The sequence below is a fragment of the Pleurodeles waltl genome, chromosome 1_2, assembly GCF_031143425.1.
Source record: "Pleurodeles waltl isolate 20211129_DDA chromosome 1_2, aPleWal1.hap1.20221129, whole genome shotgun sequence".
NCBI lineage: Eukaryota > Metazoa > Chordata > Amphibia > Caudata > Salamandridae > Pleurodeles > Pleurodeles waltl.
The window spans coordinates 1,115,479,782-1,115,623,960 of NC_090437.1; positions in this window are offsets into that span (position 1 = coordinate 1,115,479,782).

Genomic DNA, 144,179 nt, shown 5'->3' on the forward strand with positions numbered 1-144,179 from the left:
AATTAGTTGTATTGTTTAGGAATAAATGTTCTTTATACAACTTTCCAATGAGGCAGTAAAATGGTACAGTCTCGAACTCCTACGAAATAAAACATGCGTGTTCAAATTCGTTAACACGTCATTTAAAAAAAAATCCAGATGCAAAATGGTGCGCACCGCATCCATGACGTGTTTCTATCTCTTGTCTTGATACACGATCCCAATTTAAAATGGCAGCACATTACAAGTCAAAATGACGTGTTTCCACTGCTCTCCGGTCAATGGTGGCAGCACCTCCCAAATTTTCCGATCTCCACAATCATTCAAAAAGTCCCAACGACTCACCAGCCACCATGAAGAACCAGCCGGTGAGTCTGCCTGCACAAATATAGAGGTTATATGCTCGATGTTCTCTGGGGAGCTTGTTTACATGTAGCGCAGGTTAGACCACCACTCATTGCCAATTCTGTAAGGATCTGTCATACGCAGTTGAAGTTGTATAAATACTTTATTCCATTAACTGCTTCACAGAATAAGGAAGATGCGCAGTCACCTCAGTCCATCTCCAACCGACGCCTCTCGTTGCCATTCTCGTATGCCTCAAAGTCGTCCACCCTCACGAGGCATTCGAGAACGGTGCCAACTCTACATTCACTACATGGTCCTAAACTGCTGAATAAGCATTTCACATCTCCATGTCATTAAGACCAATATTTATTTGTCCCTTGCTGACATGCCATAATCTTGATCAAGTTATATTCTAGGTTCTCATCTTTGTTGTAAACCTTATGAATAAATCTTGTGCTGTTGTATTAGTGAAGTCCGTTCTAGTATGCATCGCTATGAAACAGCATAAGAAGTGACTGAAAAATCACGTTAATGTAATAGTGTGAAAATGTAAGGAGTGTCTTAAGACCAGGAATCACTCGACACACCAAGCAGCTCAACCAGCCTGCCTCCGTGCCCCGAACCCGCCCTCGCTACTGTTCGAGACCCTCCACCACCCGCAGGCACCCGCCTGCGCCTCATCCCTGGTGTCTAGTGGTTGCTGTAAGTATTGTGTGTGTGTCCTGTAATTTCTCTTAGTGTTTTTGTGCTGTTTTCAGTGCCTTTTTCTGATTTTGTCAGACTGTCTTGTGCCTTCCCTGTTTTGACTCTGTTTATTACCTTTTTCTGTTTCTGACCTCTTTGCTGGTTCTCTTCCTTCTCCCCGGTCCCACCGCTGCGTCCCCTCCGGCCCCACCCCCCTTGCGCTCCCATTTGCCACGCCTCCTGCCTCCCAGCTGCTCCTCCCTCCCACCTCCCCTTTTTAAAGGAGGCCGCTGCACAGTGCTGAGTGTGACCCCTGACCTGCCCTAGGGCCAGGAATCATTTGACACGCCGAGCAGCTCCACCAGCCTGCCTCCATGCCCCCGACCCCACCCTCGCTACTGTTGCGAGTTCGAGGCCCTCCACGACCCGCAGGCACCCGCCTGCGCCTCATCCCTGGTGTCAATTGGTTGCCGTAAGTATTGTGTGTGTGTCCTGTAATTTGTCTTAGTGGATTTTTTGTGCCGTTTTCTGTGCCTTTTTCTGTTTTTGTAAGACTCTGTCTTGTGCCTTCCCTGTTTTGACTCTGTTTATTGCCTTTTTCTGTTTCCGACCTCTTCACCGGTTCTCTTCCTTCTCCCCAGTCCAGCCGCTGCGTCCCCTGCGGCCCCACCCCCCTCACGCCCCTATTTGCCACCAGCTCCCAGCTGCTCCTACCTCCCCTTCTTAATGGCGACCGCTGTGTGGCCACGCGCAGTGGGCGCACTGCTGGAACACCAGAGGCGCGCCAGAGGGAAGCCCGTCAGCGCCCGTCTGTGCCTGTATCACACCCAGAGCCAGTCCCCCTGCCCCTCGCACCTCCCATGCCACCAGATGCTGCTACACCGCAATAGAACTCCTTGCGCTCAATGCCGGCCGTATCACCGCCTGCGTTCATACCTCCCATACGCACACCCACGGACCCTTCTCATGCGGAACGTGCCACTCCACCTGCACTCAAGCCACCAAGCACCACAACAATGCCACCCACCTCAACCACCTCAGCTGCATCCTCCTCAACACCCGCTCTGTCCACAGACATGCTGTCGAACTCTGGGACCTGCTCTCATCAACCTCCCAGACATCGCCTTCCTCACCGAAACCTAGATGAACTCCTCATGGGAACCCGACATCGCCATAGCCATCCCTGAGGGCTACAAAATCACCTAAAGATACCGCACCACCAAACCAGGAGGAGGAATTGCCATAGTCCACAGAAGCTCCATCAGGATCTCAACCGACACACACAACACCCTAGATGCCGCTGAACACCTTCCTCCCTCGTCTACAGACCCCCGGGCCCCCGCCCACAATACTGCGGTGCCATTGCCAACACAATCAGCTCCCACGCCATCGCCTCCACGGACTATATGCTCCTCGGCAACCTGAATTATCACCTGGAGAACACCGGTGACAGCAACTCCTCACCAACCTCGGCCTCAAGCAACTTGTCACCACGCCCACCCACTCAGCCGGCCACACACTCGACGCCATCTTCTCCTCTAGCAGCCACGTCACCTTCACTCACACAATAGGACCGACCACCGCTGTGTTCATTTTTCCTTCCAGAAACCCAGCACCCACCACCAACAGCATTTGATCCCTCACCACAAGTGCAACAAGATCTCCAAGGATAAATTGATCTCCAACCTCACCCACGCCCTACCACCCAACACCAGCGACCCCAACACCACCGCCCTCAACCTCAAGCAATGGCTCAACGACTGCGCCAAAACCCTCACTCCACTCAGGAAAACCACCAACACCCGAGCCAACAAAAAGCTCCCTGGTTCACCACAGACCTTCAGGCCTCCAAATGGGAATGCCGGAAAACCAAGAAGATCTGGCACCTGGAACAAACAGAAAGCAACCATGCCGCCCTCAAATCCACAATCCGCAAACATCACCAGCTCATTAGGACCACCAAAAGATCCTTCTACAAAGAACGAATTGACAATAATGCACACAACTGCAAGGAGCTCTTCAGCATCATCAAGGAACTCACCCACCCCAAGTCCTGATCTGCCGACCCCCCCACTCGCAAGACCTCTGAGACTCCCTTGCCACCTTTTTTCACCACAAGATCACTGGCATCCATGGCAGCTTCGCACCTCTGTCCCCCACCACTGCCAAGGTCGACAACAACGCACCCATCCACACCAACATCCTGAGTGCCTGGACCCCCACCGATGAGGAAACCACCAAGACCATGAGCACGATCCACTCCGGATCACCCACCGACCCCTGCACTCACCACGTCTTCAATGAAGCCAGCCAAATCAGTGCTCCCCAGCTCCGGACCATCATCAACAACTCCTTCGAGACCGCCATCTTACTGGAGAGCTGGAAACACGCAGAAGTCAACGCCCTGCTCAAAAATCCCAAAGCCGAACCCAAAGACCTCAAAAACTACCAGCCCATCTCCCTATTCCCCTTCCCTGCAAAGGTCATTGAAAAGATAGTTAACATCCAACTATCTTGCTTCTTGGAAGACAACAGCCTACTCGACATCTCCCAGTCTGGCTTCCGCAAGAACCACAGCACCGAGACCGCTCTTATATCTTGCACCGACGACATCAGGATCAGGCTCGACAAAGGTGAAACCGTTGCCCTCATCCTCCATGACCTTTCCGCAGCCTTCGCCACCGTCTGTCACCACACCCTTCGCGCACGCCTCCACGACGCCGGTATCCACCACAGAGCCCTGGATTGGCTCACATCCTTCCTCTCTGGAAGAACCCAAAGAGTCTGTGTTAGAAATGGGGTCTTTGGTTGGTAGTCAGGTTACCCCCTGTCCATGCAAGGACCCTCACTCTAGTCAGGGTAAGTCACAGACAATCCAAATTATCCTGTGCCAACCCTCTGGTAGCTTGGTACTGAGCAGTCAGGCTTAACTTAGAAGGCAATGTGTAAAGTATTTGTGCATTAAATCATACATACAATACCACCAGATAACACCACAGAAATACAGTACACCACACAGTATTTAGAAAAATAGATAATATTTATCTGAATAAATACAGGTGAAAAACAATTAAAGATGAAATAAACAAATGTAGGGATATCACTGAAAGTGATATCAAGTGTCTTTATAGTTAAAAGATTACTGTAAAAGCAATAAAAAGTGTCTTAAGTTCTCCTAGAAACAAGTGTCTATTGCAGGGCAAAGCACCTGGTTTGCTTTGAAAAGGGACCGCAGAGGAGGAGATGCGTGGAAAACAGTGAGTGTGCGTCAGTTTCGCCCCTTTGCACACAGACTTGCGTAGTTATTTTCCACGCACAGAAGACATTGGGCCTGATTTTAACCTTGGCGGACGGCGGAGGCCGTCCGCCAAGGTTCCGCCGCCAAATGACCGCACCGCGGTCACAAGACCGCGGCGGCCATTCTGACATTTCCTCTGGGCCGGCGGACGCTCTCCAAAAGAGCGCCCGCCGGCCCAGAGGAAATGCCCCTGCAACGAGGACGCCGGCTCAGAATTGAGCCGGCGTAGTTGCAGGGGTGCGACGGGGGCAGTTTGCACCCGTCGCGTATTTCAGTGTCTGCATGGCAGACACTGAAATACTTTGCGGGGCCCTCTTACGGGGGCCCCTGCCGTGCCCCCAGGGGCCCCACGGCACCCCCTACCGCCATCCTGTTCATGGCGGGTTTCCCGCCATGAACAGGATGGCGGTAGGGGCTGTCAGAATCCTCATGGCGGCGGAGCGCGCTCCGCCGCCATGAAGGATTCCCCCGAGCAGCGGTAAGTCGGCGGGAGCCCGCCGACTTGCCGCTTCTGACCCCGGCTGAACCGCCGCGGTCAGAATGCTCGTGGGAGCACCGCCAGCCTGTTGGCGGTGCTCCCGTGGTCGGTGGCCCTGGCGGCCACCGGCCGCCAGGGTCAGAATGACCCCCATTGTGCCGATTTCTGGCACGCAGACTTGGATCCTCTTCGGGTTGCGGGGTTTTCAGACGCCCCAGGGACGATGCATGGAATCCTGGGCTTGTGGAGCGAAGTCACAGTGGCTGTGTTGATTCCGGTAGGCGATGCGTGGAATTTTCTTCTGCACGGCAGGCGCTGTGTCGATTCCTCTCAGGAAGTCGGGCGACATCATTCTGAGATAGCTTGCGTCGATCCAGTAGGGCTGTGCACTGAAGTTCCGGTCGCGTCGCTGGTGCTGCGTCGATCTCCTGGTTGCGAAATCAGACTGCATCGTTCCGGACTCTGCGTGCGGTGAAATTTTCACTGCAAGCAGGCTGTGCGTCGTTCTTGGCGGGCGGTGTTTTGAATTTTCACTGAACGGGGATTTCAGCTTCAGGAGAGAAGTCTTTTTGGTCCTGAGACTTCAGGGAACAGCAGGGCAACAGCAAGGCAGCAGTCCTCTTCAAAAAGCAGTCAGCTGAGTTCTTTAGGCAGCCACCAGTTCTTCTTGTCGGGGTGCAGGTTCTGGTTTCTTCTCCAGGAAGTGTCTGAGGTGGTAGGGCAGAGGCCCTGTTTTTATACCCAAATGTGCCTTTGAAGTGGGGGAGACTTCAAAGAGTAGCTTAGAAGTGCACCAGGTCCCCTTTCAGTTCAATCCTGTCTGCCAGGGTCCTAGTAGGGGTCATGGCAGTCGTTTGTGTGAGAGCAAGCCCTCCACCCTCCCAGCCCAGGAAGACCCATTCAAAATGCAGATGTATGCAAGTGAGGCTGAGTATCCTGTGTTTGGGGTGTGTCTGAGTGAATGCACAGGGAGCAGTCAACTAAACCCAGCCAGACGTGGATTGTAAGGCACAGAAAGATTTAAGTGCAGAGAAATGCTCACTTTCTAAAAGTGGCATTTCTAAAATAGTAATTTTAAATCCAACTTCACCAGTCAGAAGGATTTTGTATTACCATTCTGGCCATACTAAAAATATGACCTTCCTACTCCTTTCAGATCAGCAGCTACCAGTCAAACAATGTATGAGGGCAGTCACAATGTTAGCCTATGAAGGGAACAGGCCTCACAGAAGTGTAAAAATGAATTTAGGAGTTTTACACTACCAGGATATGTAAACTACACAGGTACATGTCCTGCCTTTTACCTACACAGCACCCTGCTCCAGGGGATACATAGGGCACCCCTGAGGGGAGTTTTAGGTTTTAGGCTTGGCAAGTAGTTTTAAATGCCAAGTCGACGTGGCAGTGAAACTGCACACACAGGCTTTGCAATGGCAGGCCTGAGACAAGGTTAAGGGACTACTGAAGTGGGTGGCACAATCAGTGCTGCAGGCCCACTAGTAGCTTTTAATCTACAGGCCCTGGGCACATATAGTGCACTCTACTAGGGACTTATCCGTAAATTAAATAGCCCAATTGGGTGTGATCCAATGTTACCATGTTTAAAGGGAGAGAGCATATGCACTTTAGCACTGGTTAGCAGTGGTAAAGTGTGCAGAGTCTGAAAACCAGCAAAAACCGTATCTAAAAAGTGGAGGGAGGCAGGCAAAAGTTAGGGGTGACCACCCTAAGGCTGTCAGGTCTAACAGTCTGCCTCCCCCTGTTCCTGTCTAAAGCCACTAAGACCATCTGTGGAGTCCCCCAGGGATCCTCATTCATCCCCACCCTCTTCAATGTCTACATAGCACCGCTCGCCAACATCGTCCGATCCCATGGCCTCAACATCGTCTCCTACGCAGATGACACTCAGCTGATCCTCTCCCTCACGAAGGACCCCACAACCACTAAGACCAACCTCCACACCAGACTTCACGCCATCCCAAACTAGATGGAAGCAAGCCGCCTCAAACTGAACTCGGAGATGACCGAGATCATCATCTTCGGCTCCAACAGATCAGCATGGGACGCCTCCTGGTGGCCTGCCACTCTGGGTTCTGCCCTAATACCCACCACCCACGCATGCAACCTCGACTTCATACTGGACTCATCTCTCTCTATGACCCAGCAAGTCAATGCCATCTCATCCTTATGTTTTAACACCCTTTGCATGCTTCGCAAGACCTTCAGATGGATCCCCGTTGAAATCAGAAGAGCGGTCACCCATGCCCTCGTCAGCAACAGACTGGACTACGGCAATGCCCTCTAGGCAGGAACAATGGCCAAGCTCCAGAGGAAACTCCAGCACATCCAGAATGCCTCAGCATGACTCATCCTTAGCCTCCCTTGCTACGAACACTTCTCAGCTCACCTCAGAGACCTCCACTGGCTACCCATCAACAAAAGGATCATCTTCACACTCCTGATCCACGCCCACAAAGCTCTCCACGATGCCGGACCTGCCTACCTCAATGAGCATCTCAACTTCCACATCCCAACACAATAATTCCGCTCCACCAACCTCGCTCTCGCATCCGTCCCCCGCATCAACCGGACCACAACCGGCAGCAGATCCTTCTCCCACCTTGCTGCCAAAACCTGGAACTCCCTCCCCGTCAACCTACGCCTGACCCAGGACCTCCCGACCATCAGGAAGCACCTCAAGACCTGGCTCTTCGTCAGTAGCACCCACCCCAGCGCCTTGAGACCCTTCCTCTGAATATAATCTTGTAGCTCTGTACTCTGATGCAGAAATTTGTACTGGACAATCATCATTTCGTCCATCTTTCTAGGGAAGAACAAATATGGATAACATTTTGCTTCTAGAGTTTTTTTCCCTAAAAACTATTTGGCTCTCCTTTAGCTTCCTTCATCTGACTGAGGTAGTGGATGTATCTCTCCACTGGTTCTGGAGGGGGCATGGTGCCCAGAGTGCTTCATCCTGCCAAGGACTGAGGTAGTGGATGTCAATCTCCTATGGTTCTGGAGGGGGCATGGTGCCCAGAGTGCTTCATCCTGCCAAGGGCTGAGGTAGTGGATGTCAATCTCCACTGGTTCTGGAGGGAGCCTGGTGCCCAGAGTGCTCCATGTGCAGTGTGGCCGGTACAATTACCTCACCTGGATGTGTGTGCCACGAGATGGTCGAGGTTCAGGTAGCATGATATGCCATGGAGGCAGCGACATACCCCACACTGCTGCGGCTTCGCATTCTACCTGCAGGTGCAAACAGTGATGGACGTCATGCCTCATGGAAGCTACCCAGGGTCCAGGAACTCACCTCCAGCCTCAGACGACTGACCACTGGGGATGGTAGCCATGTCAGTGGTGGTGCCAGTGTCCGAGGATGCCGCGGGCGGTGGCGGTGCTTGCGGCGGTGACTGTGGCGGCGGTGCTTGCAGCGGTGTCTGTGGCAGCGGTGCTTGCAGCGGTGGTGCTGGCGGCGGTGCATGGGTCAGCACCTGTTGAGGGACAAAGCAGGATGTCTCCTGCAGCCTCGGATGGCTGCCCACTGGGGAAGAGGCTGGCGACTGTCGCTGAGGCTGTAGACGTGCCGGGCGGTGCAGGTGGCGGTGCAAGTGGAGGTTGTGGTGGTGGGGCAGCTAGCGGTGTTCACCGCCGTACAGGTTGGCGTCGTTGTGGACAGAAGGGGTGACACTGGTCCCTCAGTCGGTGCCACCATGCCCTCTCCTGACCTGCTCTTCTGCTTTTGGCCCTTCCCCACCTTTGATGGTGCCGCAGTTTTCTTGCCACGATCCCCTTTGGTTTTTACTGAGCCCTTGGTGGCTGGTAGTTTCAAATTCTCCCTCTGGGATGTGGCCACCTTTTTTCACCTTGGCAGGTGGCGGAATGTCCTTGCCCTCGCTACGTTGCACACTGGCAGCCCTGATGGGTGGCGCAATCGATGACCCTGCAGTTGCTGGCACCACTGTGTCTGGGGATGTGGTGGCTGAGATGCTGGGCTGGGACCTGGAAAGCATGGCCCTAGGTAAAGGACGGGGGGGGGATGTATAGGGAAGAGGACAATGTTAGCCAGGAAGAGTTCTTTAGACACACTGGGACGGGAAGATGGAGGGGGTTTGGGAGTGGAGGTAGAGGTAGTGGTTGTAGGAGGTGTACGTCTGCTGAATTTGGGTGAAGGTGCATGGGCCGGAGGCTGTTGTGAGGTGGATGGCTGTTGGGTGGGTGTGTGCCTGTGTTTGTGTACTTTGGGAGGAGGGCTCACTGACACACTGGGAGAGGACACTGGGGATGTGAGAATGGTAGTGGGGGTGGTGAGTGCACGTGAGCGGTGTGTGGAGATGGGCGTGCTGGTGATGGAGGTAGTGGCTGAGGATGTAGTGCATGCAGGTGTGAGTGGAGATGAGACAGGGAGGGAGGAGGAGGATGTGGAGGAGGGGGACACAGTGAAGGCAGTGGATGTTGGTGTGTCTGCATGAGGATGGTGCTTGTGTGAGTGCCTGTGGGATGTGTGGTGCTTATGTTTGCCATGCCCACTCTTGTGTGTTGATGAGTGTGCATGCTGATCTGATGGTGTGCTTGGGATAGGCTGAGGTACAGGGGATTGGGCCTGGGTGGAGGAGGTTGGAGGGGGGAGGCTGGACACAGGGACAATGGCTGCCATTTGTGCTGAGGCCAGAGCCTGAAATGCTCTCTGTTGGGCTGCCTGCCCAGAATGAATGCCCTCCAGGTATGCATTTGTTTGTTGCAAATGCCTCTCTACACCAAGGATGGCATTCACAATGGTAGATTGTCCAACAGTGAGGGATCTCAGGAGGTCAATAGCCTCCTCACTGAGGGCAGCTGGGCTGACTGGGGCAGGGCCTGAGGTGCCTGGGGCGAAGGAGATGAAGGTGAGTGGGCACGGGAAACATGCTGAGGGGCTGCTGGGAGGGCGGTGCTGGTAGGGGGGTGGCGGCTGTACCTGTTGATGCGGTGGGCACAGAGGTGCCAGCCACCGCAAGGGAGCGCCCATCAGAGGAGGAGTAGCTGTCACTGCTGTCTGCTCCTGTCCCCGCCGTGGAGCTCCCCTCGCCCTCCATCCCACTGGTGGCTTCAGACTCCGTTGCTTCACCCTCCAGGGCCAAGTGGGTTGCAGCTCCCTTCTGCTCTGGTGCCAATGCTCCTCCACCTGATGATGCTATTGCACACAAGAACAGGGAGACCACAAAAAAGACGGGGGGAGACAGAAGAAAGGCATGTTCAGTGCATGCAACACCACTACTGTTGGCGGACACTACACACATGGAGCAGCCCTCTGCACTACATCATGCACTGACAGTTCCTAGAAATTTCAGCTGCCATGGGGTACGAGGTCTAAGACCAATTGCTGCACACCTGGAAGTCACAGGAGCCTGACTAGGTGTAGATGGCTCTTACCACTGGTGGGGTTGGGGTGCCACATAGCCTACCTCACAAGGGACCTTGCCTACCAAGTTTGCCCTGGCCTAGGGGAACACACTGCCCACCTCTCCCACCCAGACACCTCGTAATGCGTGCAGAGTCAGCTGAATGAGAGTGTACTCACCCCCTTGTGGCTGCTGTGATGCCCTCAAGCACCCATCCAACTCCGGATAGGCCACCGCCAGGATCTGGAACATCAGGGGGTCATGGTGCGGTGGGCACCCCTCCCACATTGGGAGGCCATCCCCAGCTGGGCTTCCGCCATCTTCTTGCTCCAGCGGCGCAGATCTTCCCATCTTTTACGGCAGTGGGTGCTCCGTCTGTGGTAGACCCCCAGGGTCCGGACGTCCTTGGCGATGGCACGCCAAATACCCTTCTTCTGGTGGGCACTGACCTAGAGGAATGGTACAGGGGGAAAGGAAATTACTTACCCGCCCGGACTGTCATACTCATTGCCCACCAATTCCCACCCATGCCCTGACGCACATACATTCACCATCCGCACATGCAGGCCTCAGCGCCCCCCATGTATCTTCCATCCACACCACTCTAAACATGCATTGCCCATGCAGCATGCTCACAGTGTACTCACCTGTTTGTCTGGAGGACTGTACAGTTGCGTGTACTGGGGGAGGACCCCACCCACTAGTTTCTCCAATTCCTCCGAAGTGAACGCAGGGGCCCTTTCCCCAGACACATAAGCCTTCGTCGCTTCCAGACACAGGTCACAGCAGCACTTGCAGTATAGGTCCTCTCCTGTTGCAGGTCAGGTATCAAGTGAGGGAACAGACAGAAAATGGCGGTCACGTCCGTGGTGGTGCGTACCGTCACCACCGGCGTACATCGTCATTGGCTCCTGGGACCCATAGGGCCCAATGTTAACCAATGCAGAATTGCGCCGCATCTTCGACCGCCCACCGCGACGGTGTACAGCGCCAGCGTAGTTACCTCATATCCCCTTGTCCCACCTTACAGGTCAGGCATCCGCCAGTTCAGGAGGCCACATGGGATGAATATTAACTGTGTCACACCTATCTGGGCCGGGAATATACAGTAGACAGATACTGGCGCATTGCAGATTAATAAAGTTTCTGCAAATAACAAATTGTGATACCTCAGTGTTAGATGACTCTCTGCTCGCTGTTCTCCTCCATAGGGCACGTCTGCTGGGGAAGGTGATGAGATGGCGGCATCCTCTGGTGTACAGACCCCTGGTGGACCTGTCGACAATGGAAGAGAGACACATCCTAGTCACATACAGGCTTGATCGTGCAACAATCCAGGAACTGTGTGCCCAGTTGGAGCCAGACCTGATGTCAGCTATCCGCCATCCCACAGGGATACCCCCTCTAGTGCAGGTCCTGGCTCTACTCCATTTCCTGGCCAGTGGGTCTTTTCAAACAACAGTGGCCATGGCATCAGGGATGTCTCAGCCAATGCTCTCTAACGTGTTGTCCAGGGTGTTGTCTGCCCTGTTGAAACACATGTGCAGCTACATCGTTTTCCCTCAGGTGGAGGATTTGCCCACAGTGAAAGGTGACTTCTATGCCCTGGGACATGTCCCCAACATCATTGGTGCCATTGATGGGACACGTGTGGCATTTGTCCCCCCCGCAGGAATGAACAGGTGTATATAAACCGGAAGAGCTACCATTCGATGAATGTGCAGATGGTGTGTTTGGCAGACCAGTACATCTCACATGTGAATGCCAAGTATCCTGGCTCTGTGCATGACATTTTGAGAAATAGCAGCAACCCTTATGTGATGGGGCAACTCCAGAGGCACCGTGTGTGGCTAATAGGTGAGGACAAGGTCCCAATACAGTTGACATAGGTGTCTGGGTATGGGGCTGTCCCTAAGGGTTAGTGTGTGCCTAACAGATATCCATCAACATTTGCAGGTGACTCTGGTTACCCCAACCTGTCATGGCTACTGACCCCAGTGAGGAATCCCAGGACAAGGACAGAGGAACGCTACAATAATGCACATGGGCGAACTAGGAGAGTGATCGAACGCACCTTTGGCCTCCAGAAGGCCAGATTCTGGTGCCTCCATCTGACAGGTGGCTCCCTATACTACTCACCGAAGAAGGTGTGCCAGATAATCGTGGCCTGCTGTATGCTGCACAACCTGGCTTTGTGACGGGAGGTGCCTTTTCTGCAGGAGGATGGGCCAGATGGTGGTCTTGTAGCAGCTGTGGAGCCTGTGGACAGTGAAGAAGAGGAGGCAGAAGAAAAGGATATCGACAATCGAAACAACATCATCATGCAATACTTCCAGTGAGATACAGGTAAGAAGATGTAACTGCTTCCCACATCTCATACTGTCATTTGTGCTAGCATAAGTCTGTCATTTTCACTCAGTGTATGGACCCTGACTTGTCACTTTGACTTTCCATTCCACAGATCTGGGTCCCACTTTGTGCCCTCTGCTCTGTTTACTCCTGGCCTACAGCTGTGTTACATTGGTATGTGAACAAGTACATTGACATTGCTATATTCCATAGCTGTTGGAATTACACTTTGTGAAAGCACAGACTGACTCCAGATTGTTTTGTGATTGAAGTGTGTTTATTCCTGTGCAAATAAGTGGCGGTGGGTTGTAAAATGGGCTGGGGTGATGGTGGAGGAATGTCCATGGCAGAGTCCAGTCTATTTGTTTCACAGGTGCATTGTCCAAAGGGGCATAGGAAGTGGAGCAATGGCAATTTAAGGATGGACAGGGTGACATAGTGGGACAGAAGGGTGACATTCAGGGGTTCTCATTTCACGGCGGGGGTCTTGGCAATGTTCTCTGTCTTGTTCCTGGATCTCAGGGACTGTTTGCGGGGTGGTTCTCCATCTGCAGGGGGTGGGGTGCCGGTGTCCTGTTGTTCCTGTGGCGGTGCCTCCTGTCCACTAGCGCCGGCGGAGGTGGAGGGCTGTTCATCGTCCAGGCTAGTGTCAGGGGCCCCTTGCTGTGCCACTGTGTCCCCCCTGGTGTTGAGAAGGTCTGCCAGCACCCCTGCAATGGTGACCAGGGTGGTGTTAATGGACCTCAAGTCCTCTCTGATCCCAAGGTAGTGTTCCTCCTGCAGCCGTTGGGTCTCCTGAAACTTGGCCAGTACCATTGCCATGGTCTCCTTGGAATGATGGTACGCTCCCATGATGTTGGAGAGTACCACGTGGAGTGTCGGTTTCCTGGGCCTGTCCCCCCCTGTTGCACAGCAGTCCTCCCAGTTTCCCTGTTATCCTGTGCCTCTGTCCCCTGAACCGTGTTGCCACTGCCCCCAGGTCCCTGATCGTCCTGTGTTAGTGGGTTTGCCTGGGTTCCCTGTAGTGGTGAACACACTGCTGATTGACGTGTCCTTGGGACAGAGGGATGGGCCCGCTGGGTGGGTGCTGTGCTGATGTTTCCTGAGGGGGGAGGGTCTGAGGTGGCTTGTGACAGTGGCAGGGGAACTGTCTGTCCCGAGGACCCAGATGGGCCGGGCTAGTCATCTTGATCCAGGCATGCAGAGCTGCTGTCATCACTGTGGGCCTCTTTTGTGGGGGGACTGGATATGTCTGGCACCTCCTGTCTGGTGACGTTGGGTAGGGGTCCTGTTGGGGTGTAAATGCCTAGTTATTGTATCTGTGTGTGCCATCGTGTGCAATGGGTAAGTGACCCTCTACTTCAGTGCTTGCATTATTGGCTTGGTCCTTGTTTGATTGGTGATTTTGGGGCATGAGTGAGTCTCTGTACTGGACATGCTTGGGTGATGGGTGTCCATGCTTTGGTGTTACATGCAGGGCTTGGTTTTGGGATGTGTGGGTTTTGTTGGTGGGGTATCTGTGGGTTGTTGGGGTGATGTGTGTGAGGGTAAGAGTGGGAGTATGTGATGGCATGCAGGTGGGGTTGGGGGGTAAGGTAGTAAAGATTTGCCTCACCAGAGTCCAGTCCCCCTGCTACTGCTGCAGGGCCCTCAGGATGCAGTATTGCCAAGACTTGCTCCTCCCATGTTGTTAGTTGTGGGGGTGGAGGTGGCGGTCCACCGCCTGTCCTCTGTTCAGCAATCTGGTGTCTTGAGCCCACGGGACACACCTTCCCCCGTAGGTCGTTCTACCTCTTCCTGATGTTATCCCGTGTTCTTGGATGCTGTCCCACTGCATTTACCCTGTCGACAATTCTTCACCATATCTCCATCTTCCTTGCAATGGATGTCTGCTGCACCAGTGATCTGAATAGTTGTGGCTCTACCTGGATGATTTCCTCCACCATGACCCTGAGCTCCTCCTCAGAGAACCTGGGGTGTCTTTGAGGTGCCATGATGTGGTGTGGGTGATGTGTGAGGTGGTGTTTGTTATGATGTGTGAGCAGATGTGTTGGTGTATGTTGTTTGAGGTGCGTGGATGTTGTGTAAGTGATGGTGTTGTGTGTCTGTGGATGCTGGTGTTGTTTTTGGTAGTGTGTCTCTCTCTGGCCTGCTTTAAAATGTCTGGTAGTAAGGGTTTGTGGGTAATGTGGGTGTGTGTTTTACATTGGATTGGGTGTGTGGGAGTGGTGTGTGTATGTGTATCAGGTATGTGTAATTTGAATTGTCCAATGTGGTTGTGTTTTGTAAGTGTGTGTGTATTTTGAGCGCGGCGGTGTATACCGCCAATGGTTTTCCGAGGTTGAAAGACCGCTGCATTGATTAGTGGGTCCTGATAGTGTGGGTGTATTCTTGTTGGCATGAAGGTGTCGGTTTTGTTATCGCCAGTTTATCACTGACCTTTAGTGTGGCCGACTTGTGTGGGTGTCTGCATTGTAGCGGATTCCGAGCTGTGGGTCGTAATACCTGTAGCGGAATTCTGCGGCCGCAGCAGTATATTGGCGGTCTTCTGCACGGCGGTAAGCGGGATTTACCACTGGGGTTATAATGAGGGCCTTAGATTGTATATATTCTGCAATACTGTGTACATGTGCTGGATTTGAGTGAACTAGAGCATAAGTGATTTGTTCTAATTGCAAGGATGGCATTTTCACAAAGAAAGTCAAAACAAGTGAAAAAAATCAGCCAAAAATGCTGCAAGACTTTTGCATCATCACAAAAAAAACAGAATGGCGTTCGGGTCGCCTTTATTATGTATCTGTCTGGGGATCCCACCCCTGGGACTCCTTTCATGAAGGGGAGGGGGCTATGTGCCCACCCCCCAAGCTGACAGGGACCCCAGAGAGGCCACCCCTGAGACTGAAATTACTTTTTATGTTGAGGCAGGCTCCTTGAGCCTTTAGAGTCCTCTGAGAGACCACCCCTAAGGTTTACGTTCATTTATATGGGGAGGGGCCCACACAGACTCCCGGATAAAGCCTCTAGATGATCTGCGGAGCCCACCATCAAAGCTGAAATCTCTTTATATGGGAAGGGGGACATCAAGCCCCCCAAGCTTCAAAGGCCCCAGGAAGCACCCCTCTAGGGCTCAAACTTTTTAAAAAAGGAAGGGAGGATATGCACCCACTCCCTCCCCAAGCCAATAAAGGCCCCAGAGAGCCCACCCTTGAGGCAGTAAGTTTAAGGGAAGGGTCCACACAGCACCCCTCCCTGAACCGTCAATGGACCCAGGGACCCTATTCCTCAGAGACAGCTCGGTAATTATGCCCCGGGGAGCTCACCCCCTAGAAGTGGCAGTTTACCTCCCTGTAGTGGCATGGTAAACTTGTGTTACCTCTTGCTTGATGGAACCATTTTTGAATTCCCCACCAAGCAAGAGAAAACACCAATTTTTCTCCCAATGGGTGGCAACTTCAAAAATGTTTTCACCACTTGGAGCTGACTTCCGATCCGTTTAGTTGGCAGGGAAACAGATTAAAATAATGCTCCCACCTAAAGGCAGCAGCATTAGAAGCTGCTCAGTGCAGGTGGTAGCAATGGCAGTTCCCACTGTATGCAGGTAGCCGGCTGGGCCACAGGGGTCTTGGGGCTCCCCAATGAATGGGTGGACACCAGGGTATTAATCAATCAGTCAATCAAACTAGACTTGTTAAGCATGACTAATAACCTGTGAGGGTACCTAAGCTCTGAGGATTCCTGCTGCAGAGGTTCAGTTGAACAGTCAGGTCTTGAGTCCTTTCATGAATTCCAGCAGAGAGGGTGAGGTCCGGAGGTGAAGAGGGAGATTGTTTCAGAACATGGTAGGAAAAGAAAAGACCTCCATTGTTGCTTCAACGTATGCAAAGGGAGGGGGTTAGTTGAAGTAAAGGGAAGTAGATTTCAGATGTCTGGTGGGTTGGTGGAAGCTCAGGCGGTGGCTGATGAATGTGAATCCATGGTTGTGCAGGGCCTTATAGGTGTGGATCAGTATCTTGAAATGGCATCTATTCTGAATGGAGATCCAAAGGAGCTTCTTGAGGTGGGGATGATGTGTGTCCACTTGGGGAGGTCGTGGATGAGTCTGGCCGCAGTTGTCTGTATGATCTGAAGTCATCCACATAAAGGCCTCAACCTTTAATTGTAAGGGCCCCAGGGAATTTTGTCCCTGGGGCTAAAGTTGATCCGGAGAAGAGGGCTGTGTGCCCCCTTCCCCCTAAAAGTAATGCCAGGCCTCTGGAGATGGGGTTCTCAGGGATGAAATCAGCTAGGGAAGGGGGCTGTGTGCCCCTCTCCCACTGAAAATGATGTCAGATCCCAAAGTATGGGATCCATGGGGCCGGAATCGGCCTGTGTTTAAATGATTCAACCTAGGGATGGAGTACTCTGGCCCAATAATGGCTCGTGGAGGAGGCCACACCCCCTCCCCATTTATTTAGATGAGTGGCCCTGGAAGATGGGGTAAATAACAGCCTGAGGAGGGGGCCGCACAGTCCCCTCCCCTAAATTAATGGCCCTCGGTGAAGGGGTCCCGAGGGTCTAAAGAGGTTTGGGCATTCTGAATTTAGTCCTACAAAACCATAGAATTTCAGCAGTTATAGTTAGAGTTGTTTCAAGTAACTATAACTTGATCCCATAGGTAACTATAACTAATTTTCTGATTAATAATTTTATTACAAATGTTGCAGTGACAATGTGAAAGATGCCATAGAAGGTGCCATCATTCATATAATATGTGGAGTAATTAACTGTGCATTGCGAAGGTACGAGTTACAGTTACCTTAGTGTGTGGCCAAGGCTTGCAGCCAAGCCCTTGCAACCACCCAACCCAGTGCCTTGCACGGGGGTTGGCCCCAGGGCCTGTCTCTGTGAGTGGGAGCGTGAGTGTCTGAGTGGGTCTGAAAGTGGGTGTGTGAGCCTATGAGTGAGTCTGAGTGGATACATTAGTGTCTGAGTGGGAGTGGGCACATGAATGTCTGAGTGCACGTATGAGTGAATAAATTAGTGTATGAAAGAATCTGTAAATGTTTTTCTTTTTAAATGTTGTTTTTGCTTATTCACGAATATTCAAGAATATCATGCATGTGAAGAAAAGTTGTTTTAAACCCATAATTTGACCCTCAAACATCCCTATATCACACCCATGAGTTCAGAGTACCTCCACCCTGACCCCTTATGCTACTTTTAATTTTGTTTTTCAGGCCCGGGGACCATGTCTAAGGACCTTAAAATGATGGCCACAGCTTTCTGTTCAGGTTGTGGCTAGTCAATTACAGTACTTCTATTTGTGCGTGCATTCATGAATATTGACGAATATTTGTGAATTATTCGCAACCTCAGATATACAAATTTGGATTTTCTTTAATTTCTCAAAAACTACTTAACAGATTTACACCAACTATCCAAAAGCATAATCTACTTACCATACCCTACCTTTCTGGCAGCTTTGATGTAATTCTTTCTAGTGGTTCGGGCTGTAGTCGTGTTCAAAACCCCTGTGGGAATTAACATGTCAAGTGCACGCTCCTCCCCCATTTTTTCTTGGCTCCCGCTTGGCGGATGACCTCAAAACTTTCCATGTGCAACAAGAATCACTAGCCCACTTTTGTTTGGAAATGTTTGTGAATATTTCTCAAACGGTGTCAAAGAAATAGGCAAGCCAAAAAATGCTTTTTCAATGGAAACATGGTCCTAACTATAACTACCTACTGGCAACCGCTAGTAGGTTGTGCATATATATATATATATATATATATACACATATATACATATATATGTATATGTATATATATATATATATATATATATTTACACATATATATATATAATAAAATACACACATATATATATATATATATGTATATCTATAATAAAATACACACATATATATATATATATATATATGTACTGTATATATATATATATATGTATATATATATAGGGAATGGGGTCCCCCAGGGACTAAAGAGTCTTGGGTGGCACGTGCCACCTTCCCCTTCACTTTAAAAAGTGGCCCTAGGCGTGGAGTCCCTGTGGCTGATAATGGCTTGGGTGGGGAAGACATACAACCCTCTCCCCTTCAATTAAAAATATTTCCCTGGGGCCGCATGATTGCCTCTCCTTTAATTAAAAGACAAGCAGCCCTGAGGGATGGGAGTGCCAGGGGTTTGCAAGGTCGGGTGAGGGAGCATGTGTCCCCCCTCCCCTTTCAACGTATGTGTACGGTCCTAGGAAATGAGAACCCCAGGGTCTAAAATACCGTACTGAGGGATTGGGTCACCAGGGCCTAAAGAGGAATGAGCAGTGGGGCTGCACCCGCCTCCCTTTTAATAAACAAAAGGCCCTGGGAATGGGGTGGCCAGGGCCAGGTCCTGTGGCTAAGCCCCCTGAAGGCTATGGTCACCGATGGATTGGCTGTATGGGGGTTTGGCCGTTGGCCATGGATGGCAGAGTTGCATTTGCACATGATAATTAAGTATAACTTTACCTGAAAAAACCCTACAGTCTGCTTCACTACACTCTACCCCCACGCCACTCTACATTACTCCATTGTAGACTTCTCTACTCTATGCCACTCCAGTCTAGCCTGTTCCACTGTACACCACTACACTGTACCTCACTCCACTCTGTGCACTCCACTGTACAACACTCTACTCTATGCTGTTTCACTCTACACCACTCCACTCTAAGCTGCTCCAGTCTATGTTTATCACTGTACAGTTTGCCAATCCACTCTACGCTCATCCACTGTATGCAACTCCGCTCTCTCACTCCACATACTATGCTATTTCACTCTATGCTACTCTACTCTATGCCACGCTATTCCACTATATGCCACTCCACAACCGTCAATTGTATGCTGTTTTACTCTATGCCACTTCAAAGTATGCCACTCCACTTTATGCCATTTAACTGTATCCTACACCACTCTATGCCACTCCAGTATACGTTATTCAACTGTATGCCCCTCCCCTACATGCCAGTTCAATCTACACTGTTCTACTCTATGCTACTCCACTCTACACCACTCTACTATACACTTTTCTACTATTAGGGACTCCATTCGATCCTACTCTATGCCATTCCACTGAAACCAACTCTACTCTATGTCATTCCACTATACTGTATTCTACTGTAAACCATACCAGTCTATGCTACTCTACTCTATGCCACTCCACTCTACACTATTCAACTTTGCACTATTCCATTGTACTCCACTCCACTCCACTTTACATTACTCCACTGTATGTTTTTTCACTCTACACTATTCAGCTGAATGTCACTACATTCTTTTTTCCTGCACTGTACCGTGCTCCACTCTACACCAACCACTCAATGCTATTCTATTGTATGTCACTGAACTCTATGCTACTCCATTCTACATCACTCCATTGTATGCTATTTCACTGTACCCTACTCCATAGTATGCCACTTCACTGTACCCTATGCCACTCCAGTATACATTATTTCACTGTATGTCACTCTACTCTCTGCCACTCCAATCTACACTATACCACTACATGCCAGTCCACTCTATGCCACTCTAGTATACGCTAATCCATTGTATGCCAATCCATTGTACCCTATGCTATTCCACTGTAAGAAACTCCACTCTATCTCACCCCCCTCTATGCAATACCTCTCAAAGCCACTCCACTCTATGCCACTAAACTCTACGCTACTCAACTCTATGGTATTCCAATCTACCTCACTCTATTCTTCTGTGTTTCACTCCACTATATGCCACACTACTGTATGCCACTGACTCTATGCCAATCCACTCTACACCACTCCACTCTGTTCCACTGTATGCCACTACATTCTTCTTAACAGCACTGTACACTGCCCCACTCTACACCACTCCACTCTACACTATTCTATTGTACTCCACTCTTTGCAGCTCCACTCTACAACACTACAATGTACGTTATTTCACTCTACCCCACTTCACGGTATGCCACTCAGCTCTATGCTATTCCAGTGTATGCAAATCCACTCTGTCACTCCACTCTACGTTATTGCACTGTACACCACTACACTATGGCCCTCATTTTGACAATGGTGGTAAATCCCACTTACCGCCATGTCGACTGCCACCAACATAACGCCACTGCGGCGGATAACCGCCAACCATATTATAACACACATATACCAATCCGTCACTATACAGCCACACACACGAGTCTGCCAGCCCAAAAGTCAATGATAAACTGGCAGTATCAAAACCCACACCGTTACGCCCATCACATTATGACCCATGAATCACCATGGCGGACAGTCAATGGCTGCAAACCATTGGCAGTACATACTGCTGCGCTCAAAATACACACAACCTAACAAAACAACACTACATTGGTCAATTCAAACTGCACACCTGACACCCATACACACACCACGCCCACACACCCACACCACCATAAAACACCCACCCACATTACTCACAACCCTTCACGACTACAAACAATTGCCAATAGAGAGAGATACAGCAAGAGCACCAACACAACCAGAGCCACATACCACCATCACCTATACACCACTCACGCACCTTACATCACACACCCCAACACATCGCCCCACACACCCACACCACTCACGCTACACCCCTGGCACCACAACAAAATCCCAGGTTCTCAGAGGAGGCGCTAACGGTTTTGGTGGAGGAAATCATCTGGGTAGAGCCCCAGCTTTTTGGATCACAGGTGCAGCAGATATCCATTCCTAGGAAGATGGAGCTATGGGGGAGAATTGTGGACAGGGTCAACGCCATGGGACAACACCCTAGAACAAGGGATGACATCAGGAAGAGGTTAAACGACCTGTGGGGGAAGGTATGTTCCATTGCTGCAAGACACCAGCTCGCAGTACAGAGGACTGGTGGTGGACCCCCACCTCCTCCCCCACAACGTACAACATGGGAGGAGCAGGTCTTGGCAATCATGCATCCTGAGGGCCTGGCAGGATTAGGAGGAGGACTGGCCTCTGGTAAGTCAACTCTCTATTACTGTCACCCCCCTACCTGTATGTCATTACATACCTCCACCTCTACCCTCACTCCCATCACTCCACCACCTCCCACATACCCCACCATCACAACCCACTCATCACAATACCAAGCCCTACATGCAACACAAATGCATGGACACCCCTCACAGACCTGCATGGACACCTATCAACACTGCATGCACACTAGAGAGAATCACCTAGCCCACCAAATAACAGCTCACACAAGGCAAATCTGCCAGGGCAATAACAACCATAGAGGGCAACACACCCAAGCACAATAAGTCACATGCAGGAACAATAACACAGCAATTACATCCCCAAAGGTATCCCAGCCAATGTCACGGCAGAAGAGGTGCCAGCAACATCCACTCCCCCACAGAAGAGGCCTCCAGTGATGACAGAAGCTCTGGTTGCCTGGATCTGGATGACTAACCGGGCCCATCAGGGATCTCTGGATAGTCGGTAACCCAGGCACAGTCTCACACCACCACAGAGCCTCCCCTGTCAATCAGCAATGTGTCCACCACTACAGGGACCCCAGGCCACCCCACAATCGATCAGGGACCTCGGCTCAGTGGCAGTGGGCACACGGTTCAGGGGACAGAGGCACAGGACAAAAGGGAAGCTGGAAGGACTGCTGTGCGACAAGGAGAGGACAGGCCCAGGGAACCGACTCTCCAGGAGGCACTCACCACGATCCTGAGAGCATACCAACATTCCCAGGATACACTGGGCCAGATACTAGACAAGTTGCAGGAGAACATGTGGCTGCAGGAATGATAGTACCTGGGGATCAGGGAGGACTTGAAGGACATCCACATTACCTGATCTCCATTGCAGGGGTGTTGGCAGACATAGCCAACACTATGAGGGAGACAGTGGCACACCACCGGGCCCCTGACACTAGACAAATCATCGAACAGCTCTCCACCTCTGCTGCTGCTAGTGGACAGGAGGCCCCACCACAGGAACAACAGGCCACCAGCACCGCTCCCCCTGCAGAAGGAGAACCACCCAGCAAACGTTCCCTGTGATCCAGGCAGAAGCCAGAGACTATTGCCAATACCCTGGCCAGGAAATAAGACTCTCCTGATTGTCACCCTTGTGTCCCACTCTGTCACCCTGTCCACCTTGAACTGCCATTGCTCCCCTTTCTATGCCCCATTGGACAATGCACCTGTGATAAAAATAGACTGGACTCTATCCTGGACTTTCCTCCATCATCTCCCTACCCATTCCACTTCCCCCTCTACTTCTTAGCACTTAAATAAACACAAGTATGGGGTGTGTCAAATTATTTAAATATGTATTAATTTAACAAGGTTTAAACATTGCATTTCAACTGTACAGTAATGTATACATAGGAAAGACCTGTAGTTGGCTGCAGTGAACACACCAGGAGCGATAGTGGGGCACCAACATCTGCAAAAAAGAGTTGCCAAACGGTACATTGAGTGGCCATATAAGTGGGAAATCACAGCCTGCCAGTGACAATGTCAAACACAAAACTGTCAATTAAATGTGAACTTACACTGTCTTACCTGTGTGTCATTGGAAGTATTGTTGTATTATTGCACTTCTGTTGTCCTCATCCTCAGCCTCCTCATCTTCACTGTCCACAGGGTCCACTGCTGTCACACTGCCATCTCCAGCCTCCTCCTCCTGCAGAAAAGGCACCTGGTGACGCAAGGCAAGATTGTGCAACATACAGCATGCCACAATGATCTGGCAGACCTTCTTGGATGAGTAGCAAAGGGATCCACCAGTCAGATGTAGGCAATGAAACCTGGCCATTCCTCTGCCCTTGTCCTGGGATTCCTCACAGGGGTCAGTAGCCATGAGAGGTTGGAGTAACCAGAGTCACCTGCAAATATCGAGGAATACCTGTTAGACACACACTAACCCTTAGGGACAACCCCATACCCAGACACCAACTAATACTGGCTGGGGACCCTGGGCTCACCTATTAGCCACACCCAGTGCCTGTGTAGTTGGCCCATCACATATGGGAGGCTGCTATTCCTCAAGATAAAGGCGTCATGCACAGAACCAGGAAACTTGGCATTCACATGGGAGATGTACTGGTCCGCAAAACACACCACCTGCACATTCATAGAGTGATAGCTTTTTCTATTCCTGAACACTTGTTCATTTCTCCGGGGGGGGGGGGACAAGTGCTACATGTGTACCATCAATGGCACCAATGATGTTGGGGATATGTCCCAGGGCATAAAAGTCAGCTTTCACTTTGGCCAAATCCTCCACCTGGGGGAATATGATGTAGCTGTGCATGTGTTTTAGCATGGCAGACAACACTCCGGTCAACATGTTGGAGAACATTGGCTGAGACATCCCTGATGCCATGGCTACTGTTGTTTGGAAGGAACCACTTGCCAGGAAGTGGAGCAATGAGAGGACCTGCACTAGAGGGGGGATACCTGTGGGATGGCCGATAGCTGAGATCAGGTCTGGCTCCAATTGGGCACACAGTTCTTGGATTGTGGCCCGATCAAGTCTGTAGGTTAGGATAATGTGTCTGTCCTCCATAGGCACAAGGTCCATCAGGGGTCTGTACACCGGATCGCATATCATATTCATCCTCAGCGGCAGAAGCCTATGGAGGAAAACGGTGAGCAGAGGGTAATATTCACACATCAATTGAAATAATGATGCATCTTTTCCTTTAGAGAACCTGTATGTGAATCTGAGAGTCAGTTGCTGTGCCAATGTCTGCTGTAACGCATTTAGGTGCCATGGCCTGTGCCCCCCTGAAATGGCGGCTGCCTGACCTGTGAGGAGGGACAAGTGGAAGTGAGGTAATTCCACTGGCGTTGTGCACCGATGCGGTAGGCGGTCGATGTTTATCATTGGGCCCTATGGGTTCCAGGAGACCATGGCGATGTACCCCGGCGGTGACTGTACTCACCGCCGCGGACGTGACCTCCATTTTCTATCTGTGCACTCACTTGCTACCTGACCTTCAACAGGAGAGGGCCTACACTGCAAGTGCTGCTGTGACCTGTGTCTGGAAGCGACAATGGCTCATGTGCCTGGGGAAAGGGCCCCTGCCTTCACTGCAGAGGAGTTGGAGGAACTGGTGGATGGGGTCCTACCCCAGGACACGTTACTCTACAGTCCTCCAGGCAAACAGGTGAGTACACTGTAAGCATGATGTGTGGTCCATGAATGTATGTATTGTTGTGTGTGTAAGCCACATGTAGGGGGTGCTGAGGCGTCCTGGCCAGGGTGCTGCATGTATGGTGGTCAATGTGTGTGCGTCAGGGGATGCGAGGGATCTGGTGGGCCATGAGTGTTACGGTCTGGACGGTTAACTAATTCTATTTTCTGCTGTCTTTTCCATGCAGGTCAGCGCACATCAGAAAAAGGGTATTTGGCGTCTTTGACAGGGGGAGCACCCACTGCCGCAAATGGTGAGAGGACCCTGCCCCGCTGGGCAAGGAAGACATGGAGGCCCATATGGGGCTGGCCTTCCAATGAGGAAGGGGTGCCCGTCGTACCCTGACCCCCCGATGTTCCGCATCCTGGTGGTGGCATATCCAGAGTTGGATGGGCGTTTGAAGGCATCACAGCAGCCACAAAGGGGTGAGTACAGATTCAGATTCATGACTGTGCGCGCATTAAGGTTTACCTGGGTGGGGGATGTGGGCTGTGGGTACCCCTAGGCCAGGGCGAACATGGCAGGATAGGTCCCTTGTTGGGCAGGCTCTGAAGCACTCCACCCCCAATAGTGTTAGTGGGCATCTACTACTGGGCAGGGTCCTGTGGGTTTCAGGTGTGCAGCTAATGGTGTTAGGCATCGCAGCCCATGGGCTGGTGACTATCTTAGTAACTGGTAGTGCATGGCCTAGTGCATAGGGCTGCTCCCTGTGAGTTGTCTACGCCAACAGTAGTGTTGTTGCTGGCATTGACCAAGTGTATCCTCTGTCTCTCCCCCCCTTTTTGTTTTGTAACATCATCTAGCGGAGGAGCAGAAGCACTGGCGACGGAGGGAGCTGCATGCCACATGGGCCTGGAGGCCGAATCTACCGACGGTGAGGGCACCAGTGGGACGGAGGGCGAGGTGAGCACCATGACAGGGACAGTAGGGGATACCACAGACAGTGACTCCTCCTCCGATGGAAGCTCCCTGGCGGTGGTGGACACCTCTGTGTTTCCCGTGCCCACTCACCCAGAAGGGTGGGCATCTCCTTCGCCCGAGCACCTCAGGCCCTGCCCCAGTCAGCCCTGCTGCCCTCATTGAGAAGGCTATTCACCTCTTGAGATCCCTCACTGTTGGGCAGTCAACCATACTGAATGCCATCCAGGGTGTCGAGAGGCATTTGCAATAAAAAAATGCATACCTGGAGGGCATTCACTCTGGCGTGGCGGCCCAACAGAGAGCATTTCAGGTTCTGGCCTCAGCACTGATGGCAGCCATTGTCCCTGTCTCTAGCCTCCCTCCTCCAACTTCCTCTACCCAGTCCCAATCCCCTCAGCCTCAACCTACCCCAAGCACACCTTCAGACCAGCATTCATCCAAATCACCACACAAAAGTGGCTCAGACAAACACAAGTACCACACTTCATCTCACAGGCACTCACACAAGCACCATCCCCATGCAGACAACCAACATCCACTGCCTCCAGTGTGTCCCCCTCCTCCTCTTCATCCACTTCCCTCCCAGTAGTGTCTCCACTCACACCTGCATGCACTACATCCTCATCCACTATCTCCATCACCAGCACGCCCATCACAACACACCCCTCACTGGCAGTCACCACCTCCACATCCATGCACACATCCCCTGTGTCCTCTCTCAGTGTGTCTGTGACCCCTCCTCCCAAAGTACACAAACACAAGCACCCACCGAACCAACAGCCATCCACCTCACAACAGCATACAGCCCATGCACCTGCACCCAAACTCAGAAGACAGACACTTCCTACAACCACTCCCTCTTCCTCCACTTCCAAACCCTCTCCCTCTTCCCGTCCCAGTGTCCCTAAGAAGCTTTTCCTGGCCAACTTTGACCTCTTCCGTACCCCTCCCTTCCACCTTCCCCTCGGGCCAGGAGGGCCAGAACCCAGCCCAGCACCTCAGCCACCAAATGGTCGTCCGCTGTGGTTCCTGCAGCTATCAAAGGCTCAAAGGGGGCACCCATCAGCCCAGCCAGTGTGCCACCAACCCCTGCCAAGGCCAAAACCATTCCGCAACCTGGCAAGGTGAAGAGGGGGACAGGATCCAACAAGGGGAAGGAGCCACAACTACCCAGCAAGGCCACCTCAAAGACTCCAGCTGCCAGACCCAAGGTCACACCACCATCTGCCAAGGTGAGGAAGAGGCAGAAAATACCATCCAAGGCACTTCAGGCGTCCAAGGCTACAGGTGAAGGCCTGGTGGGTACCAGCACAACCACCAGCACCGCCACCTACACCGCAGCCAGCACAGCCAGCAGCCCCGCCGCAAGCCCAGCCACCTGCACTGCCACCTGCACCACCGCAAGCACCACTATTGTCAGCAGCAGCAGCCCCAGTGGGCAGTAGTCCGAGGCTTCAAGAGAAGGGCTGGAGCCTCCCTCCACCACTGGCAGCACCGGCACCTGCACCACAGCCAGCACTGCCACCTGCCCTGCCGCTAGCACCACCGAAGGCCCCGCTGCAAGCACTGCCGCAAGCACCGCCACCTGCACCACTGACAGTAGCATCACTAGCAGCAGCCCCAGTGGGCAGCCGTCTGATGCTGCAGGAGAAGGCTGGAGTCTCCCTCCACCACTGGCAGCACCCCCACCAGCCCTGGCACTACAACCAGTCTGCAGCCATAGCCGTCGCCAGATGGAGTCTAGCCCTGCCTCCGTGGACTATCATGCAACCTGGTCCCTGCAAATCTTGTGCCTCAGACACCTAGCTGAGGGACTGTGAACTGCCACACCCCAAGTGTTGCATTACTGGGCACAAAGTCCCCTCCAGAACCAGTGGAGATATGCATCCACTGACCCAATCCTTGGCAGGATGAAGCACACTGGGCACATAGCACCCTCCAGAACCAGTGGAGATATGCATCCACTCACCCAATCCTTGGCAGGATTAAGTACACTGGGCACCAAGCTCCCTCCAGAACCAGTGGAAGAAGGCATCCACTCACCATATCCTTGACAGGATGAAGCACACTGGGCACCAAGCCCCCTCCAGAACCAGTGGAAGAAGGCATCCACTTACCATATCCTTGGCAGGATGAAGCACACTGGGCACCAAGCCCCCACCAGAACCAGTGGAAGAAGGCATCCACTCACCCTACCCTGAGCAGGATGAACTATACTTGGCAAAAAGCCCCCTCCAGAACCAGTGGAGATATGCATCCACTCACCCTATCCTTGGCAGGATAAGGCACACTGGGCGCAAAGCCCCCTCCAGAACCAGTGGAAATATGCATCCACTCGCCCTATCCTTGGCAGGATGAAGCACACCGAGCACAAAGATCCTCCAGAACCAGTGGAGATATGCATCCACTCACCCTATTCTTGGCAGGATGAAGCACACCGGGCACAAAGCCCCCTCCAGAACCAGTGGAGATATCCATCCACTCACCCTATCCTTGGCAGGATGAAGCACACCGGGCACAAAGCCCCCTCCAGAACTAGTGGAGATATGCATCCACTCACCCAATCCTTGGCAGGATGAAGCACACTGTGCACAAAGCCCCCTCCAGAACCAGTGGAAGAAGGCATCCACTCGAGAGACTGTGGCCTTGCACTCCCCAGGACCAAGCAGTAGGCAAACCACCCACTTGAGAGACTGTGGCTTTGCACTCCCCAGGACCAAGCAGTGGGCAAACCACCCACTTAAGAGACTGTGGCTTTGCACTCCGCAAGACCAAGCAGTAGGCAATCCGCCCACTTGAGAGGCTGTGGCTTTACACTCCCCAGGACCAAGCAGTGGATAAACCATCCACTTGAGAGGCTTGAGAGACTGTGGCTTTGCACTCCCCAGGACCAAGCAGTGGGCAAACCATCCACTTGAGAGACTGTGGCTTTGCACTCCCCCGGACATCGCTGTGGGCAACCCACCCACTTGAGAGACTGTGGCCTTGCACTCCCCAGGACATCGCTGTGGGCATTGAGCCCCCTCCAGGAGCAGTGGCATTTTATTATCTTCCGGCTGACATGTACCACCCTTCACCCTCCCCCTGAGGTGCCTGTGTGTTTTTGACCTGATGCCCCTGCAGTGTTCTCTCTGTATTGAGGCAGGAGTCAAGTGTGGGCTTGACCTATGAGTTTTGGCCCAGTGGCCCACGGCCATTTTGAGTGGACAATGTACCAGCTTATGTACATATTGTATATTTTTGTAAATACTGTTTTTAAAAATCTTACGTATATATGACAATTTCAAAAATAGCACTGATCTGACTCTATTCCTTTTGTCCTTGCGTTCTTCCTGGGGGTTACAGGGTGTAAATGTAATGTTGATGCATGTGTTTGTGTGTCTGGTGTCGTGGGTGAGGGTGTGGATGGGGGGTGGTGTGTTGCATGTGTGTGTCACTCTATTTCCCCCCCTGCGTACTAGGTGCAGTACCGTGGTAGTCGGCGCCGCCATTGGTACTCCTGGTAGATGAGGAGGTAGACCAGCATGGGGAGGACATGCAGCTCGGGCTCCATGGCGTCCTGGTTCTTCGTTGAGTGTCGAGAGGTGAGTGGTTTACCTTCCAAGTACTGTTTCCGCCGTGCTTTTGATGGTGTTGGTCGGGAAAAGCTGGCGGATGGGCGGGTTGTGATGGGGTGGGTGGTACATTGACTTCTGCCTGTCTGTTGGCGGTTACCACCACGGTGTTTGGTGTTTGTTGCTACCGCAGTGGCGGTTGGAGTGTTAAAGTGGCTGTATGTTGTGGCGGTTTCTTCCGTGGTCATGATCTCATTTTTTTTACCGCCAGCCTGTTGGCGGTATTACCGCCGCTTTAACACCGACCGCCAGGGTTGTAATGAGGGCCTAAGTCTTTGAGTTCACTTCTTTGTCCTAGTGGCAGTAGGTCTAGTCTTTCAGGTGTCCTCTCATGTCTCAGCAACAGGTGCTGTCCTCCTGTCTTCCACATACCCAGTGGTGTTCTGAAGATGGTGCCCAGGGTTGCCACATATATACCTGACATTGGCCTATGGGTGCAGGTAATTCTTGTCCCCTCCTTAATAAATAGGGACAAGTAACCAGGGACACACCCACCAACCTGTGTTGTACAGCAAACAAACCCACAGGGCCCCTCTCTGCCCAAATCTAAGACAGTGCAATCATATAGGCCTTGTGCAGAGCCTACATGCTCATCCCAGAGTTATGGGCAGAGAAAGGAGCAATCCCTGCTCTGTGGTCTTTTCACAACAGTTGTGGATGCGGCTCCTCTGCCACTGGCGTCGATGCCTGCTTGACCCGGAGAACAAATAAGGACCCTGCTTAGGTGTTAGCCAATGTTTGCTTATGACAGGGTAGACCTCTTTGAAACTAATCAAGTTCCTGGGCACAGCCCAGATGGCCATCATGCCAGAGCAACAGATCACCTACCCACACCTAAGACCTTTGTCTCAGCTCTGGGAGCAAGTTAACACCTCATCAAAGGGGTTATTCAACTTCTGGTTGACAGTTGGACAGTTGCAATTTTGGCTTCTGGAGGCTGTAGGCAGGTATGAGGTAACTTTCTAAAAGTACCACATGAGAAGTAAGGCCTACATAAAGGTGGATTATTAATGTTTAAAGGAAGGTTAAGGTTTCTAACAAGATTTTGACAGTTTGGATTTGCAGTTTTAATACTATGCCGCAGTCATGTTTGCACTGTTACTGTAGAAGGTGGCACAACTAGTGCTGCAGTCTAATAGTAACATTTAACATTTAACAAACATGCCCTGGGTGCAATCTGTACCGCATACTAGGGACTTACGGATAAGTAAATATGCCAATTAAGAGTATAGCTGATTTGACCATTATTTAGAGGTCTAAGCATGCACACTGGGGCCTGTTAAGCTGAGTTCCTATGCGCAGAGAAAAAAGCAGCATCAGTGCAAAAACATGATCCAAAAGTGGCATTTCCTTCAGCAATGAATGCATCACTCAGTTCACATATTGATGTTTTAGCCTCCACTGCAAGCGTCCATATTAACATGGCAGTGGCCATAAAGTAAACAACAAAAATATGTCAGCATAGATATGAGGCAGATAGCATGATAACACTTCTGTTCATCGTTAAACTTCACACTTTCTAATAGAAAGTGAGAAAATAATTTGCCAGTAAACATGTGATAAAGCAAAAGAAGTTTAAATTGGGCTTGTGACGGTGTTCATGACACAGAAATAGAGTGAAATAAAGTTGTAAGAATTGCCATGGATGAACGGGGAACTTACTTAAGTAAATTCCCTTCTGCATGCTCCCAATTGAGGGTCATCAGATGTTTTTGTGAACCCTTTATGTCTTCAATCAACACAACTCCTTCTTACAATCTTAGAAGTGAATACCATTTCACAACTGTAAGGAGGGTATTTAGTAATATTACTTAGATGTGGCATGAAGAATTAAGCCCAGGTAAATTTAGCTTTTCTTGGAGGAATTTTGTATATTCACCTATGCAAAATCTAGCTGGGGGCTCCAGGTTTCCCTGAGCACATATTAGCGGGTATCCAGAATACCACCATAATACTTATCTTGCCCTTTCAGACCCTTGACAAAATAACACCATTTCTGTAGTCTCTCCACTTACCGCTATTGCAAGATGACTCTCCTTCAGTACTCTCTTAATCTCACACCAGGCAATCCATGTTTTAGTCTGACCTTTCTGCAGCCCAATCTTTGCCCATACTTGTATGAAAGATTCTCAGCTCAACTTTACTTAAAGAATATCCTTTTCAGCAGAGACTGGTACACTCTGAAACTGCCTCCAACTCACTCAAGCATTTAAATCATTCAGAATTTAATTGGCAAGGAACACACAGTTGCTGAGCCTAGCTGTATGAACTGATCCTTGCAACCTAGGAGAAGATGTTAAGAAAGAATCAGAATCTGATAAAGCACCAACATGATATGGATGATGAGCACATGCAAAAAGACCATATTCATGTGGAAACTTTCAAGACCTGGATGCATGGAATGTGACTTAAGTGTGAAGGTTCTTGAATTGAGGAGAAGGAAAGGGCAACAAAACAGCTCCAGTAAGAGGGGCACGCATGACTTACCCAAATGGAAACATCCTTTAGGTACACCCCACTTTGCAAAATGAGAACGTCCTGCAGATGCACTCAACAGTACACCTCTACCTAGGCTCCATGTTTATATTGATGCAACCGAAAAAGCCTATATACTAACCTAGGAGCATGAATGGCAAAGGCAAGAGTCTAAGTCTTCACTAATTGGATACATCCTCCAACAGACCAAGAACTGCAGTTTCTTGCAAACAATGCAGAAATCACAAATTTCAGAAACCTCAAATGCAGACATGCCCTGAGCCAAAGCTGGAGGAAGATGTTGCCTAACATGAGAAAAAATGATCAAGAACATAAGGCTTCATTTGGGAGACATGGAATGGAGGATGCACTTACATGAGAGGGAGAGTTAAACACAGACCATCATATGATTAACAGTCTTGACTATGGGGACAATACCAAGGAAAGGTGGACCTAGTTTAAGATGTGTACCATGAAGCGATAAGAAGTGGGAGAACACTCAGACTTTGGGCCTGATTCTAAGCTTGGCGGGCGGCAGGAGCCGCCCGCCAAGCGGGAACCGCCAGAAGACCGTCCCGCGGTCAAAAGACCGCGGCGGTCATTCTGGGTTTCCCACTGGGCTGGCGGGCAACCGCCAAAAGTCCGCCCGCCAGCCCAGTGGGAAACACCCTTCCCACGAGGAAGCCGGCTCCGAATGGAGCCGGCGGAGTGGGAAGGTGCGACGGGTGCAGTTGCACCCGTCGCGAATTTCAGTGTCTGCAAAGCAGACACTGAAATTCTTTGTCGGGCCCTCTTACAGGGGCCCCTGCAGTGCCCATGCCATTGGCATGGGCACTGCAGGGGCCCCCAGGGGCCCCACGACACCCCATACCGCCATCCTGTTCCTGGCGGGCGAACCGCCAGGAACAGGATGGCGGTATGGGGTGTCAGAATCCCCATGGCGGCGCAGCAAGCTGCGCCGCCATGGCGGATTCCCATGGGCAGCGGAAAGTCGGCGGTACACCGCCGGCTTTCCGCTTCTGGCCGCGGCTGTACCGCCGCGGTCAGAATGCCCGGCGGAGCACCGCCAGCCTGTTGGCGGTGCTACCACCGACCCCGGCCCTGGCGGTATTTACCACCAGGGTCAGAATGACCCCCTTTATGTCCAACAGTATAACTCCAGGACAACAATGACTATTGGCTTCCTCCTTCATTTTTCCTTTGGCTATTGCTAAACTCTTCTTAAATATATTTCAACCAGAAGGCACTTTGCCAGCCAGTAATGAGTATGTGCAGCTGGAATATGCCTAATAAGGAAAACACCAGGAGGAGAAAGCAATTACAGAATTGCTACAGCAAATGCAGGACTTTAACTACAACAACATCACAGAGTACTTTGATTTACTAGTAAGTCCCTAGTAGTGGAGCAGAGGTGCCCAGGGCTGGTAAATCAAATGCTACTAGTGGTCCTGCAGCACTGGTTGTGCCACCCACCTAAGTAGCCCTGTAAACATGGCTCACACCTGCCACTGCAGTGTCTGTGTGTGCACTTTTAGCCTGCTAATTCGACTTGGCAAGTGTACCCACTTGCCACTCCTACACCTTCCCTTTTTATGCATGTAAGGCACCCCTAAGGTAGGCCCTAGGTAGCCCCATGGGCAGAGTGCAGTGTATCTTAAAGGTGGGGCATGCATTGATGTGCTTTACATGTCCTAACAGTGAAACACAGCTAAATTCAGTTTTCATGGTTTCACAGCATATTTCTCTCATAGCGTAACATAGGGACTGCCTTCAAATAACTTTAAAGTGCAGATTCCTTTTGAGAGCAGATTTAAAATTGGAGTTTGGTGTCTCTGAGCTCACAATTTAAAAATACATATTTTAGTGAAGTTGATTTTTAGATTGTTAGTTTGAAAATGCCACTTTTAGAAAGTAGGCATTTTCTTGCTTAAACCATTCTGTGACTCTGCCTGTTTGTGGATTCCCTGTCTGGGTCAGTTTGACAGTTGGGCTGTTTGTGAATCCCCTCTGGCCAGTGATACAAAGGGAGCTGTGGTATAGGCTGCATATCCTGATGAGCCATCTGAGCTAGAATGAGGGAGCAGTGGTCACTTTTACCTGAATGGACTGTGCCTGCCCTCTCACAATGCAGTCTCCAACCCCCTGGTGTGTGTCTGGGGCCTGGCCTGGGCAAGGTTGGATCTTGCAAACAAGAGAGACTTCCCTTTGAAGTGTACCAACTTCAAAGGCAGAAAGGGGTATATGTATTGGACCTAAAACCCCTGAAAATTTGATCACTTCTGGAATCAAGCGGAACCTCTACCAAGGAGAAGATCTGAAGAGCTGAGAAGTACTGATGTCCCTGCCTGTGACTGTGCTTTGTTGGGCTACCCTGCAGTTGCTGTTTCTGCTTGTGAAAGGGGACAAAGACTGGACTTTGTTGTGCATTCCTGCTTGGAGAAGAATCTCGAAGGGCCTGGAGTAACGCTTGCCTCCTGTTTTGAAGCCTCAGGGACAGCAAAGGCTTCACCATCCAGTTTTTACTCTGCATGCTGTGGATTCTAGCTTGCCAGAGGGTGCCATTCCAGTTTCTGGGCCCCTGTAAATTAAGTTCTGGAGAAAAACCTGTCTAACGATGCCGTGCGACTTCACTAAGAACGCGCTGCACAGAAACCACAATGCTGTCTGCCTAGAAGCTGTGTAACTCGCAGAAGCGCGATGACCCTAACAACTCCGCAGGCCTCGCGTCACGGCAGCTGCTGATCCTGCACGACCTTGTTGAGATCAGAGTGTCATAAGCCCGATATCCGTGACATCCAATGCCATTGCAGTGCCTGTGGCCCTGTGACATCATTGAGACCCTGTGAGGTTGCCCCTCAGCATTGTGACTTCGCCGGACTCCATTTCTGCCGGAACCAAGGGACCAACCCCTTACAACCAACGCTGCCCCACTTGCACCCCTCTGCAGTAAGGAACCAACGCCGCTGCATGACACCTCTGCTCCTCTGCCCCGTAGCACCGGACCCGAGGCTGCATCAGATCCAGCAATGCCACACTCCCCCACTCCGTGCACCAGCCTGTTTTCTATTTTTGTTTTATTAAGGCACTGTACCTGGGAGTCCGTACGACTCCATAAACGCCGTCCATGGCATTGCATAGCAGGAAACGACTTCATCACGACGAAGCTTAAAATCAAATTGCAGCATTTGTGGCTTTAGGCACTATTTTTGTGTTTTTAAGTGCTAAGATCATGTATTGTGGATTTTTATCATATTTGGTCTGGTTTATTTAAATAAAATATTTACTATTTTTCTAAACCTGTGTTGTGTCATTTGGTTGTGGTTCACTGTATTTTTGTGTGTGTTGGTACAAATACTTAGCACATTGTCACTGAGTTAAGCCTGCCTGCTTGTGCCAGGCTCCCAAGGTGGTGAGTGGGGGTTAACTGAGTGTGATTCCCCTTTACCCTATCTAGAGTGAGAATCCTTGCTTGGAGAGGGGAAACCTGACTGCCAACCAAAGACCCCATTTCTAACAATGGCCATGATAGATTTGGACAGTGAATAAGAAGTGCCATCACATCATGGTGTTGTCACTTCCTGTTCTAAGGTGGGAGCATGGGATACTCCCCTGCCCTCTTGAAAATTCTGCCCTAACTCACTGTTTAATAGAAGGATAGGGCCCCAAAACAGCTGCAGTAAGTGAGCTTCTTGGGAAATCCTGCTGGCACACACGACTCTCCCAAACGGATGCATCCTGCAGGCGAATCCCACTCTGCAAAATGGCACAGATATCAACCACCATACTGTTTAGCCCTCTATTTATCTGCAGACCTAGATATCTCAAACCTGAAGCCTTCCCTGTGAGACCAGTATTGTCTTGTATGGTTCTCTGGTTTCTACATGAGAGTAACATTGTCTCATACTTACACCAATTTATTTTATACCTAGAGAAGATAGAAAAAGCCTCAATTATAGTCATGAGTTGGGGAATAGAGGAGGTTGGCTCATTCAGAGTCAATAAGATATCATCCATGTATAATAAGATCTTGCAAGCACCAACATGCGTTTCCACACCCTAAATTAGTGGAGACTGACGGATTGCCGTCACCAATGGCTCAAGTGCTAGAAGGAACAACAAAGGCGAATGTGGGCAGCCCTGACGAGTGCCTTGTGAGATGTGAAAGGGCTTTGATAAATGATCCCCAAAGTCAATCTGCTCTGACACTGAATTATAGACAAAAAAACTGAGACCTACCCCACCCTGCTTAAGGTGGGATAATGATAGCCCCACTCAACGTGGTCAAAAGCCTTTTTGGCTCCTGCCAGCAACTGTAACAGTTTCCAGGTCATGCATCCTCTGTGCCTGTCTTCAGCCTGCACCCAAAGAACCGAAGCAATCTCCACTGGAGTGACGGAGCCACAGCCCTGCTTCAGCAGGCACCTCTATGCAGCGATGACCGGTGGCATGGGTATCCCCTCCAGGCGACGAGCGTGGATCCAGCAACACAGGTAGTGGACTAAAGTGGCATTCCCAAGGTCCAGCTGTCCAACTTTGGTGGAGGTAAGAGCTTGCCTCCCCACGCAAGACAGTACCCCCATGCACTGTGTGACTTGGAGTTGCCAAGGCTTGTCTGAGACCTTCCAAGAAGTTCTTTGTGCGCAGGCTCAGCTTAGGCCCCAGCACTCTATACTGTGCTTTCTGAGTGGTTCTCCGGCGGCGTGGGATCCCTTGTGTCGTGCTGCATGGGATTCCATGTGCACCTTCTTTGTTCCGATGCCGTAGGACTCCTGTGCTGTAGGACTCCTGTGCATGCTGACTGATCTTCTGAGGGCTCTCTGAGCTTACGAGAGCCTCCTCTGTCTTCCCCTCCTGGGTAGAGGCCACCAGGGGCCTCCTGGTCCCGGGCAGTGCCATTTTCCACCAACCACAAGTTTTGCGTGTGCCAAGGCTTGTTGGCAGAATCCAGTGATGCAAACCAGACTGCAATCATCCATCCGGCGTGGGACATCTTCTGCACCAATCAGGAAATTGAATCTGTCTTCTTGGGTGCATAGCTGACTTTGTCATCTCACCGGTGGTTCTTCTTTTGTACCTTCATCCAGGTTAGCAGGGGCTCCTGTTCTCCCTGGACTCTTCAGTACATCTTGGACTTGGTCCCCTTCTTCCACAGGTCTTCAGGTCCAAGAATCGATCATTGATGTCTTGCAGTCTCTTCTGGTTCTTGCATAATCTTCATGACTTCTTGTGTGTTTCAGGAAACATACTAATTACTTACCTTTAATGTTTTCTTACATTCCCAGCGCCCATTTACACATTAGACTTGCCTAGGTGGGAAACTGACATTCACATACCACTATTTTAGTATATGGTTTGTGTTCCCCCTAGGCCCATTGCAACCTATTGTTATTTTCACTATTTGCACTGTTTTCTGACTGTGTACTTACCTGTTTTTGGTTACCAGTGTATATATTGTGTATATTACTAACCTTCTAAGGGAGTATAATCTCTAAGGTATTTTTGGCATTTGCATCACCAAAATAAAGAACCTTTATTTTTGTAACATTGAGTATTTTCCTTCATGTGTGTGAGTACTGTATGACTACAGTGGAATTGCAAGAGCTTTGCATGCCTCCTAGTTTAGCCTTGGCTGCTCAGCTACAGCTACCCTTAGACAGCCTGGCTTCTACACACTGACTACATTTCACTAGTAAGGGATACCTGGACCTGGTATAAGATGTAAGTACCTTTGGTGCCCTCTACAAACCAGGCCAGCCTCCTACAATAGTCACAGGCCATGTGCCGTTGGTGCATCTGTGCTCATACATCTTTAGGAGTCTGTAGGCAAAAAAGGATGCATACCAGATGCAAAATGCTGCTTATCCATCTGTGACAGGCAAATCTGAATCTGCACCTGCCACCCTCAGAGTTCAAACTTTGTAAGTTGCAAGATACATGTGCAAGACTAGGTTTGAAATGCCCCCTGCCATTTTTGCCATGCTTTAAGTCTCTTTGAGAATTATGAAATAAATTAAATGCAATTTTTTCACAGTATAAGGTAGGTCATATGAGGAAAAGTCCAGGGGCCATAAGTACGAAATCACTGGTTTGTGATTTCCTAATAGCAAATTTTAGCAAAATGCTAACAGGAAATCTCAAACAGCGATGTCCAACAGTGTGTTTAACACTATTTGAGATTCCCAATAAGTTGTAAATGGATCTGTTTTATCAATATTCATGAGGTGTCGTAATTTCTGACCCTTTGTATATGGCCTAAATTACAGGGATGGTGCCTTGCTGATGTCAGCACACCACCAAGTCTGTAACTGCTTTGTGAATAAAGCATTTTTTTAAATGCAGCCCGTTCACCTTCAAGGAAAATTGGATACATTTCAAAAAGAAAGCAAAAAATGTTCCCTTAATTTTTTGAATGAAGCCAGTGGTCTGTGGGATCACTGCCTACTCATTAAAAAAAAAATTCACCAACACTCACAAATAGGATGGTGTCCCTTGGGGACCCCTTCCCATTTGCAAATGGGTTACAACCTCCTTCAAGGAGTCGGTAACGTGAATGTTTTGTGATGCATTTCTGTTGAAAAGCATTCACACATGCCAGTGTGATTCGGTACTAAGAAGGAACGCCATAAACACGCCTCTTTCTAATACCTAATTGCAAAAGCAACATGTGATTGAGTAACAAGTTTACAAATCACATTTTGCCTTATATACATAGGAACAAACATTGTACATCTGTCCCCAGGTCCCCAGAATGATACTATTTACTAGCTGCTGGTATCTCATTGTGCATAATCATGGATATCTAATGCCAATCAATGGGCCTGAGTACCAGTAAACCCTTGAAGATGTGTACATAATTGCAGGAAATAAAAGTTCAACATTCAGGTTTTGAAATTATCACATAAAATAATTGTCACATATTTTGAGTTTTGGGGGATTAGCTTACTGCACCAAAAACATATGTAAGGGTGAATACTAGGGGGCATATTTACAAGACCCACGTGCCACTGGTGCACCACTTATTTTGATGCTTCAGCGGTGCAGAGTACAGACCCATATGTATGAGGCCACGCAGAGCTGCTTTGTGTGGCGTTTCATGTCCTCGGAGATATGGAGTGAGGCAAAGCAGCAGAAGTTGCCATGTTTTCTTACTCTGCATCAGGGGGGCATTCCATGGGTGTTGAGATTAGTTTTCCCACACAGCGCCCATGGGTTTTGATGCATTCCCAGATTTACAAGGCTGTCTAAACCTGTGAATGCATGACAACCATACTCTTCCCCAGGGGAGAATCAACATGGCGAAATATCTTTATTTCTCCATGTTTCTTCCTCTTTCAGTGAGTTCTGCATTTAGCAGCACACAAACAAAAAGATAAATGCCTCCATGGATTGTTATTGTGTAGGAGGAAGCACCTTCCTGCACAAAAAAGTCCTGCATGCAATGTAAGCACCCTAACACCATGATGCAAGGGTACCTGCGTTGGTGCTAGGCAGCCAAAAGGGCACCAACGCAGGGGGAGAGGACAGAAATGCACTGTATTTTGTTTTCAATAAGGTGCATTTCTTCACTTTTCCAGTGGCACAGGACAGCATAGCAAGGTCACTAGCTGAGCTGGCCTGTTCTACTTTCTTTTAAATATACCCTCAGGTCTTTTTTGCTTGTTAAATTGTGGTAGGTTCCACCTGATGAAATTTAACAAAGAATGTAATCAATATTGCACCTGGTAAGTACTGGGTGCAACAAACACCGCGCCACTTGTAATTGCAATATTCTTGCAAACAGGTGATTATGAAGGGATGGCAATTTAATGGGTCACTTGTCAGGGCCATAGTGTTTTGACATATTTTGAGAGAGATATGTCAAATGTTTTTGCACTTGGCAGAGCCATAGTGTTTTGACATATTTTGACAGAGATATGTCAAATGTTTTTGCATTTGGCAGAGCGGTGAGTTATAGTTAGTGCTGCTAGTTAGTGATCTGGAAAGAGTGAGCAACAAGGTCCACTACTTCAAATAATTTAACAGTTGTGGATAAATTGCAAAATGAGAGTTATAACTGTAACTTTAATATGTTTGAAGTTTGTTTAGTTTAAACTTGGTTTGTCTAAGCAAATACACTTTTCTAACTATAACTTAGCTTTAATCTTTGTTTTTTTCATTGAATTCCATTGTTCTTTTTCATTTAATTGTTCACAAGTTGTGTTTCAAATCCTAGAGTCCAGTGTCAGAAGTGAGAGTTATTATTTTGAGTGTTGTACAATACAGTGAAGAAGAGTGTTGTACAGTCTATTGTTGTAGATTGGAATTGAGTGCAGTAGAGTAGAGTGTAATAGTGCATCCTACAGTGTGGTAAAGTGTTCTATAGTGTAGTGGCATGGTGTCTCATATAGTGGAGTCAAATATCGTAGATAGGAGCATCGACTTTCACAGTGAAATGGCATGTCAAATTGGAGTCTAGGGTGTCTTAGACTGCTATAAAGTGGATTAGAGTGTTTTAGAGCAGTGTATGATTAAGTAGAGTATTATACGGTGGAGTGTCATCAAGTGGAGTGTTGGGTACAGTGGAAGAGAGTGTAATAGATTGGAGTGCTGTGTCATTTAGTGGATTGATGTATCGTAGAGAAAAGTTCAGTGGCATGAGTGTCACACAGTTTAGTACAGGGGTGTAGAGTGTATGGGCACAGGGTGGAGTGGAGTGGCATAGAGTGTAGTAGAGTGTTGTAGAGTGGAATTGAATACAGTGGAGTATAGTGTCAGACAGTGGCGCAACATAGAGCTAAGTATAGCACAGTGGTATAGAGGGGGATAAAGTGCACTAGAGTGGAGTGTAGGGGAGTGAGTACACTGGAGGTGGGTGGCGTAGAGTTGAGTAAAGTGTCATAAATTATAGTGACATGGAGTGCAGTAGAAATCATGGCAAGTAAAGTGTCATAAATTGGACTACTGTGTTGTACAGTAGAACGTAGCGGGCTGTCGTACAGTACTGGATAGTGTTGGAGACCACAACAGAGAAGACTGACATACAGTCTAGTTGATTTTTGTAGACTGGAGTTGTGTACAGTATAGTATTGTAGAGTGTAATGGCATTGAGTGGCATAAAGTTGTGTACAGTTTAGTAATAGAATAGAGTGGAGTACTGTGTCAGAGTAGAGAGGAGTAAACTGAGTGCAGTGGCATGCAACGAGTTGCATACAGTGTCATACAGGGCACTAGAGAATCATAGAGTAGAGTGTTGTACAGTGACAAACAGTATAGTACAGTGTTGTGCAGTGGTGTGAAAGGGTATAGACAGGAGTAAAGTGTCAGATAAGTGGCATGCAATATAGTAGAGTGGAGCTGCATGCCTTATAGTAATCAGTGAAACAGTGGAGCTGCATAGAGTGCATGGTTGCATAGTGCCGTAGAGAGAGGTAAAGTCTTGTACAGCGGAGTAGACTTGAATGGATTGGTGTAATATAATGTGGAGTAAAATACAATAGAGTGAATTGGTGGGTCATCAAGTAGAGTGGCAGTGGTATGAGTGGAGTGTAGTAAATGTATAAATTGGAGTGGGGTTTAGTACAGTAGAATGGAGTGCTGTGTTTTATAGAAAAGTTTTGTAACATGGAATAGAGTGTTGTACATTGGAGTGTATGGGCAGAGAGTGGAGCATAGAGTTGGACGATGGAGTATATGGGGATAGAGTGGAGTAGAATGTTGTAGAGTGCCATGTAGTGTGATAGACTTTTATAGTGTGGGATTATATAGGGTGGAGGAGGGTCAAAGTGGAGTATCATACAATGGAATAGCATACAGTGAAATACTGTACAGTGGAGTGTAGAAGAGTAGAGTGGCATAGAGTGGAATAGCGTAGATTGGAGTGGTTTAAAGTGGAGTGGCATGTACTGGAGTAGGATACACTGGATTACCACAGAGTAGGGTGGCATAAATTGAAGTGACATAGGATAGAGTCAAGGAAACTATGGCGTTTCATACAGTAAAGAGGAGGGCTGTGATTTACAATGTTGAAACTGTGGAGTAGAGTGTTGTACAATAGAGTGTACAAATCATAGATTTGAGTGCAAATTTCGACAGTGGTGTAGAGTGGAGTACAGTCTAGTAGAGTGGGATAGAGTGCAGCAGAATTTTGAAGAGTGGAGTTATATCATCGAGGAGAGTACATTGGATTGGCGTAGAGTGCAGTAACATGTAATGGACTAGCATAAAGTGGAAAAGCATGGAGTGGAGTAGAGAAGACTGGAGTGGCAGACAGTGGAGTGGCATAAAATGTAGTGTACTAGCGTATAGTGGTGTGGCACATAGTTTAGTGGTGTATAGCAGAGTGGTGTTCAGTGAAACCGTTTAGATTGGAGTGGTATATTGTAGGGAGAATAATAGCATACAGTAGAATGGCCGACAGTAGACCGGGTTAGCGTGGAATACCATACAGTAGAGGATGAAAGATTGAAGTTGCATACAGTCTTTGGAATGGAGTGGCATGCATTGGAATAGCATGCAGTGGAGTACAGTGGAGTGGGGTAGAGTACAACAGCAAAGAGTGAAATAGTGTAGAGTAGAGTGGCATACAGTGGACTGGTGTAGACTGGAACAATGTACAGAGGAGAGGGTTAGAGTACAATAGCATGTAGTGGAGTGCCTTAGAGTGCGAGTGGCGTCCAATGGACTAGCGTAGAATGATGTCATGTAGAGTGGAGTGGTTTACACTCCAATGGCATAGAGTGGAGTAGCATATAGTGGAGTGCCATGCAGTGGAATAGTGTAGAGTGGACTGTTGTACAGAAGAGTGGCATAGAGGGTAATATTATATAGTGTAATAGCCTACAGTGGAGTTGCATACAGTGGAGTCTGGTCCAATCGTATAGCATAGAATGGAGTGGGGTAGAGTGAAGTGGCATACATGAGAGTGGCATACAGTAAAGTAGCGAACAGTGGAGTGCCATGCAGTGGAATAATATACAGTGGAGTGTTATGGGAGCACACTGAAATAGAGTAGAGTGGAGTGACGTGCAGTAGAATGGCACAGAGTGGAATAGCAGATGACGGTGTAGCATCTAGTGGAGTGACATAGACTGAAGAGGCAAACAGTGGCATTATGTATAGTGTAATAGCTTAGAGTGAGTCTCATACAGTAAAGAGGAATAGAGTGGAGGTGTCTAACGTTGAACAGTGTATAGCGGAGTGGTTACAGTGGTGTGACATTTGGGTGCTTGTAAAATTTAGCAGCAATGTAGATTATGGTGTGCAGAATAACACAAAACAGTGAATTGCACTGCCTTGCATTTCTCCCGGATTTACCAATCAATGCAAGGACACGTATGGTGGCCTTGCACTCCTTTGTAAATCTGACTTAAGTATTGCATTGCCCATGCAAAACCATGAGTGACGCAAAGTTACCACAATCCAATAATACAGCTAGGCCTTAGTTATATTTTGAACCATGGTATACTGTGATAACATTGTAGTATACCATGGTACATGGTAATGACAAGCCAGAATATAATTGGATATTGGATGTTTTTTGAGAATGGAAATGCCTTCCTTGTCACCGGTAGAAAGCTCCCCAGCCCTCAGAAATCACCAAACCCGTCCACATCCCTTAGTATCACTGTGCCACCCCCTGCTCCCCTAGAATCCCAGCACGCCCCACCCCCTCCCTGCAATCATGCACACACACACCCACACGCACCATGCATACACCCATGCACCACCACTTCCATAAAAGCATTTACTCACACATACCCACACGCATTCAGTCACACATACCCACACGCATTCACTCACACATACTCGCACGCACTCACTGTAACATAAATACACCCATTCACTCACATGCATACAACCACGAATACACCACAACACTCACAGACGCATACACACACATTCATATACACACGCAGACACCACACACTCACACACAACAACCCTCTCCCCTGTCGGACGCCCGACTTACCTTGTCTGGTGAGGAGGTCGTCCAGCAGGGAACATGAAGAAGCACTGCTACCACCAGTAGTGCCCAACCAGCAGGACACCGCCAGGCCATCCGTTTGGTCAAAATACGGCTGGCGGCATCCTACTGGCGGGGTGGTGCAGGTGGTAGCACCACCCAGGCACCTCATCCCCCAGCATGCCTACTGCCGTAATTCTGCCCTAAATGTGACGGAAATCTGTCAGTAACCATATTATGGCGGGCGGAAGACCGCCAGCACTGGCGATCTTCTGTCGCTCATGGTTTTGGCGCTCTCAGTTTGAGACCGCCAAAGTCATAATGAGGGCCATATTGTTTTTACTGCACTTTGGCTGTGCTCAGTAGTAGGGCCTTAGATATAGGTAAGCAGCAGGTCCCTACCTATTACCTGTTTATAACCCTGTTAATAGGTAGGGAAGTTTGTTTATACTTTTTTATATATTTCTAAAGAAATTTACAGCCATGCACCATGGAAGTTTCACAAAATAAAATGAAATTCCATGAAAGTGAGGCGGGGACACATGCCACCAAGTTTAAATGCCTTATGACTTAAAAAAAAAGTACACTATTTCAAATACAATATGCCCTTCATTATGCATTGAAGGAAAAATAAATTTTGGGACTCCCTTTTAACTTTGGACTCCTTTAACGATTCACCACTAAAATGTACATCATCTCAAAATGTAGAAAATGATATAGGTCTGGAAAGTTTTGTGGTGATTCATCAAACGAGTGAAAAGTTATTAGGGAGATAATATCCGAGGAATTCCTATCTGTGATAATGCTAACTATAACTGCTGAGTGGTCATCAGATTTAATATGATTGCATTTTCTTATCTTTTTTTTTGTTATGTATTTGTTTATTGATTTTCATAATCATGTGAACATAAATGTTTCTTTTAGTTGTTCGTGTAGTAATTCAGAACCTTTATATATACAGTCTAGTTTATTGTTTGGACTTCCTTGCTACGATTAGTAGGAATGTGCTACATATGAAGCCCTAAGTGAATTAAAGGCAATCATTTCTGTTTGAAAAATTAGGATTGTTATTTTTTCCTAGTGGCCAATTATCATGTCCTCCAAATAGTAGTTTATTTGGCTCACTGCTAGGTCACTTTCTCATTTTGTTGCACAAGGGTGCATAAGAAGGATGTTTTATGTTTGGGTTTTTGGGTCACTTTCATTTGTGCGATTAGAGAGCATGCAAAATAACTTATGTTTATCCCTTTCACTGCTAGTCCCCCCCTCAACCCAGCCCACCCAGCTAAGCCTTTTTTTGGCTATTTGTGGTAGTTAGCACCTCTATAGCTTTTTGTTTGCATCAGCTATCCATGCTTTATGGTTCTTTTTTCTAAAATCTTGGGGATTCTATGTGTACCCAAAGTTTGTGGATTCTCCTGAAAGCAACTGAGGAAGTAGCCAAAATATAGCTCAATGTATTTTTTTTTTTTCTTTTTTTACAAAAATAAGAAAAAAGTACTCTGGATGAAAGTGTCTGTTTTCATAAAATAGCATCAACAACTGGTTTGATGAGCTACAGTCACCATCTTTCCAACTTTCAGGAACATTCAGAGCTGACTCAAAACTCCTATTTATTAACCACTGTTTGGCATTTTTCACAGAGGTAGTCCATTTTTTCTTTTTGTGTGCTTTTAACCCTCTTCCAGTTTGTGGTGAAAACCAGTGTAAGACCCCTGGGAGAGCCAAGAATGCTATATATTCCTGGCAAGTAGACGACATTTTGAATTCAGCATATGTGTAGATTTCTCTAGGTTTCAACAAAGAACCAAACTGTTGAAACAAAGAAATATTGAAATGAGTAGGAAATAACAGTCATTTGTGACAATGTTTTCATCTGCAAATTTTTGTCACAATGGCCGATTTACAAAAGCAATGTACCATTACATTCACTAGATGCTTTTGGTTGTGGGGATACAGCATTTGTAGGTGCTCCAAAAGTTTGAGGGACTGTCTTATCCAGGTGACTGGTTGGCACCTGTTCGGTATAAGTCAATAAGGACGCTCAATGAAGGACCACACGCCAATTATAAATCCAATTTAGCTTTACTAGAATTGCAGGTAAATGTAGGCATTTACCACATTAACAATAGTAGAATAAGAATAGCAATGAAAAGCATCTATTTATATATAAGTACACTACAAAGAGCATATATGCATATATATATTAGCAAAGAGTTCATTGACAGATATAAGTTTTGAATAACTGTATACCAAAATGCATCACACTACGATGTTCAGGAAGCAGAATATAAATGAGTTGAATACTTCAGATAAGCTTTGATTTACTGCACACCAAAATGCATGTTTCAATATTTGCAGCAGGCTCTCATTACGATGTTCAGGAGGCAAAATATAAACAAACTGAATACTTCAGATAAGTTTTGATTTATTGCACACCAAAATGCATGTTTCAGTTACTGTAGCAGTTACACACTACGAGGTTTAGAAAGCAAAATATAAACAAGCTTAATACTTCAGGTTATAAACACAGTGCAAGCATAAATAATCAGTCATAATAATAGAGCAGAGAAACAAAGGCCTTTCATCCCTGTGTGGAACTTAACTTAGTCTACGAAATGCTGGGAAGCCCTCTACCACCTGCTTGGACCTCTCTCCCCCTCAAGCATCACGGTCAGCAAAACAGGGAGGCAGCACTGGGCCATGGCAGCTTTCACAACTCCATCTGTGAGCTTCAAATCCCTCACCCACACTTCAGTGCTTAAATAACTCAAAGCTTGGATTCTATCTCTTTCTGGCAGTTTCTAGCTATGTTATCAGCACTTGGCTGCTCGGCCCTTCTCCAGCCTTTGTTGTCATTCCATCTTCTCCCTGTACTCTCGTTCTCAAGGTTGAGACGGAGTCTTCTACACAAACAACCTTACAAATAATATCATGAACTTTTCCACGTTATTTGGGGGGGGTTTCAACAGGCATCACACTCATCTACACTGCCCCAGCTAATTAACCCTTCGCGTCACAATGTCTTCCGCACCTTTCCCTATTCTGATCAGGTACTGTGAGCCAACAACTCAACTACACCATGCAATGCTTTTTCATTATGTACTGAGTATAGACAAATTAATATATTGATATATGGAGAGTTAAAAATAGGTATCAAGGTAACCTTGAAATGGGTACAATAGTTTAGGCGGAGTAGGTTATTTGTACATCTTTGAATTTGAGGGTACCAATATGAATATATGAATTAGAGGGAATTTTTGAAAATGTATTCTTTCTTACCCACTGGCTTACATTTGGAAGTCACAAACTCAGTGAGATCCAATTGATAATAATAAGTATTCCACTATTCTATGCGCTCCCACATGTCTCCTCATAAAATGGTGCCTCATTTGTGTGAGTAGGCCTTATGCCTGTAACAGAAAAGACCACAGAATACATCAACATGAAAATGATCTGATTTGGCTATGGAGTGGTGGGTTTTTTATTGGCTGAGGATCGATAGCCACCTGTGTAAAGCTACCAAATCAAGACAATTCTGAAAAATTAGATAACCAGAGGAGTCCAGAGTGGTATGATTCTCTTGGATTCCGCAAAGTTTTCTTACCTACAGTGCCCTGCAAACCTCAAACTTTTTCTAAATTTTCACATTTTCTTTGCATTTCTGACATAAGCTTCCAGAATCAGCAAGAATCCACAAAATATCTACCACCCAGCATTCTTCTACTTGTCCAGAAAAAATATAAGCACACTTGTATGGCTGCGCCTAGTGCATGCGACAGGTTGGCATCAAACTTAGGTCACTGGGAGTCTTGAGGAGTAAGTCTCATTGATCCTGGTTTGATTTGCACCTGTCGGAGGTCTTAGGCCAAGTCACACAAGTGGGGTAGCTTTTTTATCAGGACAAGTGGGGGAATGCTGGGTGGTAGTAATTTTGTGGATTCCTGCTGATTCTGGAAGGTTGCATCAAAGAAATGCAAGGTGAATGTGCAATTTTAGGCAACGTTTGAGGTTTGCAGGGCATTGTGGTGAAAAGCACATTATGGGATTCATACAATGCAACTTTGGACTCATCCAGACGTCTAGTGTTCAGAAATATCTGGTTTTGGTAGTTTTCCTCAGGTGGAAGCTGACTCCAGGCATGAAAAGTGGAACACCTCAGCATACAAGTAGGGATGATCTTGGGCCCAACTATGTCTAGTGGGCTTCCTGTCTCTCCCACTGGGGCAGATTGTAAAGACCTCCTATCTGCTCCCTGGGTTGGCAGGAAGACTGTTGCCATTCATTTGAAGGGTGGAGTTAGGTCCAGTGCCTATGCAGGCAGCCCCCACAAATTTGCTCCACAAAAAACAATAATTTCTGGTGTCTAGTGGGCTTTCTGTCCCCAGTGGCAAGCTGGAGGTAGCAACCTACAATATACCCCAGGGGGCAAAAAGACATTTAGACCTAAGGGTAGTGGGGGAGCATTAGCCCATTGCCAGAGTGAGCTGCTCTCCCACCTCCAAATCTATTCCCTGGGGTCTAGTGGGCTTTCTGACCCTCACCAGGGACAGATTTCAGGAAAACACCTCCTATCTGCCCCAGACAGCATTTCCCTCTCTGTGAGAGCAGTTTCCTCTGTTTCCCTGCCTGCATCTCAAGCTTTTTGACAGCTGTCCCTCAATGCGAGTGGAGTGTTTGCTGTGACTTAGTGGGAGCTGTCAAAGCTCCTGCAAGTCACACCAAACAGCTATGTCCCATAGTGGGCTCTTCAGGATATAGCAGGAGGCGGCCGGGGGGAGGGAGGGTGACGGTCCCAGGGCCATCAGAGGCACCTCGAGGGGAGCTGTGCGGCCCTGTCTCTATCACATGGTGATCCCGGGGCTCTGCAATGGACCCCCTTTATTATTTAAATAGTGGCATGGAAAGGTGATGGTCCCTGGGACTGCAGGGGGCTAGGTGGCACCCCACATTTTATTAAACATTGTGCCTGGGGAGGTGGTGGTCCCTAGGACTGCATGGGGCTGGGTGGCCCCCTCACATTATCTTTAATTATAGCCCCCGGGAGGTGGCGGTCCCCAGGGCTGCTGGGGAGCCGGACGGGCACCTGTATTCTCTTTAGCTGAGCCTCGAGGAGGTGGCAATTCTCTCGGGCTGCAGGGGATAGGGTGGCCCCCCACATTGTCTTTAGTTGTGCCCCATGGGAGGTGGCGGTCCCCTGGGCTGTGGGCGGTGTCGCACAAGCCCCCACAGTACATTTACTTGAAGCCCTGGGAAGGTAGCAGTACCTGGGGCCGTGGGGGGGGGAATTGGCCACCCGCTCTCTCTTTAGTTGTGCCTCAGGGAGATGGCAGTCCCTGGGACTGCAGGGAGAGCGGCAAAATTATAATGTTACCAAAACCTGGCTCACCTGGGGGCTTCACTGATAGAAGCATGGGAGCCTGCGCTTGTTTTTTTTCTACATTATTGCAGACCCTAGCACTAGAGCTAAGGGGTCAGGGTGTCCCAACCCTGGCCCCTTTTCTTTTTTAATCTTTTTTTCAGGGACTTGGCTGAAGCTTTGTCCCAACATGGCTAGCAGCACTTACTGGCTGAAGTGTCGGCAGCCAATAAGATCTCAGCACAAGATCGGAGGGGTTTGCGAAGCCTTTGTTTTCCTATATATGCAAATTTGTATTTTCTTTAATATTTTGAAAACTACTGAACAGATTTACACCAAATAACAAAAACGGCACTTTATGGACAAAGAGCTACGTAGCCTTCAAATTTGGTGTTATTCTGTCCAGTGGCTCGGACTGCGACCTGTTCAAAATCCCTATGGGAATTAACATCGGAAATGCACTTTTTTTTTTACCTGCTCCCTTTTTCTCAGCCCCCGCTTAACGGATCACCCCAACAATTTCCAGGCAGCAGCTGACATGACTGTCGTTTTTTTTTGTGTAAAATGTTGTGATGATTCGTCTAGCAGCACCACATATATAGGCAAGTCAAAAAATGCTTTTTCGATAGAAACTAGGTCCTAACTATAACTACCTGGTAGTGACATCTAGGTAAGGTGAATACACATGTGCATATATGTATATATTTCTATATATGTATATATGTGTTTATATATGTGTATGTATTCTGAATTTTGTTTTTGTTGACATTAGGACTCTGGCTATGCAGTGCTTGTACTCTCTCCCTAAAACATAAAGAAAATTGCAAGCAGTCACTCCCATTCACAAAGATCAGGCAGGGAACAGGAAGGGGCGCTGCTACCGCAAAAAGATCTGCATGACATCCATTGTTTGTTTGCCCACCACGCCACCCCAGTTTGGACCCAGCCATATGCAAATCAGTCTCGACCCTGTTCCCCCTGGGATCAGTCCAGCCCGAACTGCCAAGCAGGGTCATCCCAGGACCTGGCTGTTCAGAATTTTATCCATCATCTGTTCTTTTTACCTTTCCCTAAAACATGGCAAAATTGACCTACATCTGATTGGCACATTTTAATTACTTATATGTCCTTAGTATATGGAACTAAATGTGAATGAAATGTTACTAGTGAGTCTGCAGCACTCATTGTTCCACTCACTAATGTAGCCCTATGAAACTTGTCTCAGGCTTGCCACTGCACCTTTTGCCAGGCTTACACCTTCCTTTTTAATGCATATGGTAGGCCTTAAAAAGTCCATAGGGCAAGGCACATTGCATTAGAAAAGTAGGACATGTGTTTCTAAGTTTAACATTTCCTGGTACTTTTTCACCTCTTGAACACCTACCTGTCCCCTAGGAGAACATTGGGTACCTTATTACATTTAATACGTTATAACTTTTGATTGGGAGCAAGTAGGCATTCAACAAAACACCCTTAAGTGGGTCAACTCTTTCTTCTCAAGCCACAGGTGGAGCATCCACCTTCCTTGTCCCTTCACTGCGACATCCAAGAACATCACCTGCGGCATACCTCAAGCATCCTCCCTCAGCCCAACCCTGTTCAACATCTACATTACCCCCTCGCAGACATTCTCAAATCCTACAGACTCAATATAGTCTCCTATGCTGATGACACTCAACTAATCCTCTCACTCACCAAAGACCCCCACAGCGCCAAAGCCAACTTCCACAATGCCCAAACCAACGTAGCAATATGGATAAAAACAGCTGCCTCAAACTAAACACTGACAAAACAGAAGACTTGATCTTTGGGAACAACACCTGATGGCCAGCATAACTCATGCCAATGCCCTCTCCACCAGATCACAGACAAAACCTCAGCATCAACCTCAACTGCTAAATATCCATAAATTGACAAGAAAACTCAGTCACTTTCTCCTGCTTCTACATACTCCATATCCTCTGCTGAATCTTCAAATGGATTCCAACAGACACTAGAAAGAGAGTCCCTCAAGCTCTGGTCACCAGCCACCTCACCTATGGCAATGCTCCCTACACCAGAGTGTCCTCCCAGCTACTTAAAAGAACCCAGACTCTACAGAACACTGCAGCCAGACTCATCCTCAACCTCCCCAAGCACGCAAGCAGCACCCCACTCCTCAGGAACCTCCACTGGCTTGCCGTCCAAAAGAGATGCCAATTCAAAATCCTGACACTGTCATACAAGGCTGTCCTCAACCTAGGGCCATACTACATCAACCATTGACTGAGCTTCTATGTCCCAGCAAGACAACTACGCTCCACCTCAAAAAACTGCACACACACACTCAGCATCCATTGCAGTTGTAGTTGAGGCTGCTCCTTTCCCTACACAGCATCCAATTCCTGGAACAGCCTGCCTCTCCACCACCGAACAGCTACCTCCCAGGCAGACTTTAGAAGCAATCTCAAGACGTGGCTTATCAGTGGAGACACGGTACCCTCAGTGCCCAGCTACTCTTAGGGGTGATAGTGTTGCACTTTACAAATGCTATGATTGATTGATTGATTGTTGAAATGTTATGTTCAGACTCAGATGGATTGTATCTTGAAACCCTAGTTAATGGTTAAGTCTGATCGTTCTGATTGTAAGTCACAATTCTGGAAATTGCACTTTTAGAAATTAGGCCCTAACCATTTGGTGCCTGCTGCCAATGTCGTGGGTCCTATGACCGTGAATGGTTTAGCTGTTGGACTTTTTGTAATCCTTACAGACAGTGAAACAAAGGCGTCATGGATGAACAAGGCAATGGCCGAAATGTGTTGGTGAAGCCACATTAATAAATCTTGCCACGTGCACCCTGCACATTAGTGTCTGCGCTTTTCCTTAGATATCGGATTATATATATATATATACATATATATATATATATTTTTTTAAAAATAATTCTTTATTTTTATTTTACCTACTGGCGGTCACCATAGAGAGTTATAGTTAGGATCTAGTTTGCCAATAACTTGGGCGCCATTTGATGAATCTTCAAATCTTCAGCTGCTGTCTTGGAAGTTTAGGGGTGATCCATCAAGTGGGGGCCAAGAAAAAGAGAGGGGCAAATACATATTTTCACCATGCATTGTCCCATAAGGGTTTTTTCTTAACACAACTACAGTCCAAACGATAAACATAATTACACCAGATTTGGTAGAAAGCTAGCTTTTGTTCCAAAAAGTGTGCTTTTTCTGATTTGGTGTAAATCTGTTCAGCAGTTTTACAGATATTAAAGGAAAAGGAAATATAGAAATCTCGAGATGTGGAGGCTCCACAGATCCAACAGTCCCTGTGCTGATATTTAATTGGCTGCCGAAACACTTCAACCAGGAAATTCTGGCAGACATTTTGGGACTTGGTTGAAGCTGAGTCCCCCCAAAAAACATTTTAAAAAAAGGCAGCGTAGGAGTACATTGACCCCTAAGCCTTCACAGCCAGGGCAAAAAAGCATTTTTTAAATTTTTTCTGTGAAATCTGAAGAGGATCTGTGAATCTGCCAAAAAAAAACAAAAAAAACACCAGTGCAGTCTCCCATGCCTGTCCTCAATTTTACCACTGGGTGGGCTAGTCCTGGGGGCATGAGCATTTTATTAAAACAGGAGGAAGAGACAGGACCCTCCTCCAAGGACATTGATATGCCTTAGAGACCACCCCCTCCCCCCCACAGGGCTACATAAAATAAATACACAGGGGGGCTGCAGGGACCCTCCTGGGCCCTGGGGTCATTTAAAAGGAGGAGGGGGTGCAAAACCCCCTCCTTAGGCATTCGTATGTCCTGAGGACCACCACATCCTGAGGCTAAACTATACATTAAGGCAGGGGTCCCCTCCTCCCCGGCGACCACCACCTCCCCAGGGCCATATACCATTTTTAAAACAGAGAGGAGGGATGTGCAGCCCCCCTTCTGGACCATATATGTGCGGAAGCAATGTTATGGTTATCTCAAATACCTATAACAGGTGCCCTCACCATGCACTGCTAATTACCCAAGATATTACAGTACTGACCTTGTATGACATCATTGATGATATCACTGTAACGTTTGCAGTAAAATTATTGAGGAGAAAACTGTGCATGGTAGGGGTGCAAGTTATAGTTACCTTAGGGTAAGTGTTATAGTTATTTGAGATAACCATACCTATAATTTCAGAATTTCCATAGTTTCCTGCAAGCACAATGTGAACCTAACTATAATGTCCCTGTAACCTTTGTTTTTAAGTGACTGTGTATATATATATATATATATATATATATATATATATATATATATATATATATGTAATCCATCAAACGGTCCACTTTGTGGCGAGCAAATACACAATATACGGGTGCACACGTGAGGAAAGGACCATTCCTCTACAATCTCCAAAGCAAACAATTGACAAGCAATTGACTAGTAGCACTCCAGAACAGTTTATTGCTTTATCCAAAAGTGTACTACAAACGATAACACCAGCAGCGCGTTTCGACCTGTCGGTATACAGTTTTTTCTTAGAATAATAGGATATATTGTAGTCAACACTTCAATCAAGAAGTGTTGGCAGCCATTTTGGGCATCAGCTACAGCTGAGTTCAGGAAAAAAAAACATGACTAAGAAAAGGGGGCAGGATATGTATACCCAAACCCCCTAGTCTTAGTCGAGGGGTCCGACAAGTGCACCCCACCCGAGGCTAAAAAGTATTTTAAATTTAAATCTCAGCAAAATTTACAGCTGGATCCTTTGAATTTGCTGAGATTTTTGTTTGTCAGGTGGGCCAGGTCCCGGTACAATTGTGGGCTAAAAATAGGAGTGGGGTGCACAAGCTCCACCCCTAGGGCTTTTAGAAGCCCAGGGACCACCACCTCCCCAGAACTATGGCCCTCATTATGACATTGGCAGCAAATCCCACTTACCGCCACGCTGATGGTCACCAACTTACCGCCGCTGCGGCGGATATCCGTTCACCATATTATGACATACACACACTAATCCGTCAGTATTCAGCCACATACACAAATCCACCACAGCAAAGGTCAGTGATAAACAGGCGGTATCAAAACCCATGCCGTTACGGCAACAGAACTACGCCCACCACATTATGACCCACGAACCACCACAGCAGACATTCAATGGCGGTAAACCATTGGTGGTACAAACCGTCGTGCTCACAATGGACAACCACATACTAATCAATACCACATTGGACAATTCAAACAACACACACATGACACCCATACACACACCACCCCCACACCACTATAAAACACACACCCACATTACCCACAACCCTTTACAAGCAACAATTACTGGCAGGGGATTGACACCAAGACCACTGACACAACTAGAGCCACACACTATTCGCACCTATACACCACTCACGCACTTCACATCACACACCCAAATACATTACCCAACGCACCCTCACCAACACACCTCACAGAACACCCATGGAACCACAAAGACACCCCCTTTCACAGAGGAGGAGCTAAGGGTCATGGTGGAGGAAATTATCAGGGTAGAGTCACAGTTATTTGGAGCACAGGTGCAGCAGATATCGATAGCTAGGAAGATGGAGCTATGGTGGATAATCGTGGACAGGGTCAACGCCGTGGGATAGCACCCAAGAACTAGGGATGACATCAGGAAAAGGTGGAACAACCTACTGGAGAAGGTGCATTCCATTGCCGCAACACACCTGCTCACGATCCAGAGGACTGGCAGTGGACCCCCACCTCCTCCTTCACAACTCACAGCCTGGGAGGAGCAAGTCTTCACAGTACTGCATGCTGAGGGCCTGGCTGGAGTCGGAGGAGAACTGGACTGTGGTAAGTCAACTCTCTACTACTACTACCCCTGTACCTGCATGCCAACACACATACGCTCAACCTCACTCCCATCACTCGACCACTTCCCACACACCCCACCATCACATCTCACTCATCCCAGTGCCAAGCCCTACATGCTGTACCAATGCATGGACACCCCTCACAGCCCTGCATGGGCACTCATCTCTAAATCATGCACACTATAGAAAATTAACTATCACACCATACACTAACATACACAAGTGAAAGCTGCCAGGGCAAAGCCAACCAAAGAGAGGAAGCCACGTATGTACAATATGTCAGACACAGAAACCATAACACATCATTTACATCTCCACAGGTACCCCAGTCAATGTCCTTGGAGAGGAGGTGCCAGCACTATCCAGTCCCCCAACTGAAGAAGCCTACAGTGATGACAGCAACTCTGGTCTTCAGGATCTGGATGACCTACCTGGCCATGAGGGACCACTGGACAGCCAGTTACCCAGGCCCAGTCACACACCACCACAGAGCCTCCACCATCAGGAAACACCACCACAGCACCCACCAAGTGTACCCATACCTCTGTCCCCACAACACGTAAATCAGCAGTGTGTCCACCTCTACAAGGATCCCAGGCCACACCTTGCACATAAGACAATAAGGGACCCGGGGTCAGTGGCAGTGGGCACACTGTTCAGGGGACAGAAGCACAGGCCAATAGGGACACTGGGAGGACTGCTGTGCACCAGGGGAGGACAGGCCCAGGGAACTGACTCTCCAGGAGGCACTCGCAGAGATCCTGGGAGCTTATCGACATTCCCAGGACACAATGGGCCAGATCCTGGAGAATGTGCAGGAGAACAGGTGGCTGCAGGAGGGACAGTGCCAGATGATCAGGGAAGACTTGCAGGCCATCTACAACACCCTGATCTCCATGGCAGGGGTGCTGGCAGACATGGCTAACATTACAAGGGAGGCAGTCTCACACCAACCGGCCCCTGCCACTAGCCAGACATCCAAACAGCCTTCCACCTCCACTGCCGCTAGTGGCCAGGAGGCCCCGCCACAGGACTCACAGGCCACCAGCACCCCTCCCCTTGCAGAAAGTGAACCACACCGCAAATGTTCCCTGTGATCCAGACAGAACCTAGAGACCCTTGCCAAGACTACCACCAGGAAATGAGATTCTCCTGATTGTCACCCTTGTGTCCCACTCTGTCACCCTGTCCACCTTGAACTGCCATTGCTCCCCTTCCTATGTCCCCATGGACAATGCACCTGTGCTACAAACAGACTGGAACAATACCCTGGACTTTCCGCCATCATCACCCCATCCCATTGCACTTGCCCCTTCATATATTGGCACTTCAATAAACACCCTTTGAAAAAAACCAATTTTGGAGTATGTCATGTATATCAAATATGTATTCATTGTAACAGGTACAAACATTGCAAAGCATAGATCAATGTTTTTTGGGGACATAAGGGATTATTTGGATTACTATGGATCTCATTATATGCAAGGAGCCTTGAAAAAGTCTTATAACAGGACGAAACACATGTCGGCTGAATCCTATGAATACATGCGAGATTGTTTACAGACGCACCCATCTCGACTTATTTTTCAAACTGGGCTGGATTGTATACCAATATATATCAATATAAGCTGAACTACGGTTGTTATGAATTATATTTTGTAATGGATACAATTATGTCTATTAAATAGATTTATATATATTTGCCACATTCCAGTTGACAATGTGTTCGATGTTTGCTTTCTGTGTGCACTTTTTTGTGTGTACTGTAATTTCAGATGTTATCACCAGTGTATATAGATTATTGAATCCAGTATGTTTGACAGCTAGGAATTTTTATACATGTGTGCTCCACAATTGTTCTACTTTTGATTTCATTTCAACTGGTATAGGACCATTTCTATCCCAGTATATGTACTTTGGCAACAGGTACGTTCTTTAGTTTTTGAGCACCACCATTGTACTTAACAAATTGTATGGGAAGGTGCGGCCTTAGTTAAGCTACGGTTGCCGCCACATTTTTCTAGTACTCACACAAACACCATCCAGTTGCAGACACAACACCATCCACTATTTCCACTGTCTTCCCTCCTCCCTCTCTACCACCTCCCTCCCAGCCACGTCTACACTCACACCTGCATGCACTATATCATCATCCACTACCAGCATCTTCACCACACCAAGCAGAACATACACCTCACTGGCAGACACTCCACAACAGCTATGCACACATCCCCTGTGTCCTCTCCCACTGTGTCTGTCCCCCTCCTAAAGTACACAAACGCAAGCACTCAGACACCCAACAGCCATCCACCTCACAACATCATACGGATCATGCACCTGCACAGCAGACAGACACCTTTACCAACCACTCCCTCATCCTCCACTCCCATTCCTTCTCCCTCTTCCCACCCCAATCTCTCTAAAAAACTGTTCCTATCCACTATTGAACTCTTCCCTACCCCTCCCCCCATCCTGCACATATAGCCAGGATATCACAAACCCAGCCAAGCACCTCAGCCACACAGCCCACAGGCCCGTCCTACCCGCACCCACTTGTGGTAGAAAGGGATCCAGGCCACATATACTGAAGGGGAAGGAGCCTGCACCAGACAGCCTAAAGGGAAAGGAGACTGCCCTAGCAGGCAGGAAGGGCAAGGAGCCTGCAGCTGCCACCCAAAAAGCCAAGGAGCCTGCACCAGCAGGCAGGAGGAGCAAGGAACCTGCACCAGAAGGCAGGAAGAACAAGGAGTCTGCACCAGCAGGCAGGAAGGGCAAGGATCCTGGACCAGGAACTATGATGGATCCCCCACCACTAACCATGGTTATGCATCCATCCATGGGTGCAAGGGATGGGCAGGAGCTGCCCCCACCAGCACCACCACCACAGTGCAGATGTCCGAGGTTGCAGGGGATGGACAGGAGCCTCCCTCCACCAGCAGCACCACCTCAGTGCAGCTGCCCGAGGTTGCTGGGGATGGACAGGAGCCTCCCTCCACCAGCAGCACCACCACAGTGCAGCCATCTGAGGTTGCAGGGAAAGGGCAGGAGCCTCCACCCACCAGCAACACCACCACTGTGCAGCCGTCACCGCCGGCGGACGCTGTGTAATCCTGCCTCTGTGGGTTGCTGTGCAGCCTGTCCACTCCAGAACCTGTGAGGAAGACATCCACTCAAGAGACTGTGACCTTGCACTCCCCAGGACCAAGCCCCTTCCAGAACCAGTGGGGAAGACACCCACATGAGAGACTGTGACCTTGCACTCCCGAGGTCTAAGCACAGGGCATGTTGCCCCCTCCAGAACCAGTGGGTTAGACACCCACATGAGAAACTGTGGTCCATCACTCCCCAGGATCAATCACTTCCTGACCTGCGACTTTCCATTTTTCACCCCAATGTTTTGCTTTCTTTTCATTTTTTAAGTTAGTATGTTACTTTCTGTGAAAAGCGGCAATGAGAAAAAGAAGGAGAAAAAAGGAGAAAGCATTTGTGGCCGAAATCAAAGTGTGGGCATACTTCATGCAGGGCTTGCTTCTCTGAGTCTGTTTTAAAAACTTTTTTTCTGTGTTGGGACTGAGAGAGGTTGAGAAGGACGTCTGATGCGGCCGTCAACGGACACTTGGAGGGCCTCATCTCCGACTTTGAAGGTTCATGAACATTTCGTTTATTGTTTCAAGAACCACAATTGGGGAACCGGGGAGAAAGTGGAGATTGGGTGTGTGAGAGACTTAGGGAGGGCTCTCAGCGCTGCAGCCCTGTGGAGTAGAGTTCAACATCTGGTGCTACTGCTGCATGCTTTATTCAGTAGACCGGGCAGGGTGATCGAGAAGGGCAAACCAAAGAGTGCTTACTGGGGAGATAAGCATGTGAAAGAGGGAGCATGAGGAGAGGAAAGAGGTATGGGGCTGAGAGATAGGGGCAGTGCATTTGAGAAAGGACTTTAGAAAGAAAATGGCAGATAACAGGGAAAGTGGAATGGGGACATGGGAAAGAGAGGGATAATATCAGCGCTGGGGAGAAGGTAAGGAAAACCTGGGGTGAACACAAATGAGAAGGGGTGTAGGAGACAGGATACCAGGGGGTGTCAAGGCATAGGCTCACTCAAGTAAGCACAGTATCTCTTCTACAGTAATACTGTTAAAGTGCTATCCAGAGGGAGGTTACCTGGACTGAGGAGGCGGGTAGCGAATGAGCCTGGCAGGATGGGAGAGAGAGTCTGAGAGGAGGGAGGCGAGAGAAACAAAGCAAATGTGTTGCACAGGCTTGGACAGGGACATAAAGGCCCCAGTCATGCCTAGCTTGCCCCTCTTGTCTATAATAACTCCAGCGACCCTGCCTGGTCTCCAGCTTGTTTTTTTACTATGAAACTTATCTTATGACACATAAGGGCTGTCCTGGGAAAAACGCAAGGACAGAGCAATGCATGGATAGCTGGAGCCTGTGTTAGAAACATCCTTTCTTTTCTTCCCATTCACCACCTTCTACCCGCTTGCCAGTTTGTTCATCTCTTGCCAGTCCCGTATTTCTACCCCTCACTGCTCAGTACATTGGTCCAAGTTGTTGTTAACTTTAAGAGCGAGAGAGCTGGGTGGAGGGCAACAGGGACTAGATTTGTGTGTGGTGCATGGGTTTCTATGTGTGGAGGGACCAGATCTTGTGTTTAGAGTAACCAGACCATGACTATAAGCGGACTAGATGCTTGGAGTATATACCTGCCAACCTGGCATATATAATGTGGCGACAAGGCCCTTCATGTAGGAAGACCAGGACACGGCATATAGGTCAGAATGTTTCACATAGCAAACCTGGGCACTAAATGCATAGCTCTCACATCCCTTCACATCTCTTCTCACGAGTGTGAGTTTCAGACAGTCCAGACCTTTTACTAACACCACTGATCATGCTGATACTTTAACTCTAACCTTTGTAAGTATTAGCCTGTAGGTCATGCTTAGTTGTGTTGTTTGTAACATGATAACTTGTTCAGTGTCACCCCCATGACATTGAGTCAGTTGGCAGATGTGTGGATAGTGAGAATAAACAGTGTCTGATTGAGGGTGAAGTACTTGAGTTAAGAGGCAAGATATCGGATGCTAGATATTAACTGGTGAAAAGCAGGACATTGAAGGGTGAGAGTTGGAGATTAAACAGGCATGCACAGTGTGACCTGGACATTGAATGAACAGAGGTAGAAACTAATGGATGGATGGCTGGCAAGAGATAGGGGAGGTAGACACTTCAGGCCTAATTATGACCTTGGTGGAGGGGATTCCTTCATCACTAACGTAATGGATATCCCGCCCTCCGTATTACAAGTTCCATTATATCCTATGGAACTTGTAATACGGAGGACAGGATATTTGTCATGTTTGTGACAGAATAACCCCACCGCTAAGATCATAATCAGGCTCTTCATTCTGATGGACGGGCCTGAAGGTGAAGCACTGACTGGTGAGAGGCTCTGCTTTTACAACTCCTATCATGAATGGTGGAAGAATAGCATAATGACGCAATTGAAGATTACATACGACTGCAGGATGCATGGCACACCTACTTATCAACAGTGTATCTTGGAAACTTCAATAAGGACAAGCACGGTTTCTGGGAAGGGGTACAACACAAAGGGGAGGCAGTATTATGGGTACTGGGGATGGAACTACTCACAGCAACCATGTTGAAACCTCATGTAGAATTAAACTAAATACCTAAGCAGAAGTACTGTAACAAAATGCCCCCTGGTTTCCCTGCTGCACAAAGGAGACTTCCCGTTTAGACCTATATCAGATGATTCTTTTCATTGCACAGATATTTAGAGTGCTGTCTCCCTTCATAGACCGGCTCCGGAGAGATAGCTACTGAAGTGCTGGAAATGTCTATGAAGTGATGGGTGGTCCCCTAGTTATTTATTGTCACTGCACACCTTGTGGGTGGTCTAGCTCTTTCATAGATTGTGAATACTTTCTCCAATCCAGAGCCATCATGGATTGGGGGGTCACTCCTAGTAGCAAGGGGTTTCTCCTTGCTCAGAGTCTGCTTCCTTTCTCTCCATGTACCACTTATCAAAAAGGGACGAGCAAGGTTTTTTCTTGAGGCCATCCACTGCCCATGGGCTGCTATGTTTTCAGCTGTCTAATGATGCAGGAGGCATGTGGGCAAAATCAATTGGATGCATTTGCAAGGAGCTGGATCATCAGGAAGTAGCACAACCCTGGAGGCCCTAACCAAATAGATAAAATGTGGGATTCTTACTATGTTACATCTGGAGTAGTGGGAATAAGACTGATGTTCCTACTAGTAGGATGATTGTCTTCTGATAGGTGGGGTATTTTTTTTGTGATATTTAGGGAGTGTTGAAATAGGCAATATGTGCCTCAATGGGCAGTATGTTTTGCAGTGAACAGAGTATGTCATAAACTACAGAGATTGGTGGAAAGTTTTGAAGTTGACTGAGAATACATCATAATAAGCTGAATGGGTTCCAGGGTAGAATGCCAACAGACTGTATTTCTTGTGATTGGCAGGATGTGCTACAGTAGATTAGTTGGGGAATGCTTCTCTGCAAGATTGGCCTATTAATACCATGGGATTCTTTTGATGGCCTGCATCACAGAAAGAGGAAAAGATTGATATGAACGCATGACTTTGTACTTTCAGACATGAAGGATGTTTTTCATCAAAAAATATGATCACTTATTATCAACAACTTTGACATCACCTCCATTGTATCTTTGGCCTGTGAGTGATAGTAGCAGTGTTGGTGATTCAAATAGTGACCTTGTATGACTAAGTGGGACTTGTCACAGAGCTCCAGTCTATGCCACATTGGCTGACGGTGAAGAGATGAATGGAGTTAAAACCCACGTACCAGTCTGCTTCTGAGATCTATTTGTAATGAAAGCATGAAGTGGCTCATCTAAAAGTTCCTTCTTATGAATTTGGAAGGCCATCGGGTCTGACCTTTTCATTTATCTAAATCCGCCTTGCTGAAGATGTCTTTTGTAGTGAGAATCACACTCAAGGAGGTTTTATTAATTAAACCTGTTTTATTAAACAGGTTTATTTTTCCATAAAATCGCCATACATTCATCAGTGCGCTCGGTCGCTTTTCTCTACCGGCCAACTCCCCAATTCTCCCAACATTCTGCTCTCGAATCCCATGTATGACAATAGCGCACAAGACCCTCATGAGAGCAGCACACTACATTATCCTCTCCTCTCAAATATGGCAAAAAAAAATCAAATTAAATTCATACCACCCTCTGAGAAATAAAAAACATATAAACCTAAAAATTAAAAGATGACGAAAGAGCAAAACATGATAAACAGGATAACTTAACAATCTAATTAAACATACATTTCAGCTAAATCTGTAACGCAAACATTACAAAAGAACTTAACACCTCGAAAACAGGTAACCAAGATAAAATACTAAAGTCAACGGTCAAGGTTTGACCCTTTGCATACAACTTCTACACACGTACAAATCTTGGTTACATCTATTTACATCTTTTGGATGAACAACATGTTCACTAGAAACTTTATTTCTCAGAAACACAAAAGATAGATTAGAATCATTCATTCTGTCACACTCATCCTTGACCCCCTTATCAACATTCCACAAATTTTGCATATTGACCCTGACCTCATTTCCACATATCTTGTCAATAACCATTGGTTCTGAAACTTCTTTTCTCCCTTCTTCTTGTTAACAGATATCTTAATCCTAATTTTATCCCCAACTACCAACTGGTGGGAACAAACTTTTTTAGATGAATCAAAATACTTATTTTGCTTGAACTGCACCACGTGAACATTTTTTCTGACCATACCATCAATCTCACTCCACTAAAGGTTGTTTAATCCACTTGGACATCCAGCCAGGACAGATTTCTGAAGATGGTTTCCTGCCACGCAACAACTCAAAAGGAGAAATCCATTGGACGAATGGGGAGTTGTATGATAAAACCAAAGCAAGGATCATACAGCAATTTGAACATTCGACTTGTTGGAAATAGCCCACTGCACACAATTCCCCAACACTCTATTCATGTGTTCCACAGGACCATTAATATGAGGATGGTTAAGTGAACTCCTGATGAGCTTGACATCTCCTTCTAGCAAAACTTTCTTAAATTCATGACTTACAAATTGCACACCATTCTCAGACACAATAAAAGACGGAAACCCCTCACGTAGAAACACATCTGTCAAGAATTAAATCACATTCCTCATTTAGGGATCACCTATAATTTTAATTTCTGGCCACTTTGAGTAATAGTCAATTAAATACTACAGCAAATTTCAATTAAACTGGTAACATGTTGAAAGGACCAATTAGGTCAATTTCCACCTTTTCCCAAGGCCTGCAGGGTAAAACAATAGGTTGTAAAGGTAGAGTTCACACTTTGAATCCCTTTTCACAACAGTTGCATAATACACATTCATTCACACATGCATCCACACACTGATCCATTGCAGGCCACCAATATGTTTTCTTGTAACCTACGCTTTGTAAGTGTTCTACCTAGGTGACCCTCAGGCGCACCAGCAACAATTCTTTGTCTTAAACTTTCCGCGAGAACAAACCTCTCATCCCTCATCAGAATGTCATCTTCAACTGACATTTCTTCAGATACCTTAACAACTGTCCGGAACTGAATCAGAACATTTCTTTCTCTGGGCCATCCAAATATCATGACCTGTGCCAATTTCATGTCCTTTGCCAATTCCTCCTTCCACTCGTTTTCACTCACTGCACACATACCCTTTAAATCTATGGCTGCTATAAAACAATTATAACATCATCTTCATGTTCATCCACACTAATGTTAGTTTCTTCATGTGTCGGGAACCTAGATAAAAAATCTGCCCTAACATTCTTGTTGCCTGTAATGTAGTGGACTTCAAAATCGTATTGCAATAACTTTGGGACCAGTTTTGAAATATGAGGTGTCAATTCCTTAATATTATCTCCTGTCAAAATAGATACCAGGGAACTATGATCAGTGCACAAAACAAACTTGTCAACCCATATATACGGATGAAACTTCCTAACAGCCCACCAACAAGCCAACAGTTCCCTTTCAATAACTGAAAAGTTAACTTCAGATTCTCTCAAAACCCTTGACACATAACCCAAGGTATGTTCCACTCATCTTTTTACTTGAGTCAACACTGCACCCACACCAAAGTTACTAACATCCACAGTTATGATACACTGCACTTCTGGATCAAAAGCTTTTAAAATGTTGATCCTACTAATTGGGACTTGACCCAATCAAATGCCTCCTGATAGTTTTGTTCCAATCAAACGAAATGTTTTTCTTTACCAAATTAGTCAAAGACTTGGTTTTAGTAGCATAATCAATTGGCATTTTCACATCTCAGAACAACCTCTCTCTCCTGCATGATTTTCAGCTCTCTTGTCACAATGAGATCATGCTCCTCCCTAGATGCTGCATGGATCAACACATCATCCTGAAAAAAAGCTACTCCCTTAATGTCCTTTGACAGCTGAGACAACAGTTGCAAAACAGTTGCAGCAGACGCCAATAGAAAAGGCATTCTGCAGCATTGAAAGGAACATAAGGGAGATACAAATGCAGTGAGGTGTCTCGAAGCTGGATCTAAAACAACTTGATGGTATGCTGCCGCTAGATCCAATTTGGAAAACCATTCAGACTCTCCAATAGTAGCTAACATCTCTGTTATTTTGGACAGAGAGTGCAAATCCACCCGAATATGCTTGTTCAAACTGTGAAGATCAACACAAATTCTCTTGATGATGACCAAGGGAGATAACCATAGAGTGGATTCTATGGGTCCAATAATACCTTTCTCACTCAAAACCTTTAATTCCTTCTCTAGTTTGTCTCTCACACTGAATGGTACACTCCTGAATTCATACTTGACATGTACGACACCCTCCTTGACTTTTATTTGATGAGTAAAGTCTTTAATGGTGCTCACATTCTCTGAGAAAACCAGTGGAAACTCTTCCTCTACACTGAGGCCATAAGCACTTGATTCTAACATTTGAAACAATCCTGGATGAAACCAACCAAATATGTTTAACCCTGCTATTGCCATATACACCTTACCAAAAATGTTCCTACTCTTGAATTCAAGTATGTCCTCAAAATACCCTGCTAATTAAATCTTTTTTTCCTTCATACGACACAGGTGCTCTGTCTGGTGCACTGAGAGGTCTGTCTCCCCAAACCTCCTTAAATAATTCTTGAGTAATCATTGTGATTCTAGCTCTAGAATCCACTAACAATTTGATGACTTTGTCACCCACACCAATTTCAACATACAGATCTACACATATTGTAACACTGACTATTTGACCAACCATAACAATCATTACCATATCCCTGAATTCCTCTTGGATTTTAGCAAGATCATTGTCAACCACTTCTGTGACGTTGGCCACCCCAGTACTGTTTGTATACCTTCCTGAATTGTGACGAGAACCTGTACTGTTTGTGCCACTCTGACACACTTTGGAAAAATGCCCCACTTTGCTGCATTTCCTACATGTAACATTCCTAGCAGGGCACCCCCTACTGCTCTTAAAATGGTTTGAATTATCACACCTAAAACAAATATTAGTTTGCTTAAAGGACGGCTTATTAGAAATCTTAGTCAATTTTAATGTTTTTTAATCTTGAGACTTCACTAATCCTATATTCTTTGTTGTTCTGCACTCCAATTCCTTCACCAATAACTTAGACTTCTCGATGCTTTTTGCCAATCTTAATGTCTCATCAAGTGAAGGATTGCTCTTGGAAGGAAGTTTTTGCTAAATGGTTTTATCCGTGCACTTTGCAATAAATTGATCTCTCACTAACTGGTCCCTAAATGTTTGAAACTGACATTCAGCTGTGAGTTTTCTCAATAGTGATATAAATGTATCCACATCTTCACCAGAAGTTTGTTCTCTTTTGAAGAACTTGTGTCTGATTACCACCAAACTGGGTTGTGCATCAAACCTTAGTTCCAGTTTTTTAACTGTCTCAGTACATTTATCAACGTCATCACCTTCGTTCAACACCAAAGGTGGTAGATGTTTGAACACAGATCTCCCTTCAAACCCTAAAGAATGTAATGATAATTTTTTTTCTTCTCTCAGGACAGAAACGAGATGCAGCTGTTGCTCATAAATACATTTCAAAAGCATCAAACCATATTTTTCAGACAATTAGTGGATTCCCGGGTGTCTCTAGTAAAGATGGCGGTGGGTTCAGTGATTGCACTGAAAAATTGCCTCAGCAAATAGATCTCAGTTCACAAAAGCAAAAGCTGCTTAGCATAAAGGAAAGTAAAAACCAACCACATTGATATCACAAGGTGTACACCTCTTGAGCCAATTGAAGGCAATAACAGAATACTATAAACATTTTAAAGTTGATTGGCCTGTATGAATACTTTCAACCGTATCCATAAAATTTCCATCAAGTTGTTTGTATAATAGTCTATAAGTACTAGAAAAATGTACAAAAATCAAATTCTTGCAGTACACGGGCAAAAACAATAAGTGTCCATTTCCTTTCGATAGAGGAAAAAAATGTGCACAATCTTTCACACTTGTTGCTGAAAAGCACAATTCCCTTTTTATTGTTGTTGTTATATATATTTTTTTAATTTTGAATAAATAGCTGAACGCAGACAGTAAACGAAACTGCATGGCTAAAGCTTTATAAAAAACACACACTTGACTTATTTTGATCAACGTGCTCGGAGACAGCGTGCAACTATGCCGTTAAGGATGAAATGCCGGAAACACAGTTAGTTGTCTAGCTTCTTCCTCTTGCGATATGCATCAGCCCATACTGTACAAAGTGATTCTCGCCTCTGCCGCACATACACGTACCTTCCACTACAGGAAATCAGATTCCATCCATATAACACTGTGGCACACACGACAATGTGAGGAAGAAGAGCCTTGAGAAAACAAATCGATTAAGCTGGTAAGTGGGTCCGGAACAGGGGTCCTGACAGCTCATCGCAAATTCCTTGCAGTGAGAATCACTCTCAAGGAGGTTGTATTTAACAGGTTTATTTATACATAAGACCACCGTACATTCGTCAGTGTGCTTGGTCCCTTGTCTCCACCATCCAACTCCCGATTCTCCCAACATTCTGCTCTTGAGTCCTGTGTATGACAATATTGCACAAGACCCTCACCAGAGCAGCACACTACACCTTTCGTTTGAGGCATGATGACCCAGGTGTCCCTTCACCATCAGACCTATAAAGGTCTTCACTGGGGCTTATTTAAACACCCAAATGGCTCAAAAATGTGTATACTTTATAAATATCTAAGTTTCGTTTCCCAGGTGTTCTACTCTGTGCCCTGGTAACCATTACTTTTAAAGCTGTAGGAAGCAGGGTGACCATGTGGTTTGTACTTATGGTGAGAGATTGGATGCTTTGACACCAAGACCATACAACCATTCAATCCCATTGGAGATTGAGTGTGGAATTCTACATCGTATTTGACAGTTATGATTTCAGGACCCACACATCCGGCACCTACCAACAGTTCACTGAGCCTGGAATCTTCCAGAATTCTTCTTTGCTGAACACTCTCTTTTTTCTTGAAGTGGTACATTTTTTTAAGTGCTTATTCACACTCCATGGACTGATGTTCTTCAGTGCAATCTGTTTGCAGAAACATTTCTAGCACAAGTGATTGAACATTATGCAGCTAAAAGACAATATTTCAAACAGATGTTTAAGAAATCGATAAAAGTTGTGCTAAGAGGATTTAATAAGTTTCTAAATGTTAATAAAGATATTTAAAAATATAATTGCCTACTCTCTAAAAATATTTAGCTGAATAGTAGAAATTTTAACAAACTAGCATAATATTTTTCAAAATGATTAAGGAGTCTTGCAAAGTGCCAATTCTAGATCAGGTATTTAGGTTTATTGGATGCTTCCTGGAGAAAAAGGGCACCTTTACTTTGACTAGTATAAACCCTTAACAAATCAAAAAAACTGAAACTTGTATTTTTTTATAAATGTTTTCTTGTATACTTGCAAAACATACAATGTTGCCAACTTGGTGACTTTTCAAAGCTCGACACAGTTCTATAATTACTAACCGTTTAATGAAAATATGTAATCCCACCTAAGAATTCAAACCAAATAGTCAACCATGGTAGACCTCACGCCCCATAACACCGGTGCTGCATTTATTTCCAGGCATTCGTTTGTAAGCTCTCCCTTTAGGTCCACTACACTCTTGGCTCAAGCATATAGTCCATTTTTTAGGGGCATTGGTTTCCTTGCTCCATGCATCATTTCACAGACTGCCGTGGGTACGGAAATCCATAGCAGAATGCCACATAGGGAATCTAAGAAAGTCTATTTGTCCTGGTAAACTGTATAAAGACACCTTATGCCAACAGGATAGCTCAATGAGTTGGAGCTCTCCAATAAACATATGGTGATCTCCAGGTCATGAATTTGAATCCCAGCAGTCTTCTGTCCTTCCGGAGGTCTGTAACTAAAGTACCAATAAATTGGGTAATACTAACTCCAGTTATCTGCTGCGTTCGATTTAGCTGAAGTGCAGGTAAGAAGTTCTAATTAAAAAAACAAGTTATTGTTGTAATCTTGCCTCAAAATACCATGGAAGGATTTGAGAGAAGGAAGGAGAGAATCCAGTTTTTGGAACATTATCTGCAGATTAGCTCCTGTATAAGAAAGAGCTGAAGAAACATCTCTTTAAAGAATACTACATCATGATGCAATAACAGTCTACTTCTGCTCTTGGAGCCCAACCACCTCTCAAATTACTTGGTAACAGCAGCTATACATTTGACCATGTACAGCACTCTGCTGCATTTTGGCAGAGTTTTCACTGTGGAAATGCCATATTATAAATACTGAGAACCCAGCAGAGGGAGTGAAGAAGCAGCCTTATGACTGGATTAGCCTTTCTCCAAATTGCTAATCTTGCGAGATAGTGTCATGTTGCACTGAGGGTAGTCACCTTTGGTAGTTTGATTGGAAGGCAGGGATAGATGGAATAGGAGGGGCAACACGCAACAGGAGGAAAGATGTAGAAATCAGGTTCAGGCAGACAGTGCAAGGATTCAGCGCCTGACAGCTAGCTAAAAATATCTGTACACTGTTAGACATGCTGTAGTTGGCCATAAAGAGTCATTGGGAGGCAGGAGACTGCCTCTCACACCATAACAATGCCCAAAGAAAGAGTTTTCCTTCAGCCTCTCTTGAGTCAGTTAATTATATGTGGGATCATCTGAAAAGGGGGCTGGTGCCACAGGGTACTCTCTCCTCATTTGCATAGATGCCTGGGCTTCTCTAAGAATTGACGTGTCCTGGTTTGGAACGGGGGGCCTTTAAGGGTGCTAAAGGCTTTGATCCAGAATTCACATAGCCTAAGATTTTCTGGACTGAGCTTCCTTATCATAGCATCTCACCCTAAGCTGGCTGAAGTTTAGCTCCAATGATGTCTCTGATGAGTAGCGTGTGAGCTGATAAAATGTTTCAAAAATATATCCAAAACTGATGTTTGAGTGATAAATCATGTGGCGTTGGGGCCACATTACTAATCTTACACCTTGGCACCAGAGGCATTGCATGGGCAAGGACACTGCAGCTGGTATATATTATTTTGTAGAGCCATTCCAAATTGATAAAGCAGTAGCTGGCAGTCCTTCCTCATGCATGGAGATGATCACTGCTTGCAATCTCATATACAGTGGCTACTAATATAATCTTGTCAGATGTGATCACCATTATAGGACTAATACTATTAGTAGCATGGGATTATTTTCATTGACGTAAGTAGCTCCTATAACAGAACATTTTGGAGACCCCGCCCTACACACTTAATGCAGCAAGGGCATACACATGCGTTTTAGACATGGATTTCCTTACAGGTCAGCCAATCTCAACACTGATTGCCACTAGTCCACAAGTCTCATCATTAGTTTCTGAAATATATTGCAGTTGGCACTAAGGAGGGTTATGGGTGGGCAGCCCATTCACTTGCTAGCCTGTCTCGACTGTCCACATGTATTTCTTACAGGTGTTTTCCAAGTATTTTGTTTTTGGAAATGGAAAGCATTCTGTAATATGGCAGAAAGTAGCTGTATCATGTTAATACGCAGTTAAATAGATCTGATAGGCATTTTAGTTTGACCTCCCCAGGCTTGGCTCGGCTTTTGCTCCTTGATGTTGGTTTCACAGTGTCTGCTACAGGGTTAGAGCAGGAACACAGCTGAAATAAAAATGAAAAGGGCTGAAACAAAAGGAGAGTTATAATAAAATGGTAATAATTATGATTAGTTTTATAGCTGCACTACAAGTTGAACTGTCTCCTATGGCTTACACAAGAGTGGTTAGGTACACAAGAGCAGGTAGGGGCAAATTCTAAATACATCATAACTGGTCAATCTCCCCCTGGCATTTTGTGTGTAAGGTTTTTATCAGACATTATGAATCTATAAATTGTCATAGACTATTGCACAGATGTAATACCACGGCTTGTGCATACAGCTTTATGTTCTATGTACGGTGCAAGGTGAGTTAGCTAGGATAAAATGTAATGATGATTGAAGTTGTGAATATGTGAGCCTGGGAGGACTGTCAGTGAATAACTTTGTTGGAGCATGCATACCTTACCAGATTAGTCAATATTCTAGTGTCCTTCCGAGACCGCCAACTAATGAAATTAATCTGTGTACCATTGAGTGTCATCAGTTTAAACTGATAAGGCTGACATGACTATCACACCCATACACTCAATAGAGATAATACACCTGGGCAGTTTTGTCCACCCTTTACAAAGACTACATCTGGGTGACTGTAATCATTTATTAGTGAGGCCTCTCTTGGACTATTGCATCCACTCACTGGCGAGGTCTCATTTGACCTGTTTCTGATGCCTGGCCTCACCTGGATTATTGTGTCTTCTTTAATGAGGCATCAACTGGAGTGTCATATGATATAAAACATATGGATATCCGTGCTTCAGGTCCGCAGGTATTGACAAGTTGTCAACCTCACTCATGAGCTGGCAGTATCTCTGAAAAAAGATCAGCTATAATAATTTGTTTTTTATATAGTGCTTCATATCATACTTCTGCTTTTTCCAAGCGTTCCAAATAAGTGATGTTACTATTAACCTCTCATGGTACTCAATTCACCTGCCTGTGGGAGGGTAGACAACTATGTTTGCCTTGCCAGGATTTGAACAATTATTGCTTGGTTCCAAGGTAAAATGTTCAGCTCGTTGAGATGATCTCTGGCAATGTTCTGTATCACCTTTGAAATAGTCCTAATGATTCCTCCTCCGTCCTAAGGATTTAATCATCTTTTAGCCACCAAGATATCTCTGTGAACGTATTGTTATTCTCTCACCTCCATACATGCTCACAAACATCATTCTCTATGGGTTTTAGGGCCTGCCAATCGGCCATAATGTAACCAGTGCTTTATCTTGAACTGTCCCAGGCGCCACATTAATTTTGTATATGGTGATCTTCTGACACAGATTTGGTTCCTCATACGTCCTTAAGAAACCCGATCATTGCCACCTCTCCCATCCCCTCAGATCACTACCACTACTCCTCGATGAGACCAACTTCAAAAAAATCTGTAAACTGTAGGACGGTCATTTACAGACTGCTCTAATGCACTAGGAAATACCCTAGTTCTAAACCTATAACCCATCAAAATGCACCTCACCTTCAGGAGGTCAACAAAAACCTGGCAATTCCCATCCAAACAGAAAACACTGTAAGAGGTTACTAGAGTCCATGCCAACGACCAAAAATGCCCACCAAGAACAAATGACACCACTCTGTGGTCTCAAGCGTTATCACCTTATTCAGCTAACTGCTCACACCCTGACCTTGCAGCCTTCCATGCCCCCTTTTCTCAACTCTGCAGCGGGCCCGCACATGCTACCAACAGATGAGCACTTCGGAAGGAACAGAAATTCCCAGAATCCCTCTGCACCAAGAGGACAGACAAAATGGCTTACATTGTGCTGTACAAAAGTTCCTAACACTTATTTGCAACATCCCAAGTACTAACTGCATGATGGTCTAAAAAAATTTCTGGTTAAAATGATCAACAATAAATGCATGCAGAAAACAAGTACAAAATGATGGAAAGATCCAGTATAATTCTTTGTTTAACACCTTTTATTCGGCCTCCAGATACTTCTCTCTCTTCTGTCAGTTCCCTTAAAGACTTGCTGTGAGGCTTCTTTTTGTTAGAACCATTCACAACCCATTTACTTGTAAATGAACTTCCTGCGGTGCTTTTAACAACTATCACGCCAAGTGACGAGGCACTGGGTTTATTTCAGTCCCTTCTCGGCTGTCATAAGAAGGGACCTGTGTGCACACTAATGTACTGTGTTAGCCTACTGGCATTTGGGTAACGTGCAGCTAATCTCCAGGTCATAGGATATTTAGTTAACTTACAATTTACAATATTTTGGCTAATGCTGATATGCCTGTTTCTCACCCTGTATTCTACAGGACTCACACTTATGAGCCAACAAGGCTGAAACTGCAGCTGCAGGAATCTCAAAGTTTGACTGAAACAACCAATGTGGGTGTGAATGTGGGGTAGGTTTGTTTAATTAATAAAATACTAAGGGAATTCTGGGTTAAGAGTAGTGAAATGTGACTTCGTCCCCCAATGATTTTTCGTTTGTATTCGGAAAATGAATGGATTTACTCTCAGTACTTTTATCTCCCCTGATACAATTTACCACATTATAAAAAATATGGAATATATCTTCATTAATTTAATGCCCAGTGGCTGTGCAGTAAATTATACCATCATATCATTTAATAAACCTATTCTTCACTTAATTAATCTGTATGATATAATTACCACATAAAAAACTGTATTTTGGGGGCGGTGGGGGGGTGAGCAAACAAACATAATACAAGCCCACTGTAATTTCCAAATCCCAGAACCTAGATGAATACCAAATCATATTGTATTTTTTTAAGATCATTTAACCAACATGAACATAAAGCTCTTCGTCCTGGTTCAATCCCCACGGATGTCTGCAATTTAATCTGACTATATACTCAGATTCCATCTTTCTGAGATGTCTTTTCCCTGTTTCCTCTTCTTGGAGTCAGCAGCACCCTGTCAATTAAAAAAAAAAGACATGCTGTCACTTTTCCCCTCATGCATCAGTCTACATTGACGTGCGACTGGATAGTTCACATCATTATTCTTGATGCCTCGCCAATGTTCTAAAATACGCTTAATGAGGCTTAATGGGGCTTAATGAAAAGAGTGGGAAACCACCCTTTTTTTTAAACGCCTGAAAAATCCACAAATCCAGATCTACGGATTTTTCTGACATGTAAAAAAAAAAAAAATGCTTTAAATCCTGCACCCCAGCACCAGAGCTAAAGGGCCAGGGTGTCCCTACTCTAGCCCCTTTTCATTTTTTTCAACTTTCTTTCTGGGACTCGGCTAAAGCCAAGTCCCAAGGTGGCTGCTAACACTTTGTGGTTAAAGTGTTGGCAGCCAATGAGATATCTGCATGAGGCAGTCAGATCTGCAGAGGATCCACGTCCCTATATAGCTGTCTTTTTTAAACTATAATTTCCCCAAAACTTCTGAATGCATTTGTACCAAATCACAGTGCTTTCCAGACCAAGATCTAGCTTTCTGCCATGGTGGAATTCTATTCAGTGGTTCGGGCTGTACTCATGTTCAAAATTTTGAAAAATCCAATTGATATAGAATTGGGAAAAGGTGTTTTGGGACCCACCATTTCAGCTGATGTGTGGTAAGTTTTGGGGTGATCTGTCAAGCGGGGGCTGAGAAAAAGAGGGGTCCGAAAACGCTTTTTCCCCAAACATTTTTCTGTAGGGATTGTGTGAAGGAATAGCACCCGAACCACTGGAGGGATTTACACCAAATATGGCTCTTGGTCCAGAAAACAACTTTTTGTTATTTGGTGGAAATCTGTTCAGTAGTTTTTAAGAAATTAAAGAAAAAAACGAATTGGTATATATCGAGAGCTTTGAAGGCTAGGCAACCCTCCTAATCTCATGCTGAGATCTGATTGACTGCCAACACTTCTACAAGGAAGTTTTAGCTTTTCTGGGGCTCCAGCCGAGTCCCAGAAAAAATTATTAAAATAAAGAAAAACAGCTCTGACTTGCTGGGAGCGGAGGTTTCCTCTGTTTCCCTCAGGTGGTTACATTAACGTACAGTAATGAAAATTACTTTACTTTTTAAAAAAACATAGAAGTTCACTGAAAAAAGACAAAGGTTCAGGGAAGTTATAGTTAGGAAATAAAATAAAATTAAAATTAAAATAAAAGATGAATTCACATAGAAAACCAAAGGTTACAGGGATGTTATAGTTAGGCTCACATTTTAAATGTACAAAACCATAGTAATTCACCTGTTAGAGTTATCTGAAGCAACTATAACTCGTGCCCTAAGGTAGCCATAACTAGCACCCTCGCCATGCACTGCTAATTACCCCACAAATTACGGCACTCATGATATCTTTGGTACTATCATTAATAATTTCAATGAAGTATTTCCAGTACAATTTTTGATGAAAAAGTTGTGCATGGCAGGGGTATGAGCTATAGTTACCTTAGGGCATGGGTTAGTTGTTACTTCAAATACCTCTAACTTTAGCAGCTAAATTTCTGTGATTTTGTACATTTAAAATGAGCCTAACTATAATGTTCCTGTAAACTTTATTTTTTTAAGTGAATATAAATATATGTGGTTCCAGCCATTTAGTACTCCAATATTTTTTAGGGTTTTTTGACCACACAACATTGGGCTTTTATTGTGGGTGAGTCTGACTACGTGTCTCACCCACCATAATCACATGGGAAGCAGACTGTGACACAGCTAGGGTAAAGGGCACTTGGCTGGTGAAGCTCATGCATGTGGGCTGAGCATGTGAGACTACTGTTGTGTGCAGTCTGGTAACTGCACACAGGTATCTTGGCCAATGGGGATGGCCTTATAACACTTGTGTGCACTGAGGTAACTTCAGCATGGTTTACTGTTTTGTCAATAGTAACACTGTTATTCACAGAGGGGGAAATCTGTCTTAGGGTCCAGTTCTGCTTCCCTTAGGTCTACAAAGTCCAGTGAGGTATGAAACCTGGGCAGAAAGTGTACACCCAGTCCAAATACCCAAGTCACATGATTGTACATGTACACTTTAGGGCTCATCCAAAATGTTCATATTTTCCTGGCTCAGCTCCGGATCGGAGCCCAGGCATTTTGTCACCCTGCGGGTCTAGGTAATTACTCTGTTCTTCAGTAGAGGGAACAAAGGAAAAGGCCTTCCCAAACAAAAGGAGTAATTAACAGTGCTTCCTTCAGATCCTGAGCAGGAAGGGGGGAAGAAATTCTGCATCTGTTATTTAGATGTCACACTGTACCATGGCTGGTACAGGCCTGACTCAGTGAAGAAAGGAGGAAACCCAGACAAAGGGAGCCAATACAAGAGTTGAGATGTTGGTGGGAAATTCCCCAGCAGTGATGTCAGCAAGGGTCATCTTAGACTCCAGCCTGCAGTGCAGGAGGGTTGAGACCGGGGGAGAGAGGTGATGTGGCACCCTAATATTGGCCAGGGGTGTCTGGCTTTTAGAATGTTTCACTCTTGTTTACAAATTCTTGGAGACAGTGCTTTTGTGCTGTGCTTTTTATTGGAACTGTGGCAGCAGCTATGGCCAACTGGAAGAACAAACCCATTGATGCCCTAAGGGAGTGGGCCAGTTGGTTTCTCCAAGAGCCAGTGAAACTAGTTCCCTTACACTTCCCTGGGGACCAGTTGGGGGAAAGGTCTGGACTACTGCACCAGAGACCAAGAACATAAGAAAACTGGCACAGGGAGCCAATGAACCAGTTCCTTGCAACTCATGCCCCTGTAGGCAAAGTGGCCAGAGTTCACCACAAGGAGTAAAATGAGCCCAGGATGGTCCAAATTGGCCTCACAGGGCCAAGCTATGGCCTTTTTAATGTTGGTGATATTTGGCGCCCAGCGAGAATTGAAACGTGTGGCTCTACCACACTGTTTAAAAATTAGACCCAAGGTGAGCCAGGGTCTGGGGGTCTGCGCAAGGTTGCTTTATTAATTTTTCTTAGGGATGGGGTTTGCATCAAGGACCCCACGCCACATCTCCAGTTGCTCCGGGGTCCCTAGCTCTCCAGGGGCCAATGCAGGGGAAACTGGGGAAAGCACCATTGCACCCCATTCCTAAGATGGAAGAATGGGTCCCCGGACTCCGGGCCTCTAAAGTCAAACAAGTGTGTTTTCACGCTCCCTCTAACTGTGGTAGCCTCACATCTGCTCCCCATGCCTGCGTATGGAAGGAGCAGTGTGGCCACCACATAAAGAAAAAGAAGGCTGCTGGCTCCTGTGTCAGCAGAAAAGAAATCAGCCAGGTGGGGAGCCAACAGGGGACACCAGGGGTATGTTCTCTGGCATGTGAACACCCTATTGGCAGGTAGAGTGCTCAAGTGAGACTGGCCACCCCAAACAAAAGAGGGAAAAACAGAGAAGGAAGTCTTCCTGCAGTAAAGGAATGCAACTGGAGCTGCTTAATTAATATTCACTGCTCTCCACAGTGGGAAATTATGATTCTCCCAAGTGTCAAAAATGACACAATTCTTTCAAAAAGAAAATGAAAGGACAACTTCAAGAGTATTTCATTCTATACAAATCCTGATTAGCAAAGAAAATTGTTTTTGACCAAATAATGTGCAATCACAATACTACATTATGTGAAGAAATGTATTCTCAGCTATCGTGTCTAGCTTGTAAGCCTTCCAGTTCAGGCTTGAGTGGCCACAATTTGTCTCACAAGCCAGTCAAAATATGTCCCCTAAACATTGATATCATTGTTTCTTGGTCTCGAAAATACACAATAGCGTAAAAGAAAATGACATTATTAAACACCGTTCTATGATAAAGACTTTGGTAAACATTGTGCTACGGTAGTGTCCTTGATAGCCCACTAGAACTTCATCTAACTCCCTGATTTGGAACCACTTCCAGTAGGAGTAAAGCTTGAGTAGAGCCTGAGTGTGTAATAAAAAATGATAGACAAATAGGTCAACGGTTGGATTGACAAACATGTGCACCAGCCAGCCCAGGCTATAGCAACCAAAGTCCATTTTTGAGCCATTTCACGACTATAAATTAGCTTTCCACCATAATCAACTTCTAAAATAAGAAAAGGTATATCAAGAAAAGAATTAACATCATTCCCCTCATCTTTTACAGCATCAAAAGGGTAGTATACATGGCAACCAACCTAACGTATTTCATAATCAATGATTCAAATGACTCCTAATCAGGTTATAATGCCGAATCATTATTGATTCCGACGACGCAGCCACATTGCCTCTCGGTTTATCTTATGGATTAGGATGTATCATGGTCCTAATTAACATTTTCACTCATTCTACATTTTGGCCATGGATTTCTGATAAAATTTGCCTCCTTGACATTTAGGAGCAATGTTTTTTTACTCTTTCCCTAATACATAGCCTGCTCGATGTTGATTTATATGTACATTTTGTCTATAAGGGGATAATTTGCATCGTTAATTTCCTGCACCTTATGATGTCACTTTATGCCTGGAAAAAGTCATTTTAGTCACGAAACACGTGTTGGCTGTTGATGAGGTAATTGATAACGAAGATCTGGCTCTACCTGATTGAAATCTTTGATACCGTGATCTTGTAATAAAGAAGAATTTGCCTTTTCAGAAAAACTGGATCGGAACCTTTGTGACTCCAACTGTGCACATACAATACTTGATTGGACTAATGTTGATTTCTGTGGTTCTACCTTTGAGTATTATTGTAGTTATCTAGGAAATTGTAATATCATTGTAGTCATGAGACCGCGGCTCAAGAGGATGCTGCGGACAACATCTCCTAGAAGTCTGTACAACTTCTGGGTTAAAGAGGACATCGGGGAGAATGCCGGGGAGAGCAAGGAGACTCAGAGCAAGGAGATGCGGAGTGAGGAGACGCTGAGTAGAGGACAACAGGAGTGTGAAGGCTTGCATTGAGGACAGTGGGAGTCTGTAAAGACCTGAGCAACATCGAAAGCGGGGGCAGAGAGGCCCAAGTGAGTGGAGGAGTTGGACGGATTCCAGAGGGACAGCAGACGCACTTTCCCAGCCACTTTCCAGGAGGAACGTGGCTGAACAAGGTGCAGTCCTTCCCAGTGGGACGACAGGGAGAGGGAAGGAGTGGGGAAAAAGAGAGGGGGAAGAGGTCAGGATCACAGGAGAGTGCATGATAATAAAACCACCACCCCAGAAACACACAAGTATGTTTTACTGCACTGGGGAGCTCCAAGCAGTCTGGCAGCACCCTAAAGAGCCCTTCCCCTTTTTCCCTAATTAATCCCAGAAAGCACTAATTTGGCTCCTTGTGGCATTTTTCCCTTTCACCAAGGTGATGCCCTCTGATGAATCCACCACCTAGGGAGAGAAGAGAGAGGAGAGGCAATTACACTAGCGGAAGAGAAGAAAACAAGGAGGATGAACACAACAAACCAAAACATTATTATATTTTAATTAATAAGTTAACAAATAAAAATACCCTTAATTACCCAATGAAGGAGTGAAAGCTTCCTACTTACTGTAGACTTGGGGGGGGGGCTGGGCCAACAGATCCAGTCACAATCATGTAATCCATGCAATCATCAATAATGCAAAATATACACTTCATGATCATCGAGTTGTCTCCACATATCATAACCTTGTTCTCTAACTCAATAATTTCAAATTGAAGAAAGTGCTCCTAAATGATAAATGAAGAAAACCCTAAATCAGTGGAAAATACCATGTATAGTTCAAAAAGTGTAACATTTCCTCCCACTAACTAGAATGAACAGTCAACTAAATACTTTAAAACAAAAATGAATTAACATCCATCATGTAGAATTAAACTAAAGGCTGTAAATTGGTGACTGGATCATAGAGGGACATGTAGTCCTTTCCCTAAATGTATCCTTTTGGGTGCCACTAAAATGTATAGGAATCCCATTTAGCGGATTACAAGAATTCAGTTGCCCCTTCTTGGGTTTTTTGTACTTGAGTCAAAGACAAAGGGGGTCATTCTAAGTCTGGCGGGCGGCGAAGGCCGCCCGCCAGACTTCCCCCTCCGAAATACCGCTCCGCGGTCGCAAGACCGCGGAGGGTATTCTAAGTTTTTCCCTGGGCTGGCGGGCGGTCGCCAAAAGACCGCCCGCCAGCCCAGGGAAAAACTCCCTTCCCACAAGGATGCCGGCTCGTAATCGAGCCGGCGGAGTGGGAAGGTGCGACGGGTGCTGTTGCACCCGTCGCGTATTTCACTGTCTGCCAAGCAGACAGTGAAATACTTGTAGGGGCCCTCTTACGGGGGCCCCTGCAGTGCCCATGCCAGTGGCATGGGCACTGCAGGGGCCCCCAGGGGCCCCGCGACCCCCACTACCGCCATCCGGTTCCCGGCGGGCGGACCGCCGGGAACTGGATGGCAGTAGGGGGGGTCGGAATCCCCTCGGCGGCGCAGCTAGCTGCGCCGCCTTGGAGGATTCAATAGGGCGGCGGTACACTGGCGGGAGACCGCCAGTGTTGCCGGTCTGACCGCGGCTTTACCGCCGCGGTCAGAATGCCCTGCGGGGCACCGCCGGCCTGTCGGCGGTGCTCCCGCCGACCCTGGCCCCGGCGGTCTAAGACCGCCGGGGTCAGAATCACCCCCAAAGTCTCATACTGTTCTCCAGTTGCCACTGTGCACTTCATCAAAGTGTTTTGCATGGTGTAGCACATGCCTTTGTTGGTAACAGCACATATGTGCTCAAAGGTGTGTTCTTTATACTGTATTAGTACTGCTAATTATATACCATTTATGGCAGGGGCATGGTATAACATACATCACAAACTCGTTTTTACTGGTCATATGTTTATGGATAGAACATTTTGGCTGATTTACTGTAAGTGGTAATCTTTTACTGATGTGTTGTATTCACATGCTTTTTCTTATTCTTAAGTAAATCTGTTTATACATAACTTAATGATAAAACAGACACAATGATAAAAAAGCTAAAAGTTACATTAAAAATATTAACAATAATTCAAAGATTTAAATTGACATATCTATCTATATATATATATATTCCACTGAAAGCTGCTTCGTTCCGGCCTCTTCGATGCCGTGAGTCACGGCAGGGTAGCGAGCCCTTCTAAATCCAAACCACACGTTGCCCTAACATGCAGAGCACATCAGCGTTATCAAAACAAGTGCATCGACTCATTCAGCACCAGCGTGTTTCTTTCAACATCATGAAAAGAAAACCTTACGCGTTTTGGAGCCTCCGCTCCTTGTTCACAGGTTGTTACAGTGCTCAATTACGATTACTACCTAAATACATGTGACCTCTACGTTATCTCAAACAACATAAACAACGGACTAACAGAGATCGATGATCCTTTGCAGAAACATTTCGGTCCTCTTTGAACATACTGAGAATTCATTGTTTCCACTTCACTCTGTGAATAGAGGTAACAGAAGTAACTCATATTTCAAAATCATGTTGCATCAATAATTGCACACGATGTTGCTATATATACAATTCAATTAGAGTACTTTTGATAAAACTACTCTAAATTAGAAATAACTGTACTTACACTGCTATTCTCTCACCTTATTGATGGCAATGAGTCATAATCATGCAAGAGTATGGAATCTATTTACTAATGACTATCTGGACCCTGGATACACATATAGGATGCAATTCTCAGTAGTTATAAATTGGAAATCTCATTTCTTAATTGCAAAAATCTACATCACATTTTGATCTCTCCTTGTCCTGACCCGTTCATTAATATAATGGCTCTTTTGCTTTTTACTGTTGTTGCCGCAATGTCACTCTGATAAATAAAGAAAACAAAAATTAATCAAATTGAAATCATTCATTGCGTACACCCAACCACATGCATCCTTTACACTATCTACCACTTAAATAAAAAAACGTTTTTTATTTTAATACCAACACCACCTCTATATGAAGGCTAGCTGATAAACAAATGAATGAATCCCATTTCCTATGTTATCCTAAATGTACTAATAACTCTTCATCGAGGTTAAAACCTCCAAGATACATTGTTCTATACCTAATGATATATTTTGACTCTAGTCTCCTGAGTTCTTGTTCTCTGTTCCCTCCTCTCACACAAATGGGGATATTATCCAAAACACAAAATTTAAGTAGGCTGCTATTCTTATCATGATACTGGGAAAAGTGTCTCTCTATCGGGTACATTTTATTCTCTCTGGTTATAGCTTTCATATGCTCCAGTACACGTTTCTTTGCTTTGTGTATTGTGCTACCACTGTAACATTTATCACATGGACATTTCAGAGCATAAGTGTAAAATTCTGTGACAATCATGACAATTTTTGATGTGGCTTTCCAAAATAGAATTAGTTACATTTAGGATCTGTCTGATTCTTTCTTTTTATATTGCCCCTAGTTGCCACCGGGCCAAAAGTGACACAGTACAGTAGCAAGGGAATGATGGAATCAAAGTGGCTGGGGAATGACATACCTGCTCAGGTATTAGGAATGCATGTCTGAGTTTTCTCAACATGGGGATGCTAAACAGTCCTCTAGCATATGTAAGGGCAAAGAAGTTACCTCTCCGCTGGACCCCCTCCCCTCTGGACACATTACGACTTTCCTGTTGGGCTGACCGGCAAAAACCTAGGTTTATGCCTGTCAGCCTAGCGGGAACGTGGCAGCAGCATTTTCCAAGGCTCGTAATTGATGCCAGTGCAGGGTGATGACCAAATTCCAAGTGCATGGGCAGTGCATGGGCCCACTTGTGGTCCCTGCACCTGTTCTCTGCCAGCCTTTTCATGGCAGTGAAACCAATATGAGTAGGCTGGTAGAGAACCATGCAGCATTACCCTGGCTGATCCCAACCTCCGCCCCTGTCAGCCCGTCGGGATCATCGATACATCATTGATACCGGTAGAGACAGCTGCACCCAGGAAGTTTGACCTCCAGGGTTGTAATGTGGTGGTCGGACTGCCACAGCAGCGCTGGTCCTGACTGCCACCATGAGGATGGCGGTCTTAAGACCGCTAGCCTCGTAATGAGACCCTAAGCCTGTCATTTTAGATTGGGATCCACAAATCAATCTTTGAAAACAGTTGATAAAGTATACATAGTTTGGGTCAGTTCATTTCTGCCATGGCTCAAAACTCTGTAACAAATGCATAAATATTCATGTATAAGTTTTTGTGATCTGACTGGCAAACACACTGTTATCGAAAGCTGTGTTAGAAAAACTTCTTTTTGGACCTCCAACCAATTTGAATTGCCACATCTTTTGTGCAGATTGGATATCACATAAACCATCAAATACAACGTCCTAAATGGTTCTTTGGCTGCAACATCATCTGTGAAAATGCTTACAGTTATAATGTAGGAGCCACATGAGCACATCCAGATTTAAAGATAAAATTAACCAACAGATCTCAAGATGTATATGATTTTTTAATGTATTATTTATCAAAACAAAGAAGGAACTACAGTTCTCTGTACATTGAGACAGAAATCATACCATAGGACTCTATGCACCCTTTTTTTGGCAAAAAAGGGGATCCGTCCCTCTGTATGTCCTCTACATGCATGAAGGTCTTTATCCATGCTTCAAGGTAGGACACAAGATCAGCTCCCTCCACCTCCTCCCCAGGCATATGATCTGATGCTGACTGCAGAGGGTCCTTTCCTCTGTATCGTTCGATCTCTCATTTAGGTCTAATATGCTCTTCTGTGCGTTGCCTGGCTGAGAGTGTAGCTCCTGCTTGATGTGCTACGATTGTAACACATGATCAGCAAGTTACCTTTGGTCCTCAGGAATAAGAGACATTTCAAAAGTCATGATGTCGATTTTAGTTTGAGACTGGTGCACGTGTGTTCAGTTGCTGCCAGTATGGAGGCCAGTGTGGTCACTGCATCTGTAACGGACATGAGGTCAGGTATGTGCCCTGCAGAGAGGGCTCCCACTGATTTGGGGTCAGTGGCATGGGGACTGGATGGCCCTTATGCACCTTCCCCATATTATATATGGTGAGGGGACCTGTTACTGAAACAGCTGTGGAGTACAAAGGTTGTGTGGGCCCAGCAGTGGCAGTGCACCCCCACAAGCATGAGCAGGAGGAATCCTGCTCCCCTCGTGGCATGAACAGTATGGGCCCTGTTGCTGGGTCAGCAGAAGTCCTATAGGATGGTCCAACAAAACAATTCTCAAGGATCAAGCAGTAAGGCGGGCAATGCAAGGCTTCCCCTTGTGTGGCAGCACAGCTTCATCCCAAGGGTGCATGGGGAAAAAGTCAATATTACTCTCACTGTTCAATGATTTCAGCTCACCGAGCCCAACTCCACCTTCTGCTGCTCCTCGAGTAAGGGGCAGTTGATAATCCCCAGTGTGTGCTCTGCCCCAGTCGCACAGTCCCTGAGGGGGTGCGTTCCTGCATGCCCCGGGTGCAGTCCTCCTAGTGTCACAGGCCATAATCAGTGCAGGCAAAGGGGCCTCACGTCAGGAAACACAGTTGGTCAGGACGGGGGGCACAGCAGCGCTCACCTGTTGCTGGTAATCGCAGCACCCCCCCCTCCCCAATCAGCCACTGCAGACACAGTGGAGGAGCACAGTGCTGCACTCCTCAACCATCTTGCCACTCCACTGGCCACTGGTGTGAGTCACAAAGTGAGTGGGTGAGACACATGAAACCCCTCAGCAGGCCCAGCAAACAAGAAATGTGCAAACCAAGTGGCCACCCTGACACGCTGTGACCCTTAGCTGCAACCTTTCTGGCACTCGGGCAGGCCACAGAGTTCCTCCCCAAAAGGCCAGCAGACTGGATAGCCACAGCTCAGAGTCATCTCTCGACTAGCCACACTGGGAACATATCACTTCGGGCCGCTCAGCATATAGGTCCGGCTGCACAGGCTCTTGGGAAGGAGGCTGCAACCATCCCTCAACTCCATCAGAGTCCATGTGGTCCTTGCCCAAAGCAACTGCGGACCCGCAGAGGTGCCCCAGCTGGATTTTTCATTATGGGAGGCAGAGTGAGTATGGATGGTGGGATAAGGGGGAGATTATAAACTCAATCAATCAATCAATCAAAGAAATTTGTATAGCCCGCTACTCACCAGTGAGGGTCTCAAAGTGCTGGGGGGGTAATCACTGTTCAAATAGCCATGTCTTGATTTTTTTTCTGAAGAGCAGGAGGTCTTGGGTCTTGCGGAGGTTGATGGGGAGGGAGTTCCATGTCTTTGAGGCCAGATATGAGAAGGATCTGCCCCCTGTGGTGGTGTGTTGGATGCGGGGGACTGTGACGAGTGCAAGGTTGGTTGATCAGAGGTGGCGGGTGGGGGTGTGGAAGTTTATTCTGTCATTGAGGTAGGATGGTATGAACTGATACCGCGGAACTGATACCGCGGAACCAAGCATTTATGCATCCACCATCTTAGGCAGCTGAGCCACGCCCGCATCTCAAGATGTACATGATATATTGATACTATTACTTTCTCAAAGTACTTTATTGTCACCTGTTGAGAGTGAAGCACTCCTTTTGGTAAATCAACCCATAACCTTTTAATATTCTTTCTGAGCAATTGCAATTCTTACCTTTTTTCAAATTGTTTATTGGGTGACATTTCATAACACAATAACAATCATCACAAATCCATCATTGTGAAAACAAATAACTCTTCACCCTTCATTGAGAAAATTACTCTTAATAGTCGTAATAAGGGACCAGGGTTCTTGGATGTTACAAAGTTTAGGGAGCACTTTTTGTCTTCTCTGAGGAGTGAGTGCGTTGCTCCATCTGAATACAATAAAATATATTTCAAACCATTAAATTGAATCCACTAATTCCTCCCTATTGATGCTGTATCTGAGTAGGAGTAAATCCTGAACATGAAGTCTTCCTCTTGCAATACATTACGCAAGACGGATTTCATATACACTAAAATCAAATGACTGAAAATTGTAGCAAAGGGTCGTGATTCAAAAGAGAGAATTCCCGTCTTAATCTGATAACTTGAAAAGCAGCGTGGTATGTGATGATTTCAAACTGCAGAGAGAAGCTATTTATATTGTAAAGTGTTTGCAAAGTGCCAAAGTGCAGCTCAATCACTATTCAAATTACAGGACTTTCAGAAAATTTCTCACACTGCTGTTTAAACGTACTATAATTATATTTTAGCATTTTTTGTATTAAATCATAAATGTCGATGCTGAGGCTCGCTGATTTTCAGTACCATGGAAAGCTTTGACACCTATATGGAGACCATTGGAAAATAAAAAATGTATGTTTTTATATGTAAGACCAACGACCTTGGTTGCAGTAGCCATGGCAACTCTGTGTTTAATTTCTCTGCTTAAAATGTTGTCAGAATGTGCAATCACAATCCATTGGTAGAAACATCACTTATCTTGTTCTCACTGTTTTCCACAAATATTTCAAGGTATGTTCTTTTCACATTCTTTGATGAGGAAGTGGTATGCATTACTCTGTCTTAAAAACATATTTTGCGTTTTGGAGATTATTGTGGAAAATAGGCAGACATGCATATTTAAAATAAATAAATCCTTGACACAGTTTATATATATCGTTTTTTCAAGCGTGTTAGTGCCATGTGCAACGTGCAGGACATATTTAGAACAGTAAATTCTAACTAAACCTCGCAAACCGCACGCAGGTTCAAGCATGGTCTAGCTCTCACATGTGCCGAGTACAGAGACTTGGAGAAGAACAAGAACAGCAATTCTAATTCTAACAAAAAAGAGCAAAGACAATAGGCCTGGCCTTTCACTAAGCTGTTATACGGCATGGCATAACCAGATGTTCCTCGAGTCAAATCCAAATGCTTGAAATGTCTTTTAAATTAGTTGCAGGTGTGTAGATGCAAGTGCTACAAAGTTTTTTCACAAAACTATAAAAACAGAAGCTGTTACTAGATGGCTCTCCAGGGCCAGATGTAGGTAGTAATGGTTTTGTGAGTCGCAAAACCATATGCAGAATGGTGTCCCTGACACCATCTGCAAATCGCAAGGGGGTCGCAAAGACCCACCTCATTAATATTAATGAGGTGGGTCGCACTTTGCGACCCCCTTGCGATTCCCTGCACACACAGGGATGGTGGCCTGCTGGAGACAGCAGACCACCATGTCTGTGACTGCTTTTTTAATAAAGCTTTTATTTTTTTTATTGCAGCCCGTTTTCCTTAAAGGAAAACGAGTTGCAATACACTCTGGAAAATGAAACCATTTGGTTTAATTTTTTCAGAGCAGGCAGTGGTCCATTGGACCACTGCCTGCTCTGAAAAAATATTTTTGGCAACATTCACAAAGGGGAAGGGGTCCCATGGGAACCCCTTCCCTTTTGCGAATGAGTTGGCACCCACTTCACATGGGTGCTAACTGCGAATTGCTTTGCGACCGCATTTGCGGTCACAAAGCAATTCTGCATCGCGGTGCGACTCGCAAATAGGAAGGGGAACACCCCTTCCTATTTTTGAGTCGCATTCCCATTTTGCGAGTCGGTACCGACTCGAAAAATGGGAATGTGCATCGCAATGCCCGTTTTGCATGGCGCAAACTGCGAATTTGGCAGTTTGCACCATGCAAAACGGTTCCTACATCTGGCCCCTAGTAACTTACAGGTGCTTGCTGCACCGTTTTACAGTACCTTCGGCCCTTACATGAGTTTCTAGAGCTGTCAACCATTACCTTGTCAATCTCAGGCTGTAAGAGAAGTATAAAGGGAGCATATTCAATTTAATGTCTTCTTTTTGTTGAGAGTAGGACGCAACAATGTTAAAAAACTCACCAGTGCCATTGCACCTTCAAAATAGGAGTTTACGTATTCACTTTTCCTATTCCAATAATTTGTGCATGTTTTCTACAAGCTAAATAGAGGCAAGAACTGGATTATGGTGATAATAGTCATCATTTCAGCTTCAGTGTATATCATGTATGCTGCAGAAGGTGACAACACCATATTACACATAGATATTCCCAGTTACTGGTAAATGCATTGTATAATTTGTGCTAGTTGTTTCCGGTGCTGAGAACTGGTATTTATTTTTTAGGGCTGGGGCTTATTCTTCTGCCTCAAGAATTTGCTGCGAGCAAAAGACACATATTGGAAAGACAGGGGGAAGGGGAAAAAGAAAAAGCGTCAGAAAGGGAGGAAGTAGAAAGCTGCAAGAGTGAGCTGAAGGGGCAGGGAGTGGCTTTATATGGATTGAACAGGCCCGAGATGGCTTCAGGATTACGCCGCCTCAGTATTCTGTGTTCCGAAATTTAATTGCAGCAGCGGCATGTTTAAGAGGGGGGCTTTGAGCACCGGCACATTTTTATTTACAAACTAAGCACTGGGTAAATGGAAAGTACCATATTTATGCACTTATTAACTTCTTTAAACAGCTCCTTAGCAAACTCTACTTCTTATTACAAATGATGATAGTTTGAGTGAATGCCTTGTATGTTACAGAATAAGACCTCCCAATATATATATGTATTACCAGTTATTGGTATATACAGTGTGCCTTCAGGTCCACCAGCCCTGGCAATGTTGGACACCTTTTTAGGTGGATGTGCACAAATAAAATGTCTTTTACTTTTACTCTGCATGAAGAGAGTTGATTCCAGAAGTTGGCTGAGACATCATTCCTATGCTTTATGCTGTGGTTGACAGAAGAAAAATGGGAATGACCCTTAATTAAACTAATGGATGAATAGAGATCAACTGCGGGCAAAGAGAAAGTTGAACCCACTTGGACAATGGAAGACGAGATAAGCAAGAACACCAACACTCTCAAAAGTCCTGGAGGGAACCAGGGCAGAAGCAGTTCCAGATATGACATGGTCTGAACTGTCAGGCCAAGCTGGCAAAAGAAAGGGAAGAAACACAAGAAAAACAGTGGACCTCAAGGCAAGCATCAAGGAGAGAAGATGACTGAACACTAGAACCAGATGGACAGCCTGAACCTGAGGCCAAAGAATTTCTACATTTCCAGTGATGCCAATGACAATATCAACATCAAAATAGTCAACATTGAAGTATAGAAAGACAACATCAAAATAGAAGGCAACTGAATGGAGGTAGTCAAGGAACTCCAGGAGGAGCAGAAGAGGTTGCATGGGAAAACAAATGTCAGTTAATCTAATATGGACTGATGTGCCAGAAACCCAGTCAAAGGTCCTCAATATTGAGATTAATATCTAGTGTTCAAGTTATACTTCATCTCAACCATGTTGGCCCACTTCATATCAGCTCTAAGCAAAATGTATACTTTTTACAGGAATGTGGGATTCTGTACACTCAATTGTAAAACCGTATCAAACGTTAGTGGAAATATGGGCCATGATTGTGGGGTACAAGTCCAGAGGAGAGGCCATTTAGACCTAGGGGAAGCACTTCAGAGCTAACTATGGGTACCGAGTATATAAACCAATAAGTTCTGTTTATGGTTGGCCCACAGACAGTAGACAAACTCACAAGTGCTTCCCTTAATAATTATTAACTCTTTCATATTACACACCATTCCTCCATATGTCTCTCACAATTATACCTCATATTTCACAAAAGGGCAAAAATAAAAATATCACTTGAGGCTTAGAAAATATATCTGGCTTTAATCACACCCTCTATAGTTAAAATATAAATCATATATTTTAAAAAAGCAGGAAGATCTTAATAAGATACACATTTATGTATTTGATTATAAATATCTACTAGAAATGTAACTAGATATCAGTGATATCTGTTTAATAGCACATGGAGACACTCAGGCCCATATTGCGTTAGCGCAGTTTTGCGTGTAAAAGTATTGCGCCGGCTAGTGCCATTCCTGGACACCGGCCGGGCGCCATATTTATGGAATGGCGCTAGCCTGCACTAATGCCCTGTTAGCCTCCTTGGACATGGACATGGCTCCTGTCTTAGGAAAGACAGGAGCCATGCCCACCCCCCAAAAGCCCATGCCCAGGGAACAAGTGTCCCTGGGCATGGCCATTGGGGCCAGCGCTATGCAGTGGGGCCCAAGTCAGGGCCCCTGAGAGGGTGAAAAAAAAAATTACTACTTATGGGGGCTTACCTGGGATGGGTCCCCCTTCCTGTGGTGTCCCTCTGGTGTAGGTGGGGTGTCCCTGGGGCCAGGGAAGGGCACCTGTGGGCTCTTTCCATGGTCTCTAAGCATGGAAAAAGGCCCAAAGGTCTACTAACGCCTGCCCGACCCAGGTGTTAAATAATGGCAGTAAGCAAGCTTAGCAGTATTATTTAAGGCCCCCGTCCCCCCATGCAAGATTTTAGCATGGGGGGGATAAATATGGCGTTAAGGCCATATCGTCATTTTCTGTACAGGAATCCCTATTTTGCATCTCATTGACGCAAGGTAGGTTTTCGCATCCAGAAAATGACGTAAACTCCATAACTTTGGCGATAGATGTGTCTAGCACCAAAGTATAAATATGGAGTTAGGTTTGCGCTGAATTAGCGTTAAAAAAAAAAGTGGCGCTAATTCGGTGCAAACCAAGTATAAATATGGGCTTCAGTGCCTGTAGATTGTGCTTTAAAATGTCATTGACATGTTTGAGTGTAGTTGAAATATAAGTGCCACCTTCTCAGGACTACGTCAGGACCACCACATATGTGCATCTTTCATTCATAAAAAGCAGAACAGTTTCAAGTACATCTACAAAATAAGAATAATTATCAAATATGTACGACCTGACATAGCTTCCCTTTCATCCATAAAAGTGAGAGAGCGTAGTTTAAATATTACATATATTAGATGTGAAATGCTTATATAAATACCTAACAATGCTGCATACAAAAACCGATCATAAAATATTATTTGTTTAAATGTATTCTTAACATGATTATAAGTGTGAAGTTACTATTGTGCACATAAACTAATGTCGACTGTAAGAAATAATTGCTTGCATTATGATTAATTGAATATGCTAACACCTACGAGGATTGCATTTGTATTAGAACCCATAGGCCTTAAATTAGCGGGAGTTGAAGTCTTAGCCGTGTAGCTCTCATATTAAAGCATATTTTCTGTTTTCGAGTGTGCTGACTCGTAAAAGGCCATGACCCAGCATTTGTTCCTTTTCTTTGTTTTATGTTGCTAATTCATTCTGTTCCCATCCGCATATTAGCTGCCTTAGTATAAGTTTTATACGTTTTGCAACAATTATAGAGACAGTCAAGGACGTTTAGCCATGGAAAAGAGAACTTTTGACCTGAAGAACGTGCCAAAGGATAACACCCTCCGGATGTGCCACCTACGAAGACGTCAATTATGAAGACCAATCAAAACGTTATAATTTATCGTGGGGTGACAATTTGGATTACCTAATGTATAATTTGATAGGTTAAAGATAGTGGGGTATAGAGATTATCCAATAGAATTTTGGGGGAATGTATTAGGGAAAAGGGATAAAACTCATGACACAGAACAGTCATTAGAATTAGGTAGGGAATGATATCGATTGCATCCAGAAACTCTGTCACTCTGTTTGGTGATTTGAGACTTAGACAAAACCATCTTCATCCATAGACTGCCCCTTTACACTTCTCCTCCTTATGAGGGAAGTGTCCCCTGTCCTTAGACGAAATAGACTTTCGGCGCTCTAACTGATGTCCTGAAGATGAAGACTAATCCTGTATGCTGACTTATTCCAAGGAGGGTAATTATGACAATGCTATTGTAATTTGTCTGTTTGCTTTTCCTTTCTAGGTACCAACTGCTGTATTTTTGGATAGAGACCTTAGTCAGATGTTTTTCAAATTTGTGTTCAAAATTATTTTGCATGAAGTCCAACATGCTGATGCTAATTAGTGGTTAGGCTAGGTGATCACTTGACTGACGCAAATAGACGTGTCTGACATTGTGCTATGCTGAACTGAGACGTATATGAAATCTTATGCACTCTGATCTATGCATATCTTATGTTGTTTCTCTTATGTTTATGATTTTTGCATTATTGAAGTCTTATCATAGCCGTCGTATTGTAATTTTGCTCATTTGTTTCTTGGTTTTGAGATTGACACTTCTATTATTAGATTGTAATCAATAGGGAATAAAATTCACAAAACTCCAATAAAGGTGTGGGTATTCATGGCTGAAAGGTCATGGTTGCGCCAATAGTTTTAACCAATGCCTTCATCCAAAGTAAAGTATATTGTGGTGATATATGTTGATAATGTCATTGATGTTTTTTCTTGACATATTGATCAGTTATCTCGTTCTACGGTGTCTCACCACTGGGTCAAAAGATTCATCGGCCTAAAACGAGTCCTAATGTGTATAAAATTGACATAAAGGGGTGCGTTAACATAAGAATAATATAACATACCTACCTAAATAGAATTTTATCAATACAGAAAATACATTTTCAAATTCAAATAAGAAACAATGCTCATTTATCAATACATTTCATGATTACAAAACATATATATCCACCCATTCACAAGTCAAATTGATTGCCCATCTGTGATACCTTAATTCCTGAGTCTCACCATGTTAGAATTGGGTCTCTGGTTGGCATAGGTATGCATGCTGTCCAAGTAGGTACTACAACCCTAGTCAGGATAAGTCAGTTGTACTCTATAAATTAACTTTTGCTCACCCTCTGGTAACTTGGCACAGAGCAGGCAAGGTTAACTTAGGAGGAAAAATGTAAAGTACTTGTGCAACACTTGAAACAGCAACATGGTAAAAACACCACAACAAGACTCCACACCAAGTTAGAAAAACAAATTATATTTTTATGAGTACAACAAGACCAAGCAGACAAATATCCAATAAGTAGAAGTTGGGATATTAATTTTTAAAGAATATCTACAAATACAGTCTTAGAAGTGTAAAGCGCCAACTGGGGCTATATGGTCATGCTAGACTGGTTCAAATCTGAAGAGTCAAGCCAACCGCAATGGAATGTAGGTTGTATACAGGAACCAGCTTGTCCTGCTGAAAGAGTACCTTGTTGTTGAAGGATATACCAAAGTTGAAGACCTGATGGAGGAGCAGAGGAGGAGATGTGCAGGTGATGTGTCAGTTATAATCCACGCAATCAGGGACGCATCATCAGCAAAACCTTGCTGAGGAAAGTGATGCTTTGTCGTAGAGCCACACAGCTGATGATGCAAAGCCGATGTGCCATGGCCAAGGGTGATGCGTGAATCTGGAGCCGCACAGTCGGCACATCAATGTCCTCGCCCTCAGCAGCAGCAGCGATGCGTTGACATCAAAGAGAGATGCAGTGGTTCAGATCGGCACAGTGATGGCAATGCATGGGTATTTGTAGAAGCAGCAGCAGAACCCATTTTCAATAGCTCAGGGCTGGGTTAGCATCACTTAGCAGGGCAGGACTGACAGTAGCAGAGTCCAGAGGCTGTAGCAGGGGTGAGGTAAGAGTTTGATAACCCTGAGGCAAGCCAGCAAGCCCTTGGAGTCACTGTAGGTTTAAATGTTGTAGGTTAAGTCCTTCTTCCCCAGGCAGGAAGAGTAGCAGGCAGCAGGCAGGTCAATACAGCAGAAAAGCAATTCTTCCAGACCAGCAGTCCATCAGAGTAGCAATCCTTCAGCACCACAGAAGTCTTCTACCAAGCAGAATTTCCACAGGTCCAGAAGTGTACTTATTTGGTAGGGGTCAGATATCTAGTTCTGATACCGAGTGGTGCCTTTAAAGTGTGTTCTTTAAAGTGCATATAGGTCCTCCCTTCCTGCCCTGGTTCAAGACTCGCTACTAGGGGGTTAAGTAGCCCCTTGTGTGGGAGCAAAACACTGTCTATTCAGGTGCAAGTGTCAGCTCCTCGATCCCACTCTGCCCAGGATGACCCATCAACATGACCACTCAGTCACACCTATGCTTCCCTTGTGTGAGGGTGTCTTGAGGGAATGCAGGAAACCAGCTCTCACCCCAGTTCAGACCTGTATTGCAGACATGCTGTAGGCACACAGGGCTAAGAGCAGGAAAATTCAAACTTTCTAAAAGCGGCATTTTCAAAATTGTAATAGTAAATCCAAATTTACATTTAAAGAGGATTTATCACTACTATTCCATAGGTACTAACCATGACAGATCTACTCCTTCTCAAGCAGGAATTACACTTTATTAAATGTAATATGAATTCAAAATGTTAACCAATCAGAGGGGTAGGCCTCACAGTAATGAAAAACTAATTTGGGAGTTTTTCCCTATGTCCTGCCTTCTGATTATATAGCACTCTGCCGTGTGGGCTACCTAGGGCCTACCTTAGGGGTGACCTATATGTAATGAAACGGAGTTTAATGTTTGGTAAGGGGTTTTAAAAGTCAAGTCGACATGGTTGTCAAACTGTACACACAGGCAATGCAGTGGCTGGCCTCAGAGATGTTTAAAGCACTACTTAAGTGGGTGGCACATTCAGTGCTGCAAACCCACTAGCACCATTTAAAGTACAGGTCCTGAACACATCTAGTACAGTTTATTAGAGACCTATAAGTAAATTAAACATTCCAATTGTGTATACACCAATGTTAGCATGTTTTATGGGAGTGAGAACATGCACTTTCTATAAAACCTCCCTACTCACCTCATCTCAAAATTGATCCTGTTTAGACGGCTAGCTAAACATCTGAATTGTGCACAATAGGTCACAATGGGAACATCAAAAGTCCACTATATTTGACATGCTTGGTAAAGATCTGGGAAACATTATAATAATCCCCTTTATATAGCACATCTACCTTTCTCATGTGATTTCATGTCATATTATCTTTCCCTTTCTTTTTTAATGATTTGTTTCATACATTTCGCTGTAGCATATACCAATTACATTGTTGCAATAAGGCACATGACTATGTTACCATCTGGTAAATCCCACATACTAACATTTCTCTGGATATTCCTCACCATCACCTTCAATCACCAGTCTGGAGTTCCCTCCCATCTGGTGTGTTCTCACCATCTCGAACCTACTTGACCCCTTACACTTTCTCTTGATCCAGGTCACTCTCTGACACCTTTCATGGGCCCCATATCTTTTCAAACTTTTCTGGACTCCCTCAAACCTGGTACACCACCTTCTCTGCTTTTATATAGCAATGCATATTTGAGGCCCATTTGGACCCTATGGATATCTTAACCCCTCCCGAACGTCGCACTTTATCGCCCCTTGTCACCATCTGCGAGAAACTGATTTGTTGGTTGACTGGAGTGTGAGCCCTGGTCAAGCAACAATGCCAATCCCTTGCAGTTCGAACCACAAAAAGTCACTAAATTAACCTGTGCAAAGCCCTGGGTAGCTTGGCACTAAAAGCAGTCAAGCATAACTTAAAGGCTATGTATAAAGTATTTTTGCAGCACACAAACAGTAATAAAGTGAAAACACAACATAAGATAAATTTCACACTAATTTACAAACACAGAATACATTCTAAGAAATAATTTGACACCAAAACAAAAAAAAAATCCAATTAGCAGATCAGAATTATGGATTTTTAAAGTTTCTAGTAAAAACAGACCCTTAAAAGATCAAAGAGCCAACGACGGATATCTAGTTGCTCGAGACCAAGTCAACGTCAAAAAGTATTGCCGACCACAATGGAGCACTGTGTTAATACCAGAATTGGGGTTGGGCCTGATCAGCACATACCTTTGGCTTAGAAGAAACTCTGAGAAAAAGTTTCAGAGAAGATAAAGATCAGCAAGACAAGGCTGCAGGATGTGTCAGAGGAATGAACGTCATTGTTGGATGGCCTTAGATTGAAGTTGTGGTGAAGATTTCTTAGTTTGTTTTCTAAGTTGTCCCCAAAATGTAAGTCGAACATTTCCAGTGGGATAAGGTAGAGGGCTATAGACAAAAAAAGTTGCATGAGGTCGGATATCTCTTTGGTGAAGGACTGATGAAAGGGATTTGCTGCTGTGCAGAAGAATGTCGCGGAAAGCTGCAACAAATCTGACTGGTGATGCACCTAGGGAAAAGAGGCTAGCAGGTTGGTCCTGGTCTCTTCCTGGTTCTCATAGCAGTTTTTGGCTAAAATGTTTGTAAGTCCTCAGTTTGGGGATTTAGCCATCTGGGCACATTTTGACCAGAACCAAGAATCCAGGACTGGTGTGACACCTCTTTTAGGCTCATGGCTCACTCAGGCTGGGCCCAGATGCAGAGTGAATGAGGTGGTAGCCTTTTCTGTCCAAATGGTTCTGAATAGGAGGCCTGCAAACTAGCCCTTAGAGTCACTTTGGTAGTCCTGGGTTCAGGTGCTCATCAGCAAGGCTGGCCTCTAAGGGTTCAAGGTAGGCTCCATACAGCAAAGCAGTCCTTCAAGGTACAGCAGCAGCCTTGCAAAGTACACAGCAGGTCACAGCAGCAGGCAGTCCTCTGAAGGTTCTTCCACAGGTCCAGTAGAGAACTGAAGAGTGGGTCTGAAGGCCCTAATGCTATACCCTAGTGCCCTTTTTCTAGAAGGTGGGTGACATTTCTAAAAACGTTCTTTGAAGTGTGTGAAATTTCCTGACTCCTCTGCCCTGGTTCCAAGCTAGCTACAGTGACAAAGCAAGGCCCTTTCTGTTAAACCAGAGAACAGCCTATTAAGTTGCAAGTGGAGCTGTGCCAAGCTCCATTCTCACCATGTTCACAGATAGACTATTGACCACTGGATTCAAGCTAGCCTGGCTGATGAAGGGTGATATACTGAAACTGGCCCCAGGATGCATGTTTCCGGTCCAGGGTGGACCTGGCTTGGCAGTTCGGGCTGGACTGTTCCCATGAGGAACAGGGTCAAGACTGATTTGCATATGGCTGGGTCCAAACTGGGGTGGCATGGTGAGTAAAAGAATGATGGATTAAACCCAGATCTGTGACTGGGGGAGAATGTTTGCATTGTTCAGCACTCCGTCCATCATCATTTTGTGTTGCTAAAGTTGCTCTAAGTGGGAAGAGTATGCCAGACGTGGGTCCCTTGCTCACTGTGCCACTGGATTCAAGCTAGCCTGGCTGATGAAGGGTGATGCCCTGAAACCGGCCCCAGGATGCTTGTTTCCGGCGCCAGGGAGGACCTGGCATGGCATTTTGGGCTGGACTCATGATGCCTGTATGGATGTCTGGCTAGCAAGGACCACATAGGGGAACCATTAATATTGTGGTAGCTGGATGCCAAAATGCAGAATGACTCTGTGGAGTGGCCGTCTAGTCTGTGTATAGTCTAGTAATAAAGCCAGATTGATCGGGGGCTACAATAGACCCTCATGAGTCTGGCCACCAATAGTTTAGCCAAGATTTTGGTTTCTATTTTTAATAGGGAAATTGGCCTGCATGGGGCACAATCCTCCTGCTGCTTCCCCTCCTCATGAATGAGGATGATTTCTGCCTTCCTGAGGTCCCCGGGCAAGATACCCACCTTCATTACCTTCACAAACATAGCACACGGGAACCACTATTCAAGACGTTACTCCCTTGAAAAGCCCATTCGGGCCTGGAGCCTTCAGAAGTTTGAGTTGAGCTATCGCCTAGGAAACCTCATCTTCCGTAATCTCAGCCTCAGGCAATCTACTCTCCTCCATCTCCAGCCTGGGAACATGAAGATCCCCAATAAAACTTGTCCCCCAGTTTTGAGTGGTAGACACCACCCAGATAGTCCACAAAGGCCTGCGATGTCTCCTGGGGTTTCATCCATGCACCCTCCAGGAGCAGTCACCCTGTGTAGTCACCTCTGACCAGCCTCTGTTCTGGCCAGCCAGGCCATCACTTTCTCCCTGTGTTACCCGGTTAGTACATCATACCCTGTTTGTTCCTATACTACATCCTCACTTTTTGGTGGGCCAAGGCCCTGTCTTTCTCCCTCAATGCCTCTAGTCCTTGCATCTATTCCCTAGTTGAGTGTGCCACATATTTGGCCTCAACCCATACCAACTTATCCTCCAGTTCCTTGCATTCTTTCTCCCTTTCCTGCCTTTTCCCTATGGTTGGGCAATCGGATCCCCCCTCAGTACCATCTTGTAGGCTTCCCAGGCAGCCGTGTAGGATTTCACTGTTCCCACATTTTCCTCAAAGTAGTGTTCTGTGTCTTTCATTATCAAGCTATGTGGGTTCAGTCTGTAAACTCGCAGGAGTCCAGTCTATACCCTCATCTGACTGTATCAACACTGACTGGAGTGTCATCACTATGGGGCCATGGTTTGATATCCCCCAAGCAGGTATTCCTTTCCCTCAAAAGCTTCCATATGATGTTACAGTACCAGCACATATTCCAAACTGGACTTCGACCACATGAAGTTAGAGGCATAGGACTACTGCCTCGCCTGGAGATAATGTGTCTCCACAGGTCAACCAAGCCAGTCATATCTAAGAATTCTCCCAGGCATATAGCCACCCTTGGAGGGATACCAGAACTGGTCAGCTGGTTGAGGTTCCCCAGTAGTGTAAAGTTGAGATCCTCCCAAAAGTAACAGGGTCTATGGGGTGCTTGTTATCCAATTGCAGAGCCTCACCCGCACCTCCCTCTGTAGGCCTAGTGGGGAAGTAACTGTTGGCCACCTCTTAACCTAGGAAATGCCAGCTGCCACTCACATCCGCAAAGCAGTCAGCTCTGCGCATCCACTCAGGTGTTGGTAGCCTTCAGGGGCAGTGTTTTTTGCATCAGGATATCCGCCCCTCTTGATACTCAAGAGAAGCCTACATGGGTCAAAATCCTATTTCATCCCTAGTGAGAAAGCTACAGTTGCCCACCAGATGCGTCTCCTGCATCAGACTCATGTCTGGGTCATGCGAAGACAAGTTTTTAGTCACTATTCCCCATTTCAACTTGTTCCACAGGTCATTAAAGTTCCAGGACAACACTTTTGGTTCTGTTGTGTTAGGTGATCTTCCATGCCTAGTCGTTGGGTATTATCCTATACTTTTTATTCAATAGCCCTGATGATGGATAAATATGTCTCAGTGTAGCAACTCCCCCTAAACTCCGTATTCAACTCCCCCTCCTACATCCTCGCACTGCAAGCATCAAACTACTTACTTACCAAACTGAGGTGTCTGTCTCCCCCTCACTGCAAACATATGACTTGTGAAACACTAGCAACACTAATAGAGAATCATGGACCGCAGAACCATGTGTGGGCCTCCCTGCATGGCCTCATTGAGCAATGACATGACATCTGGTCCCGCCAGTCCACCAGCTTGTCTCAGTCCAGTGTGCCTCCTCAACGGTAATCAGTTTTACTAATGGAGGTGGAGATGCCCGTTCTGAACCTCCCTTGAATGCTGATCTGTCCTCTGTACCCTCCTAATCCAACCCGAGGTATTCCAACGTGTTGGCCACCACCAGAGTCTGTCTTTGATGTAAGGCCAGCCCCACTATGGGCACTCTTTGAAACGATCTGGTCCTTCATGGAGGCCAATGCGGATTGCTTGTGCAAACTATGGTTCTGGCAAGATGCCTAACATCACTTCTGGCTTTTTGTCTGACTTTAGGTATCCTTCAGTTTCTAGTTAGGCTCCTGCTTCAGCAGCAATCATATGTTAATAGGAAGTTTTGCTGGAAGAAGAATGTGTATTTAAGATTCAATTGTCTTAGGTGTTTTTGGCCTCAAAGAAGGATTTACGTTGCTTCAGTACCATCTGCTTCAGAGATGATTGTTTCTGTAAGCAATTTCTCAGAAATAAGTAGTAGGGTGAAAATCATATTAGAACTTAGAATATTTTAAATAAAATAAGGAATAACTAGTAAAAATGCAAAAAACACTTTTTACTTTTCGGAGGAATTGGATTTTTAAAAATAAGTGGTCCACACATATAGAGAGCAGAAACCATGAACTCGTTTTAATGTAAATATTGAACGTGTAATTGGTAATTATAGATGCATGCAAGGGATGATCAGGATTTTGATGTTCCACTCATCTTCCTCCTGTTCATTTTCCTCTACCCAATCAGAGACCGACTTCAAATTTTCTCTCTTCACAGTTTCTGCGGAGCATCCTGTGTTATGAAGTAAAAGGTTATTGTATTTACAAAGCATGTATTGTGATTTAAACTTTCCATCATGTACCGGATGTATAATTTTGATGGATCCCCGCTGGAAGTTCTTATACAGGCGTACAGAAGAACATAATTCCATGAGCTATTGTTTGAGAAATGTTATATTGCTTGGAGTGCTATTGCAGATAAAGTAATCAGAAAATGTCTTTTACCTCAAGAAATGGGTTAGTGTTAAGAGGTTTTAATTATTGCAAGGCTGTTTTTGTTTTGCTATTGCAACCTAACCATGATTACACCATGCTGAATTGACAGCTTTATTATTTGTTATGCATAAACCTTTGGTTTTGAAGGTGAGAAGATGACTTCTCACTCCCCCCCCGCACCCCCCCCCCAAAACTCTGTCTGTTTATTTGGAGACTTTCTCTTTCACCCTTAGGATGCTGTCAGTACTCTTTATGAGGTTGACACTGATGGGCATATTTCTACTCAGTTTGCGCTGGACGTACGTCATTTTTTGATGCAAATCCAGTGCAAACTAAACTCCATATTTATATTTTGACATTAGACCCGTCTAACGTCAACATTTTGGAGTTTGCATCCTTTTAAGGATGCGTCAAACAGGCTTGCGTCAATCAGATGCAAGGTAGGCGTTCCCATCCAAAAAATGACTCAAACATCCTAGCGCCATATTTATCCAACAGGGCAAAAATGACGCAAGAGTGGGATGCAGACTCGAAAAATGACACAAAGCCCGATTTGCGTCAAATTTTAATACCTGGGTCAGGGCAGGCGTTAAAATGGAGCAAACACACCACTACTTAAGGAAAACACACACAAGCAACATCATTGCTCAAGAAGGACAACATGGATGTGCTTCTGAAGCAGCATGCCAGATGACACAGAGCACAGGACCAACAGCAGCAGCCACCACCACCCCAACGTGGACCCCAAAGGCAATGTCAAAGGCAGAAGAGGGTCTTCAGGACCAGGACAACCCTCCAGGGCCTCAGGGAACAGTATATCATACGGGGGTACAGAGTCAACTGGCAAGCCATACAGCAGCTGCTGTGCCAAATTGAGCCACAGAAAACAGCCAGCCTGCAGACACCAGACAACATACCACCGGTGACCAAGCTGCTAGCTGTCCTGCACATGTTGGCAAGTGGCTCCTTCCTAACAATGGGTTCCCTGGTTGCTGGGGTATCACAGCCCTCATTCTCCACCTTCGTTCCCAAGGTCCTAATGCTATCATTTCCCTCACACCCCGCCACATCAGCTTCCCCAACACACAGCAGAAGCAGCAGGAGACCAAACAGGGGTTTTAGTAAATACATGGCTTCCCACATGTGCTCGGTGCTATTGACTGCATCCATGTCCAGATTGTACCACCTGCTGCAACAGAACATCTATATCAGAACAGAAAGCACACCCACTCCATAAATGTGCAGGCCATAGTTGACCACCAGGGACTGTGTACCAACATCTTGGCCAAGTATCCTGGGAGTACACATGATTCCTTCCTCTTCCGCCACAGCACCATCAATCTGCACTTCCAGGACAGACGATACGGCAATGGCCTTCTTGTTGGTAAGTCCATAAACTTAACAATATACACACGGCACAGCAACCCTGTAGGACACACAATACATACACCCCTACATTGACACGTGGGCAGGAAGACACTGAGGTGTGACACATGTAGTTATGTTGTACACCCTGACACAATGGGATACACACCTATGGACAAATGACAGCTGCCAATAACAATATATATCACTCTAGAGCTACAAGGGACCAATGTCAAAGCACACAGTGATAATGACATGGTCTGCCCTGAAAGTACAATTTGGAAGATGAGCCATATATTATTACATTAGGCTACATAGTCAATCCCACAGCCTCCCAAGCAATAAGTACTGTGGATGGGATGTGCAATGTGTGTTACTGTAGGTCAAACAACATGAGACACATAGCATGATGATGCTGACTGACATGTTGGTGACATGGAAATACTGAGGCAGTCCCAATTTCACACATCACTCCTGGGGTGACGTTGCCAGGTAGCAAAAAGGAAGTGGACTGTGCTATGAACACAGATTGATGTGCCACTAATGCAAACTGCACACTGCTGCACACACTGAAAGAGCCAATTGTCCATCAAAAAAACAGATGTACAGGGAGATGGCCCTTCCTACACAGATACATCCACCTCCACAAGTCAGTTAGCCAGGTTACCTGGAGCACGTTCGGTAGTGTAGGTGCACGGTTGCACATGAGCCACTGGCAGAGGGACCCGCAAAGCTCTACATAGAACCAAGTCACACATGGGACAATTGTGCAATCTCAGTATTGAAAACCTCTTAGCTGCCAACTTAGGGAGATGTGTTGGGCATTGTCACCAAGCCTAATCAAAGGGCCTCACTTCTGGATTTCATCAGCAATGACATATGTCTAAGTAGATGGGATGTCCAGGCCATGTAGTGCAACCATGTTACCACCACATTGTGTGTGTGGAAGTATCATGACCTCTTCAGTGAAAGCACACTATAACATGTTGCTCATAACACAACGCATGGTACATACATACTGACCAGCAGTTTGGAAACTAAACCATAGATATCAGGTCAATGAGTCAAACAAAAGTTGTCAAGCCAAACAACCCAATGCTGAAAGAACCTCACAGAAGCCCGGGTTCTCACACAATGCCACAAACACATATAAGTCACAGACGACACAAGATATCAACTGCCATGCTACATGACATTCCTTGTGCAAGCAACAACAAAATACTTACTCCTATTTTCTTTTTCAGCTGATCAGGGTTACAGGATCCAGCCAGGATCATGACCCCATCCCCCAACCTAAGCACAACAGCAGAGCATGCCTATGATGAGGCACATCGGAGGACATGCACTATTGTGGAAGGGACCTTTGGCATTCAGGTGCCTGGACATCACAGGAGGCAGCCTCCTATATTCCCCAGAAATGGTCTGCAAGATCAAATTAACTTATGCCATTCTGCTCAACATTTGTGTTAGGAGGAACATCCCCCTATATGAACCCGAACAAGAACTGCTGGAGGAGGAGGTGGATGGTGCCAGGGAAAATGAGGGGGAACATCCAAACACAGCTGCAGGAATGTGTCGCAGACAGCAGATTGTTCAAAACATTTTTCACAAATATTCACTCTAAACACATTGGCCCTCATTCTAACCCCGGCGGTCTCAGACCGCCGGGGCCAGGGTCGGCGGGAGCATCGCCGACAGACCAGCGGTGCCCCGCAGGGCATTCTGACCGCGGCGGTTTGGCCGCGGTCAGAAAGGGTAAACCGGCGGTCTCCCGCCGGTTTACCGCTGCCCTTAGAATCCCCCATGGCGGCGCAGCTTGCTGCGCCGCCATGGGGGATTCTGACACCCCCTACCGCCATCCTGTTCCTGGCGGTTCGCCCGCCAGGAACAGGATGGCGGTAGGGGGTGCCGCGGGGCCCCTGGGGGCCCCTGCCGTGCCCATGCCAACGGCATGGGCACGGCAGGGGCCCCCGTAAGAGGGCCCCACAAAGTATTTCAGTGTCTGCCTAGCAGACACTGAAATACGCGACGGGTGCAACTGCACCCGTCGCACCTTCCCACTCCGCCGGCTCAATTCTGAGCCGGCATCTTAGTAGGAAGGTTGATTTGCCCTGGGCTGGCGGGCGGCCTTTTGGCGGCCGCCCGCCAGCCCAGGGCAAATCCCAAAATACCCTCAGCGGTCTTTCGACCGCGGAGCGGTATTTTGGTGGGGGAACTTCGGCGGGCGGCCTCCGCCGCCCGCCGAAGTTAGAATCACCCCCATTGTTAGGATATGTAATTAAACACCTCACTTTATCACACAATCCTGCTCTGGTTACGTATTTCTGCATCACATGTTCTTTAGGAATATGAGTGTTACCTAAGGGAGCATGTTACAAAGACAAATCTGACTACTTCTGTTGCAACATCACATGTGTTAAGCTTTTCATCCTTGGTGTGGTCTCCCTTAACATTTTGCCTCTGTTTCCCAGGTTGTTGATGTGTGTTGGACTCTGATTTTGCTGTTTTTGTTACTCTGGGCACTTTACCACTGCTAGCCAGTGCTAAAGTGCAAGTGCTCCTTTACAAAATGTGTATGTAATTGACTTATCCATGATTGGCATTTTTGATTTATTAGTAAGTCCCTAATGCAGTGGACTAGAGATGCCCAGGGCCTGTACATCAAATGCTACCAGTGGGCCTGCAGCACTGGTTGAGCCACCCACAGAAGTAGCTCTGTAATCATGTCTCAGACCTGCCACTGCAATGTCTATGTGTGCAGTTTTAACTGTAAATGTGACTTGGCAAGTGTACCCACTTGCCAGGCCTAAACTTTCCCTTTTCTTACATTTAAGGGAGGCCCTAGGTAGCCCCAAGGACAGGGTGCAGTGTATGGTTAAGGTAGGACATATAGGGGGTTATTCTAACTTTGGAGGAGGTGTTAATCCGTCCCAAAAGTGACGGAAAAGTGACGGATTTACCACCAGCCGTATTACGAGTCCATTATATCCTATGGAACTCGTAATACGGCTGGTGGTATATCCGTCACTTTACCGTCACTTTTGGGACGGATTAACACTCCTCCAAAGTTAGAATAACCCCCATAGTAATGTGTTTTATATGTCCTGGCAGTGAAATACTGCTAAATTTGTTTTTTACTGTTGCAAGGCCTGTCCGTCTCATAGGTTAACATTGGGGCTACCTTTAAACCTGATTAAAGTGTAGATTCCCTTTGGGGGGGTAGACATGTAGAGTCTGGGGTCTCTGAGCTCACAAGTTAAAAATACATCTTTTAGTAAAGTTGATTTTGAGATTGTGTGTTTGAAAATGCCACTTTTAGAAAGTGAACATTTTCTTGCTTATACCATTTATGTGATTCTGCCTGTTTGTCGATTCCCTGTCTGGGTCAGTTCGACAGTTGGGCTGGTTGCACCTCACACTAGACAGTGACACAAAGGGAGCAGGGGTATAGTCTGCATTTCCTGATGAGCCATCTGTGCTGGGAGGGAGTGGAGGAGTGGTCACTCACACCTGAAAGGGCTGTGCCTGCCCTCACACAATGCAGTCTCCAACCCCCTGGTGAGTGTCTGGGGCCTGGCCTGTGCAAGGCAGGATTTCACATTCAAGAGAGACTTTGCTTTGAGGTAGGCCTACTTCAAAGGACGAAAATGGGTATAAGAAGGGCACCCAAAACCACAGACTTTAGAACACTTCTGGAAACCAAGAGGAAACTCTTGGTTGGAGAAGAGCTGAAAAGTTGAGGAAGAAGAGCTGCCCTGCCTGTGACTGTGCTTTGTGGAGCTGTTCTGCAGTTGCTGCTTCTGCCAGAGTAAGAGGGCAAAGACTGGACTTTGTGTGCCTTCCATCTTGTGAAGATCTCCAAGGGCTTGATTTAGAGCTTGCCTCCTGTTGTTTGAAGTCTCAGGGGCAGCAAAGACTTCTCTCTGCAACACCTGGAGTCGCTGGAGAGACTCCTACTCTGCCCTGAGGTGCCCATCCAGTTCCTGGGACCCTGAGAGGAGAAGGTGGCAGCCTAAGAGGAAGAAATCCACGCACAGAACTCCGTGCGGGAAAAGATCGACGCAACTCCAATCTGCGGCTGGAAAATTGACACGCTGCAGCCTTCGTGGCTGAAAATCGACAATCGCCTGCTACATGGCCAAAGAATCGGCACACGGAGCTGGAAAAACTATGCGCAGCACCGCTGACGGAGGCTGGAGAGATCACAACCCACGCTGTGTGCTTTTCGGATCATCGTGCTGCTGGATTTCCAACGTGAACACCGCTGGGCTTTCAAAAACAACGCAAGGCCTGCCTGGACCCAAGAGTGCTGACTGGATGGATGCATCGCTCTCCTGCGGAGAGAAGAAACGACACGCCCGACCCGACAAAAGGAGAAACGACGTAAGGTCTCGCTTGTGAGTGAAATCGGCTCATCGCAAGCCCTTTTTGATGCACACTCACCCATGCGGGGTTATTTTTGACGCACCAAGGTACATTTTCATGCTAACAGTGTTAGTGTGTGTTTAAAACTACATGAAGGCTCTTTTTGCTTTTTAATTGATAACTTGACTTGTGTATTGTGGATTTTTGTCATTTTGGTCTTGTTTAGTTTAGATAAATAGTTCCTATTTTTCTAAACCTGTGTTGTGTCATTTTGTATTGTTTTCATTAAGTTACTGTGTGTGTTGGTACAAATACTTTACACGTAGCACTCTGAAGTTAAGCCTATTGCTCGTGCCAAGCTACCAAAGGGGTAAGCAGGGGATAGCTGAGGGTGATCCTCTTTTACCCTGACTAGAGTGAGGGTCCTTGCTTGAACAGGGGGTTAAACCTGACTGTCAACCAAAGTCCCCATTTCTAACAACATGTGATGCATATGATTTTACAACAAACATCACTTACAGTTTTAAAAAATATATATATTTTCAATTTCACATATGAAAGACAACATATGACACACATCCACATTGCCAACATGGTCTACTGTAGCACATGACACACAACTATAACATCTCCAGTCATAAGGTAAATAAGTGCCTCATACATGAGGCAGTGGATGTGAAATCACTGTGGTAACAGGAATGTATGAACAGACCCCTGACATTAGTAAGTGTAACATTTGCTATCTCTGCAAGGAGCTTGTGTGACAAGAGGTGCATCAATCCTGAAAATGGATAGCATGAGTGTCCCAGGTATGACAAGCAATGGTCACAACACATGCCCTGCACAGTACATCCCTGGTAATAAGTCCTGCCCCTGCCATGTGTTAAGTCTCTGCCCTCCCTTCTCTAGAGAGCGCTGTAAATTGACTATCTGTACCATGAGAAACATCATCCAGACCCCCATTCTGACTCCTGTTTGTTTCCCTTTTCCATATGGCATGCTATAGAACAACTACATTAGCCTGCATGGACTTCGGGTCCCATAATGCACTGCCTGGTAGTTGGTAAGACCTGTAATCTTCTGTCCATAGCTTCCTATGGGAAAAGTCTGGTTGTCTCCTTATACTGGATTCTCTCCTCCAGGACCTGTGAGAGACTGAAGCTGCACACACCTGTGAGTTCTCTCATGCAGCCCAGCCATGTGATTCTGCCCTGGCCTTGCTGCTGCCTGGAATTGCTTAGAAGCTGCCATTCCCTAAAGCTCCTCGTCCTGCATTGGAGTACAATTCATTTGTGTACCAGAGCCCTTGTTGGATTGTGTGACAGTCCTGATTACACCTGAAACTGCTCTCCGTTTACACAGTGCTGTTCCTGCTTGTTCCAGTCAGACTCTGCTCCCTGATTTTCAGCCTTGTTCATGTTTGTTTCTGCCAGAGCCTGCTTTCTGTTACCCAGACCTGTTCCAGTCTTTGCGTCAACCAGTTCCCTGTGCCTGCCTTTGCCTCCTAGTTGGTTCCCTTGCCATCTGTTTCCTCTTGGGGTATCATGCCTGGTAAGTGTACTATCAGTCCTCAATTGTATAGAATTGTTTAACTTTGTATTTGTTCTGGCACCTGGTTTCCAGGAGGCTACTCCAGCCCCCATCCTTTGTCTAGTGTTGCATGTAGGCATTAGTGCCTAACAGTGACAGTGTGCTATGGCCGTATTCCAGGATTTTTTACTGTGTTTCCAGTCCGACAAACAAGGGCTAGTCTCATGTATGTAAGGACAATCCATGTTTGTGCCCTGAGGGTCCAGACACAGATTCACGTCTTCCGAAACCTTTCCATGGGGCTTGCATGGTGACTAGCTGTGAGATTAATCTGCACAGAAGCACTGACATTCCCTGTTGCTGTGGGAAGTTCTGAGCCCTACCCTGTGTACAATCTTGGTGATGAGCCCTGCATGTTTGTCCATTACTGACCCGTTACATGCTTGCCCACACTAAGGTTGCTCTGTATTCACTCTTCTGTATTATCTGCTGTACCATAGCTGCCCTATCCCCTTGTATGCCTTTTGCTGAACTTCTGCTTTAGGACAAATTTGCCTTGCAAGATACTCTGTGAACTCAAGGGTTGCCTCAATAGACTCCTGACTAGGGGCCAGATGTAGCAACCGTTTTGCATGGCGCAAACTGCGAAATTCGCAGTTTGCGCCATGCAAAACGGGCATTGCGATGCACATTCACATTTTGCGAGTCGGTACCGACTCGCAAAATGGGAATGCGACTCGCAAATAGGAAGGGGTGTTCCCTTCCTATTTGCGATTCGTACCGTGATGCAGAATTGCTTTGTGACCGTGAACGCGGTCGCAAAGCAATTCGCAGTTAGCACCCATGTGAAGTGGGTGCTAACTCATTCGCAAAAGGGAAGGGGTCCCCTTGGGACCCCTTCCCCTTTGTGAATGTCACCAAAAATCTTTTTTCAGAGCAGGCAGTGGTCCAATGCACCACTGCCTACTCTGAAAAAATGAAACCAAATGGTTTCATGTTTCTTTTGTATTGCAAATCGTTTTCCTTTAAGCAAACGGGCTGCAATACAAAAAAAAAACTGTTTTATTAAAAAAGCAGTCACAGACATGGAGGTCTGCTGTCTTCAGCAGGCCACCATCCCTGTGAGTGCAGGGAATCGCAAGGGGGTCGCAAATTGCGATCCACCTCATTAATATTAATGAGGTGGGTCTTTGCGGCCCCCTTGCAATTCGCAGATGGTGTCATGGACACCATTCTGCATTTGATTTTGCGAGTCGCAAATTGCGAGTCAATCTGACTCGCAATTTGCGAGTCGCAAAATCATATCTACCTACATCTGGCCCTAGATCTGCACAAAACTGTAACACCATGGAGCCCAATACTGACACAGGGTACACATGCCCACACACTTGAACTAAACACTTTTGTGCAATGCACCGCTGAAAATATGTGAACACATGCAGCACATGAGTAACATAGGTAATTTACATTAGTCAAAGTGACGTCTACATAACAATTTTATGATTGGAATTGAGGCTCAGTGTCGCAAACACTGTACCTACCAAACATGTACAAATCCCCGACATATGGTTAGTTTACACACAAGTCACCATGAAGTTGTAGCCAACAATTAATGACATGTGAGGGGTAACATATCCGACATAGTCCTCATCAGCCACCCTCGATCATCCCTGTGTATTATTTGTTGTGGGAAATATAATGTCCCCAAAGTCAATCAACTACACACATCAAATGAGTCAACACAAAGCCAAAGATAGTATAAATGTGGGCCACAGCTGCATGGTCTACCACATGTGGCCAAACACTATAATACACACACACTGCAGGCCATACCATCCTATCTTCATCTAGATACAGGCTGCATGCATGTTAAATATTTAAAATTCACACAAACACAGTTTGAGTCAGAAATGTTAATGCAAATGCATCGAAAAACCACACAAACGCATACTAAACATCAATGGGCCCCTAGTGTTAATTCCACCAGCACACCCCACACATGCGGATATCCATAAAAATATTAGTTTCCTGGTAATGCTTGGTATTTTGCCGCACATGTATATTGTACCTGTGTAAGTGTTTTTGTGTATTTTAGTGTTGTCTGAATTGTATTTGTACTGTCTGTTTGGGGGTTAGATAAGTTGGGTCAGTTGGGGTTTGTAATTTGGGTTGTAAGTTTCCTTTTTTCAGGTTTTTTTCCTTAATTTTTCCCTTTTATTTTTGAACTTTTCTTCTATAACATGTCGGGAAGTGTGAGGCTGAGCCGCATGGGGAAAGAGAAGCTTGAGGCCTTTATGTGGCTGGTGTGCCACTTTCTTCCAATGATGCTGGAGTCAGTGGGCTGTGTGATATAGGGGTATCACACAGAGAAAAGACGGCTGCGTTGGGCCAAGGTGCTCTTCCACCTGAAACTTGTGTTCAACACCTCAAGGAACGAGCACCAGCTGAAGCATCGCTGGGCTAACCTGGTGGCCTGAGAACAGGACCTACTGGACCACCTGGGTGTGGTGATCGGCGGCCCTGTTGGATTAATATCACATTGATAAATGTGTACAGTGGAATGCTCCTGAGTGACAGTAGCAGATGTCTTGACATGTTGCATGCAATGTTTGTGGCCATGTGGAATGCAAGTAGAACAAACTGTTAGTGTACCAGTACTGAGATGTATTACACATGTTTATACATGTTAACAATGCAGTCCAGAGTTTCATTGAGCCATGTCCGACTATTACTTAGGGCCATATGTACCAAGCTATTTATAATTTTCATGAACAGCCTAGTTTTCTGAATTTTTGTGTTTATGTCAGGATAAATATTCATTCAAATGCACAACCCAAATTTTGCCATTCTTCTATTTCATTGCACAGTCACAAAACAGAGTTTGCTAGTGGCATTTAGGAATGGGCGTTCCTGTCCTATTATTGAGTCGCAGGCTGCTGATTGTTTTTTTCTTGGGCACAAATTCTGCCATCAAAGCAGTTTCCATCCGTTTCAAGTTGGTGCTAACCCATTTGCAAAAGGGAAGGGGTCCCCATGGGATCCCTTTCCCTTTGTGAATGTATGACCAAAATTGATTCTGAGCAGGAAGTTGTGCCACGGACCACTGACTGCTTCCAAAAATATTTTTCAGTCATAAAATAGGGTTTTGAAATACTTTCTATTTACCCCTGCTGAAATAAGGCTGCAATTAAACAAATATTTACATCCCTGTTTGAAAGCAGTCACAAACATGGTGGTCTACAGAGCCCAGCAGACCAGCATCCCTGTGAATGCCACCATTCCCAATGAATTTGCAAAATGAGACCTACCTCATCATTATTCATGAGGTAGTTCATTTGCTACCCCATTTTTGAATTGCAAACAGTGTCGCTGAGAGTGTTCTACCTCAGATCATCCAGCTTGCTAATTGTTAGTTGCTAAGTATTGCAATGTGTGACTCACAAAACCTGATTGTGGTATATATGGCCCTGAGTAACACATTTCAGGTGCAATGAAATCACCTGTGCCCATGCATTCTGTCAATGATGATCAGCTAAGACACTGTCAGCATATAATATTTCACTGTTTTGGGACAGCAAAGTGGGCTATCCATGTTTAGCAGTGCATTGTCTTCATTACACACACACATGATCCCTGCCATCATGTTGGCATAGGAGGCATGTACTGCTTAGGGGACACTGCCAATGGGGCATTTTTTACCCACATACAACTGTGCCACATCTGTTATGGACCACTGAAGGCATGATAATTACTGACTGAAAATGTACCCACATGTCCATCACACAGTTACTCATTGTCCCTTGATGCACAAGCCACAATACCTGAGTCACTTATATTGCAGTGCACCAGGGAAGTGCCATTGCAATTGGTAACCAATTACAAATCATGACATGGAGTACCATCTGAAATGGATTAGCCACAAATCTTTGTAGTCAGGTTTAGCACCACATGATTGTTAGGCCCAGTGCATGTGTACATATGTGTGTCTATCACTCACTGGAGTGTCAATATCAATGCACGTTTGCAGTTGCATGTCTGTTGGAGTGTCTACATGCAGGATCAGCGGCTCACTCATATCAAATGTCACATACTGTGATATGTTGTGCACACGTTTGTACAGTGATCAGACATTGAGCATATATTTCCTTTCCATGTCTTACAGGTGGACTGGCCCCCTATACCATTGTGGAAGTGGCTCGATTTGAGGACCCAGACGAATCCAGTAAGTGTGAAAGTGTCTGTCCTGTGTAGTGATTGTGGCTGTTATGGGAGTGACTCTTGTGTTTTGCACTCATTGCAAGATATGATGAGCTGGCACATGATCTGATATATTACTTGACTGGAGGTTGACATAGTGTTCCATGCAAGGGTTAGACATTCACAGACAGAGAGTCATATCTTGGGAGTCTTGTGCTGCGCAATAGGCAGCAGCATGTGAACAAGGTGATTAGTAGCTACATGTAGGCCCACTTTTGACTTGAAAGTGCCCCAGTGTCAGAATATTGTCAGCAAGTCATATCCTCATTTTCACAAGGCAGTGATGCATTAGTCTTCAACAAAAAATTACGCATCCCTGTATTGTAATTTACATGTAAGACTGTATGGGTAACTGTCCCCCAGCCTCTATCCCCAGATGTTGTAAACCATTTACGTGACACTTATGTGGTATGTAATAGGCGTGCATGCAGGTCAAGGCCAGACGTGTGCTCGGATCAATGTGGGTGATGTTGGAAATGTGTTGGCAGATCAGATGTTATGGTTGCCCACAAATGGAAACATGAATGTAGATGTGTTGACCAATGGATACCTCACTCCTAGTTGGCAGGCCTCCTGACATGTGTTCCACTCACTAAATCCATGTACAGGTGAACATGGCTTCATGGTTGTCCTTGACAGTTGTGATGATGTATTGCATGGCCATCCCCCTGGAGGTACAAGGGTAGGGGGAGAACATATATGTAGGTAGGTGTGATGGTCAAAGTGTAGATGACAGTCATCTAATTCAAGCATACATGTGTCCCAAACAACACTGACCCCTTATGATTGGCAACCGCATACCATCCTGCCAATTACATCTACAAATCAATGGTCTTGGATGCCTCGAAGTTGATCCAGATGATAGGGATTAGTCGGCCTGGCACATGTTAAGTACTTGCTGCATTTGCATTGTGACACATTGCACTACATAAATGCACAGATCACTTTATTTGGTACACCCCTGTGCTTTGCTATGCTGTTAAATACTTGATGGTTAGGCAGCATTGCCATGTCCTTCCTCTGGGACGATATCTCATCTGTACTGTAATTCAGACTGCATGTGCAATTTGAGGGAGAGTGGTAGATTATCATCTGTACATGCATCACACAATGATGACACTAACAGTTGCCTGTCTAATTTTTCTGGCTGCCAACATGAAAGCCGCGGAGATAAGGGATTTCCAGCTTCAGGCAGTGAGGGACAGGTACATCTTGGATGTGGAGTCTGGGTTCTGGATGATGGCAAGACGCTATCAGAGGGAGAGAGCCATAGGAGCATGGTGGGCTTTGAGCCAAGGGGTACCGGCATTGGCCACAACAGGTGGAGCCAGCACCACGACTGCAGGCAGTAGCACAGCGGCCACTAGTTCATCAGCACCACCTGCTGCACACTCAAACTCGGGACCAACACCCACAACACCTGCTGCACCTTCCGTTCCAGCACCCCTGACCACAGCACCTGCAGGAGCAACAACGTCAGGGACACAGACCACCACAGCAGCTGCTTTGGACATGATGGCAACATCACAGCTACAGAGGGACATGAGAAAAGTCCTAAAGAAGCAGGACGTCGACAGGAATAGCCGGAGGCTAAAGTCAATCAAAAAAACTCTGAAGAGGGCAAACCTCTGAATTCCTGCCTTACCTCAACCCTAATTCAGTCCCCTCCCTCCTCTTTCCTTATCCAGTTTTTTTGTGGGATTAGGGGATTTAGTTATAGGTTAGAGTAGGCTTGTATTTTAGATAGGATAAATGGGTTGGGTGGTAGGGGGGTTTCATATTATTGTATGTTAGTTTGTGGGTGGGTGGGTGTGCTTTAATGTTGGGGCTTTTGTGTATTCTAATATATATATTTTTTTTTAAATACAAAAAATATATATTTCTTTAGTATTAGTTAGTATCTGTTTAGGTTAGTATATGTTGTCCTACATGTGCCCCGTCATATAAGAGGCCTGGGGGGTAAATGTTTAGAGTGTTTAGTTAAATGTAGTAAGTACGTTTAGCATAGGGTAGTTAGGACCAGTTGTGGGTAATGCATAGTTAGGATAGGTTAGGTTAGTATAGGTGTGAGACATAGTTTTAAGTACTCTTTTATACATAGTTATTAAAGTTTTAGGTACTCCTTTATGGCATGTGTCATATGCTTGGTGATCTGGGTCTTTGCATGCGTGTACATGCCAATTTTCTGTTGACCTGTGTATTCCGTCCTGCATCCATATCCCACTCTTGACATGTTAATTTCCTCTTCCAACTGAGCTGTTACATTGGCAGCTACAAAAAGGTAAATCTCTATGCATCTGCCATCCATTGTACCCACCACTCAAGGTGACTATGGTTCCCATGTATTGGACAGGTAGGTGTGATTTTAAAGCTGTTTTGGTCCTTTGTTGGAATCTTGGGCACTGTGGGACGTCTGCCTGTAGCCTGATGTTCATGTGAACACTCTTAAACAGAGTAGTGTCAATTTCTGATGAAGTCAAGTATACAAAATTCACACCTACGTGTTTTAATTGTACTCCCATCTGATGTTATTGGCCAAACACTCTTACACAGCCATTCCTGCTGTATGTTTTGGGTGTGGCATGTATGTTTTGAGGCAAATGTCACATAAACAATGTCTGTCTTGTATGAGATGTGGCCACCATTGACTTTCATCTTGTAGCTACCTTGGGCATGAAATATACTATTATTACACTGCATTTGCCTCATTTTTTAATGCAACAGCAGCGCAAATTTACAAATTACAATGATATTTTGTAAGTTTGTGCTGCTTTTACTTCAGAAGTGAGGCACAGGCAGCACATAAGATTTAGAAGTCCTGGCCCTTGTGCGTAAATATCTGCTCACATTATTTCTGCACTCTGGAATTGACACTCTGTGACCATTGACATGTTACATGAATCACAAATCTCCAGCAAAGTAGATGTGTCACAATACACAGAGACAAAGTGGTTGTGTAGGTTCTGTTTATTTTAAAGTGCTGTAGGGCAATATTTACATAGTCCAGACTTGTGAGCCCATTAGTGTAAAGCATTCTGTTGTGACGCAACACAAATGCAAGGTTGAGGGACATATCATTGGACATGCAGAGATGAAGTGTCATTCAGTGCAGAGGAACATGAATTGCCAATTGGGTTGTGAGAGACAATTGCAGTCTATAGTGGTAAGGTTAACAGTCTATCAGTGATAAGTGCATGTCACCAACTGTAGCAACACTGGTATTTTGTCAAGCACAGGACATAGGAAAAACAGTGCCCATGTGACATGGGCTGGTGTTACCGGGCACTCCTACGGGTGAAGTTGATCTGTTTCACATCTTCATCCTCTGATGTGTGTGTCGTCTCCTCTGCCCTTGATGGTGGTGGTGGTGGGTTTGAGGGGGCAACACACACCTCAGTGTTTGGAAAAGTGGACTTCAAATTCCCGGGAGCTGCCATCTGTGGAACTAGATATGGCATAACTGCAGCAAGGAGGAGCTGCTGATGATTGAGTATGGCAGAAACATACCTGTGGTGGGCAGCCATGTCTGCCCTGAGGGAGTCCAGCTTGTTATCATGCATGCAGCTGCAAGATTGGGAGGGCAGGTGTTGTGGCAACTGCCTTACAGCAGTGGTGCGGTCCCTCACACACTGTTGGACTCCTCACAGCAGTGATTGGGTGACTTGTATAGCTGCTGACTATTCTGTGGATGTCATCATGCACATGCGCATCCTCTCAAGGCTGGCTGTCACCATTTGCATCCCCACCCACACCTACTTAGCCAGCTCCAGCTGTACTCCCACAACTGTCTTCTCAAAGGTGGTCCCAGTGTCATCAGGATCCTCAGCTGTGTTTGAGCTGGCAGGTCGTACAATTGGGGTGGTGGGTGGGTCCTCTAGGATGGCTGCTACATGTGTGCTCTTCCTGCAACTGGAGGTGGTGTCTGGAGGGTTCCCAGGACATCTTGGGGGGTTTCCTGGCTGATGGCTGTCAGCTGGTCATAAATATCATCAGAGTAGTTCAGGACAGACAGATCCACAGGAGAGCAATCATCCTCTGCAATGAGATATTGTACAATTAGTGTGTCTAGGTTGTGCCAGTTGCAATGTGACATCACTGACTTCCTATTGGTGGTACGTTGTAATCTGGGTTCCCATGCATTGTTCCTGTCATTAATGTTTGCAGTCTCTAAGGCCTCTGTGCCACCTGCATGTCACATGTAGTGTGGGCAGTTGGGGGATTTGTCTGCTGCACATCTTCTAAGTGTGGTTTCTGTCCAAATTGTGGCTTGCCACCCTCCCTCTGCTGCCATTAGCCTGGTGAGACCATAACAATTTGGCACTGTCCCAATATATCTTTTTTCACATATACCTTTACAGTGCTGAGACCTAGCACCACACCATGTATTGCATTTCCATGGAACAATACAGGTGTCACCATTGGTAGTTTCTCATGTTGATGTTTGCGTATGTATGCTACATTGCATTGCACTGATGGGCCATGGCAGAGTTCCATTTCCTCCTATGACTGTACAGGTATGTTTGCCTAGCTACACACATGTGTCCTCCCCCTCAATGGAGTTGTCTAAGCACTATGACACCTGAGATGTTGCATGGTGGCATTGCTGCTATTGTGACACAGGGGTAGACCCTGAAATGGGGCAGCATGAGTATGTGATTACTGCTGTGTACTTCATAATGTATGTGACAGTGCCTGATGTTTATTGAGTCTATGGACATAAGCATTTGACAGGATTTGCACTTGGATAGGGATTGATGCAGATTGATCACATAGTCATACTGATCCCTCATTTTGAGTGTGTTAGTGCCATGGGCACCTAACTGCCATTTCTTAATTGACCAGCACACACAGCACAGGTAGTAGTGACAAGTGTTGTCAATGGTAAATGCCGCTTGAGCCAATGGCCTGAGACTGGGCATTGTCCTCTAGCTTACATTATGACAATACCAGCTGTCCTATGACAGCAGCCCAGTTTTACGTTCTTCCCTACCCTCCTGTTCTGCTTCAGCATTTCCAGCAGCCTTCGCATGGCGGTGTACCCCCATGCAAAGGTTGTTGGTGTTGTGCTGTGCCCCTGGATGCCCCTACACAGCCCATGCACCCGTGCCGTGCCCCTGTGCCACTGCCTGATTTTTAGGGCTGACATGCATTGTGTTGTAGGTATGTGCGTCCCCCTTCTTGCACTTGACATTTAGGCATTTTGGTCCCCCATGCAACTTACCCTGCATATATGTTGTTTGCTGGTAGTCTGTGCTGACCTGTCCTATGATTGCTGTGATGATTTCCTCCAGGATGACGGCTGCAACCATCTCCTCCATCTCGTCCAGGTCCTCTTGCGGTGCTGGACTCCCACCTCCTGTCTGCAGTGCTGCCTTCCTGTTCTTTGCTATTTCCTCCTTTGTCCTGCACTTGTAGTCATGCCAGCGTTTCTTACACTCGGTGACAGTTCTCCTGACCTCTGCCACACTGTTGATCTTGTCCACAATTTGTTGCCAAATTGTCTCTCTCCTTCCAATTGGCAATTTAGAAGTGATGAATAATGGATTTCATGTTTCTCTGCGCTGAAGCAAGACTTCCTCTTCTTCTTGACTCTCCCCTGGGTCTTGTCTGTGTCCTGCTGGCTGGTTCCTAGTTGATTGACGTCTCCCTGGGGTCTCTCCTGGCTTCTGGGACCCATTTTGGGGCTCCTTAGCACTGTTTGCTACGTTTGCAATGCTTTTTGATGATATCACCGTGAAAAATGGCTCATATCAGTTTTGCTATATTTTTCCATGTCGCAAACTGGATTAGAGTCATTTTTCCTGTGTTAACACCATTTTGTCTTACGACAAGATGCAATGGTTAACATCAGAAAAAATGACTCTAACCTGTTCTTAGCGCCACTGTGGTCAACGTATAAATTTGACGCACGGGTGGAGTGAAGAAATGGCATTAGCCAGCGCTAAAATGTTTGAAGTATAAATCTGGCCCTGACAATGTGGAGAGAAGTAATTGTCTAAATGTTGATTTTTATTATGATTTTATGATTCAGTGTTCTGTATCCAAGCCTCCATGACAAGCCAAGCAGTGCATTTTTCTGTGCTGTTTATATTAACAATTCTAAAATCTTTTAAACTTCAATTTGATCTAGAACTTGGTTAATAAAATGTCCCAGCTTCTATTTTGAATTCTGCTCTGCTAAATGATTGATGGTGAGAGTAGTCTCTTGCCACTGGTTCAATGAGAGATCGTGAGACCAAACTGCCTAAGGTAAAAATCTGGGTGAATAAGATATAGGGGTTCAGAAACTTATTGGGGTTCTGCTCTCAAAAATTCTCCCAACAAATGTCACAGGGTCAGTTTATTCTGGTGCTTACCCATTAAGGGTATTTTGCACTCTTTGCACTAAATATCACAGGATGTCTTCAAACCTTGCTCCCCCACTCAGGGTATCTTGCAAACTTCACAAAAATGTCATGGGGAATTTTTCAACCATAAATGAATGAAGAGTCACTCTTATAAAGCCAGACTCAGTGAAAGTGGGAGCAAGTTCAACTCCTCAACGCCCCACATTAGATTGATTTCTGCCATACTGTTGAAATAAAAGTCAGCATAATGATATATGTACTGCAGTGAAAAACATTAATTTAAAATTCATAGCTGAAAACAAGCAGGCCAGTTAAATTATTCAGTGTCACAAAATATAAATCTGGACTGAAAAAAAATCTCTTGTGCAAAATGTACATTGTGACTCTTCCAAGTATTGGATTTTTATAACTCATTGGTATGCCAATCCTAAAGCCAATTTTGCAGCGGGGGACAGATTTATCATCATCACAAACTTTTTTTGGTACACATAACAATAGAAGTGCACATAAAACATATAAATGCATTAACATATTTGCAACCTATTTAAAAAATGCAAAATCCTGTGATATAACTACTGAGTTAGTTCAGCATGTCAATCTTGTAGAGTTGATGAAATAGGAAATAGAAAACATCACTAAACAACTGTGATAGAGAAAGTTTGAGAGATCTCCAAAAGGGTTCACTATTCTAGCCAGAAAACATTAGAAACTTTCTGAACTAGCTGGAAGCAGAAGAGCACTCTAAACTTAAAGTGCTATGCTATAGTACAGAAAAATTGACTAGCAAATGCTTCACTTTCGTATCTTTATTCAGACAATGATGTTTAAAATGCTCTGCGCTTGTGAAATTGACCTCAAAGCCATTAAGTAACATCTTTTGTTAGTCTTTTGTGCCACATAGGCCTCAGGTATTTTAAGATTGCAAAGATAATGCAACTCTCATTGTCTGATTTACATATTCTCAATACATTATGTCAATTTTTAATCTCAAGGACAAAGAAGTACAATCCACTGAGGACGCTGATTTACAAAGGATAGCAAATTCTCTTTGCTCTCTGCTACCTGACAACCCATAGGACATCCATTTCGTGCATTATCATTTTTAGTCCATAAATAAGTGAAAGAGGCAAGAGGGAAAATCCATAGCCTCAATTTAATGAAAAACAATTTTGTGAAGGGAGGATTAAAATAATCCATACATTTTTCTAAAAGGAATTCACACTTCAAACCAAAAAAAGGTTCAGAAAGTCTACCTGTTAGAATAGCAGCAAGCCTTGTGCTTATTACCACATTCCAGTACCTCATTTTCACAGAATTGCAAGGGCATGTTTGTATTGAACTCAAGACTAACCGATTCAGCCAAATTTCTATAAAGATTAGCCAAGGAATTGAGTGTGACAAATGGTTACTTATTATGTCCTCAAGACATTCTCTTTAGGGTACCAACTCCTCTGTTGTCCATATACGGATCCAGTATAAAATTGTTTTTAGGTTGCATATGTCAGTTATTGATTTGAATTTTATGTCAAGATCTAATGGGAGTAATGGTGCACTATTTCAGGGGTTTTGATGAAGAAATTCTCACTTTTCCCAAGTGGATCTAATCTGCAGCAGCACCACAGTTCTGTTCCATAACGAGTTTCTCCAGAGACTTGAACCTTGTAGCTCTCCAAGGCCAGGGAAAAGGGATATGATGAGGCTGGATTGACAAAACTAATGAAAGCCCAAACTTGATGCCTTTAGGTTAGTGAGCTTTTCTCAATCTGGGCCTTCCAAGTGTGGGAATCAGTGAGTCTCACTCATATATAATCAAATTCGGAAACCCTTTCCAACGTCTTCCTTTACAAGATTGCTCTTCCTTTAGCTTTTCCTCCCCAATTGTACACAATATATTTGGTTTTGATACCATTCATTTCCAGGTGATGATTTGTACAGAAAATACTGAACTTTTCCAGAAAGCAGCATAAGCCCATAGGGGTTTTTGAAATAAGGAGTTTATCATCAGCAAATAGTAACCATGGATCGAACCAATCTCTTTTGTTTAATCATTTTCGCAGTCCATCAGGTAACTAATAGAACCATTAATAAACAGTAAGAAGAGGAGGGTGCCAGGACACAACCCTGGTCAACACCTCCTTTGATTGAGGTGTCCTCCATGGTTTTCCCATCTTGTCTCCACCTGAGTGTACCAAAATTATCTATTTAAAGCAGTTGGATCAGTGAAAAACCCTCATTTTGCCCAGTATTTCCCATAGTTTCATTCTTGAGACTAGCTCAAAGGCGGCCCACAAGTCTACTAATGAAATGTACTGGAAGCCATAATCTATGTCTACTGTCTTCCATTTTATTGTTAATAACCTAAAGCCTTGGTCAATTATACTATTCTTAGCTTTCAACCTCACTTGGAAGTGAGTGAGAGCCTTATTGGTAGATATCCACTCCCAAGGTTTTGTAGGAATTTGCTTACTATAAACTTTCTGAACATTAGCAATAAGAATTATAAGTCAACAGCTCGCAGGGATATTTCTTTAACTTTTTTGTAAAAATCATTATGATTTTGGCTCCCTTTTAAGAACTGGGGACTGGGGCTCCTACAGCTATAGCATTTGACAGATTGTTTCTGTATGGTCCCCATATTAGGGGTTCAAAGTGAAACAAGTTGGAGGGGATCTTGTCAAGACCAGGCGCTTTGTCAACTTTTTTGGTCTGACTTGCATTAGCACTCTCTTGTCCTCTTTGATTTCAGTAGGAGGCATAGGATCCATGCTATCATCCATATATGATGATTTTGAGTAAAAAGCTGAAAAATGCTCAACCCACTCACCAGGATATATGTGGCTTTCTGTGTGGGAAAAATCCTTACTTCCTCCATAAGTTACCAAATCTCAAAACCCTTTGCCATCTTTTGTCTTAGCTGCTGCTAGCTGATCCTCCCATATCTTATTTTCCCATTGGGTCTTGCTGATTTTAAAAATGTGCATACCTTTGTCTGCGTTCAGTTATGTCGGACCTAATCTTATTGTTTTTAACCTTGACAGGTGTTGCTTTAGGCTCTTCACAATCATGATTAAACCATTAATGCATTCTAGGGACATTTGTTTTATGGTTTTTGATGTCTTTCAGTCTAGAAAATAATTCTTAATGGACAACCATGGTCTTGAAATTGTGCAATTCTGACTCTGAAGTGAGGTTAATGCTGCACTTGCTGGTTTGTAGGTATCTTGTATAGAGCTTGCAATATTGCATATGCCGGCCCATCTAAAATTGCTCCTATTACTGGTTAATACTATTGTTTCAGAAGGGAATGTTTCTGGGCATGACATATCTCTGATTTGAGACCCTTTCAATTCTAATATAAGTGGGCTATGATCACTTTACAATTGTTTGATAGCCTTCATATCAGCCGTTTTGTGTCAGATTTTAACATCAATCAATATAGAGTGAATATTGCTTTTGTATTTGCCCCTCATAAAAGTCAGATTCACATAAGGATCCAGGATAAACGACCATTGCAGGCTCTTAAACTATTGGGCACAACTATATTTACTATTTGTAAAATAGCTACCCTCATCCTCAGATTTCTCCCCAGGTAAGTTAAAGATGGAATTCCCCAACTCTTATCCACATCTTTAGTCAGTTCAGACATGGGGTCATAAGGCTCAAAACAGGTATTAAAATCTCTTGTGATGACCACAAAATTCCTTTTCTGATGATCAGCTAAAATTATATTCTAAATTTTGTTGATCATACAATCAAGTGCAGTTTTTATCCATATTATTAGCCCTCCAGAAGGTCTACCTGCCTTAGATGCTTGTGTCTCAATACTTTATGTGATGTAACCCGTTCTGTATACTTGATTACCAGCCCTGGTTTCTTGGAAGATATATTATCCATCAATACATCTTCCCCAGTCCTCATCAGCTAGTTTAGATCTAATCCCGGCTAAATTCCAAATCAGGATCCAGGATAAACGACCATTGCAGGCTCTTAAACTATTGGGCACAACTATATTTACTATTTGTAAAATAGCTACCCTCATCCTCAGATTTCTCCCCAGGTAAGTTAAAGATGGAATTCCCCAACTCTTATCCACATCTTTAGTCAGTTCAGACATTGGGTCATAAGGCTCAAAACAGGTATTAAAATCTCTTGTGATGACCACAAAATTCCTTTTCTGATGATCAGCTAAAATGATATTCTAAATTTTGTTGATCATACAATCAAGTGCAGTTTTTATCCATATTATTAGCCCTCCAGAAGGTCTACCTGCCTTAGATGCTTGTGTCTCAATACTTTATGTGATGTAACCCGTTCTGTATACTTGATTACCAGCCCTGGTTTCTTGGAAGATATATTATCCATCAATACATCTTCCCCAGTCCTCATCAGCTAGTTTAGATCTAATCCCGGCTAAATTCCAATTCACTAAACTTGAATGGGATGCTAAGTGCAGCTCCGCCCTTGCATCATACATGGTGTCACAAAGGCAATTCAATTCTTGCTCAATGTGTGGCCTTGTGTTGTTTGTTCAATCTGAAGTAGCACAAGGCAGCACAACTCAATATTATTGAGGAGACTGCGTCAAAATTACGCATGAATTTCATCCCCTTGCGTTAGTGTACCCTAAGAAGGTATTCCATGGGAGGAGCATGGGTGTTCTCACACATCCACTCATGGATTTTGGCGCATTTCCAGATTTACCAAGATTGGTAAATCTGGAAATGCATCAAAATGCTACCGGTTCCTGATAAAGACACAACAAGGAGAACTACCTTTATTCCTCCTCATTGTTTCCTCTTACTAAGTGTGTTAAAAAGGGGGGAACATCTCTAAGGATTATTTATGTGCATGAAGTTCTCTATTCCTGTACAAAAACAATTCTGCCTGCAACACGGACATCCTTGCACGATGACGCAAAGGTGCCTGCATTTGTGCTAACCTGCACTGAGCCCGGGCAAGGAGAGAACAGGAATGTGCCATATCTTCGTAGATACGGCACATCCTGCTCTCTTCATTTGGCGCATTACAGGAAGTTGTTTTGCTACAATATGCTGCATCAAAGTTTGATAAATCTGGACAAAAGGCAGTGTAATAACTCTAGCCCCAAAACTGTGATCTTTATCTTCTCTCTCTCTAAAAATAAATTTGGTCTCTTCTTCCCATCTTTTTGTTCAGCTGCTAAACAGCAGCAACTATTTTGGCTCAGAAACCCCATCAATGGGACAGATGATTGTGTCACAACAAGGAGGAAGTACAGGAGCTCAATGTCAGAGGGCACAATAATCTGTCCAGAGCACAACACACCATGAGTCGTCATAAGATAGCTCTCCTTCGGCATTCAGCTCAGAACAACGCTATGAAGAAAAGAATGTTGACATCCACGACAGCTGCTACGAGTAGGAAAGGAACACGTGTATATATCTTTTAAATGAGGCGGTTACCGACTGCTACTCATGTTATAAAATGGGTGACCACAATCACAACAAACATTGACAAAGCCAATGCATCATCTGTTAACAATTCTTATTGTTATGTTTAGTCATGGATTTTGCAAAACTTTAATGTTCAGGAAGCTGCTGTATGTTTGTCAATGTAAAAAAATAAAAAAAATAACGAAATACAAAATTGTTTCGAAGCACATATTACCTTAGTACTCTCTGGCACTAAAGGAACCTACTTTGTGTGTGTCAGTGGTTAAAATGGGCAGATGCCCCTTGGTGCATGCCTGAGGGGGTTTGACAAAAATGTGAATGACACAACCAAAGACAAATGGATGAAGTGTGGCTGAAAATCCCACATGCTATACACATACTTTCGGTAAAATGCAAAGGTCTTGGCTAATACGAAACCTAAAAAAGACAACTGTTCTGCCAATGGCTTCCAGCCCCTTGAATATGAGAAAGAAATAAGGACAGACAGAAAAACAAAGGGGAAAGAACAAAGGCAGGAAGGAAGGACAGAAGGTAATAAGGAAGGAATGAAAAAAGAAAGGAAGGAAAGAAAGAAGGCAAGAAAGAGAAAAGAAAGGAAGAAGGAAAGAAAGAAAGAAGGAAAGAAAGAAAAAAAAAGAAAGAAGGGAAACAAAGAAATAAATGCTCGAAAGAGAAACATGGAGAAAGAAAGAAAGAAAGAAAGAAAGAAAGAAAGAAAGAAAGAAAGAAAGAAAGAAAGAAGTAAAGAAGTAAAGAAAGCAAGAAAAAAGGAATGAAAGAAGTAAAGAATGAAAGAAAGCAAGAAAATAGGCAAGAAAAAGGAGAGAAAGATGAAAAGAAGGGAGGATAGAAAGATTGAAATCAGAAAGAAAGGAACGAAAGAAGGTAAGAAAAAAGAAAAAAAGGAAAGAATGAAAGACACAATGGAAAGAAGAAAAGAAAGCAGAAAGAAGCAAATTAGAAATAATGAAGGAGATATATAAACAAAGAATAGAATAAAAAAGGAGGAAAAAAACTAGAAGTAAAGAACAAAGGGAAGAAAGAAAAAATGGAAGAAAATGGAAAGAAGAAAAAACGAAAGATGGAAAGAAAGCAAGAAAGAAGGCAAAAACAATGAAAGAAAGGAGGAAAAAAACAAAGGAAGAACTGAAGGCCAGCGAGCAAGAAAGAACGAGAATGGGAAGAAAGGAGGAAAAGGGGAAGAATAAAAAAGTATATAAGGAAAGAAAGAAAGGGGATGGAAAGATGGACAGAAATAACAAAGGAATGAAAGGAAGAATAACAGGAAATAAAGAAGCAAAGGAGACAGGCAAGCAGGACAGATGAAGAAGAAGGAAAGAAAGCAAGAAATAATGGAAGAAACTAGGATTGAAAGAAGGAAGGAAGGAAGGAAGGAAAGAAGGCAATTTAGAAGCAAAAATGAAAAGAAAGGAAGGAAAAAAGAAAATATAGGAAGGAAAGAAAATGAGAGAAAGGCAGAGAGAAAGAGGCAAGGAAAGAAAGATAGAAGAAAGGAACGGAGGAAAGAAAGAAAGAAAGAAAGAAAGAAAGAAAGAAAGAAAGAGAGAAAGAAAGAAATATGAGAGATAGAAAAAAAAGGAAGAAATTAAAGAAATAGAATGGTAGAAAAAAGAAAGACCGAAGGATTGAAAATATAATTAAGGAAAAAGACAGAAAGAAGAAAAGAAGAAAAAAATGGAAAGAAGGAAGGAAAGAAAGATATTAAGAAGGAAAGAATGCAAGGAAGAAGGACAGAATGAAAGAAAAAAGGAAATACGAAAGAAAGAAGAAAATCAATGAATATAAGAAGGAAAGGATGGCAAAATGTAAGGAAGAACGAAAGAAAGAAACAAAGAAAGAGAGAAAGAAGAAAAAGAAAAGAAGGAAGGAAGGAAGGAAGGAAATAAGGCAGCAAAAACAAAGAGACAAAGAAAGAAGGAATAAGGGAAGAAAGAATGAGGGTGAAAAATAAATATATAGTGGAGTGCCACAAGTGCTGCAAATTAAACATGATAAAGGCCAATTTTCCTTCTTGGTAAAAGTTTATTAAATAGCCATTGGTGAGATTACATCCAGAATAAACTATTCTGAAGAATTTTCCATTCACATGCATCATATGGAAGCTTTTGTTTGTGTACTGCATGAATAGTAAAAAGATGAAAACTTAATACAGAGCCGTTTCACATGGACACAATCAAATGGACATATTCACTGAAATATTAGCAGCCAGATAAAAGAAAGAACACCCCAAATGGAATTTGTAATAGTTGTGGTATGAGCAGGAACTGATAAAGTGTGGAATGTGGCCTCTGCTCAAATATGGTAGAACGGCCCTTCTTTTGCTTCAGGGTCTAAACACAAAGGCAACACTAAAGTAATTATAAAGTAAAACCAAAAATACTGGCATTGAAGAGAATTACCTTAAATGTGGAGGTGCTTATTGTGAAAGATCAAAATGTAGTCATTTAAAGTGAAGTCAGCCAATGGCTAAAGTAGGCTGACAAATTGCCCCATGCTGTATGCTGTATGCTGTAGTCAGTGGAAGCAACATGTGAAAGACAATAACAGAAAACAGGGAGGTGGCTGAAAGACCCTTTAAAATAGAATATTCTACATCTAATTTTGGTCAAAATAAAGGGCCAGATGTATCAAAGCTTTTTGCATTCGCAAACGGTGCGAATGCCCGTCTGCAAATGCAAAAAGCCATTTCAGAATGTATGAAAGGCATTCTGAATGCAATTTTAAGGAATCGCAAAAATAGCGATTCCTTAAAATTGCGACCCTGTTTAGAGAGTCGCAAATTGCAACTCTCTAAATAAGAAATTGCAAATAAGGATTCCTTATTTGCGATTTCTAAAGAACATGTAAGAAGCAATTCCTTACTGCGAATTGGGCATTAAGGGATTGCTATTTACCACCAGGTTGAACCTGGTGGTAACCAAATCCATTTTTAAAATTTACAAGTAAAGCACACATGCCCTTTTGGCATGTGTGCACCTTACATGTTGTAAAACATTAATTTGGGGTGCAGCAGAGGGGGCCTTAGGCACCCAGCACCCTGGGGTTTTGCATTTCCAAAATTGCGATTTCCAGTTGAGAAATCGCAATTTTGGAAATGCAAAAAATTCGCAAATATGGGCCTACAGGCCCATAGGTGCGAAAGGGACCGTTATCGCAATTTTCGATTCGGTAATATCATTAGCGATTTTTAAGAAATCGCTATTACTGAATCGCAAAAGGCATTCTTGGTACATCTGGCCCAAAAGTTCTTGGATAATGTCAGACCTAAAAAGACCTAAAAATCAGTAGACCAGTTACAAAGCCCCAAAATATAGTGAGAAAAACAAAAATATGACATAATTACGTAATGCATTTGCACAATATTTGATATTGCCACTTTGAATGACTAAGTAACACTGGACAGCCGATTTTCACGCAGTGCCACACGTTTTCTTAATCTAATTTATAACTATATATTTTTAATATATTAACCCTGAAGTACTTAGCTGACATATTCATTGAGACATCACTAGAACGTGAATCTACCTAACCGTTTTTGTTCACAGTACTTTTGTTTTGATACTCGCTTTTTCCTGCTTGCTTTCTCACTATATATCTATGACTTTATGATATTTGTACAGCACCCTTACACCCTTACAGGGCCTGTTCACGCTATAAAAAACTCTTCAAAGAAATAAAAAAAAATGATAATTTCTTCTCTATTCAAAGTGGAGGTTTTCTGACTCTTGCTGACAGCCCAGTCTAATGCTAAGCGTGATGCTTAGAGAATGTATGCAATCTCTGCACTGCAGTAATTTCTCTCTGTGCTTATTTGCTACCCCCAGGTCTCTGCATCACTTGCTCGGCACCCCTTAACAGGCTACCTACAGCACCACTGTGCTGTAAGTCTTCTTCAGAGGCAGGCAGTCATCGTCCTACTAAGGTTGGCTTTACAGGAAACGTTTGTTTGACTAGTCAGTTCTTCAGCGCTCAAATTACTGTCAAGGCTGTTATCTGGAGTTGCAGCTTCAGCCTTTCACACACCCAGCATAGCATTTTCTTTTTCCTCTAGTGAATTAAAAATGTAGTACTTGTGTTCAATGGTCTGTCCTCCCTTCTTGTTCTGTTACATTATGCTTCTGTTGCAAGTATGTGTTTTTCTCTTTCTTCAGTTTGTTGTGTGGCCATTTTAGTTATAGCTTCATGCACTTTATTTTAGCACACTAGGACTGCTGCTGTGCACTTTAACCTAGATATATTTTATTCAGGTTTGTATATTATATAATCACTTCCATGTCCCTTACATGTTAGAGGGAGATTCCAGCCAGAGGACCATGACTGTATGCTGATTGCTGAACGCTTCACTACAGCTGCTTATGCAGACTTCAGACCTTTGCTCAGGTATGGGGGATGATGTCTTCCCAGGGGAACCTGAAGGGCAGAACTAGAGCTTAACATGCTGTGCTCTATTATAGCCTAGATAGGAATTAGTCGGTTGACTCTAGTGACAATATGGCAGCGTTATTTCTATGCTTCACTCTCCTTGTCACAATTCTAATTCTGTCATGCTGTATCGAACTAGTTATTGCAGTACGTGCTTTGTTATCTAAGGTGCAGTTACTTTATTATAACCTTATTTAAACATATACTGCCTCTGTTTGTCATTGTGTATGTGAGACTAATGTAACTGAGAGAACTGGATGAGACCTGAGTAACCACGATTTCCTTGAGAAGTCAATTGTGTCATGCGCTCTGCTTCCCAATCATCCCTGCTCTTGGGTAGAGATGAAGCACTGCTAGTTAGCCAGAGCAAAACCCTGATTAGGGCAACAGGTGTCACCTGTAGTGGGTTAAGACTCAGGGTGTCATTACAACATTGGCGGTATAAGGTGCTTACCGCCGTGCAGAAGACCACCAATACACCGCCGCGGCCGCGGTAGACCGCCACAGCTATTATGACACACATCAAGGAATCCGCCGAAATTCAGACACCCACACAATACCGCCACACCAAAGGTCAGCGATAAACATGCGGAAACAAATCCTCCACCTCCACGCCAACAGAAACACGCCCATCCTATTACGACCCACGAATCCACGCGGCGGTCTTTCAACCGCGGTATTCCATTGGCAGTACACACCGCCGCGCTCAAAATACACACACATCTACAAAACACAGCCACATTGGACAATTACATATACACACACCTGATACACATACACACACCACTCCCACACACCCAACACAATATAAAACACACACCCACAGCACCCACAAACCCCTACGACCACAATTCACGAACAAAGGCCAGAGAGATAGCACAGAACAGACAACCCCATCACACAGAGGCACACAACACCATCACCCATGCAACATCCAAGCACAAAACACCACATACCACTACACTCACCACACTCATCAACACATACACCACCCCACACATCACACACACCACCCCATGTCACGCCAAAGACACCCCGGCTTCTCCGAGGAGGAGCTCAGGGTCATGGTGGAGGAAATCATCCAGGTAGAGCCACAGCTATTTGGCTCACAGGTACAGCACACATCAATAGCCAGGAAGATGGAGCTATGGCAAAGAATAGTCGACAGGGACAACGCTGTGGGGCAGCACCCAAGAAATAGGGAGGACATCAGGAAGAGGTGGAACGACCTATGGGGGAAGGTGCGTTCAACGGTATCCAGGCACCACATCGCGGGACAGCGGACTGGCGGCGGACCACCACCTCCTCCCCCTCAACTAACAACATGGGAGAAGCAAGTCTTGTCCATCTTGCATCCTGAGGGCCTCGGAGGAGTCGTTGGAGGAACGGACACTGGTAAGTCAAATCTTAACTATCATAACCCCCACCCTACCTGCATGATATCACACACCCCCACCATCACACCCTCCCCTATCAGCCCAAATCCTCACCTATCTACCCATGACACCAACCACCCATCCCAACCCCAAGCCCTGCATGACATAACTAAGCATGGACACCCATCACCAAAGCATGCCCACTGCACAGACCCAGAACACCCCCCCAACCATCAGCACACAAGCCCCCCCACAGGAATGCCAGCACTGGGGTTCACGCACACCCAGCCATTGCACAACATGAAACACACACATGCAATAATCATGTACTTATACCCCCGCAGGAACCCAAAGGAACGTCACCACACCAGAGGGTCCAGACAACACCACTCCACCCCCAGAAGAGGCCCACAGTGATGACAGCAGCTCTGCCCCACTGGATCTTGATGACCAGCCCGGACCATTGTGGGCCTCGGGACAGTCGGTTCCCCTTGCCCAGCCACAGCCCAACACCGAGCTTCCACCCTCTGGTAACAGCAGCACAGCACCCACCCAGTGGGCCCAAACCTCCCTACCCAGGACAGGTCAATCAGCGGTGTGTCCACCACTACAGGGCGCCCAGGCTAACCCACCACCCCAACAACAACAGGGACCTGGGGGCAGTGGTAGTGGGCACACGGTCCAGGGGACGGAGGCCCAGGAACATAGGGTAACTGGGAGGGCTGCTGTGCGACAGAGGGAGGACAGGCCAAGGGAACCCACTCTCAACGAGGCCCTCTCCTCCATCATGGGAGCATACCACCACTCCCAGGAGACGACGGCCTCGGTCCTGGACAAGTTGCAGGAGACCCTGCGTCTGCAGGAGGAACAATATTTGGGGTTCAGGGAGGAGCTCAGGACCATCGGGCTCCGCCCTGGGCACCATCATAGGGGTGCTGACGGACATTAAAAAGACCTTGAGGGACACCGTGGCACTCCAAGGGGCCCCTGACACTAGCCAGGACGACGAACTGCCCACCATCTCCGCTGGCGCTAGTGGACAGGACGCCCCGACACAGGACCACCACACCAGCACCCTACCCCCTGCAGACGGACAACCACCACGCAAGCGGGCCCTGAGATCCAGGAACAGGACAGAGCAAGATGGCAAGACCCCCGCCAGGAAATAAGACCACCCTGATTGTCCTCCCACTGTCCCACTTTGTTACCCTGCCCAAATCGGAACTGCCCCAGCTCCACTTCCAATGCCCAGATGTGCATGTACCTGTGAGACTAATAGACTGGACTCTGCCATGGACATTCCTCCACCATCACCCATCACCATTTTACAACCCCCCTTCATTTTTTTGCACTTAAATAAACACCCTTGAAACACCCCAAAAAAATGGAGTCAGTCTATGATTTGTAAATCTGTATTATCAATTACAGTTTCATAATGGGTTACCCATTGGAAGGCTAACATACCTATGTCACACATCACAAGTCCTTCAAGGATGCAAACAGTTGACACGTAGGTTACCACATTTGTGAAACTGAAATGGAAGGGGACAACTCAGTTAACAAATAGTGAGTGAAATGGAGGTACAGGATAGATGTAGATGTGTGAAAGTCAATGTAATGGTAAAAAATAAAAAGTTCTCACCTGTGTGTCACTGGAAATATTGCTATATGACTGACTCCCTGTTGTCGTTTTCGTCTTCCTCAGCTTCATCCTCATCACTGTCCACAGACTCCACAGCTGCTACAACACCGTCACCTGGATCATCCTCCTGCAGAAAAGGCACCTGGCGTCGCAATGCCAAGTTATGGAGCATGGAGCAGGCGATGATGATGTCGTACACCTTCTTCGGTGAGTAGAATAGGGATCCACCTGTCATATGGAGGCACCTGAACCTGGCCTTAAGAAGGCCGAAGGTGTGCTCGATAACCCTCCTAGTCCACCCATGGGCCTCATTGTAGCGTTCCTCTGCCCTGGTCCTGGGATTCCTCACTGGGGTCAATAGCCAGGAAAGGTTGGGGTAACCAGAGTCCCCCAATAGCCATGCACGGTGCCTCTGGAGTTGACCCATCATATCAGGGATGCTGCTATTGCACAGGACGTAGGCGTCATGCACAGAGCCAGGGAACATAGCATTTACCTGCGAGATGTACTGGTCTGCCAAACAGACCATCTGGACATTCATCGAATGATAACTCTTCCTGTTCCTGTACACCTGTTCACTCCTGCGGGGGGGACCAGAGCTACATGGGTCCCATCAATGGCACCTATGACGTTCAGGATATGTCCAAGGGCATAGAAGTCACCTTTGACTGTAGGCAAATCCTCCACCTCAGGGAAAATGATGTATCTCCTTACGTGTTTCAGCAGGGCAGACAACACTCTGGACAACACGTTGGAAAACATAGGCTGGGACATCCCTGATGCCATGGCCACTGTTGTCTGAAATTACCCACTTTCAAGGAAATGGAGCACTGACAGCACCTGCACGTCAGGGGGGATTCCAGTCGGATGGCGGATTGGTGACATCAGCTCTGGCTCCAACTGGGTACACAGTTCCTGGATTGTGGCACGGTCAAACCTGTAGGTCACAATTAAATGTCGCTCCTCCATTGTCAACAGGTCCACCAGCGGTCGGTACACCGGCAGATTCCGCCATCTTCTCATATTTCCCAGCTGATGGTTCCTACGAAGGACAACAGCGAAGAAACAGTCACTATTCCTCCAGGTATGTACCCACAGTCACACACAAGACTACACCAGACAATAAACCCTTCCTGTATGTGTGTTGAGTGTAGGCCTCAGTATGTGTGACGCAGTTGAAAATGAATCCATGTGGGCACCTGAAATGGCGGCTGCCTGACCTCTAAACTGGGACAATGGGATTGTGGGGTAACAGCGCTGGCGTTGCACACCGTCGCGGTAGGCAGTCGTAGAGCGTGGCGCAATGCTGCATTGGTTAACATTGGACCCTATGGGTCCCAGGAGCCAATGAACAGGTGCGCCGGCGGTGATGATGCGCCCCGCCGCGGACGTCACCGCCGCGGACGTCACCACCATTTTCTATCTCTTCAATCACTAGATACCTGACCTTCGACAGGAGAGGACCTACACTGCTAGTGCTGCTGTGACCTCGGTCTGGAAGCGACGATGGCTGCTGCGTCTGGGGAAAGGGCCCCTGCCTTCACTGCACAGGAGTTGGAGAAACTTGTGGATGGGGTCCTCCTCCAGTACACGCTACTCTACGGTCTTCCAGACCAACAGGTTAGTACACAGGGAGCACATTGTAGGGGCTAGGCCTGGGTGGACAGGGCTGGGTGGAAGAGGGAAGGGGGCAGAAGTCACACTACAGTAAAGCATGGAAATAAATGGGCCACATGGTCAGATTATGGAGGGGGCCACACACATTGATGGTGCAATTGGTAATGACTGTTCCTCTTCCCTTGTGCATGTCATGTAGGTCAGCCCCCACCAGAAGCGGGACATTTGGCATGCCATGGCCAAGGAGGTCCGGACCCTGGGGGCCCAGCAGAGACGGGGCACCCACTGCCGGAAGAGATGGGAGGACATTCGCCGCTGCAGCAAGAAGACGGCGGAGGCTCAGCTGGGAATATCCTCTCAACGTGGGAGGGGTGCCCGTCGTACCATGACCCCCCTAATGTTCCGGATCCTGGCGGTGGCCTACCCAGAGTTGGATGGGCGCTTAAGGACATCACAGCAGACACAAGGGGGTGAGTACAACCTCATTCTGCTGACTTTGCGTGCAGTGGAGGTGTCTGGGTGGGGGAGGTAGGCTGTGGGTGTCCCTAGGCCAGGGCGAGTTAGTTAGGCAAGGCCCCTCCGTAATGTAGGCCATGTGGCACTCTACCCCACCTCAGAAAATTAGCAAGTTGAGGTATAGTTGCCCCTGTGGCACCCATGTGCGCAGATTTCAAACATTGCCATGTAGGCCATATCCCTGAAATTGCATGTGCAGATGGCAGGAGCGCAGCGTTGTGCATGGGGCTGCTGCGTCTGTCTTGTCCGCCAACGGTAGCGGTATGCCATGCACTAAAACTCTCTTTCTTCTGTATCCCCCCCTTTTCCTGCTCTCCCTGTCCTTTTGTACACCAGCATCAACAGGCGGAGGTACAGTGGCACTGGAGCACGAGGGAGCTGCATCCCACATGGCCATGGAGGGCCACACCACAGACTCTGAATGCACCAGTGGGACGGAGGGCGAGGGGAGCTTCACGTCGGCCACCGGATCAGCAACCAACGACACGGACTCGTCCGACGATGGGAGCTCCCTTGTGGTGGCGGCACCATCTGTGCCCCCCACTTCTACAGGTACAGCTGCCACCTCCCCTACCAGCACCGCCCTCCCAGCAGCCCCTCAGCGTTCGCCCCGTGCCCGCTCACCCAGGAGGGTGGGCATCACCTTCGCCCCAGGCACCTCAGGCCCTGCCCCAGTCACCCCTGCTGCCCTCAGTGAGGAGGCCATTGCCTCCTCAGGTCACTCACTGTTGGGCAGTCTACCATTGTGAATGCCATCCAGGGTGTAGAACGAGAGTTGCAACACGGTAATGCATTCCTGGAGGGCATTCATTCTGGTCAGGCTGTCCTTCAGCGAACCCTGCAATCTCTGGCCTCAGCACTGATGGCAGCCATTGTCCCTGTGTCTAGCCTCCCCCCTCCAACTTCCTCCACCCAGACCCAATCCCCTGTGCCCCACCCCATCCCAAGCACACCTACAGACCAGCATGCACACAAGTCAACACACACAAGTAGCTCAAGCAAACATAGGCACCACACACACCACAGGCACTCACACAAGCATCATACACATACGGATACAGCAACATCCACTGTCTCCACTGTGTCCCCCTCCTCTTCTTCTCCCTCCTCCCTCCCAGTCTCATCTACACACACACCTGCATGCACCATATCTACAGGCACTAGGACTCGCACCAGGACACCCAGCACCACAAGGCGCTCACCTGCACTCACCACCTCTACTGCCATTTACACGTCCCCTGTGTCCTCTCCCACTGTGTCTGTAACGCCCCCTCCCAAAGTACACAAACGCCGGCAATCACTCACCCAACATCCATCCACCTCACGACAGCCTGCACTACCTGCACCTGCACCCAAAACAGCTAAAGTGACACCTCCTACAACCACCTACTCTTCCTCCACTCCCAGACCCCCTCCAGCTACCCATCCCAGTGTCCGTCAGAAACTGTCCCTCTGTCAAATTGACCTTTTTGCCCCCCCCCCTCCAATTCATCAGTCCTGTCGTAGCGCCTCAGCCAAAAAGCCTCCAGTACCAGTGGTGCGTGTTCCAGGTTTTTGGAGTGCACCATCCACCAGGGCAGGCAGTAGGACCCGGAGCCAAGGCACTGGCAGCCCACCCCCTGTAAAGGCTCCGAAATTGGAGAGTGGACGACGGGACCGTGTCAAGACTCCTGGTGGGACAACAAGTGAAATGGGATCGAAGGGGATTGGTGAGTCATCTGTAACTTCAAAAAAGGTGGGGAAGGTCCAGAGGAAGTCTGCCCAGCCTGTTGTGATTGTCACGGCGGAGAAGTGCGCCGTCTTTTCCGGCGGTCCAGACACAACCGCCAGCACCGTCGTCACTGGTCCAGAGACCACCGCCAGAGTCACAGCCCAGGAGGGCTCAAGTATCGTCACTGGTCCAGAGAGCACCGCCAGAGTCACAGACCAGGAGGGCACAAGTATCGTCACTGGTCCAGAGACCACCGCCATAGTCACAGCCCAGGAGGGCACAAGTATCGTCACTGGTCCAGAGACCACCGCCAGAGTCACAGCCCAGGAAGGTTCAAGTATCGTCACTGGTCCAGAGACCACCGCCAGAGTCACAGCCCAGGAGGGCACAAGTATCGTCACTGGTCCAGAGACCACCGCCAGAGTCACAGCCCAGGAGGGCACAAGCATCGTCACTGGTCCAGAGACCACCGCCAGAGTCACAGCCCAGGAGGGCTCAAGTATCGTCACTGGTCCAGAGACCACCGCCAGAGTCACAGCCCAGGAGTGCACAAGTATCGTCACTGGTCCAGAGACCACCGCCAGAGTCACAGCCCAGGAGGGCTCAAGTATCGTCACTGATCCAGAGACCACCGCCAGAGTCACAGCCCAGGAGGGCTCAAGTATCGTCACTGGTCCAGAGAGCACCCCCGGAGGCACAGCCCAGGCGGGGCCAGGATGCCACAGCCCCACTGGACAATGATGGAACGTCATGTCACACACCAATGTCCAGTGTGGAAATCGTGATGCCACACACCAATGTCCAGTATGGAGATCGTCATCCACACACCAATGTCCAATGTAGAAATCGTCATGTCACACACCAATGTCCAGTGTGGAAATCGTCATGCCACACACCAATGTCCAATGTAGAAGTCGTCTTGCCGCACACCAATGTCCGTACCTGAACCGCCATGTCATAGCACCGCTGAACAGGGCAAAGACCGCCATGTCATAGCACCGCTGAAGAGGGCAAAGACCGCCATGTCAAAGCACCGCTGAAGAGGGCAAAGACCGCCATGTCATAGCACCGCTGAACAGGGCAAAGACCGCCATGTCATAGCACCGCTTAACAGGGCAAAGCCCGCCATGTCATAGCACCGCTGAACAGGGCAAGGACCGCCATGTCATAGCACCGCTGAACAGTCCTGAACCGCCATGTCAAAGCACCGCTGAACATGCCAAGAACCGCCATGTCAAAGCACCGCTGAACAGGGCAAGGACCGCCATTTCATAGCACCGCTGAAGAGGGCAAAGACTGCCATGTCAAAGCACCGCTGAACAGGGCAAAGACCGCCATGTCATAGCACCGCTGAACAGGGCAAAGACCGCCATGTCATAGCACCGCTGAACAGGGCAAGGACCGCCATGTCATAGCACTGCTGAACAGTCCTGAACCGCCATGTCAAAGCACCGATGAACAGGGCAAGGACCGCCATGTCAAAGCACCGCTGAACAGGGCAAGGACCGCTATGTCATAGCACCGCTGAAGAGGGCAAAGACCGCCATGTCAAAGCACCGCTGAACAGGGCAAAGACCGCCATGTCATAGCACCGCTGAACGCTGAACAGGGCAAGGACCGCCATGTCATAGCACCGCTGAACAGTCCTGAACCGCCATGTCAAAGCACCGCTGAACAGGACAAGGACTGCCATGTCAAAGCACCGCTAAACAGGGCAAGGACTGCCATGTCAAAGCACCGCTGAACAGGGCAAGGACCGCCATGTCATAGCACCGCTGAAGAGGGCAAAGACCGCCATGTCATAGCACCGCTGAAGAGGGCAATGCACCGGGTAGGAATGAATGGCCCACCACATCAGGCATCCTTATCCCATGTGCAGCTGGGACAGTGACAGGACACTACCTTTCACGGGGAGACTCATCCAGTCTGGGCACCAGTCACCCCCCAGTACCAGTATGGACCTGCATCAACTTGAGAGACTGTGGCTTTGCACTCCCCAGGATGTGACAGTGGGAAACCCACCCACTGTAGTGACTTGAGAGACTGTGGCTTTGCACTCCCCAGGATTTGACAGTGGGAAACCCACCCACTGTAGTGACTTGAGAGACTGTGGCTTTGCACTCCCCAGGATGGCACAGTGGGCAAACCACCCACTGTAGAGACTTGAGAGACTTTGGCTTTGCACTCCCCAGGATGGCACAGTGGGCAAACCACCCACTGTAGTGACTTGAGTGACTGTGGCTTTGCACTCCCCAGGATGGCACAGTGGGAAAACCACCCACTGTAGTGACTTGAGAGACTGTGGCTTTGCACTCCCCAGGATGGCACAGTGGGCAAACCACCCACTGTAGAGACTTGAGAGACTGTGGCTTTGCACTCCCCAGGATGGTACAGTGGGCAAACCACCCACTGTAGTGACTTGAGTGACTGTGGCTTTGCACTCCCCAGGATACATCAATGGGCATGGAGACCCGTCGTGGATCTGGCTTTGCATTCATCTGGCTGAGGTGCCCCCCTTCCCTTCCCCCTGAGGTGCCTGTAGTGTTTCTATCTGATGCCCTGGCAGTGTTCTCTCCGATTTTGGTCAGGTATCTATTGTGGGCTTCGCCCATGCATTTTTGGACTGTTTGTGCACAGACATTGTTGTTTACATATCTGCACTACTTCTCAGATTGTATATATGTAAATAAGAGTGATTTTATAATACATATATTTGTATATTTTTGTATGACATGTATATTGGCACATTGCAAAGTTTGACCGAAATTTGCATTGTCTTTGCATTCTTCCGGGGGAATTGTGGGTTGTTACTGTGATCTTTGTGACTGCATTGGTGTGTATGTTGTACTATGCGAGGGTAGGGGTGGGGGTGTTTGGTGGGTGTCCCCCTAACTTTTGCCTACCCCCTCCCCCGTGTCGTAGGTGCTGTACTCACCGGTATCTTCTGCACCTACGTCGCTGTTGGTCGTGAAGGAGCAGAAAGACAAAGGCAGGTAGTATTTGGAGTTCCGGGTCCATGGAGTCGTCGTTCCTCGTGGGATGTGTAGAAGGTGAGCATTTTCCCATAGCAATAGCTGTTTCCGCCATGTTTTTATCCACGGTGAATCCGCCACGGAAAAGGTGGCGGATTGGCCTGTTGTGATACTGTGGGCGGTACATTGTCTTCCGCCTGTCTGTTGGCGGTGACCGCCGCGCTGCTTGTCTGTACCGCCGTGGCGGGCGAAGTGTTAAAGTGGCTGTCTTTGTTGGCGGTTTCAGCCAGGGTCATAATTCCCTTTTTTTGTCTGTCTGACTGTTTGCGGTATTACCGCATCTTTAACACTGTCCGCCAGGGTTGTAATGACCACCTCAGTCTCCCACACCGCAGGCGGTTCTGCCACTCAAATTCAGTAGTCTCATTAGAATAATGTGAGCCTACGCGACATGGCACCACAAACGTTTGGTCAGGCTCTAATTTTCGGGTCCACCTGGGTATCTCTGTCTCACTATATACAAAGACACCTCAGTACTATATACTGAGACGTCCGCGGTATTGAGGATTTCCTCCTCAGCTAAGTAGGGGACACCTATCTGACCCTGGAGGTTGTTCAAGCTTGAACTCTGAAAGGATAATCCCCATTTGTTGTACTTATCTCTGAACAAATTTAACATTCATTATGGCAAATTCACAACAGGTAGCAATTGCAGTCAATATGAGATCACCCCTTACTGCAAATTTACTGGCAAATGGCCAAACGGCCCAGGGGGGTACAGTCACATTTGTTGACGCACATGCAGCTTATAGAACAGAACTCTTTTATTCTTGGGCCACATTTCCACCAGTTGATGGGAACACAAATACATTTCATCACTATACACCTGCAAACATAGCTGCACAATACAGAGCGCATGCATATCTAGAAATACCTCTATCTCATCAAGAACATAATAATTGGCTTGATGGCGCCCTACCCCATGCAATTTTACACATTAGGTTAGGTCCCCTGAGTAATGATGGTCCTACCTGGCCTTTGTTGGCCACATATACACCTCACCCTGCTGCGGCAAACTGAACAGCAGCCGAAGTCTGTCGCTTATATGCTGAGCTGACGGCAATGTACAGTTTGTAATGCAAACATTGAACACAAACCCAGAACGTGCTGCTCCATTGCAACCACATGCAGTAACGCCAGGCAATTATCCTGTGACTGTACATTCAATTATGAGTAAAGCACCCGCCAAACAAGAAGAAATTCCGTTTTGGTTAGCTCAAAAAATAAATGCGCTGGAAGCAGTATTTCCCCATACGGGACCTCAGGATAGACACAGAATACTAATAATGTGCTTGCCATTTGGTTCCCACAATAGATAACTGTAATACATGAGGCACGGGATTTGCCACGCTCTATTCTACCACACACGGTACACCAACACTTGCCAATTTACCAGAAGTGTTGAAACAAATTCAAGATGAATACGGGGACGATCCGGCCCTGGATTTGGAGATGCTATTAATGGGCAATTTGCTACAGTATCCTCAATTATTTTAAGTAACCTTAAAGGGGAAGCAGTAGCACTATCAGTGCATATGCAGCTCCGGGATGTTCTCCCACAGGATCAAGAACGAGAGCTGACAAAGATTATCGCGGAGACCTACTATAGTATTGGTCAAGATAGTCTGGGTGCCGACCAACAACACCACAATTTCAAGGTAAATCTAATAAAGATTTTACCAAGCAACCTCCTGAGGATAATAAGAAATAATGGGACAAAAAACAACAAACTCCTAAAAAGAAAAGGTGAGAATCTCCACATACCGAGACCACACAGACTAGATATAATCTTGGAAATAGAGATAATGTAAAAACGCCTGACAGAAATCAGTATACTGCTACAAGCCAATCTAGTTCCTTTCATGACTCATTGGAAAAACACAGTGAAAGATGTGGGTGGTCAGAACGAAGAAGTGAGTATGTGAAACCGAGACAGGAATCACAACGCTCAATAGAGGTTTCTGTTGAGAAGGAAGAGAAACCTCCTTAATAAAAACCAAAATTTAAAAAGAAAAAGGAGGCAGCAGTTGCATACAAATACATTTTAGTCACTGTTGACTCTTGATCCAGATTTCTGTGGGTGTGGCCACAACGCTCGGCTGACGCTCGGACTATTAATAAAGATTTGCAAGTCTTTATCGGTGGTTGGCTTAATCACCTGTATGGAGTCTAGAGAGCACTTAACAATCTGCCTGGTTGGTCCCTGGAGGCGGTCATACTTCATATTAGTGCCTTTTTTGAAACTCAAATGTATGGTCCAGATCTTGATGGTCCTGGTGTGGAGGCAGCGGAAACCCCCTTTGACATAAATGAACTTGTTACTGTCATACAGGAATTGCAACAGCCACATGACGGCAACGCTTCTGCCAGTGCTGCCTCCACAGGAATTAAGGATGTACCTGTAATGCCTACAGGTTGGATTCCTAAAGTTGGGGATCTAGTACGTGAAAAGGTTGCTGTGATAAAGGAGTTTGGTCCTTTTTTATCGTGCACAGGTCCCAGTGTTGGGTATACACAGTACCAGAGCTGTCATTCTACCCCCATTGGCTGGTGCTCAAGAAAACTGCTTTGTATATATTGACAATGTCAAGTTACACCATGTGGCCGATCCTGCACAGCAGACCAAGAGGAACAGCCAGTAGTTCCCGAATCCCTGTCACTACTGGTCAAGAAGTTCCGTTACAAGTTGTAAGCAGAAACACTGCCACATCTCTGAGCTTGGGGAGGGTGGAAAATGATCTTGCATTGATTCCACTGACATCAAACAGTACAGAAATAATTGATCGATTTGACATAACTTCAACACAGACAGAGGGCGTAATTTATTCTGAACTACCACAGGAAACACCCATCGGTTCTCCACCTACAAACACAGCTCTAGCTTTTGCACGAACTGCTTCTGGATACTTTGCTGACTTGTAAAAACGCCTGACAGAAATCAGTATACTGCTACAAGCCAATCTCGTTCCTTTCATGACTCATTGGAAAAACACAGTGAAAGATGTGGGTGGTCAGAACGAAGAAGTGAGTATGTGAAACCGAGACAGGAATCACAACGCTCAACAGAGGTTTCTGTTAAGAAGGAAGAGAAACCTCCTTAATAAAAACCAAAATTTAAAAAGAAAAAGGAGGCAGCAGTTGCATACAAATAAATTTTAGTCACTGTTGACTCGATCCAGATTTCTATGGGTGTGGCCACAACGCTCGGCTGACACTCAGACTATTAGTAAAGATTTGCAAGTCTTTATCGGTACATATGCAGTTGCGGCTTTCCACTCGGACCAGGGCCCTGCTTATGCCTCAAGGGCTTTCAGGGTCGCCATGGCTTAGTTAGGGGTCCAACTCCAGTACTTGTCTCCATTTCATCCCGAGGGAAATAGTGTTGTGGAGCGACTAAACCGTGACTTAAAGCACTCCTTAGCAGCCAGAGTCTTAGGTACGGGTTGTAGTTGACTTAATCACCTGTATGGAGTCTAGAGAGCACTTAACAATCTGCCTGGTTGGTCCCTGGGGGGGGGTCATACTTCATATTAGTGCCTTTTTTGGAACTCAAATGTATGGTCCAGATCTTGATGGTCCTGGTGTGGAGGCAGCAGAAACACCCTGTGACATAAATGAACTTGTTATTGTCATGCAGGAATTGCAACAGCCACGTGACGACAATGCTTCTGCCAGTGCTGCCTCCACAGGAATTAAGGATGTACCTGTAATGCCTACAGGCTGGATTCCTAAAGTTGGGGATCTAGTACGTGAAAAGGTTGCTGTGACAAAGGAGTTTGGTCCTTCTTATCGTGCACCGGTCCCAGTTTTGGGTATACACAGTACCAGAGCTGTCATTCTACCACCATTGGCTGGTGCTCAAGAAAAATGCTTTGTATCTATCGACAATGTCAAGTTACACCATGTGGCCGATCCTGCACAGCAGACCAAGAGGAACAGCCAGTAGTTCCCGAATCCCTGTCACTACTGGTCAAGAAGTTCCATTACAAGTTGTAAGCAGCAACACAGCTTGGGGAGGGTGGAAAATGATCTTGCATTGATTCCACTGACATCAAACAGTACAGAAATAATTGATCGATTTGACATAACTTCAACACAGACGGATGGTGTCATTTATTCTGAACGACCACAGGAAACACCCACTGGTTCTCCACCTACAAACACGGCTCCAGATTTAGCACAAACTGCTTCTGGATACTTTGCTGACATCAACGACACCATTTTGGACTAATTCGCCTCTTCTACATCTGAACTGTCAAAAACACGTAAGCTGATAAACTGGCTTAAAGCAACTTACTTTATTTTTCCATGGAACTATCTGTGGCTTTCTTTGACTGTACTGGCTTTCCTACTTTGGATTGGGTTTGTTATAACATTCTTTTTATTAATACATGGCCATCTTCTTCTTGAAATATCGACAGTTGAACTGGTGGATGAGGTCCTAAATCCTCATTTTTCTTCTCATAAGGTCCGTAAAGACGTGTCTTTTGTGAACATTTCTGCTATACCAATTTCAGATGGGATTGTTTGGGATAAAGTAACATTTGATCTAAACGGCCCCACAGAGGTCATTCAAATACCATATGTGTTTAAACTTTCAATGAACAATGTAATAATACCCGGAGTAGTGTCTGATAATTGGGATGTGAAAACAGTTCATTCTATGATGACTGAATTACAGTATTACACTGTATTTGAAAACGAAGATGTTTACCAATCTAAAGAGAATTATGATGATATGTTTTGCTATAAATATTATGGGCACCATTTCATCCACAGAGCAAGTACACCAAAGACTGTTTTTAATTACACACAATGAGAACATTGTCCGATTCCACCACAAGTGAGTCCTAAAACATACTCTGAAAAGTTTCCATACTTTTCTGGGCACAATGTTAAAAATGATGAGTCATATTATTTTAAATTGACAACGATAGAAAATGTACGCATATTATTGACAAATACGAAATTTATTTGTTCAGATTCCTTTGTTTCCCAGTATGGCTATAGGAGGCTATGAATATTGGCTGAAGTCAATTGACTTAAAAAGTGTGTGGGGAACTAGACATTGGTAAATACGGGGGGAGGAAGCTTTATTTAGAGCATGACTGATACCTGTTCAAATTATATTTTTAAATGAAACTGTACAACAAACAAGTTGTTTGGGCTTAGCTAAGATTAAGGAATTGAATATGCCCAGTATTCCTGCCCCTGCAAAATTTCAGAAATGGCAAAAATATATCAATGCAACTGAAGATCGGCTCGATGAATGGGTCCAGAATGGCACGTTTAATGCTTCACTGTCACGCCCTGGCAGGTGGTTATTGTGGCCAATAGATACCAATGAGTGTCATAAACGTTTTATAAACTCCACGGGGGGTTTAGAACTAGTAGGTCGGACGCTCGCTATATATCATCCGAACATGCGGTTATAGTAACAACATACAGGCTAGGGAAACTATGCCAGCAATGGTTGAAGAGCTCCTCACTATATGCTGTTAGAGAACACCTCAGTCTCCTGTCTAATAACACTGACTTACAGGACTTCCTGTTAGGCCCCAGGAAAAAAAAGCAGAAAGCGCTTCTTATATGAAGTATATAATGAAATTTGGAAGCTTTCTCAACAAGAAGCTGCTTCCCGGCTAAAGCAAATGGACCAGGAAAATTCACAGAATGCAATAGCTGTTGTAGATAATGGGATTAATACCCTGTCTGAATGGATATACACTCTAAATAACATCCCCTCTTCTGCTATAAACATAATACAAACTGATATGTCTTCTTTACACCATGGACAGAGTCAATTAAGGTCCATTATGTAGATGGGTTGGGCACTTCAAGCATAGAAGGCAGGTTGCGTTCCCTGGCAAGACTTTAGCGCAAGAGACATATTTTCTACATTTAATTTAACACAACAACAACAAATAATGCCTAAGAAAGAAGCAATGTCATGCTAAACATCGAAAAGTTAGAAAAGTTGCCTTTTACTGTGGCTGAAATACCATCTGCTGAGTGGTTAATACACGGTGTCATTAATCTGCCTATTTCAACACTTCAATTCACGTCCTGTTTAAAACACATTCCAGTAGGCAGATATGAAAGGCTGGGAGATAGTTACATCCATTAGGTATGGGAGCTGCCCTTCTCGAACAAATGTCTCAGTGGCATGAAAGAGGTCTTTTTTAGTTGGAGTGAATGCAAGACTTCTGTCAGCCATTCAATGGTTTGTAAACAGCTGTCCTTGCACCGGGCGTGTAACGCTTCAGCAGAAAATTTGGCTTGTTATCTGAAGGGATTTCGAGTCCCCTTGATTAGACTACATTCCAGGTACTTTCAAACAGCAGCTATATTCTCCTCAATAGTGAAGACTGTTGTGGGATGCGAGCCGGAATAGTTTATGTTGTTTCGGTCTCTAAGATTGTTACATGCTGTGGCAACGTACTTTTTCCTCCCACTAGACAGAAAGAGGTAGCTGACATTTGGCCCCATATTGCTACTCCTAATGTGAATTTTGACAAGTTGAGCAGACTCAAAGCTTTACTGTTTCAAAAACATGTGGCTCTCACATCTGCATGTGAGACCTACGCACTTCAGGTGGCAAAGTCATCAGCAGAGATACAGCCCCTTTTAAGTACTAACTTTCAGAGACACTTTGGTGAACTTGTGGGATGAATATTTAATGCATCCAGTACTACTGGACTCACACATATCTTTAAGGCTGCTGGTTCTGGTTTCGTTCACACCTCACCATATTCAGTTTAATACCATCATCCATCCACTCAATATTCTCCAGTATTTTCGGGGGATTAACCAAAGCAAATAACTTTTGCTATAATAGTTGGCATCTTGCTGTTGCTACTTTTCATGCGCAATAGCTGTCCCGCCGCAACAAGGAGGAATGATAGCGCTCCCACTAGCGCAGCTATGTCGTGAACGCATGATGCAGTATTTTGAGCAACACTCATGGAGCAATTGGAGTGTGACTGGTCCCTGTCATTCAGACCAGTTTTACATTGTGTGCAGCCCGTGTTTCGGTGCCTCTGGTGCTTGTTCGAACATGCACCGAAAGTTTGTCTTTCTACGCAGCACTTGCTTTCATTGGATGCTGATCTGTTGATGTTCTCACTGAGGGTTCATTACCGGACATGCGTGTTGAGGGTGCATTTGCTATGGGAAGCTGCTTATGAGTTGCCCTTCCCGGAGTATGTGGCTCTGACCTCATTACTGGGCACACCACAGAACGCTGCAGCCTTGGCTGAGGCCCAGGCTATGGAACATGTTTGCTCCCTGGTCCTTCTCGGCGATGCCTTTCCAACTTTAACACCTGCCGAAGTGGAATTCTTGTTCTCCATTGTCGAGGATTCATTTGGCAACTTTCAAAATGACTCTGACTCTTGAAATTCAGCACTTTTTACGCC